The 107,865-nt window shown below is 42.6% G+C and overlaps 3 protein-coding genes and 1 long non-coding RNA gene across 4 annotated transcripts; 3 read left to right on the plus strand and 1 right to left on the minus strand.

Annotated features, from left to right (window-relative positions):
• The first annotated feature begins 7,360 nt into the window (after positions 1 to 7,360).
• On the plus strand, positions 7,361 to 40,913 carry LOC114909412 (collagen alpha-1(XXII) chain-like). The gene is made up of 20 exons (XM_029248505.1): positions 7,361 to 7,480; positions 14,256 to 14,364; positions 14,464 to 15,030; positions 21,935 to 22,015; positions 28,361 to 28,472; positions 29,197 to 29,320; positions 29,658 to 29,933; positions 30,134 to 30,214; positions 30,464 to 30,583; positions 30,795 to 30,863; positions 30,953 to 31,015; positions 31,354 to 31,392; positions 33,077 to 33,130; positions 33,695 to 33,748; positions 33,898 to 33,951; positions 36,210 to 36,263; positions 36,860 to 36,904; positions 39,366 to 39,419; positions 40,012 to 40,065; positions 40,848 to 40,913. Exons 1-20 carry the CDS (start codon positions 7,361 to 7,363, stop codon positions 40,911 to 40,913), a joined length of 2,196 nt encoding a protein of 731 aa, XP_029104338.1.
• Positions 40,914 to 41,522: 609 nt separating this feature from the next.
• On the plus strand, positions 41,523 to 42,453 carry LOC114909400 (uncharacterized). The gene is made up of 4 exons (XR_003797283.1): positions 41,523 to 41,560; positions 41,753 to 41,782; positions 42,044 to 42,097; positions 42,399 to 42,453. It is a non-coding gene; the product is annotated as an uncharacterized LOC114909400 (long non-coding RNA).
• Positions 42,454 to 44,377: 1,924 nt separating this feature from the next.
• Positions 44,378 to 65,198, plus strand: LOC108921999 (collagen alpha-3(V) chain-like). Its single transcript, XM_029248506.1, has 34 exons — positions 44,378 to 44,451; positions 44,928 to 44,981; positions 45,354 to 45,407; positions 45,797 to 45,854; positions 46,073 to 46,126; positions 47,170 to 47,214; positions 47,305 to 47,367; positions 48,148 to 48,201; positions 48,585 to 48,626; positions 48,836 to 48,859; positions 49,369 to 49,422; positions 51,236 to 51,289; positions 51,457 to 51,510; positions 51,672 to 51,725; positions 51,833 to 51,886; positions 52,412 to 52,516; positions 55,672 to 55,749; positions 56,696 to 56,749; positions 57,739 to 57,839; positions 58,516 to 58,569; positions 60,605 to 60,658; positions 61,099 to 61,152; positions 61,707 to 61,751; positions 62,112 to 62,165; positions 62,336 to 62,389; positions 63,113 to 63,164; positions 63,283 to 63,354; positions 63,606 to 63,641; positions 63,733 to 63,777; positions 63,976 to 64,155; positions 64,302 to 64,368; positions 64,479 to 64,661; positions 64,773 to 64,850; positions 64,962 to 65,198. The coding sequence occupies exons 1-34, from the start codon at positions 44,378 to 44,380 to the stop codon at positions 65,147 to 65,149; spliced, it is 2,346 nt and encodes a 781-aa protein (XP_029104339.1). The 3' UTR covers positions 65,150 to 65,198.
• Positions 65,199 to 71,341: 6,143 nt separating this feature from the next.
• col9a1c (collagen, type IX, alpha 1c) lies at positions 71,342 to 97,504 on the minus strand. The gene is made up of 38 exons (XM_029248507.1): positions 97,479 to 97,504; positions 97,022 to 97,095; positions 94,729 to 94,800; positions 93,641 to 93,770; positions 91,584 to 91,980; positions 91,412 to 91,492; positions 90,520 to 90,537; positions 88,950 to 89,042; positions 88,509 to 88,544; positions 88,106 to 88,177; positions 87,418 to 87,462; positions 86,978 to 87,013; positions 86,220 to 86,243; positions 85,618 to 85,671; positions 84,401 to 84,472; positions 84,106 to 84,147; positions 83,913 to 83,969; positions 83,707 to 83,760; positions 82,404 to 82,457; positions 82,059 to 82,112; positions 81,439 to 81,492; positions 81,167 to 81,220; positions 81,020 to 81,073; positions 80,723 to 80,776; positions 80,485 to 80,538; positions 77,940 to 77,984; positions 77,651 to 77,704; positions 77,434 to 77,487; positions 77,199 to 77,252; positions 77,024 to 77,095; positions 76,634 to 76,669; positions 75,532 to 75,576; positions 74,984 to 75,016; positions 74,732 to 74,878; positions 74,346 to 74,400; positions 74,050 to 74,244; positions 71,942 to 72,019; positions 71,342 to 71,544 (listed from the first exon to the last, which is right to left on the minus strand). The coding sequence occupies exons 1-38, from the start codon at positions 97,502 to 97,504 to the stop codon at positions 71,342 to 71,344; spliced, it is 2,832 nt and encodes a 943-aa protein (XP_029104340.1).
• Between the last annotated feature and the right edge of the window lie 10,361 nt (positions 97,505 to 107,865).

Below are 107,865 nucleotides of genomic sequence, written 5' to 3' on the forward strand. Positions count from 1 at the left end.
TAGTTCGATACCCTTTGCACCACTCACATTCACGCTCGCACTCATCCACACACAAACATCAGCGCAGTCATGTGACCGTGATGTTGCCTTCATGTGACCTCATAGAGGAGACCTACCAGCAACTGGCTCGCGAGACCTTGGAGGAGCTGGACTGGTGAGACCATCGAAATGCACCGCTCCGTCGGTGACGTGGCCTTGACCAAGGTGCAGATCTCACCTGTGCTGACTGACTTGTGTGAAAATTTCCAAGCGGCCTCCGCGGACGCCTGGTCCCCGAAGGGACTTTGAAAATTTCCGCACTCTCTTAGAGATGCCCGCTGAGTGCTACCGTGTGTGGCGTCTCTCTCCGAGTCTCACTACTGTTGGATGTATGTCACGTCTCTCCGTCTGCTCACCGCTGTGGTGTTTTTCCAAAACACCAACACTGATCCTGAACGATGTGAAGATTCGGTTGCCAGAGGAACCTTTTTTCTTGCCATGGAGACTGGTTATGAAACGCTGTAGGTCTGTGAGGATGAGCATGTACAATGGACTTCACAGGGCTGTGTGTGTGTGTGTGTATATTCACTGTGAGAGAAGGAGCACAAAACAAACACACTCTCTCATCCTGATTGACTCCGCCCACAGTTTAAGCGGATGCTGAACCGAGAGCTCTCCCACCTGTCTGAGATGAGTCGCTCTGGAGTCCGGGTGTCCGAGGACATGTCCAGCACATTCCTTGGCGAGTGCAGCTGCTGCACTTGGACAAGGACTCCTGTGACACCAAGCCCACCTGTGCCTGAAAGCTACTCACCTGTCTACTTATATTGACGCACTCAGACACACACCCTTTCATTTTTACAGCAGCTAATATCTAATATCACGGCTAATATCTTCTGACCAGTTTCATTTTTATACATATAGTTTTCTCTTTTTCTGAACACTGAATGCAACGAAAAGTAACTTTACTACAAATGCGTGACTTTCCAGAGATTCAATTGGTACTACCTCTGTGGATCATTCCGCCTGCGTTTCCTCTTCCTGTGATGGCAACAAACGTTTGACTGACTTCGGCACAAATTGATTTTTATGCTGTGTGGTTCAATGCTCTACTGAAAGTTTAAAAGATGAAGCTATAAAAAACACACCTTCCTGAAACTGTGTGTGTGTGTGTGTGTGTGTGTGTGTGTGTAACAACTTCTACTGACCCTACGGTACCCATACGTGTCCGCCTCTACCGACCCCACGTACCCATACGTGTCCGCCTCTACCGACCCCACGTACCCATACGTGTCCGCCTCTACCGACCCCACATACCCATACGTGTCCGCCTCTACCGACCCCACGTACCCATACGTGTCCGCCTCTACTGACCCTACGTACCCATACGTGTCCGCCTCTACCGACCCCACGTACCCATACATGTCCGCCTCTACTGACCCTACGTACCCATACGTGTCCGCCTCTACTGACCCTACGTACCCATACGTGTCCGCCTCTACCGACCCCACGTATGTACCCATACGTGTCCGCCTCTACCGTACCCATACGTGTCCGCCTCTACCGACCCCACGTACCCATACCTGTCCGCCTCTACCGACCCCACGTACCCATACGTGTCCGCCTCTACCGACCCCACGTACCCATACGTGTCCGCCTCTACTGACCCTACGTACCCATATGTGTCCGCCTCTACCGACCCCACGTACCCATACGTGTCCGCCTCTACTGACCCTACGTACCCATACGTGTCCACCTCTACCGACCCCACGTACCCATACATGTCCGCCTCTACTGACCCTACGTACCCATACGTGTCCGCCTCTACTGACCCTACGTACCCATACGTGTCCGCCTCTACCGACCCCACGTATGTACCCATACGTGTCCGCCTCTACCGTACCCATACGTGTCCGCCTCTACCGACCCCACGTACCCATACCTGTCCGCCTCTACCGACCCCACGTACCCATACGTGTCCGCCTCTACCGACCCCACGTACCCATACGTGTCCGCCTCTACTGACCCTACGTACCCATACGTGTCCGCCTCTACCGACCCCACGTACCCATACGTGTCCGCCTCTACTGACCCTACGTACCCATACGTGTCCGCCTCTACCGACCCCACGTACCCATACGTGTCCGCCTCTACTGACCCTACGTACCCATACGTGTCCGCCTCTACCGACCCCACGTACCCATACGTGTCCGCCTCTACTGACCCTACGTACCCATACGTGTCCGCCTCTACTGACCCTACGTACCCATACGTGTCCGCCTCTACCGACCCCACGTACCCATACGTGTCCGCCTCTACCGACCCTACGTACCCATACGTGTCCGCCTCTACTGACCCTACGTACCCATACGTGTCCGCCTCTACCGACCCCACGTATGTACCCATACGTGTCCGCCTCTACCGTACCCATACGTGTCCGCCTCTACCGACCCCACGTACCCATACCTGTCCGCCTCTACCGACCCCACGTACCCATACGTGTCCGCCTCTACCGACCCCACGTACCCATACCTGTTCGCCTCTACCGACCCCACATACCCATACGTGTCCGCCTCTACCGACCCTACGTACCCATACGTGTCCGCCTCTACCGACCCCACGTACCCATACGTGTCCGCCTCTACCGACCCTACGTACCCATACGTGTCCGCCTCTACCGACCCCACGTACCCATACGTGTCCGCCTCTACTGACCCTACGTACCCATACGTGTCCGCCTCTACTGACCCTACGTACCCATACGTGTCCGCCTCTACCGACCCCACGTATGTACCCATACGTGTCCGCCTCTACCGTACCCATACGTGTCCGCCTCTACCGACCCCACGTACCCATACCTGTCCGCCTCTACCGACCCCACGTACCCATACGTGTCCGCCTCTACCGACCCCACGTACCCATACCTGTCCGCCTCTACCGACCCCACGTACCCATACGTGTCCGCCTCTACCGACCCCACGTACCCATACGTGTCCGCCTCTACTGACCCTACGTACCCATACGTGTCCGCCTCTACCGACCCCACGTACCCATACGTGTCCGCCTCTACTGACCCTACGTACCCATACGTGTCCGCCTCTACCGACCCCACGTACCCATACGTGTCCGCCTCTACCGACCCTACGTACCCATACGTGTCCGCCTCTACCGACCCCACGTATGTACCCATACGTGTCCGCCTCTACCGTACCCATACGTGTCCGCCTCTACCGACCCCACGTACCCATACCTGTCCGCCTCTACCGACCCCACGTACCCATACGTGTCTGCCTCTACCGACCCCACGTACCCATACCTGTCCGCCTCTACCGACCCCACGTACCCATACGTGTCCGCCTCTACCGACCCCACGTACCCATACGTGTCCGCCTCTACCGACCCTACGTACCCATACGTGTCCGCCTCTACCGACCCCACGTACCCATACGTGTCCGCCTCTACTGACCCTACGTACCCATACGTGTCCGCCTCTACCGACCCCACGTACCCATACGTGTCCGCCTCTACTGACCCTACGTACCCATACGTGTCCGCCTCTACCGACCCCACGTACCCATACATGTCCGCCTCTACTGACCCTACGTACCCATACGTGTCCGCCTCTACTGACCCTACGTACCCATACGTGTCCGCCTCTACCGACCCCACGTATGTACCCATACGTGTCCGCCTCTACCGTACCCATACGTGTCCGCCTCTACCGACCCCACGTACCCATACCTGTCCGCCTCTACCGACCCCACGTACCCATACGTGTCCGCCTCTACCGACCCCACGTACCCATACGTGTCCGCCTCTACCGACCCTACGTACCCATACGTGTCCGCCTCTACCGACCCCACGTACCCATACGTGTCCGCCTCTACTGACCCTACGTACCCATACGTGTCCGCCTCTACCGACCCCACGTACCCATACATGTCCGCCTCTACCGTACCCATACGTGTCCGCCTCTACCGTACCCATACGTGTCCGCCTCTACCGACCCCACGTACCCATACCTGTCCGCCTCTACCGACCCCACGTACCCATACGTGTCTGCCTCTACCGACCCCACGTACCCATACCTGTCCGCCTCTACCGACCCCACGTACCCATACGTGTCCGCCTCTACCGACCCCACGTACCCATACGTGTCCGCCTCTACCGACCCCACGTACCCATACGTGTCCGCCTCTACCGACCCCACGTACCCATACGTGTCCGCCTCTACTGACCCTACGTACCCATACGTGTCCGCCTCTACCGACCCCACGTACCCATACGTGTCCGCCTCTACTGACCCTACGTACCCATACGTGTCCGCCTCTACCGACCCCACGTACCCATACATGTCCGCCTCTACTGACCCTACGTACCCATACGTGTCCGCCTCTACTGACCCTACGTACCCATACGTGTCCGCCTCTACCGACCCCACGTATGTACCCATACGTGTCCGCCTCTACCGTACCCATACGTGTCCGCCTCTACCGACCCCACGTACCCATACCTGTCCGCCTCTACCGACCCCACGTACCCATACGTGTCCGCCTCTACCGACCCCACGTACCCATACGTGTCCGCCTCTACCGACCCTACGTACCCATACGTGTCCGCCTCTACCGACCCCACGTACCCATACGTGTCCGCCTCTACTGACCCTACGTACCCATACGTGTCCGCCTCTACTGACCCTACGTACCCATACGTGTCCGCCTCTACCGACCCCACGTACCCATACGTGTCCGCCTCTACCGTACCCATACGTGTCCGCCTCTACCGACCCCACGTACCCATACCTGTCCGCCTCTACCGACCCCACGTACCCATACGTGTCCGCCTCTACCGACCCCACGTACCCATACGTGTCCGCCTCTACTGACCCTACGTACCCATACGTGTCCGCCTCTACCGACCCCACGTACCCATACGTGTCCGCCTCTACTGACCCTACGTACCCATACGTGTCCGCCTCTACCGACCCCACGTACCCATACGTGTCCGCCTCTACTGACCCTACGTACCCATACGTGTCCGCCTCTACCGACCCCACGTACCCATACATGTCCGCCTCTACTGACCCTACGTACCCATACGTGTCCGCCTCTACTGACCCTACGTACCCATACGTGTCCGCCTCTACCGACCCCACGTATGTACCCATACGTGTCCGCCTCTACCGTACCCATACGTGTCCGCCTCTACCGACCCCACGTACCCATACCTGTCCGCCTCTACCGACCCCACGTACCCATACGTGTCCGCCTCTACCGACCCCACGTACCCATACGTGTCCGCCTCTACCGACCCTACGTACCCATACGTGTCCGCCTCTACCGACCCCACGTACCCATACGTGTCCGCCTCTACTGACCCTACGTACCCATACGTGTCCGCCTCTACTGACCCTACGTACCCATACGTGTCCGCCTCTACCGACCCCACGTACCCATACGTGTCCGCCTCTACCGTACCCATACGTGTCCGCCTCTACCGACCCCACGTACCCATACCTGTCCGCCTCTACCGACCCCACGTACCCATACGTGTCCGCCTCTACCGACCCCACGTACCCATACGTGTCCGCCTCTACTGACCCTACGTACCCATACGTGTCCGCCTCTACCGACCCCACGTACCCATACGTGTCCGCCTCTACTGACCCTACGTACCCATACGTGTCCGCCTCTACCGACCCCACGTACCCATACGTGTCCGCCTCTACTGACCCTACGTACCCATACGTGTCCGCCTCTACCGACCCCACGTACCCATACGTGTCCGCCTCTACCGACCCTACGTACCCATACGTGTCCGCCTCTACCGACCCCACGTACCCATACGTGTCCGCCTCTACTGACCCTACGTACCCATACGTGTCCGCCTCTACTGACCCTACGTACCCATACGTGTCCGCCTCTACCGACCCCACGTATGTACCCATACGTGTCCGCCTCTACCGTACCCATACGTGTCCGCCTCTACCGACCCCACGTACCCATACCTGTCCGCCTCTACCGACCCCACGTACCCATACGTGTCCGCCTCTACCGACCCCACGTACCCATACGTGTCCGCCTCTACTGACCCTACGTACCCATACGTGTCCGCCTCTACCGACCCCACGTACCCATACGTGTCCGCCTCTACTGACCCTACGTACCCATACGTGTCCGCCTCTACCGACCCTACGTACCCGTACATGTGATTTCCCTCAGACAAGCAGAATGAGGTGGAGCTCCTGCCCCCCAACCAGAAGGAGTAGAACTCAGCAGCATCTCAGACCAGTGGAGTTGGGGTTTTGTCCCAAGACTCCAGGGCAACTTTGCCTCGATTTAGGGTCCAAACCAAGCATGAAGATGTGTTGGCCCAGGTGAGCTCCAACATTCATGTGTCACTACTAAATAACACACACAGGTAGGTGCTCATGCACACTGTTATTCGCAGAGACGGATACCACTACACATGAGTACACACACAGGCACTGAGACGTATTAAGTCCAGTATCATGACAGTACTAAAGTGCATCCACCTGGAGGATAAGGTGTGTGTGTGTGTGTATGTGTGTGTGTGTGTGTGTGTCAAACAGTCTTCGGGTTCTGTGGGACTATTACATTCACTCTGTGACTCCTGTTTCTCACACTTGCATTATTCTTTCAAATTCCTCCTTCGCAGAAGGATAGAACATCTGCAGACTTCTCTTGTAACTTGGCACATCTTTCGTTGCACCCCTTGCTGTGGCTGCACTGATGGAGGTAAAGCCGATGCAAGTCATCCGTGGCCGTCTGCTTATTGTGACACTTCCCTGTTTCATCATCCCCTTAGGTGATACTTGGAGTTTTTAAATAGTGGTGACAAGTGACACTTTTCTAACTTCTCCAGGAACTGGAAAATCTAGATAAATGCAACTTCAACATTTTCACTGTGGCTCAGCTGTCCTGTAACCGGCCACTCGGCTGCATTATGTTTGCCATCTTCCAGGTAGGTGTGTGTGGAGATTTGCAAGATGACCAGTCAAAGGCAGGCCTCAAGTCAACTTGAATGGATATCCATCTGCTCCAGCTACAATTTTTTTTGTATCATTATTGATTTATTTTCTATTTTTCAATTGCCAGTTAGTTTTATCAACATTTGCTTATCTGTGCTGATGTACTTCATTTTATTTTTGATATATAAACTGACTCACTGTCAAAGTCAGTACTTCAGAGAGAGCAGGATGAGAAGGAGCTCCTTCAGCCCCTTGGGATTGCAGTCATCTGTTTCATTCCAACATCTTCAATGGACCTTGGCCGAGTTTACGTGGCTCTGTGTGTGTTTGCATGGCTGTGAGAAGGAAAGGGATCTCATGAAGACCTTCCGAATGCCAGAGGACACACTGATGGCCTATGTGATGACCGTAGAGGACCACTACAACGCGAGTGTGTCCTACCACAACAGTCTGCGTGGAGCAGATGTCACGCAGTCCACTCATGTCCTGCACTCCACGCCTGCCCTCAAAGTGAGCAAACATCTCTCATTAAATGTTAACATTCTAACGTTGGACAAAAACGCTTTCCAGCACCACACAACAGCAATATGTGCCTTTACACAGCAAGCTCCTTTTTTATCTCACGAGTGTCTGGATGTGACGGGTGGACACCTTATTCTTCTATGGCTGTCTAAAGTGCTACAGTAGGGACAATCCGCGGTGGACAAAGATGTCCACTACACCACCTGATGTCCTTTCTTTCGTAATCTCTGCTGGGACAAACACTCTGCCCGCAGTCCATGCGGTATCACACACTTCTAGTTTTTTCACTAGAGTCGTTAGCAGACCAATAGCTTCTTATGCACGGGAGGCAGGCACTGCGGGGTAAAAGGAACGTGCTCTTCTAATATTCGACGCGTACGTGATCGTGTCTTTCACTAGCAGTCTTAACAAAGACTCTCCAGACAATACAAGACACACGCAACTATGTACACACATGAACACTAATTAATATCAACTGTTTACACGACGGACGCTGGGTACAACTGACTCTCCTCAGCTCAGCGCCGTTAACAGTATATCATCATCATCATGACATGTGTTGCTTAGGATGCTCTCTCTCTGCTCTCTCTGGTACCAAGTGGTATATTAATAGAACATTCATGAAGACTGTGATCAGCTGGACTTTCACGTGGAAAAAAGACTGCTCTGTTGACATTTCCCTTACATTTCCATATGTATGTTAGATGGTTACAATGTTGTAAAATTACATTAATAGTCGCAAGGCAGCAGGTCAGGTAGTGTATGTGGGCTGTAACCTTGCAACCAGAGGGACCTGGGTTCAAATCCCACTCTTGCTATACTACCACTGACTAAGGTACTTACCCTGAATTGATACAATCTGCTGTATAAATAGGTAAATCATAATAAAAGTGGTAATAATATATTACTTATTATAATGCCAATACTATTATACCAATTATAATATTGCAATTCATTCTGAATAATAAATACTATAAATGGACAGTAATGAAAGTACAGAATTTCATGAAATAACGAGGAGCGCACGAGGTCCTTAATGATGTTCCACCTCCCCTTGAGCGTGACCCCTGCAGGCCCCTGTCGACACGGCGGCAAGGCGAGGATGCCACGGTCGAGAGCAGGAGAGCCGCCTGTCTCCGAGGGCAACACTTCAGATGGGCGCAGTAAAAAAAGACAAAAATACCCAGAAAGTCAGTCTATAATTGGACGGAGCCATCGGCTTTTTTTTAACGCCCGCGAGGCACCCAGTTGAAACCCTACACTTTCACTGCAGATCCACCCACTCCAAGTGGCCGTCCAGGGGTTGGAGCACAGCTTCGTCTCACTCTTAACAGGGCTCTACGCTGGATTGGCAGCCTGGATTAACTGTCCACTTTATTTTTTATTTCTGGGGAGGAAAGGGGGTCTCTGGGTGCGTCTCATCGGAAGATGCTGTGAACCTGCAGGGCGAACCGCGAGCTCACCTCTGACCTGTCGGAGCAGGAAACACACACACACACACAGAGTGCCTGGGACAAAGTGTGTGATTTAAAGGCCAGGTAAGAATGGCAGCTCCTGGATGAACTCAATTTAGCTGCTCCACTTGTTAAACTTTTTACCGCAGCTCTCAGTATTTCACTGGGCTGCATAACTGTGTGTGGAGTTGGTAGTGAGTGGAGCAGTGTGGTGGCCTCAGCTCTTTCGGATGCTCTGCTGATGGGACTGAGCTGTGCTCGCAGAGGGTGTATGGAGCTGGGGGTGGTGTGTTGAGGAGTTGTTATCCAGGGTGTGTGGAAAACACCTGGTATTTCCATTATGGGAATGATGGAGTACTGTGTTCTGGAATAGATGTTGGCAGAAGGGTCCCAGGTGCGCCGTTGTGAGTGGCTTCTGGAAACTCACCCGGTCAGTACCGCAGGACACAGTAAAGCATCCTGGACCTACTGACCGCTGGATATTTGGTTCTTAAAACATTTCCAGGATATTTAGTTTTTTTAATTATTAATCTATTTTTTGTTGTTAATTATTATCTGTTTTTTTTTAATTAATTTTTCCAGCATTTACGCCCCAAACTACTCACAAAATTGGGTTTGTATACTAAGCTATTTTCAGTTTTTTACCTTTTTATACTGCAGGGTAACTTCACTGTGTCAGCTCAGGGTAAAGTACCTTGATCAAGAAGAATGGGGGTTGAAACCTGGGTTCCTCATCTGCAAGGCAACAGCAAGGACACCCCCTCCCCCCTTTTATAAATACTGGCTTGTGTGTGTGTGTGTGTGTGTGTGTATGTGTCTTGGTGGGTGTGTATGAGAGAGAGAAAGAGAACATATTTAAGGATCGGTTAATGCCACAGAGGCTGGTCAAAGACGAAGCGCAGTGTCCACACTCAGAAGCGTCCCTGGCATGATCCAGTGAGGGACACTGGAGTAAGACGTCCAGCCGCTCACATTTTGTTCTGATAACATACATGATACCTGATACATTTTAATAAATTCCAGAATAATAATGCAAGGGTTTGTGTGGAGGTGTGCTGGCTGGGGCCTCTTCTCTGGAAACGGAGATTTCCCTGTGACCCTTGAACACATATGTACTTAGACCCTTTGTACAGATCACATCGTGCACAGTGCTTACAGGCTGTTTTCCCCTTTCTTGGAAATGTATGTCATTCAGAATTTTAGACCCGTCTTAACAGGTGTGTTTATTTCTCCAAGACACCAAAGGGAAGCTAAAAAAAAAATCTGCTGAATGACAGCCTCTCGCAAATAACAGTTTCTAAGAAATCGTGCTGTATCCAAGTCTGATATTATTCATTGAAGAAGTCTGTGAAACGTTATTATAGCTACCGTTTCATTACATATTTGTTGAGCAGACACTTTAATCCAAAAGAATAGACATAGTTTAAACTACTTTTCTCCATCGGTACTAGTCGAAAGTACAGAAATGCATTTCAGACAAATTACAATGCCCAAAGGGTACAGCTCAAATTGTAGAGGTTGAGGAGACTGACTTGTGACCAAAAGGGCGGAGCTTTGACCGTGAAAAGAGCTGGTGATAACCGAACATCTACGTTTAAGGGATGGGAATTATAAAGCCTCACATGAGTTTCCATCTAGGCACAAATACATATATTTTAGGAGACAGCGGTGGTGATCCTGCAACAGGGAACAGTACTGCGTACACACCAGGGACTGCTCTTCTACAACCTTCAAATTACCCTGCACAGATTTACTCTTATCTCCTAATGGTGGCAGTCATGGTTATTGGCCCTCTACTAACCCATCATCCAGTGTCACCCAGCCTCCGTCGGCATCCCACATGCAATACACTGCATATTTGGGCTGGTATTTTGACAGGATATATTTTATTCGTTTTCAGACATCAATCAGTTTTAGTGGTGCTTTTACTTGCCTTTAAAATATGGTTTAACCCAAAACCAGACACTTCAGCTGAGCAAAAGAGGGAGAGAGAAAGGCAAAGAAAAAACAAAGTGAAATATTCATTGTAATATATTTCATAGATGCACATTTCCCAAAGCCTCAATGTTGAATGGGGCTGAATAAAATGAAACGAATGCGACTGAACGTGTCTATTATGGTGATTTAAATTCCAGTATGTTATGTCGTGAATTCTGAAGAGTATGATCCTTCAACTTTGGTTCACTGTATAAGAACAGTCTGTTTCAGTGCTGACACCGCTTTGGAGGAGAATTCTTGGGACATGTTAAATTAAAATACCAAGTAAACTTTTTTTGCTGTTTTGATTTTCATCTGGCTGAAAATTATTCGTTATAGTACCCTGATGCTTTATAAATAGTATAAGTAGTTATTAAAGCAAAATGTTAAGGTACGTATCATCAAAACATTTCAATGCTCCTTCTACTGTGAGACGGGAATAGGGTTTGTGTTTCCTTGTGGTGGAGATGATGGGTCATGTAATGTGTCCAATTGGTGGTTCTCAGCTTGTACTTATTTTAAAATTAAATAGATTGTTACTCAAGGGCTCCATCCATCCATCCATCCATCCATCCATCCATCCATCCATCCATCCATCCATCCATTTTTATAACCCCTCATTCTGATAAGGACTATAGACTGAGAAAGGCAGATCATACTTCCATAGCATTGTGAAATAAATATCATGACAAAAATTTTTGAATTTACTTGAATTATTTCAAAAATAGTCTATAAACTGGAGTTACGGCTTTATAATGGTTGAGCAACAAGCGAGTAGCTATGGTTTTATCTTAGGCATGAACAGGTAATAACTCTGCTTGTTATGATTTTTTATATAAAAAGAAGCTTTTTTTCTTTTTTAAATACAGCACTTTTAACATACAACATACACCCAGAATGGAAGTGATTGAGCAAACTTATACAAAAGACCATCAAAGAATGATAAATACACACACACACACACACAGACAATGAATTCTATACCTATCTTTTGTCCAGTATTTTACAGTGTTTAAATTTTTACAAGTTTACAGTGGACAGGAATGGCAATGCCAAATCATCATAATTTGACCGACCATAGCCTCAACAAATTCCAACTCTGGCTTAATGGGTGCCATAATCATCTGATGGCAGAACTCTCCTAGGAATACTTTTCATCATGTACTCGGAAAATACACATCTTTGGCACAAATTAAATTTTTGGAGAACACACAAGGCATTTTAGCTATGTGACTGAACTCTTGACTGGAGATCAAGCATTCATTTTCAAGATGAAGTTAGATGCTCTCACTGTTCACTTGCTCTCTCTGATCTTTTATGAGCCACTTCCTCTGGCTTTGACTGATCACTGTCCACCACGACATTTCCAATGTGCAACGTTCAACTGTGGCGTTTTCTGTATATTTTTCTTTCTCATTCAGGCCTCAGAGCTCCACTTTGGTTTAGTGTGTGTTCAGAAATAGGACAAGGTCTGTAAGTCCAGTGGAATGTTAAACTCCATCTGAATGTAATGTTGCAAGTGTATTTAAGCAGGCTCAGGGTCTAAATAGGAACAGCGACTGTTTTAGACTATATCAGGGATGGCCTGTTTTGCCATCACAATAGCAAGAATTCAGTGGTAAGGTACTGGACTCATTCCACTACTGGTACTTGGTCTATGCCAGCTTGAGAGCTTTGCACACTTTCTGCAGATTTTTTGGTAGGAGGTTCATTCTGCTAATTGACCTTATCCCAAATATTGTTTATTGGATTGACGGGGGGACTATGTTGGCCATTGGACTAAAGACACTATTGTGTGTAGAACCAACCTGAGAGCATGTGTGCTTTGTGACACTGGACATTATCTTGCTGGACTTCATAATTAGAAAAATTCTCAACTTAATGGCCATGAAGAAGTTATCAATAATGCTTTGCTATTTTGTAACATTGAAACACACACACACACACAATGTTCACAACCACTTGTCCCGAGTAGGGTCACAGCAAGCCAGAGCCTAACCCAGCAACACAGGGCACAAGGTTGAAGGGGGAGGGGACACACCCTGGACAGGACACCAGTCCACCACAAGGCACCCCAAGCAGGACTTGAACCCCAGACCCACCACACAGCAGGCCCCAGCCAAACCTGCTGTGCCACTATGTCCCCAACATTGAAGCACTGCTTGATTATTAATGAAAACTTAAATATTTGCCAGAAAAACATTCCCCACCGTATTACACTACCACCACCAGTCTGTATCATTGACACCAGGCAGGATGGACCCATGCATTCCTTCTTTTTATGCCAATTTTTGGCCTGTCTAACACCAAGTTGCAACAGAAACTGGGATTTAGAAGAGGAGGGTTGTACTTTGACTCTTCAATCGTCCACTTTGAGCAATGACATGTCCACCTAAACCTCATTTTCTTATTCTAAGGTCACAGGGGTGAATCTGGCATGGTATCCTGCCACTGTAGCTAATTTGCTTCAAAGCTCAACAAGTTCTGCATTCAGTGATGCCTTTGTGCACACCACTGTTGTACCAAGCTGTTATTTTTGCATGTATCATCTTCCTGTTAGTTTTAATGAGTCTTGTCAACGTCCCCAGTGCTCTCACATTTACAAGGTGTTACTGTCTACAGAGGTGCCACTGAGAGAATATTTTTTGTTTATTGCACCATTCTCTGTGAACTCTTGACACTGTAGTGTGCCGTAATCATTGGAGGATGACTGTTTCTAAGATGCTAAAACCATTGTGGCTGGAACTAACAATGGTTTAAATGGTTGAAGGGCTACATTTAGAATTCATTTAGATTGCAAATCTTGATCATTCTAACTTTCATATGAATAGTAATTGAACCTTTTGACCCTGTCTGCATGCTTTATGTACCATTACCACTTCTCTGGTAGCTGAGCCACCATGGGGTGGGGGCGTATGTGTAAAAACCAGGTGTACGAAGTAAAACAGACCGTGAGTGAATTTTGGACATTTGGCAAACACACCTATATACTATGAGACTATTGTCATATACTGTATGTACTCTCCCCACTTGTTCAGTATATGTGTTATATTTCCTTTTCGTTTGTAAATTACCCACCCAGATTCATTGTATGCACAACGTATACTGTACATTTTCTTCACCATGGTCTACTGAATATATACACTGTAGAGTCCACATACATTCAGACTCTGTGACCTTACATTTTAAACTGAAAATGTGATTGTGTAACATTTGCCCCCCAAAAAATTAATCGTTTAAGATGTATACGTTTCCATGAATACATCTGAAATTAACAAGCTGTTGCTGTTCCCACAGGTGGTGCCCTTAATGGTCGGTGCAACTTTTGAAAGGGGAAGGCTTTCAACAAGAGTGAGATGCGAATGGAAAAGGGATGGAGGGTTTTTCAGGTCCTGGTCATTGTTGTGCTAGCAGTCTTTGGAACAGATGCCCAGAGGGCAGGTAAGGTTGCTGGCATGTGGAACGGGGCTATGGGGAGACATCAGTGCAACAGCTAAGTTTGTGCAGGTCAGGCACTAATGATGTTTCTTTCTGACCCAGGCTGTAAAAATGTTCACTATGACTTGGTGTTCATCTTGGATACCTCGTCCAGTGTGGGCAAGGAGAATTTCGAGAAAGTCAGACAGTGGGTGGCCAACATTGCGGAATCATTCGACATCGGGCCAGAGAAGACACGGGTCGCTGTCGTCCGCTACAGCGACAGACCCACTACTGAGTTCAACCTTGGGAGATACAAAACACTGGAGGATGTAAAGAGGGCAGCAAGGAACATCAAATACCTGGGAGGAAACACCATGACTGGGGATGCCATCAGTTACATAACCAGCAACGTTTTCACTGAGAGGGCAGGGGCCCGGCCTCCTGACCACGGTATCCAGAGAGTGGCTATCCTTATGACAGATGGCAGGAGCCAGGACTATGTCCTGGAGCCATCTAAGGCTGCCCACCAGGCTGGGATTAGACTTTTTGCAGTGGGTGTTGGGGAGGCGTTGAAGGTGGAGCTGGAAGAGATCGCTTCAGAGCCCAAGAATGCCCATGTTTTCCACGTGTCTGACTTCAATGCTATAGACAAGATCCGAGGAAGGCTGAGGAGGAGGCTCTGTGAAAGTAAGTTCACCTGTCCATTCGATACACATGTATGCTTATGAATAATCTCCCAGAATATATATTTTATGTAAAATCAGTGACTTAAATATTAAACATTTTGCTTTGCATTATTCTGCAGAGATAATTGCATGTATTGTTCTTGTTGTTATGCCACAGCGAAGCTATTTATATTTCTTTAGAATCTCTGTACATTGATTGCTCGAAAATTACTATGGCACAGAATGTATACTGCAAATTAACCAAATTTTGGAATGATGGTGTTTAATATAAATGTATCTTAACACTTCCTGTTAAGTGCTGTTCTTTTGTATGGAATCATTAAATGATTTCCTTATGGCATTGCATTATTATTGTTACAAGTAACCATTATTTTGCCTTATGCAAAATGCTATTACCAATGTCTTCCACTTCTCAGGTAAGTATTAATAAAACACTGAATGCATATTACATATCTGCAGTTAAAAATGTAAGCATCAATTATTTCTGCATGAATTAAGTGGAAGTAAAAACAATACCACCATGACAGGTAAAAATGTACAGTGATTGCACTTGATATGTATTAACCTGAAAGGTAAGCCTGAAAATGATGGATGCACACAGTTTGGGAAAATATTATAATTTATGTGAAGTTATTATTTGACTGCACTTCCACAAACTAGGTAATTGTGAGAACTGTGAACACGGTTACACTTAAGTCTGACTGCTTTTCCTGACATGACAAGTTACTGACGCTGACATGTTGAAGTAAGTGGCAAAAATGTACAAGTAGGAAGGACTATGCTGCAAGATCTGTCCAGAGACCGACGATCAAGGCATTTTTGTGGCAAGATGCCCCGAGTGCGACGAAGTGTAGAAGTGCAGACGTGGAAAGTTGTTTTAACATGAACATGTGCCTGTACGCTGACAGAAATAATGAGGCAGTACCTTGTCAAATTATCCCGAGTGATCGTAAGACGTAGGAACTAACCTAAAGGGCATGCAACTGAAAAAATGCAAAAAATAAACATCACATGCACAGAAGAGAATGTGGCCTGGACTCGTCTTGGATGAAGAAGGTAGTGCGCACTGAGCTCATGTCAGATGCTCCACACTTGCTGAACATTCCTGGCTAAAGTTAGTCAGTCTTGGAAAGGAAAGATCCCTGAAACATTCAGTATGGTAACTGAAACACCCTTAAGCGTTGTACAAGTCTCATTTAGCAAAGGAGGACAACACATACTGTATGAGCGAGATATTCCATGCTGTAATCAGAGACTTTATTCTTTATATAAATCTACCTTCAAGGGAAGTGATATCCAGAGCTCTGAGATTAAGAGGCTGCTTCTAAACTCATCTAACCCTACTGTTTAAGCGGTACATGACAAAGTTTACAGTACTGAATATAACTCACTTTTAAAGACAGGAACAATCAAATAATGTGCATTCAAATACTCTACTCTGATCAGCTCTCATTCCCATTCAGTGCTTGGCTGGATGTCAGCCTGACCTGGACACTCAAAATGTCATTCCTCCATACTGCAGAAGAAGGACCACGCGTCCAAGCTGCAGCACCTCGGACGCTTTGCACTGTATGCGCGCATCTAAGAATATCAATGGCAAGAAAACAGCCTGGGTGAATGGCCGAGTTATTTTTGTTTGGAAAATTACAGTTCTAATGTTTCAAACGGGTCTACTGTTGCATATTTTTTTATGCATGAACATTTTTTTTTTAAACTTGTAATAATTTAGTACTTTAAACAATTGTGAATAGCTGAGAGTCCTCACACTTTTTTGATCAGGTCCACAGATCAGTGATTTACAGTATATGTATGGCAAAAAGAATTGCAGCTTTATCTAGGAATGACAGTTATATAGCAAATAATGACAGTATACTTGTATGTATGTAACATAACTGTAGAGAAAGGAATCGGCTAAACTGTGAACTGCATACTGGCTGAACCATAGTGGTTCTGGGTATCTTTTTTTGTTTTAGTTTCTAAGGTAGCTATGCTCTAAATTGTTATTGATTAGTATCTTCAAAGTGCAGCATGCAGCACACACACACACACACACACACACACACACACACACACACACACACACACACACACACACACACACACACACATATTGTCTGAAACCGCTTGTCCCAAGAGGGGTCGCAGTGAGACGCAGCCTAACCTGGCAACACAAGGCGCAAGGCTGGAGGAGGAGGGGACACATCCAGGACGGGATGCCAGTCCATCACAAGGCACCCCAAGCAGCCTTTGAACCCCAGACCTGCTAGAAAGCGGCCCCCGCCCGCTGCACCATCGTGCCCCCTTTGCACATGCAGTACACACACACACACACACACACACACACACACACACACACACACACACACACACACACACACACACACACACATTTTCAGAACCGCTTGTCCCATACAGGGTCACGGGGGACCGGAGCCTAACCCGGCAACACAGGGCGTAAGGCCAGAGGGGGAGGGGACACACCCAGGACAGGACGCCAGTCCGTCGCAAGGTACCCCAAACGGGACTTGAACCCCAGACCCACCGGAGAGCAGGACCCGGTCCAAACCACTGCGCCACTGCACTCCCCCACGCATGCAGTATATTCCTTTTTAAAACATTGTAGAGTACTGGACCTGCATTTACTATTATCAGGTGATTTAAAGTAGTATTTAGTCAAGGTAGTTGGTAACTTGGATTTAATATAAAGGTATGATTCATTATTTGACCCAAACCACTAGTTGTTCCTGAAATTATGCTGTATTTCACAAAAAATTAAAATGCAAAATATTTACTGCATATGAATTTCCCGTTTGCTTAATTTAATCTGTGAAGTTGCATTTCCCTTCAGAAAATGAAAAATGAACAGCGCTTCACATTGCATCAGTCTACATGATCCGGTCCACATGACACAGACACAGTCATCACTGGACCAAGCAGTGGGAAAGAAGCTTGATTCCATGTCAGCTGGCTGGTCGATCTCTAAATTGCAGGGTTTCTGCTGCTAGGATAAGGAATGCTTTCCCTCTCGAAAGTCTTGACCCTGGCATACACCTGTCCACACTCTGCAATATGTAAAAATGTGCCGCTGCTAAAAACAGCCAGCTAAACCGCAGTACGTTGAGTGACCGTAAGCTGAGCTTCCGCTTTTTGTGGAGACCGCATGGTGGAATTCGGCTGAACATGGTGCTTCCCTCTTTGCTTTGTACAAGCGAAGGAATGGAACAGTTAAAAGGGTAAAGTTTTGCCTTGAAAAGGCTTTTAAATAATATGTAATTAATCATTATTAGGAAATAACTGATTTTTTTTTCCAGGGGTAATATTTCACACAAAACGTTTATAATATTTTAACGTATCCCTTATAAGACAGGAATCACAGTCACGCCTCCTCATCCCAACAAAGCTCTTTTCATAGCTGTGATTAAAGAAAATTACAGGCTATGATTGTACACGATTGTCAGATGCAGGCAGCCAGAGCGGTTTGAGAGTGTGCCGAGTCCTTTTTCTCCACTGCGCACACAGAGGAATGAGGAAAAGGCTCCACCGGAGCTCCTCTCGGCCCTTCCGCGGGTGGGGTCCCGCGGAAGCTGCCGGAGGCTCGGCGAGATGGCGTGGCTCCGGCAGGCAGGACACGGTTGACAATGACAGGCCTATCCAGTGACCCAGTGAGGTCACCTGGTTTGAAGGAGCCCTTTATCCCTGGTAATGCCTGTGGGGAGTATCCACTGAAGGAGGCTCATTTAGTTCCACCAAAACAACAACGGTAATGAACCATTTTCAGAGTTAAAGTAAACGTTATTTGCGGGACAAATTGCAAGGGGTAATAATGGCAGACTGCGGTGATGTGGCTATTTTTAGTAAGTGTGGCTTGCAAGCCACATTTTGCCAAGTGCACCCTTCCGCACAGATGTGGGAGACTCACACAGGGCAGGCACGGAAGGAACCTCACTGGCGCCGTTCTGCCCGGTGACCAGGTTACCCCTGCAAGTCAGCTGGTAGGGTTGTGAATCACAGGAGCTGCGGGATGTTTCGCCGTTCTTCTTGAAGGTTACCCAATAGCAGAGAGCTGAGAGAGCAGCACAAAAGAAATTTACTGAATTGGGTAGGTACTGAAGTTGTAAAAAAAAGAGTAATCGGAAACTAAATATACAGTATAATTATTATAAATGCTTTGCAAGGCAGCCAGGAGAGTAGAGGTTAGCGATGCAGCCTTCAGATCGAAAGGTTATAGGTTAAAATTTCTCTGGCTGCTGCAGTGCCCTTGAGCACCGTCCTTATTTCAAATTGCCCCATTAAAAATGATCCAGCTGTATAAATGGGTAAATCACTGTAAGTTGCTTTGGAAATAAATGTCAGCTAAATTAATAAATGTGGGTGCTGGAGTGTAACTTTGATCAGACCTGATATTAAATAGAAGATCATAAATAAATCAAATAATTTGCAGTTCAGTTAAATCCAATTCCTTTTTTGTATTGCCCTCTTCTGAGACCATTGGCCCAAGGCATTTAACAGACAACGCAAATACGAAGGCAGAGATGTGCAATAATCAACACGATTATTAACAAGTATTAACAGTGCGGTCATGAGAAAATGTAAATGGTTAAGCCATTTGCTGTCTGATGATTTTCAATATTTCAGGGACAATCGGTGCAGCATAAGGGCCTGCAGGTCGTACTGGGCAACGTTCACTCTGAGCATCTTGGCACCATCTCGGGTCGGAGAAGAACGACTATGTTTGTGATAGCGTGACCAAGAGCAGCAACAACAAGCACGTAGACGGATGGTCCAACTGCAGCCTGGGCGGCAGCAACAGCTGCTTGAATCAGAGAATCATAATGAAGAGGCCTGGGCATCAGATTCAGACTAAAATGTATTTATTGAAGGGGCATCGCTCACAATGGCTAGTGCACTATTTCATAATTTAGGGACCTTATAACTGAGTGCTTTCCCACCGACGGCTTATTTATTCTTCGGTATCAGTAGAAAAACTGTCACTTGATGATCTCTCAATGATCTCTCTTGAAAGCACTGTGTGGTTAACAAGTAAGGTATCATCCTGGCCTTGTAAGTAAACAATAAGGCCTGAAATTTTGTCCTAAACTTTACTGGGAGCCAGTGCAGTGACCTAAGAAGTGATGTAATATGGTCATATTTTCTGGTTCCTGTTATAATCCTTGTTGCAGCATTTTGGACTCCTTGTAATGTGGCAACAGTGGTGTTTGGGCGCCCTGAGAGTAAAGCATTACAGCACACAAGTTTGCCGTAGACAAATACATGTAACTTTTACGTCCCACTGTGTCATAGGAATGTTACAGAAAATCTTTTTGACGTTATTTCCATGTCCGCTTGGACAACATGTGGCTGATACCTCCATTTCTGATGTATCCCTCATCGAACCGCTTAACTGCAACACCATACAGTACGTAGTAATGATTGCACGTTAAAAGGAAAACGAGGTTGTCGAAAGAGATGCAATTCGCTCAGCTTTGTTGTTAAAGGACTATGACGCTGTCTTGCTTATTCGACACTTTCTGTGTGTCACCAGCCTCCTTGTCATCAGGTTCCAAAGTTACTGTGCACAGGGCACACGTTTAAGTTTTTCTTTTTTTTTAAATTCAGCATCGGCAGCACTGGGTCACATCAAAACAAAAACAAAAGTGATGACATAAAATTTATACAGCCATATTAGGGCCATGTGGCTCAGTTCCAACATTTAACAGTTCTTAAAGTTTTCAGTCATTTTCACTCACTCTCTGCACACACACTCGCGCATACCGAATCACGAATATATGTAGCTTTGCTAAGTAAATTAATGCTTTAATACTAAAATGTTCATTTGGTAAGCTTAAGCATACATTATATAGATATACAGATGCTCCTCTACTTACGATGGTTTGACTTACAATTTTATGAAGTTACAATGATATGATAGCAGTGCGCATTCGGTAGAATCCGTACTTCGAATTTTGAATTTCGATCTGTTCCCGCAATTGCGATATGCGGTACGATACTGTCTCCCGATGCTGGGCGATGGCAGTGAGCCGCAGCATGCACTCAACCACGCTCGCAGTCTCTGTAGCATCATTCCAACGAGTGTAAACAACCGATACTATGTTGAAAGCGGTTTTATTTTCTGTTTTCGCATCCCATCATGTCTACTAAACGTCCATGTGTGTCTCCTGCTTAAACTTGCCCCAGCTGTAGGCTTCTGTGTTCAGAGTACGTTTAAGGTAGGCTAGGCTATAATGTGGGGTAGGCGTGCTACTGTATTCTTTTTCTACTTACAATTTTTCCACTTACGATGGGTTTATCGGAACGTAACCCCATCATTAGTCGATATACACACACACACACACACACACACACACACACACTTTCAGAACCGCTTGTCCCTCACGGGGTCACGGGAAACCGGAGCCTACCCGGCAACACAGGGCGTAAGGCCGGAGGGGGAAGGGGACACACCCAGGACGGGACGCCAGTCCGTCGCAAGGCACCCCAAGCAGGACTCGAACCCCAGACCCACCAGAGAGCAGGACTGCAGTCCAACCCACTGCGCCACCGCACCCCTCCTAGTCGATACATATTAAACAATTCAGAGTGAGGTCAGCCTAACCATTAAAAGTGTGAAAGGGTATTAGTGTCAGTGCTAGCTACTTAACACTACTGTTAGTGTTAAAGTTGAGTACTCAAATATCCAAACTCAAGAAAACCTCTAGTAGGTCTCTCTCTTCCCCATGGACTTGTTCCCCTTGCACTGTGTCACTCCGTAGTGTTAACATGAGAAAAACTTAATAAAGGTTCTATCATCATAGCATGTTTGCAGTACTAGCTTACAGTCAGCATCATTTATGTAGCCATGACTGAACGCACTGATGTTCCAACCAGTGTTCTTCTCTTCTCCTCAGATGTGTTGTGTCCAAACATGAAGGTACAACCAGATCGCTTCAAGCCCAACAGCACCAGCGCTGGCCTGCAGGAGGTCCCAGGTAGCCCACTTCTATGTTCTTACTCACTATTTCCACTGATCTTCCAGTTCTTCACTCTACAATGGCTTATGCCAAATGCATTTACATTTATTTATTTAGCAGATGCTTTTCTCCAAACCGACTTCCAATGAACTCTCTGTAGTGTTATCAGCCCACACACCTTATTCACTGCGGTGACTTACACTGCTAGATACACTACTTACAAGGGGGTTACTCATCCATACATCAGTGGAACACACTCTCTCTGTGACACTCACACAGTATGGGGGAACCTGAACAGCATGTCTTTGGACTGTGGGAGGAAACCAGAGTACCCAGAGGAAACCCACACAGACACAGGGAGAACATGCAAACTCCATACAGACTGAGCGGAGATCAAACCCACGTTCCCTTGCACCACCCAGGCGCTGTGAGACAACAGCGCTACCCGATGCGTATGATTACAACTTGCAGAATGTACAGGCATACTCAATTTTTAATTCCTTGCCCTGCTGTGAATTTTTCCTTGATTGCTGCCTATCATCCTTCACCCCTTTTTTATGTATGAAACGCACATATGCTAGGCCAACAGAGAAAGATTGCTATCAGTTGATGGATGTGATGACTTAGACATACTTTGTCTTTCTGTGAAGCTGTCATAAATCACATATCCATCTGGGGTTTGCTCAGCTTTTTCCCCCCACTTAAAACTATGATTTAACATGAGCTTAAAGGAAGTTTGAGGTTTGATAAAGTTTGGCATGTGAAGAGCTTTCATTATATTTACTTATTTACTTGATACTTTCCTCCAGCATGATTGACAACGTTAAGGTACTTCCAATAATTTACTCGTGTGGGCAGCCGAGTACTTTGTACTAAAACTATACAAATTATGTGCCGTGATTTAGGAAAGGGGACTGGAGCTGGAGGTGTGATGCAAACCTGGGTCCTTTGCTTAACAAAGGGATACCTTTAACCGCTATGCCACCTGCTGCCCGTGTCTTTACCCTGTGCTGTGAATCTTTGCATTTGTACCTTCAGGTAATGTCTCTGCTCAGACTCTTGCATGTCAAGTGGCTATATCTTAAAAACATTCTGCTCTGGATTTCGAGCAGCATTTATCCAGAAGGCCTGCATGTTTATCTTGCAGCCATCAGGGATCGAGTGCGAGTTCCGCCACCCACTCTAAGCTCACCATTCTCTGAGAGAGAAACCAGATGCGGACGTCTCCGCTCTGCTGTCTTTCACTTAAATCATAGCGTCTCTGTGTGGGAAGCGAGGCTATGTGAGACACGACACGGCTCACGGGTCGCAAAGTCAGCAAACGACTCAACATCCTCTTTGTCAACGAACCTCTTCAGTGCGAACCGCGGAGATAACGCAGCAGCGCTAATTTCAGACTCGAAAGCAAGGGATTTCTAAAGCACAGCAGCTAGACTTTAGTCAAATGTCCGATCCAGAAACTGCGATCGAGATGGAAAATGTGGAGCTGAATGCATTCCACAAAAGGCTGAGACTTGGCACGGTGACAGTCTCCACGCATTACCTGTCCGCAATGCTAGGAACGGGCATTATTGACGGAACACAGAGGAATATTTACGGCATTACAACGGAACTTAATTTTAATCCACTCAATATGTAAATCTCATTCTCATGTACAAAGCATTGAAGCAAGGTACAAAAATGATTATTAGTTAGGCTGATCAAGGCGTTAAAGGTATTGTCGGTCAACACGCTTGTTTCGACACATCCTCGGATGGTCGGCCTCGATGATGTTTTGATGATGTCATTGTTTGTGTCGTCACAGGGAAGCTGTGCTCAGACCTGGTACATAGGTGGTTCAACTCTCTATCAACAACTCTATCGCTCTCTTTCTATTTCCTGTGCCGGACAAGGACACCGCTAATTATGAGGGATGACAATTTCTGTCAACGACAGTAAGAGAGAAAAAAAATTGAAACATCCCTGCAGCACAAACATTTTTCATCTGATACACAACACTAGGGGTTTCATAACTAGTATTATTATTATTAGTAGTAGTAGTAGTAGTGGTGGTGTTTATCACTACAAATAATAATAATAATAATAATAATAATAATAAAATCACTGGTGTTATAGTTATTACTTCTGTTAGAACCTGAAAAATGTGCAAGACATAGACACAAGTGAGATGACAGAATCACTACCAGTTTGTGGTACCCAGATTTTTTATGTGCTGGAATAAATTGTGCTACACACACTTTGCTCTGATTAAACAGACAAGAACAAGTGTATATTAAGAGTGTGTGTGTGGATGAGCGCGAGTCCTTCTCGATTACCCAGCGTTGTATTAAGAATGATCAGAAGGAGACGAAAGGAGCCCAAGACAGAGTGTACACGTGCCTGGAGTGTGGGATAAACAACAACAGTCACTGCTGTTTTGACGCAAACAATTCAAGGCCATTCGAGAAAAAAAGTGTGGACCTGAGAAGGTGATGGTGAGGCAGAGTGGCTGTTAGTGGTGCACAAATGTTTCATAATAACTCGCAGAGAAACTGGACCAGTCTGACAGAGAACAGATCTGAACGGATGTGCGACTAATTGAAACATGCAGCTCTCATCCTCTTTCCCTCCTGACCGCAACCCGGGCAGCTGGCCGTCCATCAGCCTGGGGGCCCACAACCTGCCCTGAGACTTTCTGGGTCATTCCGAGCGTTGCCTCCGCTGTGCGGCTAACGGAAAGACGGGGCACACGGAGAGGCGTTCATAGAAGTCGCAGCGTCGGCGGCACACGCAGATGTTCCCAGCTGCCCGGATCAAAACGCTCCGCTGGCTGCTTGGGTACACTTCCCGATCTGTTCATCTGGCACAGTTTACCCAGCAGAGCTTGGGGTTTCACTGCTCTCCTCCAAAATAGCTCTTGGGGAAGATTACACGCTTCCCATCGCCAGGCCAAATTACAGGTTTGCGGAGGGCTCGCCCCAAACCGCGGAGCAGAGCACATTTGCTCAGCGCCCCGTGTCAAGCGAAAAAGAGCTGGGTGGACGTTTCGCCTCCACTGCATTTCCAGCATAATTTACGCTACATGCGAGCGACTTCCTGCACCTGTTTGTCCATGTGCAGGCTGAGCTACGGGTCAGCCATCTCCCATCTGCCCAGGGTCCGACTCTTCTAAATCCCACCATATGGGAAAGGATGGGGGGATGTCGGCGGACTGACCCGAGTGGTCTTGAAATCCCGATCAATACTTGGCCTGCACTCTTGATCGTTCCTCACCACCTAGATGCAGTGTTATTCTACTTCCACGTGTCCGCAGTAGAGCACAGCGAAATTTCTCTGAGCTCTCACGTTACCGGGCTCATTGTAGATACCCGTACTGCTCTTCCTGTCTCTCGCATGATCTCGTCTGTCTCTTCATGACTCAGCCTGGCGACGTGCTGCAAATTGTTGCTTTCAGCTTTTCTGGAAACTCATTCTTACTTCCACAATAGCAGACGACGCAGCGTTATGAACAAACCGGGTGAAACCTTAAAGACTAAGTACGGCTACGAGACGCTCGGAATTACTCGCTCTCACAAAGGGCTTCTTTCTTCCCCTCTCTTTAATTTCTTAAACTCAGTTTTGTAGCGTATGTAGACATTATTCAAAGACGGGGGACAAACATCTGTTACTGTGCTACATTCGGTGGCTGACTTCTGAAGGATGACTGGAATACGACATATGCCCTCGAATATGACATCTACGCTTGTCTGCGTCAATGTCTCCAGTCATGCGACTGCAGTCATGTGTGCGAATGGGACCGTGTACGTTTCGGCACGTGCGGGGCAGGTGCGTATTTCTGTGCGTCCACGCACGCAACCCTCGACATTTTTGAGCAGGAAGTGATCCGTAAAAGCGGTGCCAAAGGTTGAGATCATACGTGCCGCTGCACTGCAGAAGCCCCAAAACGGGGTTAGTGATGCTGTGGGCACCGTTGATGCCGCAGTTGTCATTGACAGCCGCTTGTTTGCTGTGCATGGGAGTGTCCCTGTGAAAACCACCTTTGGGTGAGGCTAACCCCCCGAGAAACCTCAGCAGATTGCGGACCTTGGTACCTTCTCTGCTGCACAGTGGTACAAACCACAGCTGTGAAGGCCCCAATGACATAATTGCCTGGCTGGGCTATTTCAGGCCTAACTCTAAAAGTGAAATTTATAGCTTTTGGCATGCGGATCTAAAAAAAATTACAAACATGAGCATAATTAGTGGGACTGATAGGCACCAAAGTCAAAGCAAAGCTACACGTCCATGTGTTGGATAATAATGTTATTATAGGTAGTTTGTCCAAGTCCATAAATAAACCCTTACGTGAGTCCCGAGTGGGGTGGCATTTAGCCATATCAGTCAGTGGTTATTCTGAAAAAAATGCATGTAATATAGGACATTTGGGCACATTCAGTATATGTGCTGCACTCATACACCCCTCATGTCTTAATGAACATATGTGAGCTTACAAATACTGCTCATTTGCTCGGACGAACACAAGACCTGCACTTAAATGCTTTACTTGCATCAAAATTCCAGTGACTAGTCCGAGTAGCTCCGCCATTCAAAAGTGTCTCTTTAAGGATTATTTTAATGAATTGAAATAATAACTAGCTGTAATAATAACTAATGGTTATTATTAGTTATTAGTCACCGAAGTGGACTGTCTCTGATTACCTTTGTTCTTTTGTCCACTGGATGTTTGTAATGTAGTTCTTCAAGTAGTTTGTTCTGTTTAGTATAACACAATGTCTACAACTGCTTTTTTTTCTTAAAAAAATGAACATTTCTTGATTCATATGAGCACTTTAATGGATAAAGTGAGAATTTAAGAGGATTTGGCCTGTTTGCCCATTTATGCAATTGTTTAAACTTTTCTTACTGCAGTTTGCAGTTTTTCATACATTGAAACTCTATAATTTCATTATTTGAAGCACAGAAGTAACTTTGGTTAACATGAGAAACCAGAAGGCGCAGTGGACTGGGCCAGGTGCTGCTCTTTGGCGCGTCTGGGGTTCGAGTCTCGTTTGTGGTGCCTTGTAATGGACTGGTGTCCCGTCCTGGGTGTGTCCCCTCTCCCTCTGGCCTTACGCCCTGTGTTGCCAGATTAGGCTCCGGTTTGCCGTGACCCCGCTCGGGATAAGCAGCTTCGGTTTGTATGTGTGAGAAACCAGACTTGCCCAAAGAACAGCATCATGACAGACCATTTTTTGCAGTCATTCTGGGGAAATGTATTTTAGAAAATTGAGAGTAGTGGTGCTGTCTCTCCTTGCACTGATTCAGCAGAGCGGATCGGTCAGAAGGCCACCAGACCCGTGTCTAGAGTCTTACTGTAGGCTCAGAGAATGTGGCAAAATCAGCACCTCAATCATAGTAAGCCCAGCAAATGGGCAGCATATTAAAATACATTGTGTTCTTCCCACGTGCTCAGCAGTGGATTTAGAGGCACTGTTATTGAGGGGTAGCTGAAGTCGTGTAACCAAACCCTATAAACACACAGCAGGAAATATCTGGCACCGTCTCTTAATCTTTTGCTTGCTTTAGAAGAAGAAAGGAATGATTTCATAGCCTAAAGAGGCCTCCATGTTTTCCGCTCAGACTCCGTGAGTCTCCAGTTCACGATCTGCTGAAATAATCAGACGGCAGCATGGGGCCTATCGCGTTGCTTCATCTCCCCAAAGGTGTATCTGAAGAAACGCGATGGACCAGCAGTTTAAGTACTCAGTGTTAAAACACATTTCTACACAACATTACTGCAGAACTTGCGTTTGCGCTGCAAATGTTCTAGAATGAAGAATGTTCTTACTCCTTGTGCCACTGTCCCTGTAGGTAGTATAGCGAAAAGGACAAATTTCAGCACTCGTCATTCCTTTTACATTCCCTGTGCATTACACGACATTTAGCATTTATGATGCTTTTCTCCAAAGTATCTTCTCATCAGCACTATGTAGTATTACCCTAGTATTTCCCCATTTTCAGAACGGAACTGGAGCCGATCCCAGGAAGCATAGGGCATGTGGCAGGATGTACGCTGTAAGGGACACCAGTCCATCTCAGGGCACTCACGCACAGTCGCACAAAGGAAAATTTAGATTCACCAGTTAAACTCTTTGGAACGTGGAAGAAATGCACACATGCACAGTGAAAACACGCAAACTTCACACGGAACCGAGTACGAGACAAACCCAGGACTGAGCATACAGTCCAGGAGCGGTATGGTGCCAGGGCTACTTCCTGTCGCTCTGCACCGGTCGTCATTTCAGTATCACGGTCTATTATTTCATTGCTTTCATTGTTTGGTATCTCTTTGACCACCACGTCTTCCTAACAGCCAAATCCATTGCTCCCTTTCTCTCATTTTAGGGTTTGACCTCATGGAATACTTCAGTGTGAAAGAACTTTTGGGGACGAAATTTGAACCGGGCCAAAGCTCATATGTGCGCCTGGGAACCATGCCCATTGTTCAGCAAACCGAGTAAGCAAACACTGCTGAAGTGACCATGTGACGTGACTGGCTTTCCTGTTTTTGACAGCACTCTGTTTCAAAATAAATATAAAAGTACAGCTGCGAACACGGAGATGAACACCCTACTCATCACAATCATAGTTGCTCAAATCCCTGCTATACAAGAGATCTATTATTAATCAGAATCTGCTCAGATTGCAAAGCTGGACACCAAGTGGTAAGAAATGCAGATGCAGCGGGTTAGTTCACTCCATGGGCAGGCAGTTCTGAATAAATTAAATTTTATTTCCAGCATCTTATAATAAAACAACTGTATGCTGGTGATGTCTTCCATTAATATTTTATCCATTCCTGCCAGCTATTTTACATTTAAAGTTATGCCCCATCATTATGATGCTGTTTCTTAGCTAAATAACCCTCGAAGCAGCTCGGGGGTGTAATGTAATACATTTGAGCTTTTCCCTGTTGCAAAGAGAGAAGCATCATTCTCTCAGCTGCCACAGTCGAAATTGTCAATGGCAGTCAGCTGTCGGATGGCGCTCTTTATCTCCCATGCGCCGTCCACATCAGGGCCGTAGTGTCAGGGCAGCGCCGGCCTTGTGTGACCACAGTGTCTCACGGAGCACTTCCAAGGGTTGTGAATGCAGGCGTATCTTTAACTGTGCTTTCCTGACATTCTCCGAAGAAGCGCGATACATTTAAGTCTTATTGCTGTTTTACTTTTTCTTCTTAGAGACGTGTTTCCTCAGGGCCTCCCGGACGAATACGCCTTTGTCACAACATTTAAATTCAGAAAGACATCCAGGCGAGAAGACTGGTACCTCTGGCAAATCTTTGACAAGTATGGGATCCCACAGGTGTGTACACAAGTGGAATGGAGCCCGGAGCACATCTTTGATGAATTCACCGGTATCAAAGTGTTACTGGATTTAACTTATTTGCAGTGTATATTTTAACTGGTATGAAGAAACAGGTTACATGGCAGTACAGTCCCTGTGTCTCAAATTTGGAAATTTGCTCACTTCTGGCAGCTGGTACTGGGACAGGAGCATCTGATGCTAAATCTCTTTTCAGGGAAGCGGCAAATGTATCGCAATGGGTTCATCTGTTCTTATCTTTTGTGATGCAGGAGTGCGGGATCTCCGTCCATGTACTGTATGTGTGACATCATTCATATACTCTACGTGTCCCCAGGTGTCCATCCGGCTGGATGGTGAGAACAAGGCGGTGGAGTACAACGCTGTAGGGCTCACCAAGGATGCTGTCAGGGCTGTCTTCAAGAACCCTGAAGTCGACAGCCTCTTTGACCGCAACTGGCACAAGATTGCACTCAGTGTCCAGTCCAAGTCGGTGTCCCTCTATCTGGACTGCAAGCATTTGCAGACACTGCCCATTGAAGACAGGGAAGACATCGATATTCAAGGAAGGACAGTCATTGGAAAGAGGCTCTATGACAGTGTGCCTGTGGACGTGAGTTACTGCACTTCACTAAAACACTACTTCTTTCATTTGTTTGAAGGGAGATGGTGCTATGTCCCAAGTTTAAATCTTTTCAGAGTTTCTTCATGCATCATTGTGGTGCCACTTTACAAGTTGTAATTATCTCAATTGTCCATCTAAGGACTGGATGCTTGACCACTTGTGCTTCTCTCCACAACGTGTTTCCCCAGTTTGACCTCCAGAGGATGGTCATATACTGTGACTCCAAGCATGCTGAGCTGGAGACGTGTTGCGATCTCCCCTACGGGCCTGTAAGTCCATCTGTCGAGGGCGAGGCCATAAGAGCGGGGGTGCACAAGCGTGCTGTCACTGTTGAAAGACCAAGTGGCTGTTCATACAGACCTTCTTTCTGTCCCCTATCCTGCAATTAAGCAACGGTGGTATTTATTTAATACCCAGAGGTTGGTGGGAAGGAGTCATCCGGGCTAAACTTGGGCTTATTTTCATCTGATTGTCCTGTCAGTGTCCCGGTGCTGTATTCAAGGAGCTTTCTTTTTCAGTGTTCGAGGAACGTGGTGACAGAGGCTCCCCCCGTCGAGATTCCCGCTCCCACCCCTAAAAGCAGTGAGCAGCACGGCGGTCCTAAAGCGGTCAACTGCACGTGCCCTGCAGGGGACAGGGTAAGACCTACGGGTGAATGGGAGGACGTCGCTCTAACTGCCTCTGAGCAAGCAAGATGAGCCATTCATACTTGTGGAAAAGAAAAAAAAAAAAACTGAATTTCTTTAACCTGTAAAACACATAGCACAAAGTCAAGGGCACTTAAAAATATGATTGCTGTCTTCTTGTAATTCCAGACATAAGAGCAGTAGCTATTAATTCCTCTTACAGGGAGAAACTGGTCCACCTGGACGTGAAGGCCCCAAGGGTGAAAAGGTCCTAAAATTTTCTCTGGTTTCGGTAGCAAACAATAAATCCGCAACAGGACTTTGTTGCGGCCCACTTGGTCATGATGGTTCTGTCATAAACGCAAGCGAATCTCTTTTCAGGGTGACACTGGGATTCAGGGTCCAGCTGGACCGCCTGGCCTCAAAGGACAGAAAGGAGATCCTGTATGATTCCTCTGTTCACATCAAAAACAAGGGCTCTTACTTTATAGAGCAATTATGCGAAATAAAACAACTATGGGCAAAGGCTGCAAACAGAAATTAACTGAAAAAATTGCTCAGTAGAAAAGTTAATTAATAAAAAGTTAGTTACATAACAAATGTGAAGGCAATTGGTTATGTAGTCATATTTAAATAATTCTAATTATTCTGTATTTTAATGATGGTTAGGGTTTTTTTATAGTGAACTATAGCATAATTTCAGATTCCATACTTCCATCTGCTTTCTTTTTCTTTCCTGCTTGGCTCTAAATAATTGATCCATGTTGATTGATTATTTGCAGGGCAGAGCTGTTTCTGTCAAAGGTGACAGAGGTGAAAAGGTAAGCTCATGGTTTTAACAGTTAAACTCCTCAGACAGTTATATGGAATAAAACTTTTTGCTAGTGGGACACGAGCATGTTTGTACCGCCCTTGAGGTCACTATATGTAGTACTTTGTAGGGTAAACTCAGTATAATGTATTCTAGTGTTTCAGAGATGGTCAATACAGGATATTTTTTATGGATATTGGCTGGAAAATCAACATCCCCCTTTTCCCACTTGCTGTTGTACCTTACAGGTGTGGGTACCTAAAAAAGCCCATAGAACAGTGACATGGCTGCTTGTGTAGTGGTTAGAACTGCTTCCTTTAGACCCAAAGGTCATAGGTTTGAATCCCACCTCCACTTGTAGTACTTTTGTGCAAGGTGCTTACCCTAAGTTGCTCCAGTAAAGTAGCCCAGCTGTACAAAAGGATGAAAAGCTGTAGGCAGCATAACGTTGTAAGTCGCTTTGGAGAAAAGTGTCTGCTAAATGAGTGAAAGTGAATGTTCTCATTACAGCTATGCTCTCTCTCAGTGTGGTACATCAGTGTAAAGGTTAACCGCTTATTCTCGCTGCTGTGCTCACAGGTCTGCACTTTACATGTGTGGGTGAGCAAATATGATGAGCTTAGAACTTGTACTGTGAATTTGTCAGACCCTCTAAGTGAATGTGTAGACTGTAGTCCAAAAGATCCATTAAAACGCCCAAGAGATTCTCCAGAAAGCCGAAATTACACATCTCCTAGCACACCATATCATCACATGTAATGCAACAGATGGGTTTTCGTCGTTTTCATGGTAACCGCTGTGTGTGCATATATATATATATATATATTTAAAAGAGCATTCCTACATTTAACTTCATTCTCTTTGTATAACAAAAGCAGAAGAAGAGGAGTTTACTGATTAAACAACATGACTCTGCAAACATATTGTTTGTGGTCTTTTTCTTTTCCTGCTGCGTACACTTCCTACACTGCCTTCTTCTCCATTTCCTCTGCTTAGACAGTAACACGGTAAGTTTTCCTTGGTCACATACTGCAGCTTCGAGTGACAGTATTAAGGGTTTGTTGAAGATGGCCCAAATAATGGAAAATGGATTTTCAATCAGCTCAACTATTCATTTTAGCATTTTCTTCAGCAAAAATTAAAAATATAATCATAATTATCAGAGATCAGAGATTCTTATTGAAAATAGTGGTGTAAATGGTGTAAAAAAACTTTCCTCCCTTTATCCAACGGTGATACTTGATTAAAGCACCATCTATATATTACATGGAAATTATACTGTGTAATACATTAACTTGACAAAATATATCTTTTATCTTGTTCCTCTTTGCAGATGTGTGCACACCTAATGAAAACTCTAAAAATAATTAGAGGGCAGAGGTTTTTAGCTTGTATACCAGTTTATGAAAACCAGTGAAATGTTTTGCAGGCCGGAGTTGAGCGTCGCTATATAATTAAGCAGTTGTGAACTGTTTATACTTCACTTCTGAAGAGTTTCTTTCAGCAAAGCATGGCGTCACAAGATCAAAGAATTTCAAATGAATATATAAATTATGTTGGCGTGCAATGATAAAAAATTGACCCTTCCAGACCATGGTTATGGACGGCTCCTTCTTTTTGTATAACGATGAGGGCTGGCGCGCCCCCTGTATTTACTGGTGGTGTGTGACACTGCCCCGGCTGTTTCCTCCTAGGGTGGTGAGGGTGTGAAGGGTGAATCGGGACAGAGGGGAGACAAAGGGGACAAGGTGAGGCCAATTTCTTTTTTACTGGAAGTATACAGTATGTCATACCAATTGTGTTGTTCTAGGCATACACTGAACACTACGACAAGTAAATGGGCATGCACTCAGACTTTAAAAATGGCAAAAATTATAAATTACCCTTTATTTTTATTTATATTATTGACGTAATATACTTTCTATGTTCATGTGTTGCTAATTCTAATTATATTATAGTAACTAAGGCTATTATGATAAGGCTAACAATATGTCAATTATGCGTTGAGACCAATTTATAGATTTTACAAAGTCAAGCTGTAAAAGTAAAACAAACAGACCAGTATAATTCATAGGGAATTAAGCAGAATAAACTGAATAAAGAAAAGAAGAGAACAGAAACTTTTATTCTGTAGATAGTAATCACAGACCAAGCTATAAAACAGTTCACTTTCAGGAGGGTGATGGTAAACATACTGAGAACAAGTATAAATCCATGTCTTAGTATTTCCTGAAACAATATTAATGGAATTATGTTGATAATTGGTAACATGTTTTAATAGACATGAGATTTTTATCCATTTTTATCTAAAGGGATCACCAGGACTACCAGGTCTCAGTGGGAAGAAGGGGGAGAGAGGAGAACAAGTAAGTAGTACTTTTGATGACGCTGTCTTTACAATTGGCATGGTTTAAATAAGTGCATCGTTAATAAAATAACAGCGACCAAAGAATATGTATATGCAAATCAATATATATGAGTCTGAATTATATAATGTATAATATCTCCACTACAGGGCGACTTTGGAGAAAAGGGTTTCACTGGGCTACCCGGGCCTCTTGGTCCAAAGGTAAGTCTGTCAAAGGTCTGCGGTCTATATCACTTCACTGTGAGCTGCTGCAGGCAAACGTAATAAGTCTCTGGTTACGTGGGCTGTCTTTAGTTATTCTCAATTGTCCCAGTTTCACAGTGTGTACAATTGCAAGGGAATGTGCTTCATATGTAAGCAAATATAAAATGTCTGTGACAGACAAGGAGATAAATCTGGATGTTACAATGCGTAAATACCTTACCTACTTTACTTATTGGAAGGTAAAGCAGAACTGAGTCTGCTGCTTCTGAAAGGTATATCAAAATTATTACATTTATTTACATTTATTCTACAGATGCTCCTCAACTTATGATGGTTCGACTTACAATTTTTTAACCTTACGATGGCGAGCTGGCGATAAACATTCAGTGCAAACCATATTTTGAGTTTTGATTTTTTCCCAGACAAGCGACACGCGGTGCGATACTCTCTCGCGATGCTGGGCAGCGGCAACGATCCGCATCTCCCAGTCTGCCACGCGGTTGTGTTTTGTGCATCCGTAATGTCACAGAAACGCCCATCTGTGTCTCCTGCTACTGGTGGGAAGAAGAAGAAGAGGGCAATTACTCTTGAGGAGAAACTCAAGATAACTGTCCAGCATGAAGGCTGCAAGCCCCTAATGGCCATCACATGTATGCTAGGCTATGATGTTCGGTAGCTTAGGTGTATCAAATCCATTTTCGACTTACGATATTTTCGACTTATGATGGGTTTCGCGGAACGTAACCCCATCGTAAATCTGGGATCACCTGTAATTTTTTTAGTGTATCTTGGTGACTACGCTGAAGGTGATTCAATTGCAGTGATGGGACAGAGCTGGGCCACTGCCAGCCTCTCTCTCTAATCCCCTCCTACAGTTAATGATCCCAGGGAGCCCACGTCGAGCAGGCTGGCTCCTGGGACGTGCACTAAGGGTGAGAAATGCCAAGAAGTGTGTTCTTGTGAAAGCTGCTCAGCGGAGCCAAGAAAGCATTCTGACACAAGGCTACGTCGCCTGCCTGTTGATCTGGGCTGCCTTTCGAGGATGCTGAGGTGCATGGAGGACTTATAATGACTCCCCGATGAGAATACGGGTTCTCTCAGTCGCCGGTGTGTGCCGCTCTGTCAGATCTGCGAAGACACAAAAGTCGTGTCCTCCACGGCAAGAGGCGTTTTTGCTCAGCGCTCAATGCCTCACATTCATTTGCGGGAGAATCCCAGAATGCTCAGCGTTTCACAGGTGGAGGCAAGTAATGAGCGCTCTTAGTGCGAGTTACCCCAGAAATACCTTTTCCGCCCCATCCCCTCGCCTCCTGTCCGCCGTTGGAGGATGCAGGAAGGAGAATGTCTGCCCCCTGCTGCCACTGTACTGTAAAGGACCGACAACAAATTCATCGATGTTCGTGGGGCGATTCACGTTACAGAACGGTGGTGTTCCACACATTGTGGATTTTTTAAGGGTGATGAAACAGGTTGAAACTGGTAGTGTGGTATAAACCCTTCAAAAGTTCATGTGCTTTGGTTTTTCACTGTACAGATAAATGCTTTTACTGTTAGTTTGACTGACTAGCCCAATCAATCAATCAATCAATCAATCAATCTATCTATCTATCTATCTATCTATCTGGTACTTTACCTTTTAGGATTTACTAAAAACATGCAATTTTCCTTAATAATTGTTTTTATTTTCTTTCATGCTGACTGTACCAAAAGCAGTGCTTTCTTTGGTCATATTATTATAATGGTAAAACTGGACATCCATTCATACAAAAAGGAAAGTACATCTTTTAGTGTCGCTCATATAATGCCAGACATTTTCACCGTATAATCCACTATAATGTCACTTTTTTGACACATTTTGCGATGCGTGTGCAAAACTAAAACTGGATTTGTGTGCTTTTTGCCATCAGTTTGTGCCAATAGTCAATAATAAGAAAGCAATAATTATGCATCATCTCAAAACACCATCAGCGGCTTCACCATCAGTATTTCCCTGCTGCGTTCTGATACTGTCCACATTTGGGGTTTCTTGGGTTTCTGAGTTCCTGTGCAATGCTTGGTTCTTATTTCCTTGGGTTGCCGGGATCCTCTACTGTCCTTTGCGGGGTTTCCTGGTTCACCTTTGCTGGGTTGCTATGCTGTGCTTTGTTGGGAATTCTTGCGTCGCTGGGCTCCTGTGCTGCCCTTGGCTGGGGCTTCCTGTGACCTTGTTTGCGTTGCATTAACAAGGATCGCCCCGTCTCTCTGCTGACATGTAGGGAGTGCAGGGGGATGCGGGACTTCCTGGAACACCCGGCCCCAAAGGTGTGACTGTGAGTATCAAGTGAGAAAATCCCCTGGGGGCCTGATTCCTTCTCAGCGTCATCAAAGTTTTTTTATTGTGTGCTTTCTGTGCCATTAAGCACTGCTGTAAAGTCATCATGAAACCTATTCGCAGTCTCATCCCATACCTAAATTAAACCTAGTGAAATCAGCATAAATACTTTCTAGCCAGCATCAGTTTTCCACACCTGCAAGGAGGGCGGACTAAATGGAATCTTCTCTTGGCGTGAAAAGAAAGTGTCAACATCAGAAAAGTATCTCGAACACCACATCTGAATTTCAGATAAATAAGTAAGAGAAAGGAAAAATCTAATTAAAAAAAAATGCAAGCCTTTGTGCCTCTTGCAGACTATACAACACATTTTCAGAAATTCAATTTCCCCAAAATAATAAGACTAAAGGTTTTTAACCACAGTAAACTCAGTGGATAAAACACAAAGAAATAACCATTGATACAAAAAGGTACAGAATATGAATGGATGGGCACTAATTAGTTTTTTTTTTTTTTTAATTTAGTCTTTTACATGTAATGCAATTACAAGCCAGGTATGTGTTTTAAATCCCATTCTGTATTTTTATTTTTAAGGGTGATAGGGGCTTCAAGGGAGACAAAGGAGAACAGGGAAGAAGGGTAAGTTAAAATTCCAGACAGTCATTTTTCCCATTCTAGAAGCAATGTCTACAATATGTCTGTTTTCTGGCTGTCTGTATGAACGCCTTTCTTTATTCGTGATCACTTCTCTGGGGGCAGCACGCACACACACACACACACACACACACACACACACACACACACACACACAGTCTGAAACCGCGGTGGGTCGGAGCCTAACCCAGCAGCAGAGGGCGCGAGGCTGGAGGGGGTGGGGACACACCCAGGACAGGACGCCAGTCCATCGCAAGGCATCCCAAGCAGGACTCGAACCCCAGACCCGCTGCTTTACAAAATACTCTTTTCTCAATTGCCAGTCTGCATTCGTTTTTATTTTCTGCTCTTTTCCCTTTTAAGAGTGTGTCGTTAATTTTAAGTTATGTCTCCGTTTTAAGTTTTTTTTTCTTCCGCGCATTTGAGTATATAGACACTAAGACATTCCTAATGTAATAGTGCTGTACTGAAGATGTCTAAGTGACAGGCTGTGCATGAAGACTGAAGTGAATAAAAATACTGAATGAAACACCGAATAAACACCGAATAAAAATAAAAGTCCCTGCTGGAAGAAGAGGTGGCTGAGAGTGGAATGGCACAAACAGGCCTGCCTTAGTGTGTTTCCTAGGCCTCCTGTGCTCAACCTGTGGGTGGACCGCAGTGCTGCCACCAGTCCATCACCAATATGCTCTCACAGTCTTTTTTCACATAGTTTTCATAGTTTGTATGGTCAGTGCTTTATGTTTACCATATGATTTTTTTTTTAAACTGTATTGCACTGAAGCTTTAATATTGCCATCAGTCACTGATATGCATACATAACTTCGGGGAGCACATCAGCACAAGGTCAAGCTGAGGATAATTGTTATTGGAATTAAAATTAAAATTTAATTCTCTCCAAACATAATAGAATTAAGTACTAAAATTAAGTTAAACGAATGAAAGGTCTAGAAAAATAAAATCACCTTCACAATTAAGTCTGTCTAATTAGAGTCAGGGCAGCATGGCGGTGCGCCGGGTGTTTGGCTGCATGTGGAGTTTGCATGTTCTCCTTGTGTCCTAGTTGATTTCCTCCAGGTGTTCCCATGTCTTTCAGAACAGGTGGAGACTTTAAATTGCCCATAGTGGGTGTATGTGAGTGTGTGACTGCCTTGAGATGGATGGTCATCCAGTCCGGGGTGTACCCAGCCTCACACCGTATGTTCCCAAAGATAGGCTCTGCACCAAATCTGTGTTGAAAAGCAATTTATGAAAAGGGATTTGTGGAAAAAATTATAGTTACTGTAGGATGAAAAATTATCTAAATATACTATACTATATATAGGAATTTGAATTAGAAATTAAAATGAAGAGATTAAGTCAATAAATGTACAAAAAATGAGCAATTAAATAAATATAGATATCTATTTATTTATTGGCTTTATAAAGAGCACAGGGAATTCAGATCTAGATTTTGAAATTATAGCTTATTACAAAGAGACTCATTGGGACTGCAGCCTGCATGAAGCAACACTGGGAGTGTAGATCATTGTAGATCGTTCACCACAGAGTTGTGTAACTGGAGAATAGCAAAAGTACGAAGAAAGCAGTGGCACATTTTTTTCTTCTCTTAGAAACAGAATGTGTTGATTTGTGAAAACATGCAAGCTTTACCACATGTCAAATTTGGGCCTGTGGTGATTGAAAGAGTCACCAGCTCCCCGAAACACATTGTTGGACAGTGGGAGGAAACTCATGCAAACATGAGGACGACACACAAACCCCACAAAGACTGCACTGCATTCGAACCCACATCCAAAGTTACAGCTCAGGACGATGGGGCGCAAGTGCTGCTTGATCTGCCGTTGTGCCACCCCTGTGGAAACCACTAATGTGAAGATGTGAAAAACATCTTTTACACATTGACTGAAAAGTATTTATTCTAAGACTCATGTGTGTCTATATACGTTTGGAAATTACATTCCCTTATAGGTCAGTTTGTTGGAGCATTATAACATAAATCACATTTTTAGTAAGAAATAAACATTGGTTACAGTTTCCAATGATTCTTCTTTTCTGTTTAGATTTAGTCTTGGCTATTGCAGTTTACTCTTACGTTTGACTGCCAGTTAATTACAGTAGTACACAATTTCGCCCTTTAACTAGTTTTTGTGAAAAATTACGATGACTGTTACTGAGCCATAATTTCACAGCCATTGATCCGCATATTCAGTGCGGAATGTGTGGAATCAGGAAAGACAGCAATGTTGGGACAGTTAGTGCAGCAAAGAGCTGCAGTCCATCCGCATCATATCCCAGGGACAGTCGCACCACCGCGTCCTGAAGGACACACATGGTCCCCAAGGTTAGTCTTTCACACACACGATTGCCGCTTGCAGATCGCTCTTGACATAGTGCAGACTAGTGTTTTTTAAAACCCATTTTCTGCCTGGTATTTAATCTCCAGGGAGATCCCGGCCTGGACGGATTACCGGGAAAGCCTGGCGTTCCAGGAAAAGATGTAAGTGCTTTTTTGTGCGCCCTTCTTTCTGGGTATCTGAATACCCTGATGTTCAGTGGTTCCTCAAGAACCAAAAAAAAAAAAAGAAACTTTGAAAGCTTGAAAAGAATCCAAGGGAAACTTCAGCCTGTATCAAGACTCTTAGTATGCAGGCGCTTTCCAAAAAAGATGATGTGAAGACACATTTGACGCTTAGACCTTCCTCTGTCCTCTTGCCTTTCATTGTTTAAAGGTCGGAATTTAAGTCTGGGAGGAACCGTACAATTAGAAAGTAACGTGTTTACGCTAAAAGACGTGAACTGTACTTTCCTGAAAAATATAACAGATAAAAACATACTTTTAAAGATCATGTTTGCAGTTACAGTGGCACAAATTATTAATAATGGTCAGTTTTGCAACCCTTTCATGCTAAGAATTTTGAGATTTTTTTTTCTTATGATACAAATGTGTAAAGGAACTGCAGCACATCAGCCCCAAATAGGACACGAAGCAGTGACCTTTACTTTATGAGTCTGTACACAAAACTGTCATTTTCATTTTGCATTAATCCTAGAAGAATCAAACATCATTTTTCTTTATTTGCTGATAATAGGGACTCAGGGGACTCATTGGACTTCCTGGTGTCATTGGACCCAAGGGAGAAAAGGTATGACTAATTTTTAATGCTTCTCTCAAAGACACAATTCTGATGTTAAAATCTAATTAATTTTCGTTTTAATTGTAAAATTGCATAACATTTTCACAATGAGAGTGAGGGACACATTATTGTTATTAAATTATTTATGGAAACAGCTAGTTGAGTGGAGTACAGTGATACCCTGCATAGTCTTTAAGAGATACAAGTGGAGCTGAGGATCCCTGGTAATATGAATCATCAGATTTACATTTGTAGTATGTTTTTACTGAGTTTTGTCAATTCACCTGCAAGTACACTTACATTCATATTTATTTTGACACTTTTCTCCACAATGACATACAAAACACATTTTGCAATGGATGAAGAGTTACTGATACAGACATGCAATGGTCGAAGTAGAGACAGTTTATCCAATACTACCATTTCTGCTGGCGTTCTTTGCATTACATTACATATATTCGCTGCCCATAGCACTGATGGGGAATAGGAAGCTATATCAACTGGTGTTATTCAAATTTATGCAGATAGGAGATCAGGGGATGGGTCCAAAAGAGATGTGTTCTGAGACCCTTCTTGAATGTTGAGAGGGACTCAGCGGTGCTGAAGGACAGAGGGATCTCATTCCACTGCAATGAAGCCAGAGCCAAGAACTTGCCATCATTCAATTTTGGACCTCTTGTGAGAGGGCCACCAAAAATCCAGAGGTTCTGGAATGTAGCACTCTGGCTTGGGTGTAGGGAGTGACAAGTTTCTATACTTGTTGAAGAGCAGATCTGTTGATGATCTTTAAGGCTATAACCAGCTACAGGAAGCCAGTAGAGGGAGATGAGGAGGGGAAGTACATGGGCATGATCTGACAGGTCAAATATGACTCGTGCCACGGTCTTCTGGATCAGCTGGAGAGGTGTGATGGCAGAAGGCAGGTAAAAGGGAGCTGCAGTCATCCAAGCAGGATGTCATCATGTGTGAGTGTTGTGAGACAAGGGTACATGAGGTAGATCCTGTGGATGTTACACTGAAGGGACGATCAAAGCGCATCACAAAGTCACTATGGTGATGTACCTCACCCTTTCCCCAACATTCTCCAGAAAGCTGCATCTCTCTGTAGTCCTTGCTGATGCCTGCATAGAAGCATGGCTGAAGGTCATCTTACAAATTGGGCATGATTCTGACTTGCTGTCCAGTCGTGGGGTTTGGTGCTCTGTTTTTCGGAGACAGCGGAACACTAGTGTGCTTGGACATCCCCCAGGGCTCCATTGCAGCCAAGTGCTGCTTGTTAGCTTTAGAAGAGGGAGAGAAATACTCTACTTTGCTGTGGATAATTACTGCAGGCATTCCCCTGAAACATTGTTGTGCTCTCAGTGGAATTCCACTTTAATTGAAAGCAGTGCTTATTTACAGAACCGATTTTTATAAAAGATATTATTATTATTTATTTATTTTTTACCGCGTTTCTGCTGTTTTATAGGGCGAGACTGGCCCAGCAGGATTACCGGGAGATGTGGTAAGGAACGGGCTGTTCATCTTAAACCACGTAAGGCGTCAATGCTACTGATGGCCTCCTGCATGTCAGGAAGCCAAGAGCTTGTGTGCTTTTTGTGCTACACTAATGGGAGATCGCTTGACTGTCCCATGATTTAAAAAAAGGTTAATGAGGAGCAAAATAACGTGCTGTTATTTTGTTTTTGCTGCACAGGTTCATAAAGAAGGCTTGAAAGGAGAAGCTGTAAGTATATGTTGTACATTACATATCTATTGTTGTATATTACATTTTTATTCACTTTTCCTTGGAACCAAATTAGACCTGTTGGAGTGAAACCCTAGTAAAAGACATAATATGTTTGTAATATTTTTCTGCTGAGATACCCAGATACTACTTCTGACTGTGACCATTTAAAAAAGTAATTAATAATAACAGCTTTATTTGTTATCATTATAAAGCAATGCCATGTGACTCTCTCTCATCTTCAACATATCTGTTCTGCAGGGCCCCCCAGGACCGCGTGGCCCCCCAGGCCCAATGGGGCCAGCTGGACCTCCGGTGAGAGCACATGAAACACTGCATATGGGAGGGGATCTGAGATTCACTGTGAAGTGTGACACCTCCCTGATGTACATCTCAAACATGTATTTTAGTCAGTATTTTCCATACATGACTGATAATGTGTAACGATTCCTATTCTATTAAATCCAGTGCAATGACATGAAGCACCGAAAGCTTTGATTAAACAGCTCACTCTGTGCATGATCGTGCTCCAGAGAAGTGTGGTATCTGTTATACACGGTGTTACAGGCCTCACCGCTTCTCCTAAAGTTATGAGATGGTTCCCGCTTCTTCTCAGGGTGCACAAGGTCCTCCTGGAGAGCCCGGTCAGCCAGGAGAGTTTGGTCTGAGGGTAAGTGTTTCCACCATGAGCAGCGGTGTTTGCTGTAGTGAACACTGTCACTCTCAGAGGTCTTCCTATGGTCTTCTGAACAAGGTGTGTGAATGATCAGCTGGTGTCTTTTATGACCGCTCAATCAGTCTTTTATGACCACTTGTGGACATTTGTCCAAGACAGCAGGAAATGTAGTGGTTTAGGCCTGCTGCCTTGGTCTCAGAAGACCCAGGTTTGATTCACCCCTGAGAAAGGCACTTACCCTGAATTGCTCCAGTAAAAATTATTGCAAGTAGGTTGTACTAAAAGTTGCTTTGGAGAGGAGTGTCAGCTAAATGATTCCATGTAACTGATACCATGTTTTGTCCCACTTTTTATTTACTACAATTTCCTGTGCATTTCCTCCTTGTGCCACGTTTACATACGTGATGCAAAAGCAGTCTGGCAAGTTCTTGTAACCACAGGAACTGACCCTACACAACACAACAGTTTTTTTATTTGCAGCGAGGGACTGGGCCCAGATCGGAATTCTGGGAGGTGTGGAAAAATGTTGCGGGTGGAAACAGTAGCTGTGTTACAGGCAGGAAAGGGAGGCATTACCGACCTTGTGATGTGTGTGGGATTGTGGGATCACTAAACCCTTTTGTCAGCATCCTGTCTTCAGAAACGTTTCCTGTTGGACTGCAGGCGAGTCTTTGAATGCCAGACAAAAAGCTATGATGTTCATAATACATTCTGAACAGCACTCTTGGGGGCATACATGTAGATCACATTAATGTATTGCTGATAAATATATTTTGTTAAACAACAAACAACTGTATTCCAAGTGATCCCTTTAGCCAGGTTTGAAAAAAAAAAACATATAAAAGCACACACACACACACACACACACACACACAATATGTATGGAAAAATATGTATACATGCACGGCTGGGTCCCGCTCTCTGGCGGGTCTGGGTTTCGAGTCCTGCTTGGGGTGCCTTATGACGGGCTGGCGTCCCGTCCTGGGTGTGTCCCCTCCCCCTCCAGCCTTGCGCCCTGTGTTGCTGGGTTAGACTCTGGTTCGCCGTGACCCCGCTTGGGATAAGTGGTTCCAGACTGTGTGTGTGCATAAACACACATATATGCATATTCACTTCAGTATTTATAGTTTTAATTTATTTTCCATCACTTCTTCACTTCTACTTTTATATACTGTAGATATGTAGATACATATATACAGCATATATTAGAAATTTCATGTATGTGCATCAGCATCTCAAAAAACTCCCTAGAATGTTTTAATTAGTATTTAGTATTCTTCTGTGTGAAAGGGTGTGTGGGTGTGAGTGGTCTGTGGACTGGTTTCCTGTCTAGGAAATAATCTGCTGTGCACCCTGTTGCTCTGGGATAAGATCTAGATCAGCGTGACTCTGCAGTACATAAGTTGTTATTTATAATGGATGGATGAATGGACGGATGGATGGATGGATTCCTATTTTGTCCAGAAGAGGGCATCACATCTTCATGCATGAGCTGTATTGAGACGTGTGAGCGGCAGTGTGTGCTCACCTTCATAATAACTGCTTTCGATAGACTACAAAGTTGACCTGCAGCATCATGAAAGCTGCACACTGGAAAGGCAGACTCGGATGTTCTGAACAGCTGTCAGAGAACTTGGCGACGAACACCATCCAACAGCACAGATGGCCCAGAGTAACCCGTTTGTGTAGACTTCTTAGGGTGCATTTGCCAAATTGCCCTGTGTGATTTCTGTTATACAAACCCAGAGTGGCTTTTTCTCAGTATTTGCACCCCAATCAGTTCAGCATCTGCTTTTCAACTCAAGGCATTTATCTTGAACATAGATGGGCCAAAGCAGAACCTCTTTCTGCTGATTCAGTATTTCGTCCTCTTGCGGTGGTCTGGCTTTGGAGCTGTCCACGAATCTGCTTGTGTGATTATGGCTGACCAGCAGGCCTCTGTCCCCATGGAGGACCAGACACTGGAAGAAACGGCATGGCCAGCGATGCTGCTGTAGGAGCCCCACGACGGCCCGATGCCCGTATAAGTCAGTCGCTCTTTGTTCATCACCAGCTCACCGAACCTGCTCAGTCCAACACTGACCAGCACTGTCCAGCAGAGGGCAACACAGCCTTTTGCCCTTGTTTTATTTCATATTGTAATCACTATATGTATTACCAGGTTCAGGACCCAAACTACACTGAAATCAGAGTGCATAATAATTTTGCTGCATTTAATACGCTCAAGCATACAATATATTCTTAGCACACTTTTACTGACCGCTGCAGTTTTAGACTCCCCCAGGATCAATACAGTTTTTTTAAAGAACTAATAACAAAGAAGAGGATGATTTGGAAAGTTGGGGGTGGTGCCGAGTGCAGAAGAACATGGGTTTCTACCAAAGCCATGTTTTCATCTATCTATCTATCTATCTATCTATCTATCTATCTACTCTAATTATGTTGAACTTATTGTGTTAATTTCTCCAGGGAAAGAAAGGTGAAAGTGGGCTTCCTGGAGTTGATGGACTACCTGGACCCCCGGTAAACAGTAACTGTGTATACTACTGACATCACAGTCATACTCGTCCAATGTCTGTGATATTTTGGTTTTGCAAAGTTTGTTTAATCCTGTTTTGTACATAACTAACGCCAAAGCACACTCCATTGAAATCACAGCGAGCACTCCTTTGATAGATGGAGATAAAAATATGGCAGTAGTCCGTTTTCTTTAATATATGCAGCTTTATTAATGGTTCATGGTGAACTACTGTACATACTGTGCCTATTACATCATGGTCTGTTTCCTGTAGTGGTTGTCATTGGTACTGCTGTGTCATGCTTATGTATAATGATGGTAGAATGGGTGCTTTGTTTGTTTATTTGTTCATTTATTCGTTTGCTCGCTCATCCTAGGGTCCACAAGGTCCTCCTGGAAATCCTGGCAGCCCTGGACTCACTGGACCCCCTGTTAGTATTTTCAATTAATTTTTAAAAACAACAAAATGGTATTTCATCAGAACGAGTATAAGCTTAATTTAATCTTGAATTTCATTTTGATAAAATGTATTAAAAATGTACTGGTTTTGCCGAGTTAGCCTCAGGAGTTCAGAGTAATGCATTTTTTACTTATCACTACATGTTTGTTTATTAGTCATTTGCTTTTAACCGCTGTGCAGGGTTTGCCTGGGGAAATAGGATTTTCAGGGAAACCAGGAGAGCCTGGGAAACCTGTAAGTGACATAACCTGTTTTTGGTGAGGTTTTACTGTTGCTCTTTACATAACTGCATCCAGATGAAAACTGCACTTCACACTTACTTGACAAACTCCCTTGATGAGAGTCACATTTTTTTTCTAGGGTTTGCCTGGAAAAGATGGACTTGACGGTCTTCCTGGAGCTGACGGTGCAAAGGCCTGTATTTTTGTCATAAAGAGCACAAGGAGACGAACACTCATAGCCCTGTTTTTTACAGTCCTACATTAAAGATACTGTTGAACATGTGGCTGCTCTACATCATCAGTAAAGAAAGGCATTTACTTTGACCGATCTTAACAAGGCTCGTCTGTCACTAGACGTGCTTCTTGCACAATGAATAGCAAATAATTGTCAAATGGGTTTCTCTCTCCTCTGCAGGGACCACCAGGAGAGCCTGGCCTCGATGGTTTCCCAGGGAAACCTGGCCCTAAGGTACAGCCCTTTCAACAGTCCCTTTGTGCTCTGCAATTAATGAAGGGTTGCATTAAACAAGGCCTCTCAGAGGAGCCCTGAATCACTTAAGGTACCTGAGGCACAGTAGGGGCAGCACAACAACCGAGGGCAAAAGGTGAAGTGATCTGTGTGCTGCGGCGTTCGACATTCTCAATTCACTGAAATTAAGTCCGGGTCGGTCCTCGTTTACGTAACACCCTTCCCAGCATAAGGTCTATCAAAAGCACAGTGAGACCTACAACAAGTAGATGAGACCTACAACAAGAAATGATGCCAAACAAGTAGATGGACCCTGACAACAAGCAGAGACCCCCAAAAATAGCTGCAGACCTGTAAGTAGAGACTCCCGACAGGTAGGAGGAGATCTACACTAAACAGAGACCCCCCAAAATAGTTGGAGATCTACAATAAGTAGAGACCCCCAACATGTAGATGGAGACCTTCCGTAAGTAGAGACTCCCAGCAGGTAGATAGGTACCTGCAATCTGTAGCATTTCTAACACAAACAATTTGTATTATTAACAGATACACAGTTAAAAAATAAAATCTGGAAGGCAGAAGACAAAGGGAAATAAATCTCTTCCTGCTGGCACATGAAGGGAAACTCTGTGGGCTCCAAGGTCAACTGTTTACCTGTAGGCAAAATATTTTTCTGCGCATGAATCCATGGGTCTGTGTTCACAAATTATATAGCATCCTGTATAGCCCCAGGAAAATGTCTAGAACTGACAAAAGCTCGGCACAGGAGACAAACATCTGAGAAGAATGCAGCGCACCCCTGTGGTGCCTAATGTTTCAGCGCAGCAGCTGCCATAGGTGGTGATTACGGCAAAAGAGCTGTAATATGGAAGGGGCCCTGGTACTGTACCGCTGCTTTAGTGCGGTGCACCAGCTGTAGAACTGGGTAAAACTGTAAAGAAAAATGAAATGAAATAAAATACAATAAAATAAACACATACAATAGATAGATAGATAGATAGATAATTAATTGGTTGTAAATTATGCATTTCTGATTTGCTCAGGGTGACGAAGGTCCTCCTGGTTCAAGAGGCCTAACAGGTGAGAGGGTGAGTAGTCCACTGCATGCTGCTCCCGTGCTTGGTTCTCTGACCCTAGTTGGATCCTGTACTGAGATGCGGTTCTCTTCTGTACGGCAGGGAGAAGCTGGCCACCCAGGAGAGCCAGGAGCCATAGGGCCCAGAGGAGAGAAGGGGACACAGGTGAGTGAGAATTGTCCAGAGATACTTTTATGGCACCCTTCATATATTCGTGGAAACCTTCTTCAGCTGAATAATTGCTACTGATGTGAGAGCTGAGAGCAAGTCATGAAGTGAGTCTCAGTGCCACGAATAGAATGAACGCTTATGTATTCTGTACCATCTGCTTTGTCGAACCCTTGCTCCAGTTTTCTTTCAAGCCATCCATCTGATTTTTTTTCTAATTCCATTTTTAATTTAATACATCGTAAAAGGTAGTATAGAAGTTAAGGGCATGGCTTTGTGACCTTGAGGCTCCTGGCTGAAACCTAACTGCCTACTACTCTTGTAGTAACTGATCAAGCTATTTACCCAAAGTTTCTCCTGAAAAATATGCAACTATATGTCGGGTCAAATATTATAAGATACCATGGATTTATTGCATCAGCTAAGCTGTAAATAGCTCAGCTGAAACATTTTCCATGCAGTCGACTACTGCACTGTTTCATTTTCACATTAAATCAAACAAATTTGGGTACAATGGCATTTCAGAGGCACACCATAAAAAATCCAGAGCAAATTAGAACTTACACGGGACACAATTATCCATAAGCAGTCTTCAGGAATGGAATTTCAGTAATAAAACATAACAAAAAAAAAAAAATGCATAGTTGAGTTTCTAGTATTAATCTCCTCCACTTAATTGAGATTACTGACTAAATGTCTGGGTGCTAAACATGTCAGTATAAACATGATCATTTTAAAGATGTCACTCTGTACTGATACAACTGTGTTTCATTTTAGGGAGAAAGGGGCAGGGAGGGACCAACTGGTCCAGCCGGTGAAAAAGGTGACAAGGTGAGATGATGGGGAGGGGACACACCAGACAAATCAGTATACCAACACAGCATGGAGCTCATCATGAGCAATATCACTTTATGTCAAACATGTGCCTAAATACGGTGTTGTGAGCAATTCTAAGAATATTGAAAATGGGTACGCATGTATTTTTATCGGATTTATAAATTAAAATGAATTATTTACTGGGGTAAAGAGAGTATAGGCAGTGTACACAGTTATCACTCTGTGTCTGATAGACCTTCATCGCTAGACCCCTCCATCTGTTAAAGAAACAACTCTCACTGAGCCATGTTCCAGTACTGAACCAAAAAGGAAAGAGGGATCAATTTGACAATCCATCTTTCATGGTCACATTGTGCTGCTGCTCTCTCCTGCCTCAGGGTGACGTCGGACCCCGGGGACCTCCTGGGATCCCAGGAAATGTGAGCGAACCTTGAGCAAATGTCGTTCTGCATGCTGAAAGTGGGAGCCGTGGCGTTTCGCAAGTGTGCGCAGTGACTGTCCACGATGGAAATGCATTCGATTTACCACAGGCACATCCATGTTCTCTGATTCTATCATGCGGTGTTCATCCATAAATAACAACAGTGTATGTGCAGGGTCTAAAAGGCTGTGCTTGGCTTTTTTTCAGGTAATCCCAGAGCCTGGAGCAACAGTAAGATATTCCATAACATAAACAGACTAGTTTCCTTTTCTTCTCCTTTCTGTTCATCAGACATGCATGATTTTCCATGTAAAATGCTTAATAGCACTTTGGAGGAGTAGCACTGGAATATGTGTGTACCTGCTTTCACCCTTCACAAGTTCTAATACATGCTATGTCCTTAGACAATGACGATAGAACTGGGTAACTGGGCTAGATATAATTGTTCAATGCATTTGTGATATAACGTGGGAAATAAGATGTTTGGGATCTCTCAGCTTCAGACACCTTCACCCAGGAAGGATCTTAAATTTAAATGTCTCATCAAGCATCTCAGTGGAAATGGCCTGGCTGTGGATTTTGATCTGGGGTCCCCCTCAAACCTTTACTGTGCATCTTTGGGTGATGCTCAAAGACTCAAACCTCTCCTAATGGCTGTGCACAGCACTTACCATGTGATGCAGTTGTATACCCACAGCACTCTTGTATGACCTTTAATGTAAACATGATTCTGACCTTAGGGGAAGCCCGGAGAGAAGGGAGAGAAAGGAGACCAAGGCCAGCCTGGGGAACCCGTGAGTGCCGAGGACCATCATAGATCATATACTAACTCTGTTACCACTTTATTCAGTTGGTGCCCCCATCCAAGCAACTTTCTAGGTTACAGTGTGGGGACTTCATGGTAACACTCAAAATAAGATGGGAAATCCTCTTCCAGCACCTTCCATATGAGTTGAAGCACTGTGGATAAAGCAGTGGCTCTCCTCAACACAAACCTCTAATAATGAAGTCATAGTCATGCTTGAACAACTGGATAAAATCCTTGGCCAATGTAGGACAGCAGCAGCCCGTGTGGACAGGTGTTCCAAGCATTTCTGGTACTTTAACAAAGGCCTGTCTTTTCAAGGCTTCTAAAGGTTAGAACAGTGGACCTCTAGATGGCAGAGTGTAGTCAAGGTTTGGCACTTGATGTCTAAAGTACACCAAGAAGAAACATTGCACTACATACCAGTTAAGAATAAGAATACATTATTAGTGGTACAGATATGTACAACACATCTAATACATTTAGATATAATAATAATAATAATAATAATAATAATAATAATAATAATAATAATAATAGGTTGGACTGTCAATATGAAAGGATGTTGTTTTGCCATCCTCTTTTATGCTGAGAATAACCGAGTTTTGTGCATAATTAAATCAATATCTTTTATTATATAATATTCTTGTTCTTAAAAGTTCCCATGAGTGTTTACTTCATATTTACTTTTTTGTTATTGTTTTTTTTAATGACTTATCTGGCCCAACAAGCCAGGGTGGGAGTTGTGCTGTTAGGAATCACTTATATGTGGCTGAGTGTGTGTGTATGTATGTATGTGTGTGTGTGTGATTGAATTGCCTGCTGAGTGTAAACACCCTAGTGGAAGCAGAACAACTGTGGGATAAAAATGGATAAAAATGCCATTGTACTGAAGTTATAAGCCCATTGATATATAAAATGATATATAATTTCATCAGCTATTATAGCAACTATATGGAACTCTATTAGATACAGCACTTATGGATGCGTGTATTGTGTAGTCACAAATCTAAACAGTCTGTTTCAATTTATTTCACATCCAACGGATCATTGTGTGAAATTTCCCTCAAATTTTTTCATAAAACTGATCGATCGATCAATCAATCAATCAATCAATCGATCAATCAATCAATCAATCAATCAATCAATCAATCAATGTTTACTTTGTGGCAGTAACTCTGACACCTTCTCACTGCCTTTCTGCTGCCATGACACGTTCATTACTGACATTTTCACTGCTGAGAATCATCAGCTTGCAACATATATATGAGATTGTTGGCAGAACAATGAAATTCCATTCTCATACAAATGAGAATCCAACAATGATTTTGCAATGCTGCAGTCCTCATCCGCAACGGTTTTTGCAGAACACTTTAAATGTCCAGTTATATTGAAATTAATTAATCACTTGGTTATTTATTTAATTAATTAATTAAGTAGTGATATTTAATAGCATTTAATAGGATTTGCCTTGTCTTATTCTAATTTAAATTTAGATTGCACTGATAGTTAGGAAAATTTCTGTTGTGAATAAGTTCATAATTTCAAATTAGATCCCAGCTGTCAAAACAGGCCTAGTTATTTATTTATGTCCTTTGGGTATGATTTTAGCCTTTCCGGTCTTTGTTCAGCTTCTAGCTCTGCTGTGTTGTTTTTTTACTTGCCATCACAAAGTTGTACTGTACGATTATGGTACGATGGTATAGCCTCGTGTAATTTTCTCCGGGTATGAAAAACCTGTTGTTAATTAATTGATTTAGGAAACATGGGTGACATTCTAAGCTCTCTCCTCCCGGTTTTAGGGTCACCGTGGATCTCCTGGTGAACAAGGATTGAGAGGTCTACCAGGATACCCGGTAAGAAAAGGACATTCTTCCTTTTCTAGTTTGTTGCCAAATCTGACACTGCAGAAAAACAGGAGTCCCTTCCATCCAATGAGTCACTCAAATCATTCTCTCATGTGAGGTGTCCTCTAGTTTTCACACCATGTGTCTTCATGCCGTTTCTTCAACCATCTGAACAGGGTTCAAAAGGAGATCAAGGTGCTAAAGGAGACAGGGGGCAGAATGGAGAGCAAGTAAGTGCTGAATCGGGCTGGGGTTCACATCCAGCTACGAATGTGAGGCCTCGTGCCGTTTTGCTTTGGGGTCTCTCTTTTCAGATTTGTATTTACTTGCATATCCATCTCCAGTCATTTATCAAAGATAAACTCTATTATTATTATTATTATTTTTTTAGGGCCCACCGGGTTTGCCAGGTCCTCAGGGTCCTCGTGGATTGCCAGGGAATGTGGTATGTCCATTTGTTCAAAAAAATAAATAATGGGAAAATTTATTGAACTAGTATCTAATAATTGGTTACGTCTTAAAATGTTTCTTTGCTACCTTTTGTATTACTAGGGGGTCCCAGGAAATGCTGGTCCTCCAGGAGCAGATGGTCTTAAGGGGGAGAAGGTATGGCACACAACAGTACGCACTGTATTGAAAGAAAAGGGAATCATTTAGAATTTAACTTTTACCAAACTCTTTATTACACTTCACATATTTTCATAATATTTTATTAAAGATGAGAAGATCGACTGTCAGTTTTCACTGATATCTCTTTGCATTCTATAGACATCATGGCTTTCTTTAGCTCCTAGTAAGCCTGATAGAATAGCTCTGCGGACTGATGTTTGTTTTCAGAACGGCGACCAAGGCAGCTCTTGATCTATCGCTCATTTAGATCACTGGCGTAGCGAACGAGCATTATGGTAAATTACAGGACATGGTCTTTAGACCATCCGAGCAGGAGGGTCTGAGGCAGATGTTAGCCTGGTCCTCCCTTTCAAAACTGATTTATTGAGCACTCCTCCACCCCTGCTGAACGGTGATCATCACTCCATGTGGCTGCACTATAGAAGACCCAGTGGGAGATGATGTGAGGTCAATCGGCAGTGCTGCCAGTGTGCCTTCACTGCTCTCTCTGTGGTTTTCCAGGGTGAACAGGGATCAGAGGGCCGTCCTGGACCCCCAGGTCGCCCAGGAGAGCCAGGCATGGCCGGAATTCCAGGACTACCAGGGAAAGGGAAGGACGGACTGCCTGTAAGGGTGGAAAAGCTCAGATTTTACTGTAGCTTCTACATTCCAATTAATATGTTTCATATCTATAGACAATGTATTTTGGAGAGCCATTGACAAAAGAGATATTGATTTAAAGGTCAAATGTGGGTTCTTCTTTGTATCCTCAGATACACAGTCATCATTTTCATTTAGATTAAACAGTGAGCACAGATACTGTAGTATTTTTGCACATTTTGATTTATTGATTTTCAGTCACCTATTTGATTTTTGCTTGAATCATAATTTTGCTTGTTTTTACCCATCTAAAATAGTTTTCCCAGGCACTTGTTGTCCAGAGCTTCAGTGTTAAAGTTCTGGTTGTGGTAGAAAATGGCGCAAATGTTATTGAGTCATATTCAATCCATTTGAGGAGGTGAAGACGATAAGATCCGCACCTGTCACCATTCATACGGATAACTACACGGATACGTCGGCTTGAGTCAAGCACCCTGTCTTTGCGTTACTCCCAGCTTCCTATGTTCAAAATGAGGTGACAACTGTGCTCAGCAGTCGCTAACACACCTGCGATGTGCTGCATTTCAGGGGGAGCCTGGAGCACCGGGTTTGCCGGGACCCCAAGGCGAGAAGGTAATGTCATTGAAAATGTGCTGGGAAAGCAGTTCTTCCAGCAGCCCTTCAGTTCAGTAACTCTTCTATCCCATTCAGGGCTCCCTGTGCTCAGCTGTGCTACTGGAGTAAACTTGCCCAGGTGCCACACATCACCTTATGATACCAGGAATATGTGTATTTAATGTGATTTTATCTTTTTTGTGAGAGGAGATTCTTCAACTGGCATGACAAACATTTTTTATTAAATGTGGAATATTGAGCCAGAATATAAGCTTACTGGAGCGGTGTTCATTTAACTGCTCAAAAGACTTTTAAAATATGCTTCATTAGCCCCTCTTGGTCCACATTATAAGCTGTTCTGGTAAATATGTGGTTGTCAAGAGTCACAAGAAAAATCAATACTATATCTCTGGGATAACTGGAATGAACTAGAATTTAAATGAACATTCTGAATGAATTTGAACAAAAATGCTCTTTCTGGAGTGTGATCCACTGGTGTATGGATGAGTGACCCATTGTAAGTAGTGTATCTAGCAGTGTACGTCTTTGGGTGCTCTGGTTTCCTCCCATACTCCAAAGACATGCTATTCAGGTTCACCCATAGTGTGCGAGTGACAGAGAGTGTGTGTTCCACCGATGTATGGATGAGTGACCCAGTGAAAGTAATGTATCTAGCAGTGTAAGTTACCCTGGTGAATAAGGTATGTTGGCTGATAACACTACATAGAGTTCATTGGAAGTCACTTTAGAGAAAAGTGTCTGCTAGATGCCGGGGGTGCGGTGGCGCAGTGGGTTGGCCCACAGTCCTGCTCTCCAGTGGGTCTGGGGTTCAAGTCCCGCTTGGGGTGCCTTGCGACGGACTGGCGTCCCGTCCTGGGTGTGTCCCCTCCAGCCTTACGCCCTGTGTTGCCGGGTAGGCTCCGGTTCCCCGTGACCCCATATGGGACAAGCGGTTCTGAAAATGTGTGTGTGTGTGTCTGCTAGATAAATAAATGTAAGTGTTTTTGATATTTTTAGTTATATCTGTATGACCACCCTTGCTCACTACTTTTGACTTATGTTCAGTACGTATTTGTTTTTGCCTTGTACATTGATTATGTCTGCATATTGTTGTGACTCAGCGCACAGAAAAGAAATCTAGAATATCTCTCAAAAATACAGCCGCTATCTTCTCCAAACCAAGGCAGCAAAATGTGGTCCTGATGAACTTTGACAAACCAATGTGTAGGCAGGAGTGAAGGCAAGTCAGCAGATGCCGATGCTATAATAAAATGGACTGGCCAATACCGCAAAATGTCCCAACACCCAGAATGCATTGCACATCAGGAAGTTTTCTTTGAGTGCTTTGTTTGACCTGTTTGAGGGTTTTTGCACATGGGCATAGTTAAAACCCTTCTACCGAGTACTATGTTTTGATAGGCAGCAGTGTCATTTTGCCGTTCCGGTTGTTTACGGCTTTGGCAAAAACCATTTTACACTCCTTAGAGAAGCAGCAGAGTATTGCTCCTCCTGATATGTCTGATTGTGACCTGAACTCATTGTTGTAAGCCCATTTTTGTTACTGTGTTATAACCCTGATTCGCTTAAAACTATTCCACTTTATATTTAGCCTGCCTTGAATTTATAAATCATGTTATAAGAAGGTCTAAAGCGATGAAAAATGCTTTACACTTTCATTTCATGTACAAAACGAGATCGCATAAAGGGCTGCGAGGGAGCACACGTTGAAATGTGTGGATAGAAATTGCAATGGCATATTTTTTTTTTGGCGTGTTTTGCTGTTCTGGGTGCTTAAGCTGTTGCAGAGCAGTCAATAAAGCAATTTCATAACATTGCGAACGAACACCCTAATGGGGTAATCAGACGTAATCAGAAAGCTTACGAAAAGCAGTTTGATGAATCTGCCTCATTTGGCGCGTTGTGACTTTATTGACTTAATGCTATCATGAAGTCATTAATCAGCGTGTGTCCCGGGGACAACGTTAAAGCGGCGCAGCCAATGAGTTTGCATTAAAAAGCCTCTTTGCTTCAGCCCGTATTAATACGGGACACGGGGCTACATGATTAGAAGCACAGATCGTGTCCTGCTTAATTCAGGGAGAGCAGTGGTGGGAGAATCGGGCAGAAAAGAACGTTGTTCTATCTTCAGATGTTAAACTAATTCACCCCTAAATGGAGAACTTGATTATGCTCAGCGTTCTCAGTAGGTGGACATTCAATACTTATAAAGAGGGGGTAAAATCATACATAATTGAATGCAAATTTTTGACATCAGTTGGGTAACGTTAAGGGGGTGCGGTGATGCAGTGGGTTTGGCCGGTGCCCACTGTGCGGTGGATCCAGGGTTCGAGTCCTGCTTGGGGTGCCCTTTGGTGGACTGGCATCCTGTCCAGGGTGTTTCCCCTCTCCCTTCAGTCTTGCACCTTGTGTTTTCGGGATAGGGTCCAGCTCGTCAGGACAAGCAGTTGTTGATGTAATATTATTAATTCTGATGTCTTTTTAAAATGCTACTGTCCTGTCAGGCAGTGCAATGTTAAAGGGACACTGGATCCTCTTTTGGTCTACAGGGTCAGCAGGGGCCACAGGGAATGCAGGGTCTTCCTGGAAGCAGAGGGCCTCCAGGAGAGGCCACCAGCGGACCGCCGGTATGGTACAGAGCGGCAGACACAGGAACACTTTTGATGGGATTTCATACTCACTCCCACTTTAATACAGCAAATGATTTCCGATGTCATCCCAACAAAACTTGATCACTTTGAAAAGTTGGTGGTAAACACAAACCAAGAAGCTTTTCCAGGTACCCACAATGCCTGTTTTTCCGGGTTTGCTGTTTTTACGCAAACACGTCCTCAGAAAAAACACTAGCCAGACACACGGACAGATACACACGTGCATACACAGCTGTTTATGTCCATCACCCCCACCTCAGGTTTCTAATAAACAGGAAACTCTTATGGTTTTTTTTACTCATCTTTGTCGGTGCATCTAAAATTGAAAAAGTCTATGAAAAAACATGAAAAATATTTCTTCTCAACCCTTACTGTGACAGTAAAAGTAGTAACACTGAAACACTGTTATTTTGCACTGTTTTAGGGACCGCCAGGCCCTTCTGGTGAAACAGGACCTGCGGTAAGAATTCCGAGCAAATTAACTTCTTTGAAATCTTACAATTACAATTAATGTCTGAAAGAATTTTATCCCATTAAATACTGTACGGATTAAATTTATGAGATTACAGCATGCCTATGTTCTCACAAAAACTGTCTGAATGAGTATCTCATTTCTGGTTATTATTTTTTAAAACATTATATTAATTGGGAGAGGATGAATAGTTCCCTGCTGTGCATAAAATTTACTTAATCTAGGTTTTATATTGTTCCCATAGGGAAGAGCTTATTATGAATAAAAGCTGAGGTCAGAACCTATGCTTTGGTAAATAATTTATTTAGAACGAGGTTACTCTAGCAATTTTGAATGTTCTTTTTCACAACCGCAATCGTACCTTAGCGCAGCTTCATGTTTTGGAAATCGGATTCCGTTAAGGAATGTGTATGGTGATGTGTTTATGTGTCTTTTAATTCAATGACTCAGGGAGTGAGAGGTCCGCCTGGAAACCCGGGCCCCCAGGGGCCCCCAGGACACAATGTGAGTGGGGCCGGCTCTCAACGTGTTGTGTGCACTTTATTGCATATGTGAATATGGTACAAATAATGACTTCTGGGTAACTGAAGCATCACGGCAAACCTGCAAGCTGTCAGTTAGGGGACATATCAGTGATTTGTGGGGAGACAATACTTTGTGTGACAGTTACCTGATCGTTACAAATGACAGATATTCAATGTTCAATAGGGTTTAGCAGGAAGGCCTGGGCAAAAGGGGGAGCAAGGAGAGCCGGTATGTATGATTTATAAGAACACACTAACATACATGTAAATATTCTGCAGTTTTAATGGATTATCAATGGGGAAAAAAAAAAAATTGAAACGTACATAGAAATGTTCATATAAAATATTAGTTTGGTCTGATATCTCTTCTTCCTTTCTTAGGGCAAAGCAGCTGACCTTTCACAGTTAGATCTGAAGGTAAAATGCTTCCTCTCCTACAGATATATATTTCATGCATGTGCACTTGCTAAAACTTGTCTAAAATTAGTTATTAAATTATTAGTAAGATACATACCTTTGAAGACGATTGCTATTTAAATATCGTGTTTTAATCTTTAGTTTTGTGGTGCCCTGTTGGTGTGCAGTACTCAACTGTCGCTCGCTCTAATGAGATGTAGTCCAGTTTACCCTCTTGCTGTACCGCTGTTTTACACTAAAGATCAAACCATAGAGATTTGTCTTATGCAGAATTGGCTCGTGCCTTTGAATATTGACAGCATCTAGATCTCTAAAGAACTTTTATTAAAACTGACATAGTGAGCCCTGACAGAGCAATGTCTTACACATTCCAACAATGCAGTACAGTTCTCAGAGGCACCTGATGATGTTGCACACACTGGACTATATATAATATAATGTGCCTTTTATATTATTCTCTGAGATGTACTGTATGTCGCTTTGGAGAAATGAATAAATGTAAACGTTTCAAGCCAGCAGTTTTTTTCTTGGTCTTCCAGGATGTGTGTTCAGACTGCCCTGCAGGACCCCCAGGTCCACCTGGCATCCCTGGCCCACAAGGTGACAAGGGAGAGCCAGGTCCCCCTGGGAAAAGTGGCCAAGATGGGTACCAGGTATGGGGAAATAGCACTCACAGTGTATCACTGCCTGTATTGAAACACACACACACACATATTTCTATGGTCATGTTCAGTTAATGGGACTCCTTTCTGCTTCCCTGCAATGCCTGCCTTTCATCTCCTTCATGTGGAGAACATGAGTGACTATACGATAAGCAGTGGTGCAAGTTAGGTTTCCAGGAGAAAAACTAAACACTCTTCATGGACAGGGCACACACAATGTGATAAAATATTAAGCATGACAGTGAAAACCTCACATATGTCATTCATTTATGGGAATTCTTTGTGATTCCAAATGCTTTTGTTTGGTGTCAAAATCGTCTCCTTTGGATCCGCTTATCTCCTAACTGCTCCTTAAATTTGCTTCACACCATCTGTCACGATCACCTTTTTATTCCCTCTCAGGCTCAACTCTATATGCAGGTAGCTGTGCTTTCACAATCACGTGTCTGCATCTAAAGACCACTTGCTTGTGGTGGAATGCACTTTTGAATATACTCAGCTGTTTGTGACTTTGGACAAAAGTGTTCACTAAATGAATAAACATACATGTAAATGTGCTTTACTGTAGACATTGCTTTTTGGATTTAATTGAATGAGAACCTTTCTTTTTTTAAAACACTTGCATCGGTATTAGGTGGTAATGTTAATACTTGATAATTGTTTTCAGGGCCCTGTTGGACCTCCTGGTCCTGCTGGACCTCCAGGAGCAGATGGAACAAAGGCAAGTCCACTGTTTGGTTCTTCCTGGAGTTGTTTCCCTTTCTATGGCAGCTGATACTGTATATGTCAGTGTACTGACCACAAAAAATGGTTGTTTCAGCTACGGGGTGAGGCAGAGCATATTATAACACAGTTCTGTTTGGGTTCGAATTCTACAGTTCTGCTTAGCACTCATTTGTCAAGATTTGTTTCTTTCTGTACCTCCCATACCTATCAGGCCTTAGGGATAAACGCTATCGATTCAAGTTCACCAGCGAAGGCAGATGACAGTGCTATCCAGTACAGTGTCAATGTACTAGTCACTGTTTCATCAGACAGATGATACCGACAACAGTAAACCTGTCACGTTTCTGCTCATAATGTCTTTTTCCAGCTGGGTATTATTCACAAATCAGTAATATTCAGAATACGTATGATTTGTTCACAACTGTATAGAACTGTATTACCATTCAGTGGTAATTTAGTATATAATTATTTTGTGTTCAAAGGGGATAAAAGGTGATCGAGGACCTCCAGGTGCGCCAGGAGACAAAGGTGAAAAGGTAAGATGAAATTACAGAAGAGCTTGCTACTGAAAAATTAGAAACTGATGTATCATATTGATAAAGTGAAACATTTTTCTTTCTAATAAAGTAATATATTAATGCTTCATTTTTTCATGTGAAAGAGGCAGTGAGCTCTTATAAACCAATTTGCACTAATTTTTCAAGTTCAGATGTTGTGTTTCTGTACAGTACACACCTGACATGTCTACTGCTAAGTTATTTCAGTCTTCTAAGCATCTTTATTACACCCTGTTAATATTGTCTAGACTGTATGCCTTTGGTTTGTTTTGCACCTCTAGTACAATTTTTGTTTTGTGTACTTTTAGGGACCTCCAGGTGCTCCAGGATACCCAGGGATAGCAGGCTTGACAGGACCACCAGTGAGTATCAGCATCAGCTACCTTGTCCTGAGCTTACCCATCAATACATGTTCTGAATGTAGCTTCATATTCTACCCCCCACCCTCTCTCTCCCTCTCCCTGTGTGTGTGTGTGTGTGTGTGTGTGTATATATACATACTGTACATATATGTATACAGTGTATATATATGAGTGCTGCTTGAAAGTATGTTACTTAGTTTTACCACAAAATGGTTATTTAATGAGAAGCAGTATTTCTCATCTGACATAACAGGTGTGTAATGACCAATTCCAAATGTTGATCTGGAGGAAATCGTGTGTGGTAGAAAAACAAAAGTAGTGGAGGTGCAAAAATGAGTGAGCTCCAAATTGCTTTCATTAAACCAAGTAGGTAAGTAGAATCAGATGTGTAAAGTATCATGTGTGTAAGTCACACTCATTTATTCATTTCATGAGTTATTTCACCATTTAACATTTAGATTTTATGTGTGTGTGTAAATTTGTTAATAAGGTTTTACTGGATTGTTTTGAACATAAATACTATTTTGAAGACATGAACATCATTGTGAAGAAATAATTAATTAGCTGCATTCATTTTGTTTGGTTCATTTATGCACCTTTAATAACTGTATAAATGAGAATTCAGCCTAATCAGAATCAATTGACCATTCATTTAATTGTTTAAGGATTTAATATTAAGCTGCCTGTTGTATACGACTATTGTAATGACTAAATATCTGTTTACAGCAGTTTGATTACTTTAACTGGAATAAAATGAGACATTTCCTTTCTTTATGCTTTTTAACTTAAACTAATGCAGTTCAAAATGAAAAAATCTTTAAAATTGAAAAAGAATTTGCAAAGACCAAGGCCAGTCAAATCCTCAGCAATTTCAATTCATAACTCAATTTTTAATGCTTTTATTTCCTCTATATACTGTAGTTGCTCTAACACAAGGTTTATTATATAAAGCTGAACACATAAAAAAATCTGGTGATTTGTTCAGATCAGTACTGCATAAGACTAATGCCTATGACTCCTACAGTCAATACCTAAATGATTGGTTTATTAGACAGTCCTTTCCAGTCTTTTTTAGACAGTCCTTTTCTCAATAGATCCTTTCTTACTGTAGGGTGCAGATGGTCCACCGGGGCCTGCAGGCCCTCCGGGACCCCCAGGAGAAAAGGTTGGTGAAGAAACTTCACGAGTTGCCTGATAATGGCTGATATTGTGCGTAAATACAATAAATTCTACTATTTTACAATACATGCATTTCATATATTACAATCAGGGTAAAGAGGGTCTCAAAGGAATCCAGGGGCCGCCAGGTTTGCCTGGTTTAATGGTGAGCGTCATTTTCTTTTTTATATCCAGTATATGTTTGAAATTATTCCCAAAGCAAATGACCTTCAGTTTAATCTACACAGAGACTGGATGAACTGATGACTCTCCTATCATATCTTTTTCTGCTTGCCACCATAGACGAATGCAGCAATGTCTTGTAGTAATCTTGTGGATATAAATTATTAATATATTTCATAATATGTGGTGTACAACATGCCTTGTTTTGTGAGCTGGACCCAGGTTAAACTGCACTTTTTAAAATCCTCCTTTTTTTCCTCTCAGGGCATTGCAGGAAAGACAGGAAAAGATGGCAGACCTGGTGAGCCCGGGGAACCGGTAAGAACCTGCTTTGGATCCATAACGCTCACAATGAAAAACTGGTCCTTGGCAGTACAGTCTCCAGCTCTTATCTGATATTATATAAAACATGAGAGATCCTGCATTGTGTGCTTCTACAAAACCTCTGTCAGTATGAAATGGCTGTGTTACGCTGTATTCAAGTTTACTTTCTGCACTTATACATAGCCTGGAGATGTGGCTAAACCCAAAATATCTGCACTCCTACATATATAAAAAGGATGAATTGATATGTGAAGATTACATTTCAGAAAGGGTTTTTTTTTTTTTTTTTTTTTTTTTTTTTTATTTTTATTATTCTCAGGGCAAACAGGGGGAGCCAGGACCCCCAGGCAGAGATGGACTCAGAGGACTTCCTGTAAGGGGTTTCATTATTGTGATTGCTGGGGAAATTTGGCCTTATCTGAGATATACTTTTTGACTTTTAGCTACTATATGCAGTGTATGGCCATGGCATTGAAATGAAGAAATATAAAATATAGAAATGTCTATATGATTGTGAATGGTTACTAACATTTTCCCTTCACTTGCAGGGCTTCAAAGGCCCTAGGGGAGAACCTGGCCCACCAGGATCTAAGGTAGCTTATTATCTGCAAACAAAAAAATGTTATCATTAGTAATTCATTGCTAAAGAGTCCATATATCAAAAGATTTATAGGTGCAGAATATGAGAAGGTTGCGGATTTAACCAAATATATGAGATGGTTTGCTTTCGTCCTGCCTTGATCAGGGTGAGGATGGTAAGGAGGGACCACCTGGTCGCGAGGGGAAGCCTGGGAAAGATGTGAGTAACAATGCCTGTTATGCTGGAGATGCAAGTGGGTATGAAGGATCAAATAATTGGTTCATTTGTAGCATTTCATTACGCCCTTTGCATATTTGCAAACCTTTTTCTTGAAAATAACTGTGAACATCCTTTCTATATTGTTTCCTCACAGGGCAATATGGGACCCCAAGGGCCGCAAGGTCATGCAGGACCACGCGGAGAACCGGTGAGATGACTTTTACTTGCAGTACTATTGCCAATATTTAGACACTGATGTAGAACAGAACCTCTGAAGTTCATTTCCAAAAACCAATGATAAAACACTAGCTTCTCATAACATTTTAATCTAATTATGAGTATTTGCTTTTGTCTTAATTTATTTTACATTTTCCTTAGGGAAAACCTGGTGAACCTGGTCCATCTGGAAAAACGGGAGTTCCTGGAATTCCTGTGAGTCAAAAAATAGTTTTTCTTTGGAGTTTCCAGCAGAAAATGCCACCTTGAACCATGTCTACGGGACTGTATATTTACATCCTTTTATTTAGCTTAAACTTTTCTCCAAAGCGACTTACAATGTTCAGGTATTTGCAATTATTTACCCATTAATACAACTACTTTACTGGAGCAATTTAGGGTAAGTACCTTGGTCAAGGGGGGGGAGGGGGGTGCAGTGGCGCAGCAGGTTTCTGGTGGGTCTGGGGTTCGAGTCCAGTTTGGCTCCAGTTTGCTGTGACCCCGCTTGGGATAAGCAGTTTCAGTCAATATGTATATGTGTGTACCTTGCTCAAGGGTACTACAGCTCTAGGTAGGAATCAAACCTGCAACCTTTGGGTCCAAAAGCAGTGGCTCTAACAGTTGTACTATCAATTGTCCCCTTTGCTAGTGATGTTTCAGTTGAACTGCATAAAAAGCTCATTCAGAACTGAAACTCTTAGTTTTATTGCTGATCAATGTTGAAGAACACACACACACATTTTCAGAACCGCTTGTCCCATACGGGGTCACCGGAGCCTAACCCGGCAACTCAGGGCGCAAGGCTGGAGGGGGAGGGGACACACCCAGGACGGGACGTCAGTCAGTTGCAAGGCACCCCAAGGGGGACTCGAACCCCAGACCCACCGGAGAGCAGGACCTGGTCCAACCCACTGCGCCACCATGCCCCCCGTGTTGAAGAACATTAAAGCTATTTATTGAAAAGTCCATGTCAGGATTAATGTACCTGATGGTACTTTATTCAGTTGTACTCTTGAGTAATGTCATTCTTAAAGTGAGCCCATATGTAGATATTAAGTCTTCAAGAAACTCAACAATTAAGAGTCATTGTTTATTTATATATAATTCAGGGTCTTAAGGGACCCAAAGGAGAATCTGGAACTCCAGGACTACCAGGCTTTCCAGGTTCAAAAGGTCCATCTGTAAGTACATATCTTATTGGTCATAAAACATGTCTGTATAGACAGTCTTCGTACTTCATAGTCTTCATGGTATCTTTGTAGATAATATACTGTATGCAGATCTGGGATATCCTAAATGAACTTAGACTATTGCACTGTTTGCATTTTTAAATAGTTTCGCTATTATTTCAACCTGGGATCTTCTGTACAGCATTTCATATCACGTTTTTGTTATCATTAAATACTGTTAAATTTATTTTTCTTCTGTTTAGGGACCTCCTGGTCCAGTGGGTCCTGATGGAAAAACTGTAAGTACTGTTTACAAATAATGAAGTAATTCTGACAGTTTTGTAAAACTATTGACTGGTTCTTCTTAATATTCACCTCTGTCTTTCTCAGGGTGTGTCGGGAAAACCAGGTGAACGTGGTTCCAAGGGAGAAAGAGTGAGTGAAATATACTGAATCCAACTCTTGCACAGTAAAATATCCCTTCTGATATAACTGTTACTGGCATCTTAATGATGACTTGCCAGATTGATAGTGTTCTCATTTGGAAAAAACCATTGCAATTTGTGGTTTCATTCATATTCCCTGATTTTTTTTTTATGCTTGCCTGAAATGATGGGTTGTTTGATCTTTCAGGGAGATCCAGGTGTAAAGGGAGATAAAGGACCACCTGGAGAGGCCGGTGTTCCTGGAACTCCTGGAATCCCAGGTAGAAAAGGGCACACAGGGATGATGGGAATATCAGGGCCCCCAGGAGATGTAGGACCAGCAGGGTCTCCTGGAACACCAGGACAACCAGGGATGCCAGGACCGCGGGTGAGTGCAATCCTACTTCAGTCCTATGAAAATAGGAAAACTGCAAAGATCAGAGTCCTAACAATGCAATAATGAATCTTTGTTCAATGCTAGCTATTCACAAGCAACTGTGTAAAACAATTTAATGTATTTTGTTTGAATTATAGGGAGAGTCGACATCCCTAGAACAAATGAGAAGGCTCATCCAAGAAGAACTAACAAAGCAGTTAGACGGTAAGGGTGCATCTTACGGATCAACATGACAGACCATGCCTTAAAACACTGTAAAGAACCATTTTGTGGACTGTGTTAACCTTCATTCACTGATGTTTATGCTTTGTCAGCCAAACTGGCTTACCTCATGGCCCAGATCCAGCCAGCCCATGTGAAGAGCAGCGTTGGACGCCCAGGACCCCCTGGCCTTCCTGGCAAAGATGGACTTCCAGGGCGAACTGGGTCCCCCGGGGAACCTGGTATGCCAGGCCCTGCTGGAGGAGATGGGCCAAGAGGCCCAATGGGTCAGAAAGGTTTGTACATTCATTCTCTCTGTGTACTGGATACGTATACAAAGATAAACCTCGGGAGATCTGTATTATGCTAAGGAATGCTGTTAACAAGGGATCTGCTTGCATCCACAGGTGAAAGAGGTGCTAAAGGTGAAAGAGGAGAATCCGGTATTGGACAGAGAGGAGAGATTGGTCCACCTGGTCCTACAGGTAATATCCAATATTAACAGCCAATAGTACTTCTCTGCATATGGTTTGTTGCATTTCCAGATGTTTTCCGGGACTGTCAAACATCTCATTTGTTTCTTCTTCACTCTCTAGGTCCTCAGGGTATTCCTGGGTATGGAAAAGATGGGGTACCTGGCACACCAGGCACTCAGGGAGAGCCAGGAAATCCTGGCCCCCATGGTCCAGCAGGGCCACCAGGACCCCCTGGCCAGTGCGACCCCTCTCAATGTGCATACTATGCCAGCCTGGCTTCACGACCTGTCAATGTCAAGGGGACTTAGAGCACAAAAGATTGGGAGTGGGGCTATTTATGAACCAAGAACTGTTCTTTTAAATATAACAACCTCATGTTGGCAGGGTGGTGGAGGTACCAAGCGATGTTTGCTGCCGGTCAGAATTCTTTTCAGGGGTCCGGGTTGGAAGGGGGATGGCTGGGACTGGATGGGTGTTAGTTATTTATCTTTGTCATCAATTATCATTGCTCTCCAACTGAGAAGAACAACCAAGCTTGTTGCCGTAGGAGGCAGTTGCTTAACTGCAGAATTTCCTTTTCACTTTGTGGTTGATACTGTGACAGCGTCTGTCTGTCTAAAATTGGTAACCAGTTTGGAAAAGCTGACCCAGGGCAAGATGTTTTACCTTATTACCATAATTGTGCTCCAAAAAGAATTATATGCCTTTTATTACTGATAGTTGAAAATATTTCTCTATAGGGGAAAAAATGAAGGGGGCAATTTTTTGTTGTTGTTTTTCAAATTTGGTGAACAGATTTTTTTTCTAAAGACGTTAAATGATCTTTTGTTTTGTGATGAAATAACGTTTTACACCAAGCAGTTTTTTTTTTCCTTGCAAAGCTAATGGTGGTTTCGGTTTAGAAATAATAATATGGCCTATCTCACACACCATTAAGACTGCTGAATTCCTTCTTTAAAAGCATCTGTTATTTCAACATATTTTACAAGATAGTCACGCATCAGTCTATCTCATAAGACAAGTTTTCTATTTAATTGCTTGAATTGCGGTCTGTTTTAATAGAAACGGGAAAAACATAAGTACACTTGAACTGAAAAAGATGTCAAAGTGGGAGAGAAATCAGTTGATGCATGTTTTTTTTTTTTTTTTTTTTTTTGACTAAGTGAGAATGTTGCATGTGAAAACAGTTGTTATTATCCTCACCAAAAAGAAGTATAGCCATAACATTTCCTTCTTTCATGTAAGACTATAAAGTCAGTTAACTTCTAACATGATCTTTTGTCCTCTATTTTTTGTTAGACAGAGCTGTCTGGTGCAGGTAGTAAACCTCACAGCCGTGTGTTTGAGGACAAAGAGACCGAAAGCATTTTTGAGAGCTTTATTCTCCATCCCGGTCCAGTCAGTTTGGGTAGTTTTTGCATTGCAAACATTGGCACTGGTGGGACTCTAAGGGCTCTTTGGAAGGACAGACATGGTTTTTCTAATGGTTTGTTATTCTGCAGATGAGTAACTGCTGAGTTCGCATATTTTATTTTATATGACAATCTGAAGAAGATGTTCCATGGGCCTTTATTTTGTCCCTGGTGGACCAATTAGTGCTTCCTCCAAATTCAGATAAGCCCTGAGTCTACAAGCAAGAGCTCACCTAGAGGTTCTTCTGTCTTTCTTGCCGGGAAAAAAAAGAGGTTATTTTAACTTTCCCAGGCTGCAGAGTTGTTTCCCGTAAGTGTTTTGTCTTGTCCTAAATTTAAGTTTTTGCATTGCCTCCATCTCTAATTCTGTTTCAGAACACCAAGATAAGCCTTAGGAACAAGTATGCACATCCATAGTTCCAAAAAACAGTCTGCCATCTAGAACAGGCTGTGGAGGTCGTCCGCTATATCTTCCAGTAGGTTTACTGTCCATTTAAAGGACCCAAATGGTGGGACAGAGCTTAATATAGAAGCAGGCCACCTGTTCCAGATCTATTGCATGGACCTGACCGATGTCACCTTATTCAGCAGCTAATTTTTGTTATCAGGTGAAAAGAGATGAGAAGTTTAACACAGACTGCAGTGGAAATCTATGTCGGTCTGTTGCACCACAAGGAGCATTGATTGTGACCCACTGATGTTGGTCCTGATGCTTCTTTCATGCAGCGATCTATAGAAATCAAATGAATTCTACATTGTACATCAAAAAGACCTCCACAAAAGAGCCCATATTTCTTCACTGCCATAAGAAACTATCATTTTAAACCCAAAGTAACTGTCAAAGTCAAACACCCAGTGCCATTTATTATCACTGAAATGAAAACCTATTACAAATTAGCCATTAGACGTGATTTTAAATATAACCAGTCTGTGATACTTTGGCTTTTTTCTGAAAACAGCTGAAATGACCAGGTTGTACTTTTATTTTTTCATGAGTACCAAGAGAAACATACATTTAGATTTTTTTAAATTTGTGCTTTTCTGAGAGTGATGAAGTAAAGAGCCGTACATCTTTGGCAGTGTGGTTTGGCGAGGAAAAATAGTTTGTTATGAAGGTTTATATTATACAATTCATAGTTTTTGTCAGTACAGCATTTTCCCAAAAATACTACATCAGCAGTCTTTTTCATTTTTATTATGCTCACATGGTGCTATTTTTTTTGGGGGGGGGTGGGGGAAAAGTGCTTTTTACATTATACCAAAACTGTATACATCATTCATCAATATTTGTGGCTTTACTGTTTTGATTGTAGTTTTTTTTTATTAAATTATTCTAAAAAAAAAGGAATTTTCCTTTTTAAATTTGAAGCTACATTATATTCTTTACCATACTGAAATCATCAAATGGTGCTAGATGCCTATTAATTCAGTAAGTGTTGAAAGGACATGAATTTTGTAATAAAGACTCAAACAGATCTATTTCATGGCACAGATCTCTCATTTTGTGAATATTCCTGTTTATTTAGAACATCGTAGTGATGTATATAAGTGCCTCATAGCTGCTGAGTATATAATAAAGATTTGTAAAATAATGGAAATTGCTTGAGCGTGTGCCATGTGGCTGTTTTATGTTTTACATCTCAGGAGCGGTTTTACTGTACAAGCCAAGGAAATAGTTAACGTTCATTTTTCTAGTAATAAAATATTGAATAAATATGTCTTGTTGTAAGAATATGTAAGTTGGTTAGAACATCAGCTAAGAAACAGGATAATGCACACACACACACATTGTCTGAAACCGCTTATCCCAAGCAGGGTCGTGGTGAGCTGGAGCCTAGCCTGGAAACACAGGGCATAGGGCTGGAGGGTGAGGAGACACAAACAGGATGGGATGCCAGTCCATCACAAGGCACCCCAAGCGGGAGTCGAACCTCAGACCCACCGAAAAGCAGGACCTGGTCAAGCCCACCCCCCCCGAAGGGTAATGCATCTATCTGAAAAGTGTAGCACTCTGCAGATGTTTAATTCACTGTTCACTTTTAAACAGTAAACTTTATAGTAATAAAACAAATTGTAGTTCAGGTGAATCACTTCCTCCCTTTTCAGGTACCATTTCAGGTGACGCCTGTATCACCTTTCACCAAACAAAAGAAAACTGATATTTTAACACTACATTCCTCAGTCAAGATTGTTATGAGCAGATATCCTAAAGATATTTGATTCACAAAAAAAATGACCTGATTTATTAAATGGTCCTCCAAATATTGACAACACCCCTGAATGAGGACAAGCCTGTGCTTCTCAACTCTGACTGAAAGAAGGCTAAGAATTCATGTAACAAATGTTCATAGTGGCTTATGAATATTGAATATATATTTTTAGAAAGCATGGAATCTGCTTCGTAGCCTCCAGAATGTTTTTTTTTTAGTAAACCACAGGAGAAGCTCTTTGCTGAAGGCATATTTATTATAACTTGGACATGTATGACATTCTCTGACTATGAACAGAATGAACATCATGTTTAGGTTGAATTCCCCTTTAAGCTAGTGATTCATTTTTGGGCTTAGATCTTGAGTCCAGGTCGATACTGATCCTGCAAAAACAGTTCCATGATATACTATGACAACTTTTAAAAACATATTAGAACAAAAAGAGATTCCCTGGAAGGATTAAAGGTGTTCATTCCCACCAGGTGGCGAAGGCCAATAAATGTCATGTTTGCTCAATAAATGAATCAGAAGTGAGCAAAGGTTGGTATGTTTACCTTCCTCGTGGTAACCAGGCAACAACGAAACACCCCCACAAACATCCATTTACTGCTTTAGTCCTGAGGAAGAAAGGAACAACTTCAAACAGGCATAAGTCCAATACCCACCATTTTTTCATACATAAAGATTGCTTCTAAATTGCCATGTTGTAAAGCCGTTTAACAGGACTTTAAAAGATCAGCTGTATCTCTCCTGAAGTGGTTCTGAATTGTGCATATTTATTCAGTTTTTTTCCTAATTTTCACACAAACTACAGTTAAAGGTTTAGTTGTGATTGACCCTTTTTTGCATTATTTCAAAGAAGTTCACACAGCTGCATTTATGGAGTTGGGCCTACATTGGTATGCACACACACCTTGGCAACATCGCTTGTCCCGGGGGGAGGGTGTCATGGCAAGCCAAAGCCTAACTCAGCAACACAGGGGGTAGGACTGGGGAGGGCACACCCACAACAGGACACCAGTCCAGGCACCCCAAGCAGGACTTGAACCCCAGACCCTCCAGAGAATAGGACCTGGACCATCCCACTGCACCACCGCACTCCCCTTTACATCTGTGTGTCCAAAGGTAATAACATCCTGCGGGGAAAAGCACTGATGAGCTGCTTGGAGGGACATGATTATCAATAAGAACGGTTATAATTGTAGGACCTAACTACCAGGATCCATCCATCCATCCTTCTGTCCATAATGAGATGAGGAAAAAGGGATTCTGAAGGTAATAAAAAAGCTCTTGTAAGCTGTAACCCTGACCCCCAAAGTGCTAAAGATGTGTTTTTATTATTCACCCTGTACTGCAGTGCTACTTCCCCGGTGATCGAAAATAAGACATAAGAACGCAGGACTTACATCACATACCTCTTTTGCATCCATACTGCAGATACTGGCTCTGGCTTGAACATATTAGCCCATCTCTTCCTGTAGGGCTATTTAACATGATGGACAAGTATGTTTCCACTTAGGAACTTCAATGTCCTCCCAGTGCATACAGCCTGATCTGCAGCAGAGCTACACACTCCTGTTAGAGGTCAGGACCCTGTGAGCCAGGACAGATTGACCCTTAGCCAAAAAACAGATCAGCCATGTGCGAGAGCCCTTCCACTGGCCCGCAGCCTGTTTCGTCAGCTACCTGGTGGATGCGCCACCTGCACCACCTGGCATCCTAAAACGGGAACGATAACAAGGTAGAGATGGTTCCTGGCAGCGCTGGCAGCCGGATGGGACTGAACGCTCTCCTTCCATCCCTCCACAGACAGAAGACCCTGCCAGGGCTCACTAGCACTGGGACCATTTCGCTAAGCCAATGTCCTCAAGCAACAAATCTTTATTACAACAAATTGCCCCCAAAGGTATTTAAACTGATTTTTTCAACACCACTTAATGTGTTTTTACCTATTTTCCATATTTGCAAAGGAAAGACTTCTTTACTTGAAGAGTTCAAATAATAATGTGCTTAATTTTGTTACTGAGAACCCTAACATGTATTACTTTCTTACTCAGATAGTGAAAATGATTGTTTAATGCTATCCCCATGAATAATTTAAATAAATAATACCAAGCATATACAGTCACACATAACACTGTTTACATGGGACGTTTCACGACATTTTATTTGTATTACTTTTTAACGGTTTTCTCAAAGAAAATGAATGTATGTCATGCCTGTTTTACAACATGGAGTCAGATGTGGTTGAAAATACAAATCGTACATCTTGCCATTATTTTATTTAACAAATTCTTGCTCTATGAAAGTCTTTAAGAGTGGCTGAGCTAAACAAATCCGCCCTGTCCATCACTCACATGCCCTGGATATATTTCTAGATCGCATTTAGCATTAAATGTTTTATGTAAATACCATATGCAAAACATGACTTACATGAATGTCTAGTTTGACATTTTTCATTCCCTTAACTTCACTGGCTGATGTATTTCTGCATGCCTAATGTACAGTCTTAGACTTAAGATATGATATGGGAGTCAATAGCGACTGCCACTGGTAACAGCAACACTTATTTCAGTACCAGACAAAGGTGTTTATTCCCCACAGCTGCTTTCTTTGTGTTTCACTTTTGGACCGCAGGGTACTAAATTAGTACCATTATCCTCTGAATCTTGCTACTGGTTTTTAACCCTGTCTGAAGATGAACCTTGAGCTGCTCTTGTAAACTGGTTTAGGCATCATTTGAAAAAGTAAAGCTCAAACACGTCAATGTTCATAAAAAGGGAGACGTTCTGAAGTCTCTTCAAGTTTGTCACAGCTAATTCCCAGGTGCAGTGGTTCCTTTCCCCTCCTTTGAAATGTCGAGGACAGTGACCAGTTCTCAAGGGCCCTTGACATTTATGGATTTCTTGCCACTGACAGGCATAAAGATCGGTGTCCTCCCAAAGCAGTCCGAAGGGTCACACAGTCCTGGTGCCCCCACTGGCCCCCTAGGACCGGGGGCACCAGGGTTCCCGGGGCGTCCAGTGTCTCCACGGGCACCATCCCGTCCATCTTTCCCAATGCCAGGAACTCCAGGTGCACCTGCAAGAAATTCAAGATGAAAGATCTACACAGTTTTGGCTCCATCCATCCATCCATCCATCCATTTGTACGTTTTAAATTGTGGTTTTAATGATCTGAAATTTATCCATTCAGAACGTACAGTTCTTTCAGATACGGTGAAGCTTTCACAACTGTCAAAGGAAAAATACTGAACATACTGAATAATTTTGTCTAAAAAAGATAGATAGATAGATAGATAGATAGATAGATAGATAAAAGTAAGTACAATGAATTTGACATGGCGTACACACTTTCAGATACTGCATTTAACACTCATTACTTTGGACATTACAGAGACATTTTACATACACTACAGTTACACTTACAGCTGTACAGGGACTGTCGTATGGCTACTCAGTGTGAAAAAGAATGTTACCTGGGGGACCTGGCTGGCCTGGACTTCCTCGGATTCCTTCTCCTACATCTCCTTTCTCACCTTTGGCTCCAGTCTCACCTGTGGCAGAACAGATGAGGAGTGAAAAAGCAAACTTATAGATGAGGTAAGCACTGCTTTGCAAAGATGGATGGACAGACATATGCCATTTAGACAGACATAGACACGGAAATAATAATAAGTAAACTAAAATATGTACACTGTTCTTGGGTAAGTGCAGTTGGGCAGATCCCTTTGGACCCAAAGGCTGTAGTTTCAAATCCTTCTGTTGATGTAGTATCCTTAAGTAAGGTTCTTCCTCTCAATTGGTCCATTAAAAATTATCCAGCTGTACAAATGGATAAATAATCATAAGTATCTTAACAGCGTAAGTTGCTTTGGCAAGAAATGTCAGATAAATGTAGTTGTGTTAAATCAAACATATGCTGTGATTAAATTTTGGATAATTTGTACTCATCTGATAAAACATCTGCTTAGACAGTTTAGGTTTCCTCATGTATAAGCAGTGGCTCATTTGTAGCAACTCAACGGCTCTGCTTTGTGTCTCGGAGATTTCAGTATTTTCCGGGACTCTGACTCTGAATGCCACCCCCGTTTACTGCATCTCTTCCAGGCAATTGATGTGAAAACAATGTACTTTACACTGAGTGTCACCATCATGCTGGAAGGAAGGCAGACGCTGCAGCGTACTGTAATGTAGGAATAGCAATGTTCAGCTCACTTCTTTTTGAGGGACAAGGATGTCTTAAATAAGTCATTTGCAATGATAAATATTTAATGTATAAAACAGATAAAATGTTTTGCTCCTTTTCTATGTTGCTTTTTCGTTTCCTTTTCATTTATGCGTGCATGTATGTATGAATAAATGTTTTAGAAATTTGAAAGCAATATTTAATATTTATTAGATTTTCAAGGAGTGCAAGTGCATTTTAGAATTTAGTATTTCCTGAATTGAGCTAAAGCCTCTGTATCATTTAATATACGCAACGGAATCCTACGGTTCAACACATTCTTTAGCATTACCGTCCTACTTTTGTGAGTTTCTCCAACTTGATAGCCTTTTTGTTAAAAATGCAGTAAAGTCAAAGAAAATTTTGGATTTGTAATATGCTGGAGGACTGCTCCCCCACCCTCCCCCCTTTGACAACCTCAACTTGCATTCTATGGACTGCACCCATATACAAACCAGCCCTTTAAATTACACAGTTCACTGCTTCTTATATTCAATACTTGATCTGTTATATTAAATTAAATTGCGTCCCGTCCTGGGTGTGTCCCCTTCCCCCTCCGGCCTTACGCCCTGTGCTGCCGGGTAGGCTCCGGTTCCCCGTGACCCCGTACGGGACAAGCGGTTCTGAAAATGTGTGTGTGTGTGTGTGTGTTTTATTTGACTTCACATACCAAATACACAAACAGGGTAAAACTATGCATGCTGAACTCAGTCGTAATTGCTTATAACTCTCTTCAGTTTTTCAGTCTCCAAAAATCCTTTCAATGTATGTATGATCAGAGACAACCAGCCCACAGTTTTCTTCAATTTGTCATCTCTCCTCTCAAACCTTAATCTTCTTCAGAGCCTCACTGGTGCCTTTGTCTCCCTTTTGCTCATTACAATGACTAATATCTACAGCCTTTCTGACAACTTTCCTTCTCCTGCAGCTGTTCCGGAATCTTCCGCTGACTCACACATGTTTCTCCTCTGAGTCTTCTCTCTCCTCTCCTCCAGTGTTCTCCGTTTTTATAACTGTCACCTTCATGTTATTTGGACTTGATTTCTATGTTAATTCAGTAATTCTGGATCTCCCATGGCAGTTGACCAACTCAGTTTCATTCCATGGCCATTAAATATACTCATTCACTACATCAGAGGAATGTAACACACACTCATACAATCACACACAACAGGTGATTTAGAGTCCCCAGTTCACCTGAATGTGTGTCTTTGGACTGTGGGAAGCAGTAGAGGAACCTCATGAGAACATGGGGAGAACATGCAAACCCCATGTATATGTACTAAACCTGATTCAAACCCTAGCCAGTGAATTGTGCCCTGCTGCATCCTGGGTGCAACTTAATGCATGCATCCTTACCCTTCTGTCCAGGTACTCCATGGAACCCCGGTGGCCCTTGGAGACCTGTTGAACCCCTTTGCCCAGGAACACCAGCTGTACCAGCAGGGCCAGATGGTCCTGGAGGACCTGGGGGTCCCATGGGTCCTGGGCTTCCTGGAGCTCCTATGGCCGCTGGCATTTTCAGGGCAGCTTTTTTAAACTCTGCTAATTGTGCTGGACAAGAAATAATATAAATAATGTACAAAAGAACAATAATCAATGGTTAGAGACAGGAACCATGAAAAGAGTAACACTGGATAAAATTAGAATGGCACCTTCGACGATGCTGCTGCAGATCTCGTGGATTTTGTGGTCGCTGACTTTGGGACCCTGTCCATGGGAATGAAAAGAAACACAAGAACAACTCTTGTCCAGTTCATTGGGTGCTTTCATAAATCAAAGCAAGTTAAAGCACATCCCAAAAGGGCAAGGATTTGTTCTAACAAGGCTGTGAACCGGTTTATTCCACTTAATGTCTTGACCAAACCAATCAAACTTATCTTCTGAGCCCTGAGAGATATCAGGAGTATTTCTGAGAAACCTCCTGGACCAAGTGTTCCTGGATGAGTGGAATAACCTGTTTCTAAAAAAAAAAACTTTTCTCTCATATGTATTGGCTATATACAGTACTTGGGCACCTAAGTCATAATGTGGTACTCACAGGTAAGCCACGGGGTCCTGGGGGCCCAGGAATACCCCTCTCCCCTTCCAGTCCCCGGGGGCCCATGGGCCCACTCATCCCTGTGTGTCCTGGCTGGCCTGGCATCCCATCTGGACCTTTAGATCCCCTTTCTCCTTTAGCTCCAGGCTACAAGACATAACAGCATGTCAAAAACAATTAATTTCACAGTCAACTCATAGGTCCAATTAGTTGAAGATCCAGTTTGTCAGCAGTGACAGATGCTCATTGTACCTCTCCTGTGAGCCCAGGAATGCCGGCAGGACCCTGTTAAAACAGAAAAGTTAGACTACCATTTGAGATGGAAAGGGCAGTCCGTTCACTGGGGATACACAAAAATACAAGTAACAAGCAGCACAAAATAAGCATTAAGTAGCACAAGTTTTAAGAAACATGGTACAACTGTTATATTATTACATACACACTGTATGTTTGAGGGGATGGGATCTATTTAATTGTCACCTATAGCTGATGTTTTATTTCATTCTACTGATTAACACAGAGAAACCCATATTACTGGTGTTATAGTTTGAACCTACAATCATGTGCATCATATTGGAAGAAAGTATGCTGCTATTATGAAACTGACAAAAGTAAATATACCAGTAAAAAGTACAAATGTATAATTCAATGAGGCCCACTGTAATTTTATGTTTTCACATTATGTCATGTTTTCAATTATGGCACAGCAAATAATTATAGAATACACTGATTTGTATTCTTCAAGTTGCAGCTAATTCTCCCTGCAGCACTGTTTCAACGTGAGATTCAGAGCGACCTACCTTTTCGCCTCTTGGTCCTGGTTTTCCAACAGCACCTGGGGTACCCTGCGTATAAATTGAAAACTGCTATGAGCACATTACAGGGGCTTGGCAATGTGGACCCTATAAAATATGGATGTCAACTGAAGAAAGCAGTGCGGAATTAAATCATAATTTATTGACAGGTATCGTGCCTCTCTGGAAGGAGATATGAAGTTATTATACAGAAGAATTCAGTATAATTCATTGACAGGCTTTTCCTGGAGATTCAACTAAAAAATTAAACATGATTCAAGTGACACTAATGAAAGCCCTGTGTGAACTTGTTTATCTTCATGGTACTGATGGAGGGGGCAGTGAAATTAACACGGGGTGGAGTCAAAGGCAAGCAAGGGGTGGGGCAGAATTGAACACAAAGACAGGTTGCACAAATATAATGTGGATCTTAGCCAGGAATAAACTGGAAAGTAAATTAATGTCTTCATACAGGCCATAAAACTTTAATTAATTGTTTGACTTTTTTCACAGCAAGCCTACACTGCATAGAATATAAAAATGTCTGTTAACAGGGCTTTTGTTTTTTTATAACATATCATCTTTGTCTGCTTTAACAAAAACAGTTAATTAAACTTACATGAACACACAGGCTTGTAAAGTTAGGCAGCGTCTTGCTTTTATTAATTAATAATTCATGTATAATAACACCTTTCACGGTACTGTTGGCAAGTGTCTAATTTAAGACAGAGCAATAACTCAGTAAAATTTCATTTCATTAAAGCTATCACTAATCAATATGGGAGGTGGGTGCAGCGGTACAGCAGGTTTGACCGGGTCCTGCTTTCTGGTGAGTCTGGGGTTTGAGTCCCGCTTGGGGTGCCTTGCAATGGACTGGCGTCCTGTCCTGGGTGTGTCCCCTTCCCCCTCAGCCTTGAGCCCTGTATTGCTGGGTTAGGCTCCGGTTTGTCAGGACCCCCCTTGGGACAAGCGGTTTCAGACAGTGTGTGTGTGTGTGTGTGTGTGTGTGTGTGTGTGTGTGTGTGTGTGTGATCATTATGGATATAGTGCTAAGGACACGTCATTGGATTTAACTCTGATGATTCATGGTACAGTTGCATCATTATACCTCATTTCCTTTTGGTCCAACGGGACCAGCTGGGCCCTAAAATGAAAGAAGGGAAATTCACATTAGTAGAAAAGTGGAAGTGAGGCCATGGAATCACATCTTTTAATTATATGCAGTAAAGTACTTTACTTCAAAGATCTGTTGTTTTGTCAGAGGATGCTAATATAAAATAAAAAATATAAAAACTATTCAGTCCAAAAAACTTCATGCAATATGCAAATATCAAACTTTTATACAAGTACATAAATTCCATTTGAAATACAAAGATATTGATAAGCAATTAAAATTTCCAGGTAACTTAAAGAAACATTTTAAAGATGATACTGCATATATGCATGAGAATGTAATTCGTATGACTATGACATTTCGGAAGGAAGAGTCAGGTCTCACCATGTCTCCTTTTTGTCCTGTGTGTCCTTTGATTCCACGGAGACCCACGTCGCCCTTGCTCCCTTTATCACCCTAGCAGGGGACATGTGCAATGAGGAAGTGTTTCCAAAGCACATTAACACATGTCAACAGACCTCCAGAGGTGTGAAGAAACACTCCCAAGGAGCATTCTCACCTGGGGTCCAGGAAGGCCCGGCGGACCGACAGGTCCTGGCTTTCCAGGGTCACCCTTGGGGAAACATACCGTTTATTAATGTAACACTCACTGTTACATCAACTTGTGCCATTGGAGGGCTGTTGCACTGCTGGACCAGTGGGTCTAGGATCTCGAACAAATGTGTTCTCGCTTGTGTAAAGCTATCATTCGGGATTATTAAAAATGGCAACACGTTAATGGAATATCAACATACGGTAGATCCCTTCGCTCCTGGAATTCCGTTTTCACCCGCTGCGCCGTCTGCTCCCTGAAGGATTTTGAAATATTTAAACTCATAGCAGCTTCTGCATACATCCATTCACGCTGCTCTCATTCATAATTTATGGTGATGAATAAAAAGAAATGGTCTACGGCAGTGCTAGCTGCACGTTACCAAGGTAGGAAACCTAGATCTCACAGGCCGTGCTCACCGGTTTACCAGGAGGCCCTGGGGGGCCCATAGCTCCATCAGCCCCGGGCTCCCCCTGCAATGACACAAGTCACAGTGTGAGCACACAAGTTCAGGGCCCATTTGGCATCGTTGTCAGTGCCAGGCATTCTTCTTGTTGACATGTCAGAGACACTGCACCCAGCAGAGAAGTCCCGATGTTTTCAACCCCTTTTTCTACCCTCAGCTTTACTGGATGTCAGCTGAAACATTTTGGAGCCTGTGCTATCATTCATCACACTCTGAGCATCATTTATCTGATGATACATTACCTTTTCTCCCAGAGGACCCATCAACCCCTGCTTCCCGGGCAACCCCTAGACAGACAGCAAACAAGATCTGCTCAGCAAACTGTTCCAGGTGCACCTAGCAACAACATTTCTCACAGATTGTTTTCTCTTTAGATAGGGGGTGTGGTGGTGCGGTGGTGCGGTGGTGCGGTGGGTTGGACCACAGTCCTGCTCTCTGGTGGGTCTGGGGTTCAAGTCCTGTTTGGGGTGCTTTGTGATGGACTGATGTCCTGTCCTGGGTGTGTCCTCTCCCCCTCCGTCCTTATGCCCTGTGTTACCGGGTAGGCTCCAGTTCCCCGTGACCCCGTATGGGACGTGTGTGTTTTCTCTTTAAATGGCAGTTTTTGTTTACAAAGTAAATAATTCATATGTGCTATTGGTTGCACATGTTATATTCAATACATGAACAGCTCTGAACAAGTTTGTTTAGCAGACAACTGTGTGCAAAACTGACTTAGAAATAATCAATTAATAAATAAATGGGAGAAAATAATTTAGCACGGAGGAGCACCGCAAACGCGAAACAATTGAATTGAATTCTGGGAAAAATGTAGAGTGTTCAACCGCTGGGGGGACTCGCGGGGAAAATAAGGGGGTGACCATATTTGCTAGTGGGGGAGAAAGGAAAAGCCTGTAGGTGCTAAGCAGCCAGAGAAGAGTAGCTTGCGTTAAAGGCCCTTGAGGAAAGGGGGTCCATGGACCAAGAGTATATTTCCCGGTGTGCTGATGATCTAATAAGTGTTTGTATTGAACACTGTCTGTGTGTCTTTTTTTGCCCCAACTCAACCCAGAACACTGTGTGCCACAGTATTAATGATTGTGTGGCTGCTCTACAGTATTTGTGATTCTGTTGTAAGGCATTTGGAGCTTTTATTGTTTTATTACAATTTTTTGTTATTTGCAACACATTAAGACTGAGTCACAGCAATAGAGACAGAAACTATACACATATGAAACTAAAATACCTCCACATACACAAACCAAAGGTGAGCGGCTACAACATTTCACAGGTGCGATCATGCAACGCTACCTACGAAGTTCCGGAAGAGCGCTTAGACATTCCAGAATTCATAACAATTATCGTTCAGTTAAAATGTTAATTTTTCTAGGTATCTTTTGATTTTTATTTATTTATTTTTTGGCACAGAGAGAACCCGTGATTGTTAGAGGACGTATATAAATGAACGTCTCCAAATGAAATGCGCCTTATCTGGCTGGTCATGCCTTTTTTCTTTTTTATGAATTGCGATGGCCAAACAGTAACGTTCCTTATGCGGTACCTTCTGGTGAAAAGCGTCAGTCTGAGCTCAGAGCGTGAAGATGACTTTAATGACAGTGAGACTCACAGCTGACTGAGAGCCTTGAACACCAGCAGGGGCTCGGAGCACACGCACTCCTGTGATGAGACGCTGATATGACTCGCTGGGCCACATCTCAATTCACGGCACCTGTTGCACCTCCATACTTTTGTCTTCTGCAGCTGTTTGTCACATATTAAAAATAGCTGCACATCCTCACTTTGTAGATGACACAAAGCAGAGAACTTCCGCAGCAAACTCTTAAGTTGTTGACGGTATGCGTCTGCTTTTCCCCCACACCGCTTGTATGATAAACAGCAGATTGCCCTGTTCACTGAGATGCTCCAGCTGCTCTCCTCACTTCAAACCGCTGCCTTCATGTGTTAATGAGCGATGATGTCAACTTTCTGAATAGACGATGACTAAGTCTCCAGGAAGAACGTTTCTTTCGACAATGCCATTGACTTCCTCAGAGCAGCAGTGCTGTCTGGATGATTGTATATTTTTATGTAGATGAAGTTTGTCACACTACACTTTTTTGTTCTTAAATTCCCATATGCTATGGCTCACACACACATGAATTAGTATATTGTGTTAGTACAAAAATATCTGTTGTTATTTACTTCTATCTCCTGCATTAGGACCTATAAGGAAGAACATTAATGGTCCTACATTGTAAGAAAAGCAACATAGAATGTAATTAATCACCCATTCATACATATTGTCTGAACCGCTTGTTCCATATGGGATCACGGGGACTCGGAGCCTAACCCGGCAACTCAGGGCGTAAGGCTGAAGGGGGAGGGGACACACCCAGGACGGGAAGCCAATCCGTTGCAAGGGACCCCAAGCGGGACCCGAACCCCAGACCCACTGGAGAGCAGGACCTGGTCCAACCCACTGCGCCCCCATTCATACAGCAGGGTAAATTTTATTAGGGCAATTCAGGACACGTACCTTGGTCCAAGGGATTACAGTGAGAGTGAGATTCAAGCCTTGATCCTCTGAGTGGTGGCTCTGGCACTATGCTACCTGCTTTCCCCAGTGGGTATTGCAGCATCATTCTTTTAATTCTGTTTAATATTACTATTCTATGTATTCTTCACTTTGCAGACATTTTTTATGTTTTGTACATTTAATTATGTTTATAATTTAAATTAATCATCCTGTTAAAGTTCTTTTTTAATGGGAACTTAATTACTGAAAGAATATTAATGAAATGTACTCACCGGAATTCCGACAAGACCCCTTATACCTATAGACCCAGGCAAACCAGGCTCTCCCTTTCAGAAAGCAAAGCAGAAGTACATCAAGGAACGCATTTCACAAGGATAACAAATATTTGGCCGCAGACAGTGTCGCGTTAGCACATACGATGTTCTCAGGCAACATGTACGATATGTGGTACAGTACAAAGCAGGTGGGAAACTCTGGTTTCCTGAAGAACTCTGAAGGTTAGATGTGTACCTTGACACCATCCTGCCCGGGTACTCCATCTCTGCCATCTTTACCTGGGTCTCCCTTAAAGAACAATCGCTCATTATAAACTGCAGTGCTCTGACACTTGAATTAAGTTTTCACCACATTTCTGCTTCAGGGGGATGAATAAATCTAATAGGACAAATCTAATATTGGGTTCTTTGCCATTACATAGATGTACTTGTTCAGTCAATACAAGAAACTGAAATATTGTAATCTGTTGTGACAAATGTAATTCCAAAACGATTTTGTAATAAATTCAGAGTGAAATCACGTTCAGCTTACCTGTTCCCCTTTCTGACCCGGGAGGCCCTGCTCCCCAGGAGAACCAATTGGACCCTGTGAAGAACACACAGAATTTAGCATCAGAACTCGGGCTCCCAATGATCTCATTTGTAAAAATGACGGATTTCTGCTATGCAAAACGCTCACTTGGTCACCCTTAGGGCCTTCCAAACCCTGACGTCCTCGAGTTCCTTCCAGGCCCTGCAGCAAAGCACACGACACACCGGATTAAACAAAGGCACCTTTTATCAATACAAATGAAGCAATGTTTACAACAGCTGCAGAGATCCATTAAACTGATTTACACTGAAAGTTACAAATAGTAAAAAAATAATAAGGAATTATTAACATTTGAATTTTTACTGTGGTATGATCTGCCATGTGGTAATTCGTCATCTGAAAAGTACAATTTTACTTACAGGAGGACCAGGAGGTCCAGTTGGTCCAGGAATTCCATTGAATCCTGGTGGTCCCTACATGTATAAAGGAACGAATGACAGCCGATTAGTCCTAGACAATCAAGGTCTGTTGATCTTAAATGTATCAGTATATCAATATATTACAGCATATAATAGAATAACATCAGAATACTACAAAATACATGTTAAACATTACAATATATCGCAATTAATGTATAACATACATTATATTTGTCTTGGTACTAAAAAAGTATTAATCGGTGTGTTAGATTTCATGTTTATAATATGGCAATATACAGTACGTTTGTTTCATAGTGGATCCTTCTTCATTTAAATTAACATTGGCTTTATTGCATCTGAAAATTGGCTTTGGTAAGTGCAAAAAAAAAAGAGTCATCTCTGTGTTTAATACAGCGTGTCCCAAAACACTCAAGACAAACAACTGGTTTAACTGGGGAAGCTACAGTATAATAAAAAGGAACAACGGACAGGTGTGTGTACTTAATGCTCTATGCTGACACGGTGCTCCTGGTAAACACAGTATAACCAATGGCAAATACAAAGGAAAATATACAGGTCTTCCAAGAAAATAGAACATTTCAAGATAATTTTATACGTACCCTGTCACCTTTATCGCCAGAGGTGCCAGGATAGCCTATGGGTCCCCTTTGTCCCTGAAAAACAGGTCAAGTTTTTATTATTATCTTGTTGCTTAGCAACACATTTGTCCAAAATTATTTAAAATTTCACCATCACTACAGCAGGATAAATAACTGGAATTATTCAGGTTTAGTACCTTGGTCAAGTGCTTCTTGAAACTTTCAAATGCTTAACCCTGACTCTACTTACTGGCCCACCTCTTCAGACAAAAATTTTCATTTTCAGTGTTTAAATGAAGACAAACACAAAATAACACAGAGTAATAGAGGATGGCTGGTTATGGACTCAAGAGGAAGGACACAAACCTCGCTCCCTGTACGCCCTGGTAGGCCCTGGACCCCTGATGGTCCTGGCTCTCCCTTTGACAGAACCCAACAGAATCCATTATTAACACAAGGCATCTCGGTTTTCGATGTAACATGGGTGGACTGCAGAAGCACTGGGTCAGTCTCATGAACTTTAAAGCAGAACAGGTGAGAGAACTGTCTGTTACAGTAATGAGAATCATTAGTATTTTGCTCACATTGTTGCCAGCTATAATGATGCAGCAAAAATTTTGCTCATATCGTCTTGGGCCCTTTGATTTCTTTCAAAATGATTAATCATTTTATTTAACTTCCTTACGGTTTTCAAAAAGAGCCCGTTACAGTGATGAGAACCCGTGGAGTAGTAGGAGATACAGAAAAACCAGAGGTGGTACGAAAAACAAACAGAAAAAAAATTTAGCTCATATTGTCTTCATCTTTAATCTTGGCTACTTATGAGGCATCAAGAAAGAATGAAACTGTTTATTTAAACCTTGTCTGTAACTGTGACTTGAACAAATGTAATGGTAATGAGAATTGTGTCCAGATGCCATCATTTCACATAAAATGTTTTTATTTGTTACAGTGGATTGAGATTTTTAACAATATTTATGAATTCTTTCACATTTTTAGCAAGAATATTATGTGGGGTGCTTTACAAAACCATGTACATTTGATTATAGATTTATTAAATCTGGACAAGTTACATTAATGAAATTTTTAATACAAATGTGTTTATATATTTTAATATTAAATACATTTCTAATATTAAATTTTATATTTAAAAAAGTAAAGGCTCATAATACAAATACGTCTTTCAAGTGGTGTTGAAGACTGGCACCACCAGACATCATTTATCACTGGTCCATGGGACTGGCCCCATTGCTATTATTTGGGCAATGCAGACTTCACTAGCTGGAGGGAAGACGTGAGACATTTTTAAAATGTTGAGGAGCGTAATGGAAGTATTACATTATTAGTAATATCAACATTCATTTAGATGACACCTTTATCCAAGGCAGCTTGCAGTGTTAGCGAAGCAACTTTACGATGATTTATCCATTCTTACTGCATTCATTCAAGACAGGCTGCTTGATAGAGTTACTAGAGCAGGAGGAGGGATTCAGACCAGGAACCTTCAGATTTTCAGGGTGACAATCGTAATTACGACACAGCCTGTTACTCTGCCAATAGACATTTCTAGTAAGTGCAGTACATCTCAACTGTGCTGAGGCTCCCAAAATGTATTAAATACATTTCTGCAATTCCGGTATCATAATTCTTGGTACAAAGCTGGTTACACCTTTTGTCCAGGGCGTCCAGGTTCACCGGGGGGGCCCTGATTGCCTTTGTGACCCTAGAAATAACAATATTTATCACCGTCTATAAACTGATACATAAGCAATCAGTTCTGCAACTTCTGTAAGTTCAAGGTTATTAATAATTATTGTTTAAATGTTTAACTGAATATGATGATTAACTGTTCCTTTGGGTATGAAACAAGAATACCTTCATTCCTGGAACACCTGGATTTCCCTGAGGTCCAGCTGGACAAGCTGCTTGGCACTAAAAAAAATATCATGAACATATTTCAGTTCTGAAGGTTGTTTAAAATGTGAATGCTGTCACAGAGTGTCTGTGAGACTGCACGTATTTTATATGTGTTGAATACCAATACCAGAGAAAAGAAAAATACACTCACAAAATCCCCACTGGCCTCTGTGTTGGTGATACCAGGTGGTCCCTGAGACAGAGTCAGAGAAAAGTTGGTGACTTTAAAAAGACACCCGAAGAAAGAAATATCCAAAATGTGAGTGTTTCATCCATCCTATTATGTGAGGTAAACTATCACTCCATTCTATACAATTAACAGAATCTAGTGCTGATAAATGTAATGGGAAAAATTAATAATCAGACTCATAAATGACTCATAAATGGCTCAGATAGTGTAAATTAAATGTGAAGCATTTTAAAGAATAGCAGGTTTTGGTGCTTACTGAAGGCCCTGGGGGTCCAGGAGGGCCAGGAGGTCCTGCTGGTCCAAGACCACCCCTTGGTCCAGGTGGACCCTGTACAATGTAAGGAATAACTATTATCTCAAGGTTCACATTACAGTTGACCCTTGCACAACACGGGTTTGAACTGTGTGGGTCCTCTTATATGTGGATTTTTTTCAATAAATATACTGGAACATTTTTTGGAGATTTGCGACAATTTGAAAAAACTGGCAGACGAACCGCGTAGCCCATAAATATCAGAAAAATTAAGAAAGAGTTAGGTATGTCATGAATGAATAAAATATAAGTAGATACTAGTCTTTTTCATCATTCATTACCATAAAATATACACATAATATGTATAACATCTACAGTGTTTTCTATCAAATAAGACAATATTGATGTAGGTACTGACAGACAGACAGACAATTCATCTTGTAAACAGATGACATAAAATTACGGTATCAATAAATACGGTAGAGTACTGTAAATGGATTTTCTCTTCCTTATGATTTTCTTAATAACATTTTCTTGTCTCTAGCTTACTTTATTGTAAGAATACAGTATATAATACACACACACACACACACACACACACACACACACAGTTTCAGAACCACTTGTCCCATACAGGGTCGCGGGGGAACCGGAGCCTACCCGATAACACAGGGCGTAAGGCCGGAGGGGGAGGGGACACGCCCAGGACGGAACGCCAGTCCGGTATATAATACATATAACATTAAAAAAATATGTGTTAATCGACTGTTTACGTTATCGGTAAGGCTTCCGGTCAACACTAGGCTGTTAGTAGTTAGAGTTTTTACGGAGTCGAAAGTTATACGTGGATTTTCGGCTGCATGGGGGTCGGTGCCCCTAACTCACGCGTTGTGAACTGTACATTGCTAATTCACACAGGTGAAATGAATCCTAAGCTTACAGAGTTTAGACCCATTTTTCTGGCTTGATATTCTAAGTGGAGCATTTCAGGATAATTTCCTTACTAGGGAACCACAGCAGAAGAAGGCTATGGGACTTAAGGCAACAACAGGTTGCGGTCTCATATCCTTAACCACTGTTGCATTTTTGGTTAAATACAACGATTATTTGTGTCGTCAAGAAATATGAAGCAACGAAACTGTAGCTGTGTCACTAAGTGGTAATACTAATGCTACATCTCAAAAAATGTTTAATAGACCAACTGTAAGAATAATGCTAACCTCAGGTCCGATGTTTCCAGAATCTCCTGGCTCCCCGGGGGTCCCAGGTGGACCCTGGACATGCCATAAAGGACACAGTCAAAAGCCATCAGTAGCACCGCTGGCCTGATAAAAGCTGTCTATATTCAAAGGCAGTACTGAAGTATAACCTTCTGTAACTCAGTTCCACCAGCTGGGTTTCAAGATAAAAGATCCCCCGCAAACAGATGGTCAGAGATGACAGGCATTTTCATAACTGCATAAGTCATAAAAACATCTGGCCAAGTCAAAACATAAAAAATAACCACTGACTCTTCAGCACATTTTAAGTATGTGCTGAAAAGTAGGAATAACTACATCTAAAATGTTACTACACAATATAACTTACCCAGTAAATGAATTTAATGAATAATATTTGTTTAAATAATAGGGCTTACATGTCGTAAGGATTTAGAGGAATGGAAGAAACTGCTGTTGAAGAAGTCCTTGACATTGTAGTCTAGAAGACCTAAGGTGCTAACCATAACTGCATCTCAGCAATAATATCTTCAGTAAAAGAAAGAAATCCTATTGAATGTCAGCAATGGTGGAAAAGGAGATAGTGATTGCTTTTTAGTACATACCGGAGGTCCAACAATGGCAGGCCCCTGTTAACAAATAGACAAAAATATGGTTGGAAACATCAAGTTATCAATTCTATATGATAGTGATTAAAAGGGTAAAAGGGTAAGGGTATTAATTGTTTATACAACTACAACAAGTCCATCCATCCATCCATCCATCCATCCATAACCGTTTGTCTGATGCAGGGCTGTGGTGACTTGAAGACAGTCCTAGAAGTATACGGCATGAGGCAGAACAGGGCAATCTCACACACACACACACACACACACACACACACACACACACACACACACACACACACACACACACGCACACGCACACACACACATTATGGGCAATTTAGAGTCACCAATCGATCTGAAGCACATGTCTTTCGAATGTGTGAGGAAACCAGGGAACCTGAAGGAAACCTAAACAAACATGGGGAGAAAATAAAAATTCCATACAAACTGAACCAGATTCAAATAGATATCTGAACCAAGAGCCCAGGAGCTGTCAAGCACCAGTGCTATTAGCTGTGCCAACATGCCATGCACAATACAAGCATAATATCTATTAAGATAACAATTGTTATGGAACTTTAAGGATGGTAGAGGATGAACATGATGGTTCTTGAACCGATGACTAACACTGTTATGAGAACAAACTGAAGAAGTTGGCTTTTGTTTCAGGAACATACTCCTTTGTGCCCTTGTTCTCTGGATCATCATCCAAATGGGTGCAGCAAGGAGCTGAATGTGAGATAACAAAAACTTACGGGGGGGCCAGGAGAGCCTGGAAAGCCAGGAAGTCCCTGCGATAAGGTATAAAACAACAAAACCATTTGTTCTGTAATGAAAAAGGGCTAACAGAACATAACAATACACACAAGAGCTAGATATCTTAATGACCTATGAAACTGCACAGATTTGAGCCCTCAGTGTACAGAACAGAATCCACTGCTGCTGTGATGATATCACATTGAAATCAGGATGTTGGGCAGCATTATACAATTAAAGCCTTGATACAATCCATCTGAAACAGCCTTACTTCTGAAACCTTGAATAATCCAATCAACAAAGGCTTAATATCATTTGCTAATTTCAGCATCCACAACAGCAATAACATTTATAGAACAAGTTGCATGTGTAAATGTAAGTCCAAAGCCAGGTAATAAATAAAAAAAAAAGGTGGGTAAGAAAGGAGATATTAACTTACTCTCTCACCAACTGGGCCTCTAGGTCCCATTGGCCCAGGTGATCCCTTCACAAATGAGGAAATCAAGAATGTACACATAAATATGATTTCTTTATTCATGGTGTGTCTATGTGTATAAATTTAAGAGCATTCATCTTTTAAAAGTTGTTTTCACTTGATTTCATTAATTAATATTAATGTGTTTATAGCTTGTTTTAAGAATTATTGAATTTTTCTATCTATAGCTTTGTAGTATATCTAATATCACAGTTTAAGTTGTGATGTTATAGAAGCTGTTATTTAGACTGAGATTTAGATTTTGTGGCTGAGATTTATGGAATAAGGAGGAAGGATGAAGGATATGTCTTTTGTGGTGGGAGTCTTCTTTGTAGAAGTGTGTACGGTTGCTCTTTTTAATAAACCTGTTTTAAAATATTATCCCTCTCTGAGCAGTGCCAGCATTAAAGTAAACCAACTTCCACCCTGTTGAGCCTTGTATTTACACTGGTGGTAGCAGTGGGATTCAAACTCATACCACCAAAATTTACATATGCAATACTGTGTGTATGTGTGTGAGAGTGTGTGTTGCACTGTCTTTCCAGCGACCTTTTTTTGTGTGGGCTACTGTAGCTGAGTGTAGGTTTGTTTCACCCCTACAGATGTATGGGTTTGCTGCAGAAGGAAAACCTCTGATGGACAGGGGTCTTACGGTGGGTCCTGGAAGTCCGGGGAGTCCCCGCTGCCCTGGCAAACCGATTTCACCTTTCTCCCCTTTGCTGCCCTGAGTCACACAAAACACAAATCATTTTATCACCAGGGTGCATCGCCCACCACCGTTGCCAGGATACCGTGGTGCATCAGCAGTCAACTTTCGATCAATTAAAGCTGTGCAGACGCCAAACTCGTTTTCCTGTATCTCTTCTGGTCAGACAGGTAATCAGCCAGCAGCTGAAAGGAAGCACAAGCCTATTTATATCAAGGGGAAATAACTGCACTTAAATAGTCTGTTTACTCCTACCAATGTATCTTGATAACTGTAATAATAAGTGCAGTTTGAGCATCACTGTGGAAAGCTCTGGGTCAACAAGTATTGCAGAAGAGTTTGTACTTACAGGAGCTCCAGGAGTTCCTGGCTGACCTGGGAGGCCCTGTGAAACAGAACAGCAATCCATTACTAATACACTCAATGTCAGTGAAAATAATTGCAAGCCATTTTTTTGCTGTTTCACTGCACAGCAAGTATCCATAGTGACATATAAATTCATTCATGAGTTTAATTAATTTGCTCAGCTGTATATTTTAATGCTAGAGGTACTGAAAGCACTAACCTATTATGCCCTTAACCAACCCGGCCTCTCATGAATCTATAACTTTTGCCAAATCTGTGATTACATACTACATATACTGTATATATATATATATGTATTCTTTTCTGAGGTGCATCAAGAAGTATTCAGACAACTGGAGCCAAACATAGTTTAATTTTGTCCATAAACTTGTACATAGGTAGCTGTAGGGAGGTGGTGAAACGGTGCAATTATTCTGACACTTACATCTCGTCCGTCTCTGCCAGCTTCTCCCTGCGGGCCACGGGGCCCTTCTGGGCCCTGGGGACCTGGAAGGCCTGGGATTGGTTTTGGATCAGGCTACGAAATGAGAACCCATGCTCTTAGCGCAAATGCTCAATCGCCATTAAGACAGCTAAGAAATACTGTGTTTGGATGAGTAAATCATGGAATAAGACTAGCATCTGTGTCGAGGTTTGGGGAATGAATATTCCAGTTATTTACAGCTCCTTCGGGGGAAAGACATACAGTGAAAAATTGCATTCACAAAGATTTGAAGGTTGTTTATCACATACTTCAGAAAAAATGATCACTGGTCCATTGACTCCAATATTTTCATTTGCTTACAAAGACTTCTTGCAAACGATGCTGTGTAAATAAATAATCTATCAATATTATACTGTTTCACAGATTATTACTGTGTTCTACAAAATTAAGCCACAATAAGACAGTAAAAGGTGATTTTATGGGGATTGTTAAACTCGGGGGTTTCTGCTGCACAACATATGAAAACAGTAGAAAAAAATGTGAATTATAGTCAAAGCTGACCCAGATAAACCCGGCTGAGTGCATCACCAGCCAATATGTAACCTATCATGACTGAAGCGATAAGACAGGCTCTGTGTCTACCACAAAGGTTGAATCCCGCCGTTGCTGAATTATTCAGATCACCTTGACATGGAAGAAAAGAATGGATTCAGGTGAGCTAGAAAGTGATGGAATGCTGCAGATGTCAACATGAAGAGGTAATTAAAAAAGCGAACAGTGATATTTTCACCATCATGTCAACATATGAAGCATGTACTGTACACTATGAACTGCAGCAAAAGTAAAATGTTACTTTCCCCGCAGTTCTCTTTGCATGTTATACACTGGGCTAATATAGCCCGTAATAGTTTTAATCCACTTACGAAAATATCACCGTGGCCAAAATGTGATCATTAAATATCACGAGTTATGACCCACTTTGCATATGTTATTTATAGAGACTTTATTTGATACTAAGCTGTTCTCTGGTAGCAGGTCAGGTGGAAAACGTGTGGGGAATTTTCCAGGACAGAAATGTATTATGGAACTTTGTCTTTGCGACAGTCTTGCATCTTCCTCAATATGTACTTTTTGTTATACCTAATATTGTTGACATCTGCACATCCAGAAGGCATGAAATATAAGCGTGCCATGCTAAAAATATAGATTTAAAATGAGTTCAGATTAGTTTCTGGGTTAGCAATGATTTTTGTCATCAGGCTTTTTATGTGCATTCCCCCATTTGAAATGTTAGAAAAATTTAGTCTAAATCAAGTAAATCACAGGAGCTGTTGAACTGGGATCACATTGACTGTGTAGTATTATACGAATTTACTTGTAATTTGCTTTATACAGAATATAGACAGTCTTCAGAGAATCAACAGAACTTTCAGTTGTTCCAAACTGTAGCACTGCCCACAACACTTTGCTTGGTCGAAAGTATGAGGTTAAATCCAGCATCAAGATGGGGAAAAAAAAATAAATCAGGAAAAAGAATATAAGTTTGAATTTTAAACTTAAAAATAAATACCTCAGCATTTGGAAACATCTGAAGAAGCAGGAGAAAAAAGGAGATAAATGTAGCGTTAGTAAAAAAAAATGGCACCCCTGACACCGAGGTAGTCTGAAAGAGCACACCAGGTCCAAAACAATGGCAGTAAGACAAACATGCTTCCTGATATAGTGGCCTCATTTCCTTAGTCCAGCGTGTGAATGTGTACAATCCAGGGCACACCACACCTCAGGACTTTCAGAGAAAATCAGGTAACATCCTTCCCAGTATGCCTCTCAAACAGGATGATCCCAGTATCCTCTTTTCCAACAGCAGGGGCAAGAAAGATATTATAATGTGCTCATATACGTGTATAGAACGTAAAAATGTAACCCTCAACTTCAGCCAGAACAAGTCGCTCCTTTTGAACTGCAGTAGCAGGGGACAAAGCTGTGCCCCTCTATGTGTAACACACACACGTAACTTCACAGGGCCCCAAATTCTAGCTCAGGATAGCCAAAGTTGGACAGACACATGACATTCGTGTGGACAGAAACAGATGTCAGGCGGAACTAAGAAAGGTAACCGTAACAGATCACACCTGGGGGGGGGTGGTGTAATATATCTGTACAAGCCCATAAATTTGTTTCAAGCTGCTTTGACTTAATTAGCAATATACTGCATCGGGTGGAATGTGATGGTGCAGACGTTTTCAATTTAATGAGTGCTGTTTTAAAATTACAAAACATTTCATGATTATTCCAGATATCGTACTGTGCTGTTCTGCTCAGATTTAGCCTAAAGTGTCTTTTTTTTTCCCCCACATCATCACTATTTTCTGCTTTCGAGTTTTTCCAGCACTGTTGTTTATCGTTCAAAGTAATAAATGCATGAGGGATTTCAAGGAAAGGAAGGAAATAATGCTGTTTACCTCTGGTTGTGGCAATTCAGAACAGCTCTCTCTTTGGGCCCTCTTAGGGTCACAGTGAATCAGCATCCACTGGAGCTCAAACTGAAAGAGACAAAACCATTAACAGTGTTTCCTCACCACTCAAAGCTCCTTCACCTTTCTAACATGACCTGCTGCTCCTGAGGGACCTCACCACCACAGATGAGTTTGGATCGGCATCCAGCCGCCCAATGAGGGTGTCCCCTTCCGTATTGATTAAGTCTTTGCCCTTAATAGGCTTGCTGTCCACCGGCTGGCAATCCACGTAGAGGGTCACCTGGTCCCACTCCACACCCACCATGACCTTGTGCCACTTGGTGTTGAAGAGGACTGACAGTCCTGGGAAGGTGACGGTCTGTAGCTGACCATCCATGCCGATCAGGAAGAACTCCAAGGCCTGCTGGTCTCCATTGAGTCGGAGGCCAGCCTGCTTCCGCCCATCCTCATCCACCACCTGCCAGATGTTCCACACCTTGTTCACTGTATTCTTCATCATTCGGAACGTAGTCATGAAGGAGTATTCATCTGGAAAGCCTCGTGGGAAGTTCAACCTGGAGAATACAATGGAAGAAACAACTTCAAGAGTGTCAAAGTCTTGCATTATTGTTTTTCTGCCATCATCATCATCATCATATACCGAACATGCATATTTAAGAGAGAGCAGAAATTGACCTTGGGCTCAGATGCGGTAAATATGGATTTACTACTTTGTAAGTATACAGTGACATTAGCTAGGATTGAGCTCATTCAAATTACCACGCATTCCTAGATTTCCAACAATTGTAAGCTGTTCCTTAAATGAGAGGAACTATAAAATGTTGCCATAAATTCTTACTGCAAAATATTTAAAACAGAGCATATTCTCTCTGTGTATCATAATCCTAAAATATCAGAATGTGGAGTTTATGGATGCTGCAAGATTGTTTGACTCTTTTGTCACACCGAGTAGCTTTTTAACTGTTATCTTGTGCAATAAACAAACAGGAAATATAAAAGAAAAATTTACTTGTTTATTCTTCGGGCATGGATGTACGGTAAATATCAGACGCATAATCAGAAGAACGGAGATCACTCTTGCCAAAACAAAAAGCTTCTGCAAATGTGCGAAGACCTGATCCATCGTACAAGAACGAAGCTAATGGAGACTTTAATGTTCAAATGCAATTTTGGTCTCTAATTAACATGCACACATGCAAATGCAATATAGATTTATGATTTCAAAGAAACGGTGTCTCCTCTGCTTCCCATTACGTAGCGAATTGAGAACAGCACGTGGTAACTGAGCACTCAGCAGAACATATCAATTAAAATGTCCTGACAGCACGGATTTCTTCCCCGTCTGCTTCTCACTGTTTGTTAACAAGCAAAGGTCTCAACGGGTGGGATATTTATAGATGGATGCTGCAGCCAGCTTTTACCATCTTGTAAATGGATCAAGGCACACCAATAAAAAAAGAAGTTTCCTGTAACCCAGTAAAGTAAATGAGGGCCACTTTCTGGCATCCCATAATCCAAAAAAAAGTGCACTTGGTTCTCCTTTGTGGATCTAAACTGTATTCTGTACCTGCATTATTCCCCTTGAAACTGAAGCATGTGGTATCAAAATTTAAGGCATAAACAGCGACACTGGGTGACACTGCAAAGCAGGACGTGGCCATCTGTGACACCGAAATAAATGACATGAATGGGAGATGTCTGTTTTATTTATTATTTGATATTACTTGACAAGTTCATTATGAAATACAGAGGTGAGGTAGAATGATGTGCAGCAGATGGTACATTGTTTCAAAGAGCATTTTGTGCTTTGAGTACTAAAAATGTATCATTATCATTTATGAAATGCGTGTGGCTTAAATTAGAAGCTAAAGAAACTGAATTTTTTTTCTCACTCTGGTCTTGGGTTCCTTATAATTTTATGCATTCGAAAGTTACCGCAAAACTGAGACATGTTCGAAAACAAGACCTTTCATGTTCCTTTTTTCTCCGATACACAGTACCCCCCACAAGACATAATGAAACTGAAGGGGGAAAAAAAAGCAAGAAAGTGCAGTGAGATATGTCTGGTCATGCTCTGAGATGAAAATGCTGAGGGCTGATCTGTGAAGTCCCTTTAGCTGAGACTGCTAATGGGTTCTGGCTTGTTTTCCCCGCCAAAAACCAACACCTGCCCTCGAACCTGTAATAATGAAACACCTGCGAAGGACCACTTACCTCGTCGGAATTTGAAATTTGGCCTCCCGGTCGAGCCTGTACGCCACTTGAAGTGGCGTCGAACCCTCTACCTTCTTCACTCCTTTCAGTGGAATGATGTCCAGCTGGAACTGCGTGATCAAATCAAAACCTTGAGGAGACACAGAGGATTGTGGGATTGTTGTGAGACTCTCCAAATGTCGTGCAGCGAAGGAACAGTGTACACCATCATTTGGATAGTAACTTTTTTCCTTTTTAGAGATGTCCCATTGCCTAGGTCTGCAGTTTATGGGTTGCACACTATCAATTTGGTTAAAGATTTCATAATGAAATGGGTAACTCCTTCAACCAGCACAATACTGTTACAATTCTCAACAAGTACTCAACCTAGTGTGTAAATGGCAGGAAGAAACTACTTAATTATTGTACAGTTGTGAGCAGTGGCAACGACCGCTAAGTGATGGCATTGAATTTTCTATTGTATTCTGCATAATATTATATGCTACTCTGAATTCCTTATAGCAGCCCTGTACAAGACTATACAAAATTTATGTTACATTTTCCTTCTCCCTGTTTGTCATACAAATTTCCTACATCCGGCTATATGTCTGTACTGTAAAGTATTAGAACTACCGCAAGCAATATAGACTGAATGCTGTGCATTTTTAAGCAGCCCTGCCAGTCAGTTTGGTATGCAATTAACATCTTGCTGAGTCTAACTTGTTCCTTGCTGCTTTTGGCTGTCTTAAGCAAACTCTCTTTAATTTGCTTTACTTGAGACCAATAAAGTTGGACGTATCAAAGAAAACCACATTTTGAAGAAATAAAAACAAGGTGCTGCTTTTTTCTTCACAGGGACCTCGCTGAGCGAGTCAGGTTTGTTTATTGGTGTTTTCAGGTTTTTTTGCTTTTGCAGAGCAACATTTTTTGGCTTCTATTTTAAATATGAAGTGCTGAAAGACGGAAAAAAAATTAAAAAAAAAAAAAAATGTTAATAAATTTTTGATCTGTTTTGTTTTGCCAGAAATCGATGCTTGTCACAAGTCGTCTGAAAAATAGTTTTTTCTAAACATGGAATAAAAAAACAAAATGTGTTATCCAGTCTTTACCTGGAAGGTCATCCTGTCCATTTCTCATGGGCGGGCAGACTGTGTCCCCATCCAGCCGACTGAGATCGAGCTCTGAAAATAAACAAGCAAGTGGTTGCTTTTTTTACATGACTTTTATAATCCATGGCCCGTCACATAACACAACATGGCCTTTCAGGAGGTTAATAAGGAGAAGGACATATACAAAGCGAACTGTAACTACATGGATTTATGGGCGACTACAGTCTTGACTTCTTCATCCGAAGAAATCTACATGACTTCCAACCCTCTGTGGTAAGAATTCCTTTTCAAAGCTTCTCTGACTGTATAAGTAGTGGAGTAATGCAACAAGGCCCCTGACGATACTCAGATCTTCCATTACAGATAATGCCTCTCATACACAAGTAATGCCCTATGTCTTCTGCTACTGAAACAACGTATTAGAAAATAAATTCTTAACTGCGATGCTCGAATATTGCAAAGAGTAACGAGGAGAAAATGGAGCGAGCGTACACCTTCATTGATATGCCTGTAAATTACATCATTTTGAGAAATCAGGGAAAACGGAATACTGACGGACATGTCTGGGTTTTGATAATGGAATACTTACGTGGCTATCTGGAACTGCCGATGTCAATGTTTGGACAAATGTTCTAAAAATTGCACGAGAATAACCACTCTCCCTCTTCAAGCATTTCTTGTAAGCGTTTAACCATGTGATTAAACAAATTACTGTCTTAAACTGTCTGTAGACCAAATTAATTTCACTTGATGATTTAATGATAGCACTAAACTCTGCGAAACCTCCCCAGAGATGGAGCTGCCACCAGCAGCTGTCACCCTTCCCAGATTGGGGACCACCGCAGGCCCTAATCCCCAACATGAGCCAAAGGAGGTCTGCCAAAAGCAGACGTCTAAGGGACCCCTGCTGCTGTTTCACCACCCTGTGAGTAACTGCTGTCCTGCTTTCATGAGGATTCCCCATGGAACTGGTCTTGCTAATGATGAACTATATTCTGGGCTATAAGAAAGGACCTTGGCTGCAGCATGTCCTCTGAGATATGGGTCCCAACACTGAGAAGTTCAGGCAGCCTATGGGATATGTCCATGAGCAAAGCCATAGCTTCACACACTTGAGCAGCCTTCATCATGCTCATTAGTTTCGTTATGCCAGAGGTCAACCAGCAGAGGGTTTTGAATTAAAAGACAGTTTGATATTGATTGAAAGGCAACAAAAAGCAGAGACTAAGTCTGAAAGAGCTCTAAAAATGCAATTCCAAAGTCTCCGGTTCAATTCCACATTCCTGCTGCTATGCCCTTGATTACAGGCAGTTACTATGAATTACTCCAATTAGAATTACCTGCTATGTAAAGGAGGGACTAATTGTAAAGTTGCTTATCTTACATTCTATTGTGTAAAAAATAACAATAATGGCAATGACTTATTTGAAGAGTAATGAAAACCACAACATTTCTTATGGCTAATCATATTCCCTGTGCTAGATTTCTGCTGAGACAGATACATTCTAGCATCTAAAGTCAGCCATAAAAGTGAGCGACAGGTTGTGTATAAGGATATAGTATGATAATTCTGCCATAGAGCAGTGTTTTAAGAATGAAATATGCGTAGTGAACTTGAAGGTACTAAGCACCTATTGCCAACTGAGTAAATTGATCATTTCTCTGTATGAGTCTGCTGAGCAAATGTTGTATGAGAGAGAAAGAAACTTTATATGTACAGTTAAATTTATGGAAAGTTGGTAGGAGTCAAAAGCATTTAAGAAAAGTAATAAAACCATAATTACCTGAGTCAGCAAGTCATTCTGTGGTTTGAAACCTGTGGTTTGTTTAAAACCTAACATGTGGCTCTCTGGTAGTTTTACTGAACCACACAAAAAAATGCCACAAATGGGTTCAGTGCATGCTGATTAAATTAGAATAATGTAAAATCAATTGGACAATAATATAAATGCAAAAACTTGGCTGTATTTTCAATACCTGAAATAGTTCTAAATCTCTTCAGCTACACCATCGCAGAGGCTATATAGGGTTTATGTTTATTATGGCAAAAACAAATGCCAGCTTATGTAGTAACCTGCTCTCTGAACTTCCAGCATACGACATCTTTAACATTACTCATTAAGGAACTGAAGATACAGAAAGACAAAGCCAAAGCAATCTCTATGGGCTTCTTGGAGAAGGAACCTGACCAAGATGAGAACAACTATAAGCAATGGCACCAAGAAACACTCTGGTACTGTAACTGCTTAAATATAATATTAATAAATGCAGCTGGAATTTGAGGTGAACTTACGGCCCAGCACAGAGGTGCAAAGTAGGGAAAGAAGGACCAGGCAGGCCGAGGGGAGCAGATGACACGATGGACTCCTGTGCAAATGGAGACAGGAAGACACTTGCTAGAAAAGCAGAGACTACATGCAGCTTGTCTGGATTCATGGATTTATGAGACTGTTAACTATTGTTTGACATACAGCAATATGAAAAATAATATTTGCCCCCTTTCAATTCTGTGGTTTACGTATTAGGGCATCATGCACTGTCATCTAGTCCGAACCGTAGACAAATCAAACCTCATATGACAAATAACGCATAGCACATTTTACTTGGTCTGTAGAGAACCAACCAAAAAAATAAATTTACACACAGTGTGCAACGAAATAAGTTCAGTACATAATTCAATAGTTTGCAGAGGCCCCTTGAGCAGCAGTAACTTGAAGCAATGATTTCATGCATGAGTTTCAGTCTCTTACACCATAGTGGAGGATCTGTGGCCCATTCCTTCTTATTAAAGTGTTTGAACTCATTGATGTTTGTGGACATGCTGACATGTGTTCATGCACAAGGACAATATATGGGATACGTATGTTTTAATATGTAAAACCATAGGACTGACAGAAGGTATAATTCTTCCACTTCACTATATGTTGTGATGGAGCAAAGAAATGTGTGTTTGAAAAATGTTTATGAATGTTTACTTGCATCATTCACTCTAGAAGATTAATAATTCTGCATCTCAGCATGAAGTTGTAGCAACTGGTTTTTTTGGGCACCTTATGTCTTAAATTCATTGCATTTCCAAGTAGGCGCAGGATGGTGGGGGGCTGTTTTAAAGCATAAGTACGTATTATAATAAGAAATTTACTTTTGATTTATAAATGTCAAATCTGTAATTCGGCATTCAGAAATCATGGAAAATTCTGAGCAGAAAGCCGCAGAGAAATTCTTCATGCTGTGGAAACCATCAAGAAATATGAGACATAAAAAAAGACATAAAATAAAGTACTGTGATATTGTTAAATCTAATGGGGAAACAGTTTTCACGGTGTAATTTTCTTCTTTTTCAACTACTCTTACATCCGCGCTATACTTAGATGCTTAATCGTGACTTGTTTATCCACTGTAACAACCAGGGCGCTCCTTGCGGCTGTAGCTGTCAACTTTCAGTGGATAATTAATAAATAAATAAGTAAATAAACATAGAAACACATAAATGTATAACTAAGTTGAGAAGAGGGAGTCGCGGTGCCAGTGTAATTCACTGCTCATTACCATAGTAGACCGAACGTGTCTTGCTCTCGCTGTTCGGTGGCGAGAACTACGAGGGAGTCTTGACAGAAACGGGAAGAGAGGAAGTGAGCCGAAAGGCCGCGCTCGACTCCATCCTCTCCGGAGGGTCACTCGGCGTGGCGGCCTAGTCTAATTGGGTAAAGTCGGGTGGCAGGAGCGTCTTGTACGTTGGCCCCAGGCCAGGACTGTGTAACGCCGCCACATCGTTTGCTGCAGTGTCACATGCCCGCTGTCTTAGCGGCGCCTTCCTGCAGGCTGTGTGCTGGTGACGGCAGTACACCGTGTGCAGTACGCTCTGTGTGTGTGTGTGTGTGTGTGTGTGTGGCAGGTCTTACTCTGCAGTGGTCTCGGGGGTGGTGGCTACACAGTTATTTATGCAGTTACTCGTGCGATGTACACCGGTTCATACGGTGGATGTGACAAATGGACTGTATTCAAGAATCACTTCTCTGCATCCAAATGTCTCCTTCTCTTGATGTAATGCACTCTTGTCTCTTTCTCTGAGACGCGTGTCGCTTTGGAAAAAAGCGTCTGCTAAATGAATAAATGTAAACCTAAATCATTAACGTAATTGCAAGTTATCTGTACATAAAAGCCTTTGCTGCCCCTGTTCGTTTTGCAGTTTGCTTGGCACTGCTCGGAGTAATTTGTTTTTACAGCACATTTGCTATCTTTTTTTCAATAAAATTTTATTTTTTCTGCTGGACTATAACTCAATCATTGTTGAAAAATGATTAAACTGATTAAAAAATAGGGTTTCTTTCTTTCTTTCTTTCTTTCAAAACATGAAGATGGCAGTTAATAAGACAAAACAATGAACACTCGTAATTAATTGCTTATTTGTGTATATTATAATATTAAAAAAAAAATGGTGGGAGGGTATTGGAATTTGTCTATCCTGTGTCTTATGCACCTACTCGAACGATGAACGTCGATACAGCAAGTGGTAGGGAAGAAACTAGGTTTGCTTGAGACTTTCATGTATGCAGCTATGTCTCCTTCTCTCAATGTAATGCATAAATTGTACTTTTGCTGAGATGTACGTCGCTTTGGACAAAAGCGTCTGTTAAATGAATAAATGTAATTATTATTAGGAGACAGGTCTGGTATTTACATGCTGCTTTCCAAGATTTTTTTATACAAGGAGTAAATACCCTACTGTTTGGGATATAATCACACACACACACACACACACACACACACACACACACACACACACACACACACACACACACATTTTCAGAACCGCTTGTCCCATAGGGGGTCGCGGGGAACCGGAGCCCACCCAGTAACACAGGGTGTAAGGCCAGAGGGGGAGGGGACACACCCAGGATGGGACGCCAGTCCATCGCAAGGCACCCCAAGTGGGACTTGAACCCCAGACCCACTGGAGAGCAGGACTGTGGTGCAACCCACTGCACCACCACGCCACCACACCCCTCTAGGGATATAATCAAATATATATATTTATCTGTGGGACTTAACTCATAATAAAAAAGCAGAGGTGAAACAAGGTGGAGCATAAGTACAATGTAAAAAGGCCAGGCTTTATGCACAGTCATATTAGTCCGACCAGAGTTCTCATTGTTCATGTAAATCCCCTTTCCTTGGTGCCACGGCAAATAGCACATGCTAAAATTACAATAAACCTGCAAAAAGGAAAAGGGCAATCCCACACAAGGGATTCTTTTTTGAGAAGACATTTACACTGAAGCCATAGCAAGAAACTGCTTGAAACTTCCCCATGTTTGGCACAAAGGTTAATGCAACATCAGTGCTTCTCCATTGCTTGTTTCGTTCAAAGTGTGTGTTGAGTGTCATTTTTGGACAAATATGTATTTTTTTAATAACATTTTTGGATGGCAGTCCAGCTGCTTAGGCACATGACACGTTAGTGCGTATACCATAATAATGACACTAATGTTATGTTTACAGTTACGGATGTGTCTATAAGAAGAGGACACAGACAAGAAGAAAGATGACAGTAATTGTACTAATTGTGGGTTATCCACTGCTGTGATGCCCTGTTGAACTTGAAGTCATTTCTATACTGTTAAAAGCCTGCAAGCCACTTAATTTCCATCACATGCACTCCAGATATAGCAAAGTATCTGGAAAAACAGTAGATAAGATAAAATGAGAAGCAATGCAGAGACGCATTTGCCTGATAGCAGCGTATTTTGTCCCTTGCTTTCACCTTTTAAGTAAATAGCAGGGCACAGACCTAACCTTGACTTTGGCTTGTTGAAAACCCAGCAATAGCCTTATGCATGGTCAGGCTTTCTGATGAAAATGAAGGCTCGTGAGACATATTGGTTTCATTATCAGAGATGAGTGAACAGGAAGACCATGCATCTTTCTATTTACCAGGTCCTACGGTATAACCACTAAAACCTCCCAAATGGATTCTAGATAATTGCGAAGGGCAGGGTGGTGCAAAGGGTAGGGCCTATGCCTCCCACACCTGTCTGTGTGGAGTTTGCATGTTCTCCCTGTGTTTAAGTGCTCTGGTTTCTTCCCACAGCCAAAAGACACCCGCTTCCACTGGATGGAGAGCTCTGCATTGCTTGAATTGTGTGTGTGATTGCCCTGTGATAGGCTGGTGTCCCATCCAGGGTGTGCCCTGCCTCAAGCCCTGTGATTCCAGGATAGGCTCTTATCCATCATGACCCTGCACTGGACAACCTGTTACTGATAAGTGTCAGAAACCATACAGATGTGTACCTGCCCTTCTTCTGTGTAGAATCTAACAGTTCACTAAAGGATGATTCCTCCTGAAAATGAAAATTGTTATACAACTATCTGATAAAGTAACACAGAAACAGTGATGGAATTCTGTGCCAGCATTTACACAAACCTCAACACATAGTGCTAGGAAATTCACACATTTCTTGCAATAAAAAAATTAAATGGTTGTTACACTCCAAGCCAGTTATTCCTGTCTTGGTACAATGGCTCTGTGGGATTTCAGTTTAACACTTTTATTCATTTAATAGACATTTTTCTCCAAAACGACCTACAGTGATCATGATTATTTACCTGATACATCTATCCAAGGTGACTTACAGGGTTAGACACACTACAGTAAAATCCCTAAAGTCATTCGCCCATCTTTACAGCTACAGTGCAGGAAGGAAATACAGAGGAAAGCCACACAAACTTTGGGAGAACCCACTATTGCCACACAGACCAAGCTGGGTTTGCAACAATGTCCAAATGCACATCCAAGAAGCTTTGAGGCACCAGAACTACTCGCTGTGCCAACTATTATAACAGCAAACCATTGTGGTTGTCCTTGGGTGTGACTGAACACCCTCTGTTTGCACAGCTGATCAACAGAGAAGACAAGAGATATTGACACCTTCCTTTGGAGAGTATTTCCCCACTCTACTCTTTGTGCGCGTGTGTGTGTGTGTGTGTGTGTGTGTGTGTGTGTGTGTGTGTGTAAGAAACATGCAGATGGCAGTGTTTTCTCAGAGCACTGACCATGCCAGACCTTCCGGCATCACCTCTACTTAATTACAAAAACTGGATCCTGGTCTGGCACAGCTTAGTGGGCAGACAAATTAAACCTGCCCATCACAGTAATTAATAAGTTAATAGCACAGACCATTAATCATGCCTAAGACTTTGGTGATAAACGCATTCCCGCGCGGGCATGCTGTCTTCCTCTAGTGCACCCGTCCAAGTGTGGCATGAGTATGCACTGCTCTGGGAGTGCAGAAGCCCTTCTGCTGATAACTCTTTCCAAAGAGAAAATTAAACGCAGCCTGAACAGGGACTGGAAGCTTAAACTGTGGGCACTACAGCATGACTTTTTTTTTTTTTTTTTTTTATTTTCGCTGTTTAAAAAGCAATGGCCGAAGATTTATTACTGCTGTACTCTGTGCAAGACATGGAGATTATGGGGAAAGGCTATTGAGATGTTGGCCTGAGGCTCAACCCTATAATCTATACAGAGTTATGCATATGGTGTATCATTGAGAAATTCTTCACTGAATGTATCAGACGTTTGATAATACAATACATTTATCAGTTCTATAACATTTATTAGTTCTATAACTTTTTCCTGAAGTACAGTACTATTATAAGACAAATTATCAGAAATAACAGACGAACTGCTGAAAGAAAATGCACGGTGTTCAGAAATTTATTTGAACAAAAAGCAATCCTATTATATACATTTGTCAAAAAATCTTTCAGAATTTTTTTTTGGTTATTTCTGGTAATTTGTCAAAAGTTCTGCATTTCAGAAAAACTTACTTATATCAATGACAAATGTGTTGTATCACTGAACGTATGAAAGCGACCAAACAAAGAAGCTGTGGCACAGCTTAAGAACTTCTGTGGCAAATATTATCTAGAAATGTCTAAATCAGATTTACAGTAAGTTCTTTCTCCCTTCATAAGCGGTACTGAAGTAGAGCTGCTGCCTTTAGACCCAAAGGTTGCTGGTTCAAGCCTCATCTCCAGCTGTAGTACCCTTGACCGAGGTAAATAGTTGTAAGTAGCTTACCGTTATAAGTCACCTTGGTGAGAAAATGCTAGATAAATGAATCAGTGTACACAGAGTAGTTCAAGTAGCTTCATGATCTTCCCTCCTGGCATAGACTTCAAGTCCTGATGACTTGTGTCCAGCTGCAGCAACATCTCACTGTGGTCTTCAGACTTTTAAAGCTTTTTTCCAAAGCTGTTATTGTACAACAGTAACTGGGCTTTGCACAGAAAATTGAATATGAATACGATAAGCTTACCTCGGCACCACCAAACTTCTGCACTCCATGTTATGTCCCAACCAAGAGTTGGAGCAAATGCTGGTATTGGCAGATACAGCTGGAGCGAAAAAAACGGGAGCAGCGGACAAGGAATCCCCTGAACCTAGGGAGCGCTCATGGCGAGAGGTGGAAGAACCTGTGCGAGAGATACTGAAACTTTTCCAAGAGTCCACATAAACTTTTTCAGCAGCGAGCACGCTTGTCAGTTCGATTCTCATTGGCCGAGAAGTTCCCAGGAGGTGGTGGCTACATTTTATTAGCAATACTTAAAAGCAGGGGAGGCCCCTGGGTTTTCACTCTTTTTTAACAGTCAGCCCTAATAACGCAAGTTCAGTCTATGTAATTATGTTAATAATCAGCATTATGATGGGGATGTCCCAGGTGGCTCCTGAAAATATAAACGCTGTGTGTACTCGTCACACTGCACCTAGTTATCACCGAAGAGCATGTTGACTTCAGTTAAGTAGGGAGTACGGTCCAAAAACAATACTTGTGAGGTTTAATGGCACATACTCTATACCTTAGAGCCGAAAAAAGACACTTAGCCTTTCAGTCATGAAGCAGGAAAGAAACTGTCGGTAATATGATTTGTGCATTTAATTGCACATTTCTGGAGAAAAAAAAAAAGGGAGAACCAGGTGTGCATCTTCATTAAACCAGAGAGGTCCAGAAAACATTCTTTACCAGTTTTTTTCAGTATATGCATTTTTCCTGAGAGACCATATTCAGTTATGCATAAGAGCGTGGCCACATAATCCAGTAGGATTTATGTTTGAAAAAGAGCTGAGATCTGACAAAAAAAACTGCTTTCAACATTTGTACGGTTAATTACAGACCTTGCAATTACAGACTTTTAACACATGCTTCAGAAATGTTCTGATTCAGATTTAATACATATTACAAATTTTTCAACCTTAAGACAAAGACGTACAAACTTTAAAAGGTGCTTTCAGTAAACTGTGACTCACAATAGAGTATTAAAAATGTACACAAAATTTTTGCACATACTTTAATCCAGGGGGATGCGGTGGCGCAGTGGGTTGGACCGCAGTCCTGCTGTCCGGTGGGTCTGGGGTTCGAGTCCCGCTTGGGGTGCCTTGCGATGGACTGGCGTCCCGTCCTGGGTGTGTCCCCTTCCCCCTCCGGCCTTACGCCCTGTGTTGCCGGGTAGGCTCCGGTTTCCCGTGACCCCGTGAGGGACAAGCGGTTCTGAAAATGTGTGTGTGTGTGTACTTTAATCCAAAGCAATTTACAGTGGTAAGATACGTACAATTACAGTATGTATCCATTTCTACAGCTGGGTGATTGTACTGCGCAATTTAGAGTAAGTGCCTTGCTCAAGGGTATTACAGCAATAGCAAGGATTCAAACCTGTGACCTTCAGATGCAAAGGCACCAGCTCTATTTGGTCCTCTGTAATGCAGACACATTTCATTATGGCTTGACTCCATCCTGCTGTTGCAAATTTAATTTCTGGAGCGAAACTAAAACAGTTTTGCTGATGTCACCCGACATGTCTGAAAACTGATGTTATACTGTTACATTCTTCCTCCTTCCGCTTTACAGTATTGTCCTTGACTTCTACAGGTAGGTTATTATGCTAATCCACATAGTGGGAAAATGGCTCATAGTGCAGAGATCGAGCTCGGGGTTTTACTTTTTACTGCGGCACATCGTGACAACGATAATTAGCCGTTTGCCACTAATTGTTGCTTATCTTTAGAGGCACAAAGGCAAAGTGTGTCTGACTACATTGGGTGCAGTAAATCTCAACAGAACCAAAAGTCTGTTTTGCACTAGGTGGAAAACATTAACCATTCCATAAACCATATATAATGAACACGGAGCACATTCCAGAGGAAACAGAATATTCTTTAGTATTTACGCAACTGAATTGCACACACTGGCTATAATGTTAACGTAAAATCTAGAAAAATGTAGGAAAAGCATACGTACATGACGAAACACTCCACTGAAGCCGTTTTCGTTTTTTTCCAAATTGTTGTGAATTGTTTTGCATCATTGTTGCCTCTGCACCGAATGAGACTGTAATCTGCTGCTGGGCTGATGGAGAACTGACATGGTTTTAAAAAGTGATGAAATATCAGGTATTTTATATTCAATTTTTCATTCTGTGCTCTTCTCCTGAGGCTTGGCCTGGACTATTAACAACCCTTAAGAGTAGAATGAGCTGCCAACAGCAAACTTTGCCCAGGCGCTATTATGCATATCTCTTGGTTGCTGTATTTATGAATATGATCGTGGGGATCAGAGAAGGTAATTCTGTATGAGAATCAATAGTGTAGACTACAGTGTCCTGGAGTGCTCAGTGTGCCTGCGGCACTTGGCTAGATGTTTTTCTCCTTAAATAAGAGAAATAGGAAATAAAGGAAGAAGCTGCTAAAGCTTCCAGCAGTGGAGGGAATCTATGTGCAGAAGCAAGCATTTCCTACCAGCACTTTGCACTTTATTTCAAATGTGTCTGAGGGGATTTTGCTTTGAAGTCAGTCTTGCATTCTATTAATTTCAAGAAAGACATAAAGCAGTAATACAAATCAGACCTGTAAACATGTATATGTTAGCTATGGAAGTTTTAGTGTATCATCAAAAACTGTATTGTAAATGCATCATTTATAAATATGCAACATTTTTTGTATTTGTAGAATAATTTGTGGATTTTGTAATATGTAATGCAGTCCATCTGTATGTCATTTGCATGTTCGCACAGTATTTGTGTCCACGCATTATCCTAAGACATTATCCTTGTGTGACTTCATACGACCATAAGAAATATTTGTGTATGTTTTGCTAATCTTGCAGGGACATTGTTGAGGAAAATCACAATGACAATTGAAAAGAAGCTATTAAAGCCTGGAAAAAAATAGTTATATATAGTTTGACTTGCACATCAGGTATAATGTGTTTTTTTAGGTTACTCCAAAAAAAGGTGCCAAAGCATTGAGTTTAGTTGTAGCATTGTTGGAGTGGGGTTATGAAATATTTATTGCACTGATATGACAGTGCATAGGGGTGTGGTGGCGCAGTGGGTTGGACCAGGTTCTGCTCTCCAGTGGGTCTGGGGTTCGAGTCCCACTTGGGGTGCCTTCCGACAGACTGGCGTCCCCTCCTGGGTGTGTCCTCCGGCCTTACGCCCTGTGTTGCAGGGTAGGCTCCGGTTCCCCGCGACCCCGTATGGGACAAGCGGTTCAGAAAATGTGTGTGTGTGTGTGTGTGTGTGTGTGTGTGTGATATGACAGTCAGTATGAGGACCCCATGATAATATTGACAGTTAACAAACTGTGTGTGAGAGAGAAAGGGACTGCCCTCCAGCTGACATATTGGCAGTATGTGTTCTGCATGATCATATTCTATAATTCATGCAGGGTACATTAATACAGGGAACTCCCATGGTGTATCTAGTTTTACACCCTTGGTTACCTCGCATAGACTGCAGATCATGGTGACCCTGGTATTGAAGACAGGAGTAATTTACTGTAAACAGCAACAGAAGAACATACAGAAGAACAGTTGGTACGATAAATGTTTTCACTTACTGCTTTAAATCTTAATTTTCAATCTGGCAGATTTCGGGCTGGGCTGCCGTCAACTGGACACTTGCTAGCAAATACTAGCTAGCCGCTAGCTAACTACCATGCTGTTTACTGGAACAGATGGCACGGACAAAACACGCTCACATAACATCCTTACACCTGAAATCTTCTGCATATGAAATGAGCTATAAAATAAAGGTTTGAACAGCACGAACACATACAGGCGCTCACACTTCCCAGTTACCCTGTACACACCATGCATCGCACCTTTTCATCCGACGCACAGCCATCACACCAACATAGAGGCACAAACATACATGTGAACACGCAAGCACACACTCACACAAATCCCATCCAGCCATGAAGAATGGTCATCTGTATGAGAGAGAAAAAAAGGAAAATTGTACAGCAATCAGACAGACATCAGCAGATGAATCATAACCAGAAACAGCAACAGATGAATGATAACCACTAAATAACACGTTGATCTGCCAATGGGTGTTCAACACAACACACAAAATAGGAGAAGGGCACCTCTAGGACAGTTCCCAGGAACGAGGAGAACGGCATTAAGTGAATGATATCTGAGGGTGGAAGAGAGTAGATTAGAACAGTAGAGAACACAAAGCAGGACGTCCATAATATAAAGTATTGCGATGCCTCGAGCTATTAAGGAAGGTGGCTGCATCCTTCTTCAGACAGGAGATGCAGTCAATGTCTCTTGGGATAAGAAGAAGTTATTCAGTAGTGTAGGACATCCCTGTAACCCAGCCCAACCCCAACCCCAACCCCCACCCCCACCCCTACCCCCACCTATACCCAGCTGTCAGGAGCTTCGAGATAATGATCACTGCGCGCAGTAAAGTGCAATGCAAGGCAACAGGGACTACTGCTACGGGTTACGATGGATTTTCAATATCCACTTGACTAAGATATATGTTTCAAGTTGCTATTTCAACAGCCTCTGCGGGGACACAGATACGGAAGTCTCCTGTCTGTTTGTACCGGTAGCAGTGAACAGAAACAAACTCAAAGAGAGGTGAGTGTAACTGCGATCGATGCTGCGCATCACATCATGGTCATTTTGATGTTTACAGTTGAACAAATGCTTCCAAACACATCAGCATCATTTTGAAAAGAAAAGGTAAGCTTTCACAAATTTTAAACTGATTGTATATCCCCTTTAATTGACCTGCTTTTTCAAGAGAAACCCCATGCATCCTTGGGTGTCCTTGTGCTGTATA

Source organism: Scleropages formosus, chromosome 23 (genome assembly GCF_900964775.1).
Source record: "Scleropages formosus chromosome 23, fSclFor1.1, whole genome shotgun sequence".
In the NCBI taxonomy this organism is placed as follows: Eukaryota; Metazoa; Chordata; class Actinopteri; order Osteoglossiformes; family Osteoglossidae; genus Scleropages; species Scleropages formosus.

Bases quoted from the DNA above. Each gene is read 5' to 3' on its own strand.
- LOC114909412 (XM_029248505.1), top strand. From the start codon at position 7,361: ATGGCCTATGTGATGACCGTAGAGGACCACTACAACGCGAGTGTGTCC. The intron at 31,393-33,076 runs GTAAGCTCATGG...GTTTCCTCCTAG, and splicing joins AAGGTGACAGAGGTGAAAAG to GGTGGTGAGGGTGTGAAGGG. The intron at 33,952-36,209 runs GTAAGTCTGTCA...GCTGACATGTAG, and splicing joins CCGGGCCTCTTGGTCCAAAG to GGAGTGCAGGGGGATGCGGG.
- LOC108921999 (XM_029248506.1), top strand. From the start codon at position 44,378: ATGGCTGACCAGCAGGCCTCTGTCCCCATGGAGGACCAGACACTGGAA. The intron at 49,423-51,235 runs GTGAGTGCCGAG...TCCCGGTTTTAG, and splicing joins AAGGCCAGCCTGGGGAACCC to GGTCACCGTGGATCTCCTGG. The intron at 60,659-61,098 runs GTTGGTGAAGAA...TTTTCCTCTCAG, and splicing joins CGGGACCCCCAGGAGAAAAG to GGCATTGCAGGAAAGACAGG.
- col9a1c (XM_029248507.1), bottom strand. From the start codon at position 97,504: ATGGGCCACAGATCCTCCACTATGGT. The intron at 88,545-88,949 runs GTAAGTGTCAGA...TCTGTTTCACAG, and splicing joins CTGGCAGAGACGGACGAGAT to GGCCTCCCAGGTCAGCCAGG. The intron at 80,777-81,019 runs GTAAGCTGAACG...TTGTTCTTTAAG, and splicing joins CGGGTCAGAAAGGGGAACAG to GGAGACCCAGGTAAAGATGG.